We start from the raw sequence: 144,179 nt of genomic DNA on the forward strand, positions 1-144,179 counted from the left end.
AGCAAACGGAGAAACTTCCTAATATAATATTAAAGCTGTTTCCACTGTGAGCTGTTTGCATCTCAGGTGCCCTTGTATTTAGTCTGCTATAGTGGCGAGGTTTGGGGACGCTTATCAATAAGCATCTTAGCAATTTTCCACACCTCCTTGTGGTTTTTGGAGCAAGGACTGCCATCTGGGCCACTTCCTAATGGGAGACAGTTTCAGGACAGGTGTAGACACCTCACAACTTCGCTGGAGAAAAGTCCCCAGATCTGGTGCTCCTCCCAGGAGATCTCTTTGCCTTGCTAATGAGACCCGGCAACAGCGAATTTCAGTTCCTGACAGACAGGTGACAGAGGCTCCGAAAAGCCGCCCCAGCCCTGGGTTACCCTGGCCCGTCAGGCCCTGGCGCCCGTCTGAGAGCGCTCAGTTTAGCTCAATTAACATCTCAAACCCATAGTTTAGGGCGAAATCTACATACTACATAATCTAAAAGCAAACATTTGCCTTTGATAGCTCTAATTTATGCACACAATTTGTTTACTGTTGGCGTCTAAATTATTATTTTTTCGAATTGCTTCGCGGCAGAAAATCAAAGCCTGCTGAGTTATTGGGTTTTTTTTAATCACACTCGACAACTTATTTTCTTGTGTGTGTGTGTGTGTGTGTTTACATAAAACATCTAATTAATCCATGCAGTCTGGAAACTTTATGTTTAAACCTTTCATGCTCAGAAAACAAACTGAATGAAAATGTAGCTAATTTGTATAGAAGCTTCTTTTTTCTTGTCTCCTCAGATACATCAGCAAACACGTGGTGAGAACAGGAAGACTGCGAGACAAGAAAATGAATGAAACTCCAATCCGCAGTGTATTCAAGGAGCTTTACTGCCCTAGGAAAAGGTTCATATTCCAAGAAAGAAGTTGAGGAGGGCCACCTTTCTTCCTGCAGCCTTAATTTCAGAAAGTGTTTCTCTGAGAGGCCCCTTCGGCCCAGCATGGTTGGGTGAGAGCCCTGCAGCCAGGCGGCCCCAGTCCCAGGTCCCAGGCGCCGCAGAACAAGTGCTTCCTGCACCAGGCATCCCTTCTCCTTGCCGGAGCCTCCTGCCAACCTTTCTCCTTAGCATCCCTGCCTTGACAGACCAGACCACTGAGCCAGGACAGGGCTTGTCTGTGCCCCTTGGTTGGCCCCGTGAAGAAGCCAGGAGATAATCTGAGAGGTGCCTGACTCCAGATCCTTGGCTTTTGGCTTCTGTGGCCCAAGGAAAACCCCCTCAGACCTCAGTCTTTTGGGTTTTTTTCAGTCTTGAGCTGCCTCGGAGGGCGCATCTTCATCTTTATAGACGCATCTCAATTTGGCAAGCTTTGCCGCCCTTCCCTTCCTCCTGAGCCCCAGCTCTGTCAGTCCCCACTCCCAGCCTTGGCCTGGGACTCAAATCCCAAGAGACAAAGAGGCTATTTAGGTGCAGATATCCCTAATGAATGAAGAAAGGAGAGTCACTGGTCTAAGCCATTTCTCCGCCGCCAGCACAGCAGCCCAGGGGCCTGCAAGGGATGCATGTGCTCAAAAGCCTGCCTTTGGAATGCCTCCTGGAACCGGTATCTGTAAGGAAGAACTGACGAGCAAATTACAAATTATTACCCTGGGCAGAGCGCAAAGACGCCTCCAGACAGGATATGGGGAAAGGTCCGGGGAACGGGCTTATTTGACTAGACTCTGCTCAACAGACAGATTATAAATCGGCCTTGTCACCAGGGGACTGAGGGTGAGAAAGTGGCGGAATGGAACTGGAGGCTCCTTGGACATCTCCTGACTGCCTGTTCTCTGCTGGCGGGTGTCCGCAGAAGGGCCGCGTGCAAAGCCCTGTCACCACCATGGCTACCACTGCCGGCCCCATGCTCCACCTTTAGCTAAGAGTAGCTGGTCAGGGTCCGGGTTGATTAGAAGCTGCACTGGACTTGAATTCCAGTCTGGCTTAGAAAAAGGCTGTGGTGGAAAGGAAGGTTCCCAGGGCTGGGCTTCAATTGCTCATCTGCCGTTCTCACCTCTTCTCCAGTATCAAAACGTTTTGCAGAGTCCACGTGACAGCAGCTAGCAATACTTTTATCATCTATCAAGGAACATAAAAGGACAGTCTCACAGATACGGAAGGCACATCTGTCTGTAGACGGCGCCTGGTGTACACACGGATCTGTGAACTCCCAGCAGTCACGCCTCCACTCACTCACTCAGCCAACGATGACCGAGGACTCAGGCATGGTCTTTGAGAAAGTCAGTATCACTGGCCTGAAATCAAGGTGCCAGCAGGGTCTCGCTCCTGCTTAAGGCTCTAGGGGAGGAGCCTCCCTTGCCTCCTCCAGCTCCTGGGGGCTCCAGGTGTTTCTTGGTTCTTGGCCGTGTCACTCCAATCTCTGCTTCTGTCTTCATGTGGCCTTCTCTGCATTTCTCCCCTTCTTAGGACACTTGTCGTTGGATTTAGGGCCCACCCAGATGAATCAGGATGATCTGATCTTGAAATCCTTAAGTTGATGACATCTGCAAAGACCCTGGTTCCTAATAAGGTCACATTCGCAGGTTCCAGAGGGACACATCTTTGGGGGCCACCATGCAACACCTTACAGTATGAACATTGGCCATATTGGGAAGCACGCATGGTCTTCAAGACCTTTTCCAGTGCTAAGTCTCCCCAGAGTTTGCTGCCACTGCTGTGGCGCTCGACCAGGCCCTCCTGCTTCCAGACTGGTGTGTAGCCGGCAATCTGTATGTCACCGGAATTCTAGTGTGTTAGATTCTGGAAACTGCCTTTCCTCTGAGTTGGTTATTTTTCTCTCCCAGCCAGAAAACTTCTCTGGGGAAAAAAAAAAAAAAAAGGAGAAGAGAGAGAAGGAAAAGAAAAACGTCCCATGCAAAGGGAATATATATATATTCTTCCATTTGGCCATTAGAGTTGCTTTCTCCAAGGCCAGCTCGGCTCCAGCCTTTTGCTCAAAAGCCTTTGACGGCTCCCTGGTGCCTGTGAGATGCTATTTGAGCTGCTCAGTCCGGCCCTCAATGTTCCCCACGTGGACCCCAGCCTACGTCTGCAGCCAGTCTCTCCCCACTACCTCCCATCCTCACACACATCCCTAACCCAGCCTGGCCCCTTTCCCCCAGAATCCCCTGCCCTCTTCTGCTCCCAGGAAGTATCCTGCTTCTTCGCCTAGGATACTTTTCCACACCTGCCCACCTTCTTTCCATCTTGCCAGGCTCAGTTCCAACCCGACCACTTCCTAGAAGTCTTCCTGGCCTCGAAGAGCTGACGATGACTCTCTCTCTCTCTCTCTCTCTGCTCTAGTCCCTTCCGGAGGGTCCATATCAAGATCATGATCGGCCTTGTGGTTCACTCACCTAACCAGGAATCTCTTTCTCCCTCTAGGGGATGGAGTTGAACTTGCCCTTGGGTCCCTGACACCTCGCACACGGTAAGCTATGCAATGGATTCTTGTTGAATGGAATTGAGGGTGATGTATGCATCTAATTGCTTCCTCCAGTGCTTAGCTGGTAAGGAAATTAACCAATTCCAAGAGGGGAAAAAAGGGTAGGAAAACCAGCTGAGAGAGAGATGGGATCCAGAGATGTCCAGGATAGCAGATGGCGTCCACAGAGCCTGAGTCCTGCCCGGGCCTCTCCTGTCGCCCCGAGTCCAAAGTCCCTCAGGCGCCCCCGTTGCCTGCTCTTTGAAGGCCCGCAGGTGTCTTGGCCCAGGGACTTGGGGCTCATTCTGTTGACACCTCAGATGAATGCGGAGGTTGTTGAGATTGCCTCAGTCTTTGCCAGTGTCCCCAAAGTCCTCTTCCTGTGCCCTCCTTGCTTCGAGCCAAGGTCAAACCTCTTCCTTCCAGCTTTTCTGGCTTTTGGGAAAGTAAGGCCCCCAGGCCCATGGCTAGATGTCCTACCCAAACCCCAACTAAACAGCACTCCTGGAGTCTGTGCCTAGGACCTCCGCTTCTCAGGATGCACTACCCCCAGGGCAGCCATCGCGAGCTGCTCCCGTGCACACCCGCCGGCTCAGGGACCTGCCGTCTGTGTCCACAGCTTCTTCTCGGTGCCTCGGGCTCTGCACACCTGCTCCCTTGGGGACATCAGCTCAAGGACTCCATCCTGCCATCACTATGGTGTGGGGGGAAGATGGACCATGAACTCTGACGTCAGCCCTGGGCTTGCATCCCAGATATGCACTTTCCTAGTCTGTGACCTGCTCTGAGCCTAAGTTCCCATGAATTCATTCATTCACCTACTCAGTAAAACAACAACAAACTGTCGTGGTCCTAACGCGAGTTGGAAAATAATTTCCAGACACAACACAGAATGTAAAGAAGATAGAAATTATTAGAGGAAAGGGTCGCTGCCAGAAGAGTGGGCCGACTTCCTAGTAGTCTAGGAGAGTCAAGCCCGAACATGTGCTATTGATCAGTTTTTATAGCCAGGAAACAAAGGAATGGTCCGAGGTGAAAATTTCATTTACTGCTTGGTCGAGGCACATATACCTTCCTTCTATAGGGTGGGAGTGGGACAGGGCAGATGCCTTTCCTTAACTGGGGCAGGTCCCGTGGCCCAGGTGGGCTCAGGAATTTCGTAACCATCGCAACATGGCAGGGAGGGCGATTAAGAGTCTGGTAGGGGGTGTAACGCTGCAACTTTTTCAGGCAGGGTTGTCCTTTGTCCTTGAAGCACTTTGCGGAGCACCTACTGGGTGCCAGGCCTACTATGTGCTAGTAACCATTGGGGTACAGTGGTGAAAAGGACAGAATCCCTGCCCTCGAGGAGCTCACCATCCTGATCTCGTGAGGCACTAGCCACGTGAATAATCATAATAGAAGGAGACCAAGGTTATAATGTTGGGGTCCCGTTCTGTGACTACTGAGCTCCTAGCAATGTCCCCCTCTGAAGCATTATATTATAAAACACAGCAAAGGGCTAGGGGCTAAAGAATTCTGGACTTGTGATAAAAATCCATTTTTCCTGCAAGAATTTCGATCAGAGAGATGTTTTTTACATTGCTGTGGGTGTATCTGGCTCTCGCAAGCTAAGGTAATCAGCTGCTTCAAATGGACGGAACAGACGTGAACACCACGGAGCCCTTTCTGAACAGCACAGAAAGGCAAAGTCAGGCTTCTCAAAGACCCCAAAACGATGCCTCCTCAATTTTAAGATGGTGTGAGTGATAAGATGCAAATAATTGAATAACAGTTTTGCAGGAAGAAGCAACACTGCATTGAGTTGCCCATGGATAATGACAGCATGGCAACATTGACATGTGAGAAAGCAGAAAGTTCGAGCTTCCAGAAACTCACTCGGCAGCCTACTCCCAGCCGCCCGAGGCCTGCGGCACAGCCAGCCACGCTGCCAGCACAGCCCGCTTCACCCATCAGTCACAGGTGACGCTTCCTCCCCCTCCCCCTCCCCCCATAGCCCTAGCTCCCAACTCTGGTCCTGTCATTATCAAGAGCCAGCTGCAGATTCTAGTGATGCTTTTCTGTCCCACAGGAGTCCCGGCAGGAGGAGTCCTAGGCCTGGACCACAGCGGTACCTGACACGTGGCGGCGGGAAAGTGATGATAAGAGAGATAAAGTGATGGTAAGAGCAGTGGATAGACGGGATTGGCGGTTGCGAGGCTATGGAGAGAAAAGGGGCCGGGGGAGTCAGGGGAGGGCCCAGGTTTCTGGCCAATGACTGAGATGTGGGCCCCAGGAGAGAAAAACAGGTGTCAGGTGGACCCCAGGGCTGGACTCCAGGGCTGGATCCACCAGAGGGTCCCGCTCTCCGATTTCTCGTGAGGCCATCTCTGTACTGCTTGGGGAGGGACCAGGGAGACTCAGGGTCGCTTTCCCAGGTCAGAAATGCATCTTTCCTCTCCTGAACGCACGGTTCATGATCGTAGCGGGCAGTTCACGCAGGCTGCAGGCTGGGCCGTCAGCAGCCTTGCAAACGGCCCCCCAGCCTCGCCCTTCACGTGGGCAGGTCTGCAGTCCCACTGCTGGGGTGCCCACCCTGGTCCCCCCCTCCCTGTGCACTGGGGCCGAGGGGAGTGCCTGCTTTGTAAGGTTGAGGTAGCGATAAAATGAGATCGTGCTCTGGCATCTGAGCCGCGTCTGCTGGGGCCCTGATAGATGCTACGCACGTGTTAGCTTCGCTGCTGCTGGGGGGCCGTCTCCCTCCTTCTCGCTCATTCCTCGCCCTGATACTGTTGCTATGGTCCGTCTGCTGGTTTCCTGCGGCTGCTCTGACAAAATCACCACAAACTTGGTAGCTTTAAACAACAGAAATGTATTCATTTATATAGAAATGTATGTACAGACGTACGTGTTTCTTCTCTCATAGTTCTGGAGGCCAGAGTCTGGAATCACGGTGTCAGCAGGGCCACGCCACCTCTGAAAGCTCCAGCAGCTGCCTCTCCCAGCTTCTGGGGACCCAGGTGTTCCTTGGCTTGTGGTTACATCACACTCCTCTCTGCCTCTGTGTTCACACGACCTCCTTCCCTGTGTGGCTCGAAACTTCCTCTGCCTCTGTCGTATACGAACCCCTGTTACTGGCTGTAGCGCCCACCCGGATTATCCAGAATATCCCATCTCGAGATTCTTAACTTCATGCACCTGCAGAGACCCTTTTTCAAAGAAGGTCACATTCATAGGTTCCCAGTGGACCCATCCTTTGGTGAGGAAGCACCGTTTAACACACTACAGGCTAAATGTTAAGATTTCTCATCATTCCCAAGCACAGGCCACACCACTCGCATTTTCCCTGGGCTGGGCCCCTGGAGGACGCTCACAGAGCTAAGTGCCCACAGCCATGGAGGCAAGGCCGCAGTTTGTATCAGCTCTCCAGAGCTCAAGGGGAAAGGGGCCCTGGAGATCAGATCACCCAAGCCGTCACCAGCCTGGCAGAGGAAAGGGAGGCCCCCAGAGGACGCCCTCCTACTTACTTTGTGTGACCGGCCTGCGCTTGCCGCTGGGACAGTGTTAAGTAAAGCCCTGGGGCCCAGACTTTGCTCAGGGATGCAAATGGGCTCTCCCATCGCCCGAGGACTGCAGACACACGCCAGCTGGGTTCCAGCCTTAACTACCCCGTCTGTCACTTTAGGCCACTTGAAAGAGGTAAACTGGCAGCAGTGAGCCTGATGTGAAGCCAACACAGCCGAAGGCAGTGGAAGCTTTTAGCAACCTGCAAAGGGCCCCGCAGGAGGCCCTGATGGAGATGCCAACTGCCCTACCGCTGCGGGGCCTGGGGGGCCTGGGGGGCCTGGGGGCCGGTGGGGCTGACCTGGGGCTGACCTGAGTCCCGCCTTAGATGGGAAGCACTGAGGTCTCCACGTTGGGAAAAACAAGGACTAGCGAGGAAAAGAGGGCGGGGAGGGTGGAGGTGGAGGGGCTGCTCGGGCAGAACTCAGTCCCCTCGCACATTTCTAAGAACGCAGTGATGGAACAGAGCCAGAGAAAGACCATGCCTTTCACCAAAGGGGGGAGGGGACAACCCAGTGACCAATTTCGGTGATTAGCTTCAAGAAGAGGGCCCTTTATTCCGGGCGTGTGTATGCCTTTTAATTTCCTCTTGTGGGCTCCTGAGGGGGCCCGGTAACCGTGCAATTGGTATTCCTGGCCAGCCTCGGCAGATGCGGGCACTCGCTCCGAGAAGGCTCCAGGTGTCGCGGGGTGCCACCTGCTCTGCCGGCTTCCCGATTAACTGCGTCATACAACCTGCCAGGGGCGGGCGGGCGGGCAGCAGCGGGGCCGTGTCGCAACGGGGCCCAGGCTGGTCTCCTCTGGTCGGTGAGAGGCGGGAGCGGCGAGGTCCGAGTGGACCTCGGCGCCGTCCCTGCTTGGTGCGAAACATAATAAAACCTTACTGTCGGTGACGAGGGGACTTGGCTCCCTCAGGCAATTGAAAGCACAGAAGTTACAAAGCAGCCAACTGGGGTGGGGGTGGTGATCTGTATCACAAGAAGACCCTTGGGGCTTCCCTGGTGGCGCAGTGGTTGAGAGTCCGCCTGCCGATGCAGGGGACACGGGTTCGTGCCGCGGTCCGGGAAGATCCCACATGCCGCGGAGCGGCTGGGACCGTGAGCCATGGCCGCTGGGTCTGCATGTCCGGAGCCTGTGCTCCGCAACGGGAGAGGCCACAATAGTGAGAGGCCCGCGTACCGCAAAAAAAAAAAAAAAAAAAAGACCCTTGCCTTCGTAAGAGGAGTTCTCCTGCAGCTGCTATCGATGGTGCCCCAGGGGTGTTAAGTGATTCGCCCCCAACGCTTGCACAGCACACTCTGCCTTGTAAAACCAGCACTTCTGGACTGACTTTGGACCAGCCTCCCAGCCCCGAGATGTGCGGTATTGCCAAAGACCCCAGCTGTCCTTGTACTAGCTCACACACGGAGCCCTGGCAATTTCTCAGAAACAGATGTGGCTCCTTCCCAGGCTGGCACCTGGCTTCGGAGGTGAACGCAGTGGCCAAGTGCCGGGGCCCAGGAACGGAGGGACGCTGGGGGCAGTGGTGTGGGCAAGACCCGGGTTTCTGTCCTGCGGGGCCCCCAGCAAGTTGCCGGGGCCTGTTCCCTCTTTGGGGCCTTAGTGTCCACGTGCAGAGAACAAGGGAGTCTTGACGCACTTCCGGTTTCACCATTCCAGGAGCTCCACCCATGGGCTGGCGGAGTGACCCTGGAGATGCCCTTGACCTACCTATGAAGTGGGATAGGGATATTGTCCTGAATCATGCCCAGAATGATGACGACGGTATATGTTTGTGAAAGTACTTTAGAAATTGTGCCTTTTACAGAGCGGCGGTGGCCCACGTCCCTGTAAAAAGAGCATCTTAAAAGTCACCTCTTTCTCATCTGAGGGCTCAGGTGGTCTGAAACCTGTTCAGAGGGTGCCTGTGCTCCAGGTGGGCAGTTATTCCAGGGATCGGCTTCCGATGAACGCTCGATGCAAGTAAACTCTTTCCCCTACATTATGACATTTCGAGAAAAGTAGGTTCCCAAAATGCAAAGTTCGTGCTTCACAGAATTTAACTGGCCCGAAGCTTGGAATACAGTAGGAGCTTATGTAAATGACTAGGAAGTGCCCATTAGATATAGAGGTTTGAAATTAAAACTAATTTTTCGAACTTGCCCAGGGTCCGTGAAGGGAAGGGGGCGCGGGCTGGGAGCAGTCCCTGCGTAACTTGGTGGTGGAAGCCTAGATCTTTGCCCCCATCCCACCTTCCACCCTAGCCATTGCTCAAATTGAGGAGAAGTTTGTAGACTTCGTAAGGATCCAAAGTGGTTTCTAAACGTTCTGAACTCCAAGCTCCAACCAGAGAATTGTTCTAAGAGCTAGGAAGTTTGAGGGACTTAAAATGAACCAGGACAAAAGGCAGCAGAGGTAGGAGAGAGAAAGAAAGAGAGAGAGGGAGGGAGGGAGGGAGAGAGAGAGAGGCTGAGAGGGAGGGAGATGGGAGGGGAGAGAAGAGAACGAATGCCAGTGTTTCCTGGTGCGTTTAATTTTCACATCACGAAGCACCCGGAGGCAGGCAACCATGATACCGCCTACTGGGGCCACAGGGAGGGACCTCTGGGCAGGGAGGATGTGGAACTCATTCCTTCCTGCCCCAGCCAGATCTGCCTGCTGCTGTTTGGATGCAAAGGAGGACGGAAGAGCCTGTGAAAGTTACCAAGGGTCTCCTCTCTCCAACGGAGATGAGCGCTGCCCCACACTCCCCTCCCGGACAGTACGCACCTCAGTGCCAGGAGCCTGGAGTCAGACAGAGCCTGCCTCGGGTCCACAGGGGCACCGAGGAGTCAGGGAAGGAGGCAGTGACAGAATCCGGACATCACCGATCCAGGCTCAGTCAGCAGGATCCTCATCCGGTCAGCGATGGACTGACTGTCCTTGCCTCTCCAGCCAAGGACAGGCCGCAGCCTCCATGCTCCTAGTCGACGAGCCTCAAGTAAGGGACTTCGAGCCGATGGCTCCCAGCAACTTCCTGCTCCTGAAGCATCATCTTCTTTTCCTGAAGTCTTCCCATCCTGCAGCCCCCACCCATGCAGGCCCTGGGGAGCTTCTGCCTCTGTCTAGGTGATGAGAAGACTGACTTCTGTCCCAGTTTGACCAGTAGTCAATTCTATTAGTTTCCTATGACTGCTGAAACAAATCACCCCCAAGTTAGTGGCTTAAAACAACTCTCTTATAGTTAAATCTCTCAGCTGACTCACTTATACTTTTGGAAGGTGGAAGCCCAAAGTCACTTTCACTTGGCTAAAGTCAAGGCGTCAGCAGAGCTGGTTGCCTTTGGAAGCTCTGAGGGGAGGATCTCTTTCCTGGCCCTTTCCAGCTTCCACTGGACGCCTGCGTTCCTTGGCTTGTGACCCCTTCCTCCATCTTCAAAGGGCATCCCTCCAATCTCTGCTTCTGGCATCACGTTGCCTGGTCCTCTTTTGTCTGTGTCAAGTCTCCCTCTGCCTCTCTCTTATAATGACACTTGTGATGGCATTTAGGGCCCATCCAGAAAATGCAGGCTAATCTCTCCTTCTTGAGATCCCTAATTTAATCACATCTGTGAGGTCCCTTTGCGCAGGTTCTAGGCACTATAGGGCATGAACATCTTTGGGGCCAGGATTCAGTCTCCCGCACCAGGTATCTGTCTTTGGACGACTAAGTCGCCTCACTTCTCTGAACCTTAATTTCCTTATTTGTACAGAAGCTATGAGGCTCCCCCTCTTCACCACTTGGGCTTAATGGGCGTTTCCAGGGAGACAATAGATGTCGTGGCATTTTGTAAACTGTCGAGTGAAACCCAGCCTGAGTGCTTAGGCCAGTTCTTGTTTCCCTTCTTAAAAAGCTGAGGTCCCCTCAGTTTAGTCACCCACAGCCCAGGAACTCTGCCTTCACAACCCTCTCCAGGCATGTCTCGATAAATGATCTTGAAGTTGCACTTGTTCCCAAGCCGGCTTTGATCCCAGGCACTGGCAAGTGATCATTTCAATTGGCCAAAATTTCCCTTCCCACTCTGCTTCGTGCCGGTGCCAATGAGACCCACGGGTGCAGCAATAGGATGCTGAGTGTGCAGCCCTACGCACACTGCTTGGCACACAGGAAGGGGCACATGGTCATCGTTCTCCAAGTAGCAGCTAAGGCAGTCTGTGCCTGTCGGCTCTTTGCTGCCTCAGGAACCATCCTTTACTGCTTCCCCTGCAGGATACCATCAGGTCATGGCCAGCAGCTGCAGCAGCAGGAGCGCACACCCCGCGGCACCGGAGCCGTCCCCGTCCTCTGCCAGTGGCTGTCCACAGTCACTGTGGGGCATCAGGTCCTGTTGTCAGGCTCAGCTGGCCAGGCTGCCTGAGGACAGGTCACAGTTTGTCCAGCAGCTGATAGGAGGTCGGCAAGGGACAGCAAAGGCTCCGAATGCAGAGACTGGCAAAACCTCCTGGGTGCACGGCCACAGCTGGCTCCCGGGCGGGGCAGAGAGCATGGAGATTACCAGCAACCTTTCAAAGGGGAACAGTTGTCTCTCTACCCTAAACCCAGGAAAGTCACATCTGGTACCACCTTGAGGGGGAGCAGGGAGTGGGGTTTCAGCTAAGTCAGTGAGAAACTGAGACCAGAAAGACCCTTTCTGAACATGGCCTTCCCTTCCCCCCACATCGTGCCGGTGTGGAGACGGGATCCACGGGGAGCGGTGGTTGGTGGGGTAGGAAACTGCTGGGGGTACCTTGGCCATTATTCCCAAAGACAGCCAGGCTGGCAGCTTTTACTCTGGGTGCTGCCCTCCCCAGTCCGGGCCTGCGGCCTCTTCCCAAGGGCTCTGACAACTTCAGAGCACATCACCTTTTCCCGGGGCATTCTCCAGACATTTCCACTTGCTGGGATGCCCTACAGCCCCGAAAAGGTACAGGGCACTGACACTCTTTCCATTTTACAGACTGAGGGAAGGAGCCGGGGGAAATTAACTCTCCCAAACCATACACCCGTGGACCTGGCAGCAGACTCCCTGCTGCCCAAACCCAAGTCTTTGTGTTGTACTCCAGCACTTATAAGTGCCTTCTGAGTGCAAGTCCACAGCGTACTCATTTCCACTGGAATGCACGCCCACTCCACACAGTGTGCCAAGCGGCCCTGATGTACGAATTAGAGGAAACGAAATACACTTTTGCACACTCGTTTGCTTGTTTCTTTTGGCTTTGGGTTTTCTTGGTTGTGTGGACTGTATAAGGCAACTTGGCACCTGTTACTGACCCCAGGTTGATCGGTGGACACAGTCATCTCTGCGGCCAGACCGCAATGCAGGTAAGGATTCTGGAAACAAAAGGACTCACTTCTCTCAGGATTTCGGGATGGAGATGTTGCCCCCTCCTGATAAAAGCTTAGCACCAATGCGTAGACACCTTCTGGAGAACGGGACACCTGGTCCTGGATTGGATCCGGAGCACGTAGGGGGCGTGCTTCACACAGTGTGGTCCAGGGGCCCCCGAGGGTCCCAGACACCCTTTCTGGGGCCCACAAGATCAAAACCTTTTCCACAATAATATCAAGATGTGTTTGCCTTTTCTGCTCTCCTTCTCTCGCAGCTGCACAGTGAATTTTTCTAGAGACAGCATGACACGTGATATCACAACGGATTGAACTCAGAAGCAGATACCAGAATCCAGCTGTCTTCTTTTAAGCCTGACGTTAAAGAGATTTGCAAAACTGTAAAACAATGTCACTCTTCTCACTGATCACTTTTGTTCCGGAAAATATAGTTATTTATGTTAACACGCAATGGGTTTATTCGTGTTACTTTGAAATGAATTAATAAATAAATGGTTTAAAGTTTTCTTAGTTTAAATTCCTGAAACTGTAAATATCAGTAGATAGAGAATGCCTATAGAACTAAAAACTCTTTTGGGGTCTTTGATAACTTGTTTGGTCCCATCCAACTGGGGGACCCTCCCATTGGACATTTGGGAACACTGTGTGGGGCAGGAAATAGCCCAAGGTCACCCAGTGATTTATTGGCAGAAACAGGGCTTCAACCCGGGTCTTCTGAGTGTCGAAGCCTTGATTTCCAGAGTATTTTTGTTAAAAGCTTCAGTGACTGGGCTCTGGGGCAAAGGCCAAAATGAACCCACAGGGTCAGACTTTCGCCAGCTACCAAATCCTGGCACCTCTAGTGAGTCTCAGCTCTTTACCCACCAGGGAGTTTACCCTCCTACCACCTTGAAGAATTATGGTAAAGGAGAGAAACTCCTCCGGACCAGGCAACAAGCCAGTGGCCCAGTAGAACCAGGATCTGGGCTTCCAAGCCCCCTGTCAGTTGCTGTTGTACTGGGGACCCTGGCCAGGAGAAAAGCCCTCCCTGGGCCAATCAAAAGTATTAGGGCTTCCCTGGTGGCGCAGTGGTTGAGAGTCCGCCTGCCGATGCAGGGGACGCGGGTTCGTGCCCCGGTCCAGGAAGATCCCACGTGCTGCGGAGCGGCTGGGCCCATGAGCCATGGCCGCTGAGCCTGCACGTCTGGAGGCTGTGCTCCGCAACGGGAGAGGCCACAAGAGTGAGAGGCCTGTGTACCGCAAAAAAAAAAAAAAAAAAGTATTAAAACTGGCCAGGGCTTGTCAACTCTTGAAAAGGTTGAGTGTCCCTCCAGCAGCCCTCTCCCCAACTCTGTCCACAGGACATTCCCATGCATTCTTACCTCACTGCTCTGACACCCTCCTGCATCCTAGGAGTGGGAGTTTTTCAAAGGTCTGCACCTATACAGATTACCTCATGGCGCTGAGAGTGTCTGACATCTGTAGACACCAGGCAGTTCCCTTAAACGCCTTTGTTCTTTCATCAATTTCCACACCATCACCAGGTACCTGTGTGTACAGATTGTTCATAAGTGCTGTCTCTGGCTCTGTGGGCCCTTCCATCAAACCCCATTTGATTTTAATAGCACCGGTGCCCTTGTATTTGTTATTCCAGACCTCAGACTGTCTGAGCTGCAGAATTGACATGCACTTTCTCTATGAATTGTTACCAAAAGATGAGAGGGGAGGGATTGTGACTTGGGTACCACTGACCTGACGGTTCGTGTTAGTAAACCTCGTGTTAGTAAACCCAGCCGCGTACTCATTTAACACCGTGGCTTTTAAACAAGCTTGACACTGCAGCATCCTTGCTGGCTCTCTTCCAGCCCATTTGCAAGTTGCGAAAGGAGCTGTTGAATCTTGCTTTGTGATAGACTTCTGTGGCCTCCCCGGCCTGGAGTTTTCAATTTCCCAGTCTTGGCGGTGGGTCAGGTAGAGCTCAGCATTGCTGGGAGGGTTGCACAGAAGGGAAAAGGGAGAGCACACTCTGGAGGAGGAGAACCCCAATATCTCTACGTCCCCTGACATGTATCATTAACTATTAATCGAAAATCATTCTTTCTGTGGATTTGTCACAATTGCTTTCTACAACTGGCTTCTTCATTTATTTCCAATTTACATAATCACGGAGGGCTGTTGATAACATGCAAATGCTTGAGAGTCAATGCATCAACATTTGCCTCCGGATCATTTTCTGCTCTGATTTGACAAGTCCATTCCTATCATAAATAAAGTTAACCTTTTGCAGCCCTGGACCCGGCAGGGAAGCTGGCTGCATCTCTGCAAGGGTCATTTATCTCACATGATAGCTCAAGTTAGGTGCTCTCTTGTGCTTAGAGGTTTCTTTTTCTTATATCTAAAAAACAAAATAGATACAGCTTCCAAAGCTGACAGAAGAAGAAACAGAAATTTTGAGCAGTCCAATATCTATCAAAGAAATTGAATATTAATTAAAAATCATCCCACAAAGAACCCCCAGGCCCAGATTGATTCATTTGTGAATGCTTCCAAACATTTAAGCAAGAGATAACATTGACCTTACATAAGTTCTTGCAGAGAGTAGAGAAAGTGGGCACACTTCTCTTTGTGATGAGCCCACTATAGCCTTGCTTCCCAAACCTAACAAGGATATTACACGAAAGGAACATTATAGGCCAATTTCTCTCATGAACGTAGGTTCACAAATCCTTAGCAAAATGTAACCAATCAAATCCTGTATATATATATATATATATATATATACATATAATATTTATTGATATATTTATTTATATGGGCATCATATATAAATATACACATATAGACATATCCCTGTTCAAATTCCATTCATATATATGCCCATTCATATATATGTGTGTGTGTGTTTAGAAAGAGAGGGAAAAGAAGCACTTCATATTTCCTCTGGTGTTTTCAGGAATCACCTCCTTGTACTTCAATTCTTGACCCAGTATCTGCTTTAGGGAGAAACACAAACTGATTCAACCACTAACTGAGGTTTATTCCAGGCATGCAAGGGTGATTTAATATTAGAAAATCAATTAATGTGATTAATCATATCAACAGAGATAAAGGAGAAAATTATACAGTTATTTAAATAGTTGCAGAAAAGCATTTGACAACATTCAACAGCTACCCATGATACAACAAACAAACAAGAAGGTAAGTTTGTGCTCCAATAAAGGAAAGCTACAAAAAACTATAGTTGCCATCATAATCAACAGTAAAATATTAGAATCTTTCCCCATAGATTGGGGATGAGAACAAGCTGCCCACTATCACCACTTCTGTTCCACATTGTACCAGAGGTCCAACCTAGTTCAATAGAAAATAAATAAATCCTTTATTCAGAAACCACATGATTGGGTACATGATAAATCCAAAAGAATCTACAAACCTTAAGGACTCGTAAAGCAGCAAGACACAAAGTCGAGATATAAGAGCCAGTTATATTTTTATATATCAGCAACAAATAAATAGAAAATAAAGTTAGAAAATATACCATTTACGGTATCAGAAAACATGAAATAACTAGAAATAAACGAAAGATGTAAGGCCCGATTGGAAGGCCAAATACCGTAAATATATCCATCTTCCTCATACTGATCCATAGATTCGCCACAATCCCAATAAAAATCCAAGCAGGCTTTAAAAAACTTTTTTTTACACTGATAGCTAGCTAGATATCAAGAATGCTATAATAAATAAGACAATGTGATATTGGTGCAAGGACAGTAAAAGTCAATTTGACAATGTAACAGCATAAAAGGTCCAGAAACAAAGCCACACGTACATCATTACCTAATTTATGAAAAACATTACCTCTTCAGTAAATTACTGTGGAACTTCCCTGGTGGTGCGGTGGTTAGGATTCCGCCTGCCAATGCAGGGGACACGGGTTCGATCCCTGGTCCGGGAAGATCCCACATGCCGCAGAGCAACTAAGCCCGTGCACCACAACTACTGAGCCTGCACTCTAGAGTCTGTGAGCCACAACTACTGAAGCCCACGCGCCTAGATCCTGTGCTCCACAACAAGAGAAGCCACCACAATGAGAAGCCCGTGCACTGCCACGAAGAGTAGCCCCTGCTCGCCGCAACTAGAGAAAGCCCGCGAGCAGCAGTGAAGACCCAACACAGCCAAAACATAAATAAATAAATGAATAAAATAAATTTAAATAAGTAAATAAATTACTATGGGTCAATTGAATATAATATGGAAAAAGATACACTGAGACTCCCACCTCATGTCATAGGTCAAGTTTAAAAGGTTGAATATATATATGAAATATATATATTTTAGGGGAACATAGAAGAATATCTTCATGACTTTAGAGTAAGCAAAGATAGCTTAGATGAGACACTAAATGCACTAACCATATTAAAAATATAATTAGACTACATTAAAATTAACAACCTTTGTTTATCAAAAACAACAGTAAGGCTAACACAACATTGTAAAGCAACTATACTCCAATAAAAATTAAATAAATAAATAAATAAACAAACAGGAAGAGTGTAAAAAGGCCAACCTCAGAGAATGGAGAAGATATTTGCAATATATAATCTATTCAGGTCCATTGTCACATTTTCTATGGATATATCTGTCTTTTTCCTATTGATTTGTAGGAATTCTTTATATGTTGTATATTCTGGATGGTTCTTTGAGATTTATGTCCAGAATATAAATCCAAAGAACTATCTTGAATATATGAAGAATTCTTACCAATCAACAAGAAAAAGACAATAGAAAACTTGACGGAGGACCTGAATAAACATTTCATCAAAGAGGCTATCCAAGTGGCCAAAGGATGTGCAACTTCAGGGTGTCATCAGAAAAATGCACATGACAACTACCATGCGGTACCACTACTGTAGTGGACTCTGTCGTGTGTTTCCCAGATTCCCCCTTCAGGACTGAAGCACCCATCTCCCCACTTGCTGAGAGTGCTAGCTGACAGCCCACAGCTGAGTTCCCCCTCCTGGTGATTGCCCTTAGCTAGAAAGAGCCACCTAGCCTGAAGTCACCTCCTCTCCCCAGGGGAAGCCTGCATCCAATGACTGGTTGAAAGGAGGTGCAAAAGCTCAGTCCCCAGCCTTAATTTGGAACAATTCTTAAGGGTCATTCCAGCTCCAGAGTTCTCCACGGGATTGCCTGAGGTCTTTGGTGTGACTGCATCTCAACCCAACCTCTCCTCTGCCTAATCCTGTTTCCTCCACTCCCTCAAAGATATTGTTCCTGAGAGCACACCTCAATATACTTCCTGCACAGTAACATGTATCTTAGAGTCTGCTTCCCGAGGAAGCCAACCTGGGACAACTACACACCCACCAGAATGGCTAAAATGGAAAAGACAGATAATACGGTGTGTTGATGAGACTGTGGACCAACCAAAACTCTCGTAGACAGATGTAGGCCAATCAAATTGCTCATATACTGCTGGTGGGAGGGTAAATTGTGCAGCCACCTTGGAGAATGGCAATCTGGCAGTATCTACTACAGCAAAACATACACACATGACCCAACTATTCCACTAGTAAGTATGCTAACCGACAGAAATGCACATATATGTTCACCAGCAGATATGAACATAAATGGTCATAATGGCATTGTTCATACTGTCCCAACTGGAAACAACCCAAATATTCACCAAGTGTAGAGTGGGTAAATAAATTGTGGCATATTCACATACAAATCTTACAAACAATGTTGAGTAAAAGAGAAAAACCGGACACAAAAAGAGCAAGTTCTGTATGATTCCATTTAAGTAAAGTACATAAATAAGCAAACACTGGTAGAACTCAGGACACTGATTACCACTGGCTGGGAGATTAGTGACCATCAGGGTAATATGGTGGTTTGGGACCCCTAATGTTCTGTTTCTTGACTTGGGTTCTGGTTACACAAGTGCGTTCACATTGTGACACGTATCTAGTTGTACACACATGACCTGGGTGCTTTTCTGTATATACTACTTCAATAAAACAGTCTTGAAAAACTGAAAGGACACACGTACACACACATACATCCAGAAACTAGCGAACGTTCAGGCTCCCTGCTCTATGTACCCTGACTCCTGAGGCTTGGACTGGGATTTGGTAGAGGGGCAGCCTCACCGGTTGAGGGTTGGGAGAGATACTGGAACCAAATCAGATTTCATACTCACCTGCCTTGGCCTATTGATGGGCAATATGGGGACGGGCGTGGTTTTGTCATTACTATGTGGGTGGCAGCTTGGGAGGGGCGACAATTCTCCCTGATGAGTCAATGGAGATACTGTACAAGCAGGGCACTTGGTGCTGATGAAAATAAAAAGCTTTCTTCCCCGTCTGTTGCAAAGGTTCAGCGGGTACGCCCTTTGATAAATGGTCACAGTAATGAAATTTACACTCTTCAATCACAAGGGCTATAACTCAATTAAAACCACATGGAGGATTGATTTCTGGTTTCTGGACTTTATTAAATTTTGTGTTTCTTTGCTCAGCCTGATCTGACAGGCTCAAGTGTGGAAGTCGGTGCCCGAGGAGCTGTCACTGTCCTGATGGGATGAACCCAGTTTGGGGCTCCGGGCAGACCAGGGTGAAGGGAGATGAGGGCCACGGTACCCATAAAGGGGGGCCCAGGCCTGCAGCCTCTCACTGCCTTTGCCTGCAGTGTTTTCCAGGCAGTCTATAAGAAGTCAGAGTCTTCATGATTCTGAGTCGGAGGCAGGGATCTCTTTGAACCCACTGACTGGGGTCCCTCAGGAGAGATCTGATGTTGGGGAAGCCGATTTAATGCTCAAAGCCAACTTGTGAGATTGGAACTGTAGCTGTTCCCATTTTCTACACGTGGAAACCTCAGAAGAAAGAGGGGTGATGACTTGCCCAGATGGCTGTGGAACATAAGTGCCCGGGCAGGTACCATCCATACAGCCCTTCCAAACAAACACACCTCCTCCACACACACACACACACACACAAACTGCCTTCACATCTACACCTGTGCAGATAGAGCTAGATACAGATACACATCCACACGCCCATTTGCACTCTCAATGTACGCTTACATACACACAAACACACACACACCCCTGTGCAGATACACCCAGGTATGGACACACATCTGCACACTCAACTGTACTCCCAACACACATGGGTGCACGCACACATATTGATACACATACACCTACACACAAATATGCGTACACACACCTATGACAAACATACTTGTGCAGATACACCTGGATTTGGAGACACACCTGTACACTGAACTACACTCCCAACACGCATGCACACACACACGAACAGAAAAACATACACCTAGTCAGAAATACATACACATACCTGTACCTATAGAACTAGATACAGGCACACACCCACGCACCCAAACATATGCCCTACAGCCACACGTGCAGACGCACCCAGTCACAGGCGTACATCTACACACCCATCCACACTCACACCCCCCACACACAGAGGGACACAAACATCAACACTTGTGTGGATACACTCAGATACATGAATATACATACGCATCTGCATCCCACACACACATGATGTGTGCTCCACACCACATCCAGGAAGACATGCTTGATATAGACACACCTTCATATACCCGTACATAACCACATCACATCCATACCTGGACACAGAGATGCGTCTCCTCCACATCCACACCAGTGCAGGTACACCCAGATAGAGGCTCATACACATGCATGGCCATACACGTCCACACGCCCCACACTCACATACATGGACCTACACACACACACACACTCACTCACACCTGTGCAGACACATACCCGTAGAACCGAAGCCATCTGCACCCCCACACACTCATAGGTAGCTACACACACCTAAACACATACACACACATACATACACACCTGTGCTCATACACTGTTTTTATAGATACACACTCACAGACATCCACAATATACACACCCCCCCACACATCCATATATGTACATAGGCACATGCCCATACACACATGAATATGCACACACATTTCTACACACATACACACCTATGGATATACACCATGCATACACTTACATCCACTCCCAGACATGAACACACACACATACATAAACAAAGACACATGTACACGCACATACACCCATACATGCCAATGCACTCAAAGATAAACATATACACACACCTACACATGTACGTGAACACACAACAAATATATGTGCATGTGGAGGGTGTATGTACACATCCAAGCGTTGAATACACATAGTCACACTCACACACCTGGACACACACGACTAGTGAACACTACGTACTCGTGAGCATGTACACACTCACACCCATTGGCTCCCACAGGCCGTCTGTTAACGCCAAGCACAGGAAGCACTTTCTGGCATCTGGGGCTGGAGGACAGCGCTGAGAAGCCGGGTCTAAGTAGCGTGATCCGTGCTCCCCACCCTGACCTCAGCCCTGGAGACGCTGGTGCCGGCCTGGCGGGGCCTCCCCTGCTCCTCGAGAAAGCAGCGGCGTCAGAGGCCCCTTGGCTACCCAGGCCCCCGCCACACCAGCACACCTGTGCTACCTCGGAAGGACCCAGGCCACCGTTGCAGGGGACCCTGGGAGCTCTCCTAGATCAACGACAGCAAGTGGCAGGAGGCTAGAAAACGACGCCAGAGAGGATGACAGGACTGCAGTCAGATAGCGCCCTGCGGCCTTGCCAGGGAGCCGGGCCTTCGTGCTCGGTGCCGCCCACATGTTAGAAGTAGGCGGCGGACGCGGAGGATCCCTCCGGTGCCCCATAGAGAATGGCGAGAGGCGTGCAGTCTGGCAGCGGTGCGGCCAGCACAGCCATCCGGGCAGGGACGGGGGAGCTGAGGCTGGAGTGGGCGGCCGCGGGTGGTGAGCCGGCTGGAAGAGAGTCTGGCCGCACTTGGTCATGGGTCGCCTGGGGCGTGGGGGAGAGGGAGGGAGGGAGGGAGGATGACACCCAGATTCCTGGGGCCGTGCGGCTGTCGAGGGGGGCAGGGCCCCAGCCAGGCAGGCTCCGCTGGCGTGGGGGAGGGCTGGGGCTGGGGCTTTGAATGAAACAGAAAGGCAGGCAGGGCCCTCAGGAACAACGTGCGCCAGCTTCAGGGCGGGATCGCGCTGTCAGAGCAGAGCCAGCAGAGCGGGTCCCTACCCGGCACCTCAAGGTAGCTCACCAGGAGGGCACAGGCGTGATGGCCTTGCAAGGCTCCACCTGGAGGCCAGAAGCCCGAAATCGAAGTGTCCGTAGGGCCCACGCTAAACAGCTCATCTTAACTTGTTACCTCTGTAAAGACCTTCTGTCCAAATGAGGTCACGTTCCCAGGCTCTGGAGACTAGGACTTCAGCATTTTTGCGGGGACAAACCATAACACTCATCTAGGCTCAGATGTGAACAGGAGCGCATGGGGCCCCTCCTGGGTCGGGGCAGCAGGAGAGGAAGGGAAGCTAGCTGCTGGATCCGGACTGGGCCTGGGAAAGAGAGGAGCCCGGGTTCAGGGAGCACCATGCTGCCTGGGACAGACCTCATCCCGAGGCCTGGGGCCCCGGCGCACGGCAGGCCTCCCATGGGAGAGACTGAGCAGGGAGTAGAGGCAGCAGGCGGCCTGGGTGGAAGCCGCCCGGGCTGGCTTCCTGGGGAGGGGGACCCAGCAGCAGGGAGGGCTGAATGAGTGGCGGCAGGGGGGTTGTGAGAGGCAGGAGAGAGGAAGCCTTTCGGACTCCCAGCTCTGGGGCCTGGGTGATGCACTGAAACCCCCTCCCTGGGTCTTTCCACAAGGGGATCAGGGCACTTGTGCTAGGAATGAGCATTTCTAGGCCAGTGGGCTAAGGGCTGCAGCAGAGGGAGGCCGGAGTTGTAAGGGAACAGAGGAGAGGCGCCTGGCACTGCTGGCCTGTGGGAGTGTGCGCGTTGGTCTGTGTGTCCCTGTACGTGTGTGTGTGAAAGGGGCGTCTCTGGGCTCCTGGGTCTGCACTTGCATCACCACGTACAGAACCGCGCATGCCTGCGAGCGTGTCTGTGCGCGCATGTGTGCAGAGGGTGGTGGTAGGGGCGCAGGTGGTCAGGAAAGTCTACTGTGTAGCCGCTACCCGATCTGCAGCTAAGCTTGGCTTTAAACCCTCAGAAAATATCAGGTAGCCTCCTGTGCTGCCCCTCAGCCACCTTAATCCCTCTGCACCTGTCCCAGGCCCCGGCTCTCATCCCCCAGATGCATCTGCCCTGCAGGGTCCCCTGACTGCCCGTGGGCGCGGTTGCTAAGCCTTCATAGGCCACATTTCAGTCGGGCACATCCTAGAAGCTTATTTGTTGTTTTCTCACAATCCAGAAAGAGTCTGGCTGTTCAACTGTGCATTCTCATTGGGAAAAGAGGTTAGCTGGGTCCAGCACGCCTGGGGTCCAGGTGAGAAATGGCCAGCGATGGAGGACTGCCGGAGCGGGCTGCAGGGCACCCCCAGTCCTCTAGCAGTGGGGGGCTGGCTGTCTCAGTGAAGTGAAGAAGATCCAGACCTGGGTGCAGACAGACAGCAGGAGTCTGTGAGACAGACCCCAGGCCTCTCTCCTCTGCTCACCCGGTCCCTGGAATAGGAGGGACGATGGGGTCCACCCCTTAGTAAACATCCTGTGTTAATGGTGAGGGCACGAGTGTCACAGGGGCTAAGAGGGGGCAGCCTGGGGGTAAATCCTTTCCCAGGGGCCTCCCTCCAGTCCTGGGACCTGGCTGTGTCTCTTTCCCCATCCACAGATGGGGATGTAAGAGCCGAGCCATCAAAGCCCCACAGTTGACGGGAGGGCCAGACGCCACGGAGGCTGGAGAGCATTTCTGGAGCCAACCGCTGAGCTCCGTGCAGCTGTGACGGGTTTGTATCATTTGTAAAGGGAACGGCCATGTTGGAAAAGTAAGCATGAAGCCCAAAGAAGCAAATATTCCTACGTCTACAGCACCGCTTATATATGCCCAGGCACGGGGCCCCTTATACCGATTCCGTCTTTCAAGCAAATGAATGCCCAGGTACCACCTGCCTGTCTTAACCTCCTAAAGAGTGGGCTCCATTGTCTTTACCCTTCAGTGACATCTCCCTTTGTCCAGTGCCACTGGAAAGCCCCTTGAGGCACTTGCTTTTTTGTCCACGTTGCATTTGGCGCAATCATTTACCAGTTTGCTAACAAACTTGTGACCCCCGCTGCACCACTGCAAATGATCACATCGCTATCTCTGCTTGGAACAGATTATCCTCCTTCAAACTGTGTACATGCTTCGTTGAAATGCTTCATGTGGTTCTGGGTTCTGCCTGTGTATGTGTAAGTATGTATCTGTATATATATACGGATACATATATACAATATACAATATATATATTGAAAGAGAGAGTGAGAGAGTTGAGATTGTTTGGTAGAAACAATCATGATCCATTAGCAAGTAGAGCTCCCTTGGGCTGGAGTGCCTTGGGAGTGTCTTTTAGGTGCCCATGATTTTCCCCCCACTCTTCTCATTCCTCCTCCCATCTTGCCATCAAAAGTGTTAAGACAGAGCTATCAGCTCACAGAGAATCAGGCTATGTCTCTACAGGTGAGATTGATGGGGAAGAAGCAAAGGTCATATTTAATATGTCACAATTAAAACTGAGACCATTTAAAAATATTTATCAATTCATGAACAAATTTTTTAAAAATCTACTTGTTAACTCGTTGAGTGCCCGCACATTTGGTCAAACGTTATTCTGAGTGTTTCTGTGAGGGTAGTTTTGGATGAGATTAACATTTAAATTGACAGACTGAGTAAAGCAGATTGCTTGCTCCGATGTGGGTGGACCTCATCCACTCAGTTGAAGGCCTGAAGAGAACAAAAAGTTGACCCTTTCCCAAGTAAGAGGATTCCTCCTGCCCGATGTCTTCCCACTAGGATAGAGGCTTTTCCCTGCCTTCAAACTTGAACTGAAACATTGGTAACCACGACTAACAATCTAGAGAGATATAACCACCAACTGGCAAGGATGGAGGAGAGAGAAAGGAATAGTAAAAACAATTCGTCTAAAAGAAGGCAAGAAAGACAGAGAGGACTTGTGCGACTTCTTTATATATTTTAGATATGAATCCCTTATCAGACAAAGGATTTGCAAATATTTTCTCCCAGTTTGGGACTTGTCTTTGCTTCTCTTAGCAGTGTCTTCTGAAAAATAGAACTCTTAATTTTGAGCCTGCTGGCCTTCACAGTAGAACCACACCATCATTCGTCCTATTTCTCCAGCCTTCAGACTCAGACCGGAACTACACCTGGGTCTCCAGCTTGCCTCGTCCCCCTGTAGACTTTGGGACTTGTTGGCCTCCATAATCGTAAGATCGTGTGAGCCAATTCCTTACCATAAATCTCTCTGTCTCTGTCTCTCTGTCTCTGTCCTCTCTCTCTGTCTCTCTCTGTCTCTCTCTGTCTCTCTCTGTCTCTCTCTCTCTCTCTCTCTCTCTATATATATATATATATATCCTATTGGTTCTGTTTCTCTGGAGAACCCTGACTAATACACGATTACATGTCAACACAATATTTGTCTTATGAAAAATAACTGTATTTTTCTAAACAAAAAAATGTAATGAGAAGAGTGGTATTGCTTTACATTTTTGCAAAACTCTTTACTGTCTGGCTGTTGTGTATTGGTTTGATGTGATTTCAAATCCACTTGTTTATGACCTAAGTGAAGTTTTTTTTATTGAAGTATAGCTGATTTACAATATTATGTTCATTTCAGGTGTACAGCATAGTGATTCAGCATTTTTGCAGATTATACTTCATTATGGGTTATTACAAGGTAATAGGTATAATTTCCTGTGCCATACAGTACATCCTTGTTGCTTATCTGGTTTATATAAGGTAGTTTGTATCTGTTAATCCCATATCCCAAATTTTCCCTCCCCTTTCCCTCTCCCCTTTGGTAACAAGTTTGTTTTCTATGTCTGTGAGTCTGTTTCTGTTTTGCACGTATATCCATGTGCATTATTTTTTAGATTCCACATATAAGTGATATTATGCAGTATTTGTCTTTCTCTGTCTGACTTATTTCACTTAGTACAATACCCTCCAAGTCCATCCATGTTGCTGCAAATGGCAAAATTTCATTGTTTGTTTTATGGTTAATATTCCATTGTATATATGTACCCCATCTTAATCCAATCATCTGTTGATGGGAACTTGAGTTGCTTCTGTGTCTTGGCTATTGTATGGCCAACGAGACACATGAAGAAAATGCTCAACATCGCTAATTACCAGAGAAATGCAAATCAAAACTACGAGATATCACCTCACACCTGTCAGAATGGCCATCACTAAAAAGTCTACAAATAACCAATGTTAGTGGATATGGAGAATAGGGAACCCTGGTACACTGTTTGTTGGAGTGTAAATTGGCACAGCCACTATGGAAAAGCATATGGAGGGTCCTCAAAAAACTAAAAATAGAGCTACCCTGTGATCCAGCAATTCCACTCCTGAGTATACACCCGAAAAACACAAAAACTCTAATTTGAAAAGTTACACGCACCCCAATGTTCACAGCGGCACTGTTTACAATAGTCAAGACATGGAAGCAAGCTAAGTGAAGTTGTTTTAATTCACTTGTTTATAACAAAGACCCCCCCCCCTAAAAAAAAGTTGTTTTTAGAAGTAGAGTTGTTTTGATATCAGAAGGAAGTAAGCCGAGTCAGGATGTCATCATGTCATCTGTTGCCGTTGATAAGCGCTCAGGAGCTCAGCTGCTGAGGGGCCCCGCTGGGGGCTCCTCCCTAAGAACAGATGAACTGGCAGCTATGGCTAGGGGGCATGTAGACTATAAACACAAGAGTTTGTGAGGACAAGCCAGAGTTTCAGTCTGGGCAATGCTACCCTTTGCTAATCTACCTCTCCGAAGACCTTGGGACATTAGCTCCTGCCCTGGTAAAGGCAACTACTTTCCTGAAGTGGTTACAAACCAAGCAGTGCCCCTGGAAAGAGATCAGCCCGCTGGTCAACACCACCACGTTGTTCCCTAGCAACATGCTCTAGCAACGAGCGACTTTTATTTTTGTGCTGGAAGCTGGATGTAAACTCTGTTGGCAAAGCCACCCCTCCCAAGAAACCAAAACTCGTAGAAAAGGTACACCTCGACTGGCTTTTGACTTTCTTCCTTTCACCTCCCCTTGCCTGGAACAATGGTGTGATTAATCTATCATTGGATTGGAGTATGTTATTTCTTTTCTGGCTTATTAGGAGACATTATCCTGTATGTTATTGGCTTGTGAAATTACAGTTCCCGCAGTGAATCTGTGTGGGCAAAGACAATCTCAGTCCCTGGGCATAATTTGCTGTCCCCAAAATGAAACACTGGCTTGATAGTAGAAAGCTGGATTCTCCTATCTGCTCCTGCATTCAACCTGTTGTGATCTCACTCATCACGTAGCCTCTGGAAAACTCCACTGTACGGGTGTGAGAGGAGAGTGGAAAAGGCAACTAGCATCTTAGTATCATTGTGAGAATAGTTTCAATCTTTCAGACCCACTGAAATGTTCTTGGAGACTCCAGGAGTCCCCAGACCACATTTTGAAAACCATTGCCCTAGAGATTATAACACTCATCCTTGACTTACGAAAGTTTGATGTTCATTTGTACCTTTACTCTCTTCCCAGACAATGCAAGGACCTTAAAATGCTTTAATTCTACTCGTCCTCTTCCATTTCCTATGCTAGTGTACTAGCGTACTTTAATTCCATATATACTTTAAATCCCCCATAATATTAAGATTTCATTCTTATTGTTTTATACAGCCTGTGTTCATTTACACTTGCCCATCAATTCACCCTTTTACCCACCTTTTCTAGTTGTTCTCATTGAGAAGAATGATCCAGATTCCCTACTCCACCCTTATCAGAAACAGAAACCAAATAAAACTTTAGGTATATCGTGCCTTCCACCTGGAATGATGTTTACTCCATTGACTCTGTAGCAAAGTCAGAGCCTTCCAAGTCCTTTTATTCATTCCACATTCAGAAGAGATCTATTCAGTGCCTACTGTGCTCCAGGCATTGTTCTAGAAACTTCTGTAATGAGACCAGTACAACTGAGGAACTCAATTCTTAATTTTGTTTAATTTCAATGAATTTAGATCCAGTAGCTACTGGACTGAGCAGCACAGTTTTAGATACTAGAGAGTGAAAATGAGCAAAACTGGCAGAAATGCCTGTGGTCCTGGGGCTTATATTCTAGTGGAGGAAGAAGTCCTACCACGAAGAAGTCCTCGTCTGAGGCTGTGCCCCCGGACATCTGCCTGAACAGCAGCGGCTCAGGAAATGCAGCTTGACTTGAAGGTGTTAAATGGGTGCAGACTCCCAGAGGAACTTTGATGGGGAGGATCTGAATTATCCACCCAGGAGCATTGGGTAGAGCAGTGGGAAGAGCACACGCTTTTGAAGTTAATGGTCTGTGTTAGAATCCAGCCAATGGCCACTTACTAGCTCTGTGACTTTGGGCAAGTGGCTCAACCTCAGTGAGCTTCAGAAATTCCATTTGGGAAGAGGCGTTAACGATGCCCACCTCTCGGAGTGGGTGTGAGAACTGAATGCAGTGCTGGGCACTCAAAAGTGGTTCGAATGTCCATAGACCTTCCCCTCCCCCAAGCCCGTTCTGTTACCTGTGGCCCCTGGACTGCCCAGGCCGCTGATCCTCCAAGGCCTTAAATCTGCAGGTCATTAACACCCCCAGGGAAACCCACATTAGCTGCTTCAAAGGCACAGGGACAAGTCAGGGAGGAGATGGGGCCACTCCGGGACAAAGGGTGCAAATGACAATGAGAGGAGTGTGGGGACTTCCCTGGTGGCGCAGTGGTTAAGAATCCACCTGCTAATGCAGGGGACACGGGTTCGATCCCTGGTCCAGGAAGATCCCACATGCCGTGGAGCAGCTAAGCTGGCGCGCCACAACTACTGAGCCTGCGCTCTAGAGCCCACGAGCCACAATTACTGAGCCCGTGCGCCACAACTACTGAAGCCCACGTGCCTAGAGCCCGTGCTCCGCAACGAAGAGTAGCCCCCTGCTCACCGCAACTAGAGAGAAAGCCCACGCGCGGCAATGAAGACCCAAAGCAAAGATAAGTAAATAAATACAAAATAATTTTAAAAAAAGAATGTGTCTTTTCTCTGGCCTGAACTCTTGCCCTGGGCATTGGCCCCCTGGCCCCGTCGCCCAAAGCAGTGTGGAGACCCCAGAGCAAGCCAGGAGGCAGCCGGGGGAGAGGCCAGCTCCTCTCTGCGTCGTCGGTGTGGAGGGTACGTGGGCCGGCCAGACCTTGTGGTGGACACTCCTTTCCTCATGTCTACAAAGTAGGATTTCCAGGGAAAGAAAAGTGTCAGCCCTTCTTGTGGGTGCAACTTTGGGCCCAGGAACTTGCCTGTGGTCTGGGGGTGCAGCTCCACATTAGTCCCGCAGGCTGGGGCAGCTGCCCCTGCTCCTTCCTGAGGCCTTCCTTGGACTGGGGACTTGCTATCCCAAAGGATTCCCTGTGATAGTCAGGCCAGGCCCAGAGGAAGGCAGTGAGCCAGCCTTCCCCAGCTGCTGGAGGGAGAGCAGCTGCTAAGCATGCTGGGAAGGGGATCAGACAGGCGCTGGTAGAAATACCCAGCAAAGAAAACAGGAGAGCTGGCTTCAAAATCTGTGAGTCCCAAGAACGAGAAGAATAGCTTGCATTTTGTGTGGGCCTGTGACCGTGACCTCCTCCTACCTCTGGGTCCCCCTCCTCCCTGTGAGACTCAGAACATCTGGATCACCCACCCACCCCGGCCCCCAGTGCCCGCCCCCGCCACTGCCTCGATGGCCCTGCGTTGGTGCCGCTGCTGGCAGGCCCTCTGCTGGGCCTGTACTTCTGTCTGCTTCCCCCCTGCCCCGCTAGCTTGCCACCCGGGTGCGGACAAGGCATGGGTGCTCGCTGTGTTTTTCGTCTCTGGAAAACATCTGGAGCCCACATCTGGTGGCCAGCCCCGAGTCTGCCAAGAACAAGTGCTCAGTGGCTGCCTTCAAGGGCATCCGGTGTGTCCTGCCTCTCTACACGGGAGTAGGTACCACTTCCCTCCAATTCCCCAGGGCAGTCAGAGCCCTGGGAGGACCCAGCAAGTGCCAGACAAATAGGCACAGAGCTTGGCAATGCCTAGGGAGGGGGTGTGCAGTGAGATGGGTGGAGACGTTTGAGGGGGCCTATAGCACCCACTCCTTCTTACTGCTCATCATTAGAGCTAGCTTTCTAGCTGCTTCCTCAGTTAAGAAGCAAAGTACCCACAAGCCTCTCCTCTCCTGGTGAATCATGAGGCCATGTGACCCCCTGGACCGCATTTTATTCATGAAGTCCAGGGTGAGGTCCAGTTTGGAGCCAAGCATCACGGGGTCACATACTGGGCAAAACAGGGAAGATGGAATCGTTTGGGGACAGAAAGCTGGGGTGTAAGTGTGTCTCCTCCTCGCGCCGTGACCTTGAGCAAGGTGGTCTGAACTTGATATTCCTGGCCCGAACTTTGTCCGCGGCCCTGCTCCGTTGGAGATGCGGGAGTTTAGGGATGAGTTCTTGGGTTCTTGAAGAACAGAAACTAGATCCTGCTTCCCACTATGCCACGGAGAGGGCCAAGCAGCTCTGGGTGCCCTCTGCCAGCTCACCTGAGGGCTGCTGTGACTTGAATGCCCACATCCACAGACAAACTAGCCCACTCACCGCACCCGAAGTCACTGTCACCCACCGGCTCTGTAGTGAAGGCCAGGCAGCTTTGGGTGTCTGAGGTACCGGCCCTCTGGCAGGGGCAGGTCCAGGTGACTGCCGTGTCCAGGACAAGGATGCTTCCGGCTGGCAGAACTTCCTGTGGGCGGAGTCTCTCCCCCTCCCCCGGGGTGCCCAGTGCGCAGGGCTTTCAAGAGGAGCAGAATTGGCGCCCCAAAATATGCGTCCTTGGCATAAGGATTATCTTGACCAGGTTATTTTTAAGAAACGGCGGACCTAGGAGAAACTCTGAAAATGAAGTAGAGGTTACCCCTTTGTAAGACACATTTACATTTATAAGAGAAATTTCCATTTGTAAGGGCGTCTCCCTCTCCATACTGGGAAGAGAAGGAAAACTCTCAAACTCTAAAAACTCTTATCAGTGGATTTAAGACTGAAATCTGCATAACAACCATACCCTTGTTTACTGAGCTTTGCCTGATAACCTCGCATAACTGGCTCCCTCCTCCCACCGACATCTTCTTTTGTCTTTAGCTGGAGATGATATTTCAGTAGGCAGCTCGGGCCCTTTGTGGGAGTTACTCAGTTTTCCTGGGTCTCTCCCATGTATACAGGAGGAAAAGAAGATATTACACTTCTGCTTGTTTTCCTTCTGTTACGGGGGCGTCTCAGTCAAGAACCTAGAAGGGTAGAGGGAAAATTATTTTTCCTCTCCCATGGCGGGCACGAGAAGCACTGAGAGCTTCGGTGTGAGGACCAAGGCCTTCCCCAAGAGGCCCATCTCCCCTCCTCTCTCATCCCCGGCTTCCCTGGTGCTTCCCCTGCGCCCAGCGCAAAACCTTGACTAAAATCAAGTTCTCCTGTCTGGTGTTGGGGCAATCTGGCTTTCCAGCCACTCATTTTATTTGTATTGCAAATGTTTCTTTTATGGGACCTGATATGTGGAGTTGGGATTGATGAGGGTGCAAGCTGACATTTGATGTATAGACAGGGAACAGAACACACTGGCTAAATAACTAACTGAAGTTACAGGGAACCGCTGGCTTAGGGTCCTGGGCTAGCTGTAGGGGGACAGCGGTCAGAGTGGGTTGCTTGTAGCCCAACGTCTCTAAGCAACGGTTTTTGTTTGTTTGTTTGTTTTTAATGAAGTATAGTTGATTTACAATGTTATGTTAGTTTCAGGTGTACAGCAAAGTGATTATGTATATATCCCTTTTCAGATTCTTTTCCATTATAGGTTATCACAAGATATCGAATGCAGTTCCCTGTGCTATACAGTAAGTCCTTGTTGATTATTTTATATACAGTAGTGTGTATCTGTTAATCCCAAACTCCTAATTTATCTCCCTCCCCCCACCTTCCCCTTTGGTAACCATAAATTTGTCTTCTATGTCTGTGAGTCTGTTTCTGCTTTGTAAATAAGTTCATTTGTATCATGTTTTAGATTCCACATATAAGTGATAACATTTGGTATTTGTCTTTCCCTGTCTGGCTTACTTCACTTAGTAAAATGATCTCTAGGTCCATCCATGTTGCTGCAAATGGCATTATTTCGTTCTTTTTATGGCTGAGTGATACTCCATTGTATATATGCACCACATCTTTATCCATTCATCTGTCGACGGACCTTAAGGGGAAGTTTTTTAAAAAGTGTCTAACGTATTGCACTTTCACGACGCTTCTTCCTTCTGACTGTGGGATGATGAGTGTGTTTGTGCAGGAATTTGGCAAGCTGGGGACCACTTCCACTGCCTTGTGTCTCATTACAGAAGGTCTACAGCTTGGACCAATGGGAATTTCTCCAAGCAGGGCAGTGCACCTCTTTGCTACCCTTGACTTTAATCAGTAAAGGGAAAACTATTGTAAAGCGATGCAAGTTAATTTACCGATGTGCATTGATTTCATGATCATAATCTTCTGCTTCCGCAAGTAAGGGGTTAACTCTACAGGTCAGATGGGTTGGTGCCTGGTGATAATTCAGAGTGTGCTTCACCCGTCTCTCATCTGCACACATCGCCTTTGCTGTCTCTACAGTTTGGACACGCAGCTGACCGGCCCAGAAGCCACAAGGCTGAAGTTCATCTCATCAGTTCAGGAGATGAGCTGATGAGATGCCAAACACTTTTCACTTTTTTAAAGGTCAGTGAAATAACTTATACAGAACACAATTGTTGGGGACTTCCCTGGTGGCACAGTGGATAAGACTCTGCACTCTCAATGCAGGGAGCCCGGGTTCGATTCCTGGTCAGGGACTTAGATCCCACATGCATGCTGCAACTAAGAGTTTGCATGCCACAACTAAGGAGTCCGCCTGCCACGATTAAGACCTAGTGCAACCAAATAAATAAATATTAAAACACACACACACACAATTGTTGCTTGTCCCCGAGTCGCTTCATATAGCAAGTTAGTACTCTTTATTGGCCTGGGATAAATGGTAACAACAGGTGTCTTGCGGATCCCCTCTCATTGTGGGCTGGGTGCGGAGGCAAAGTAGGGTGGTGGCTCATGGACCTTCCCGACTGTTAACCGCAAATCGGACCTCGACCAAACCTTCCCTTGGGGTGTCCACGCAAGGTAAGGAGGCGTAGGGCTGCTCTTTGCTGTGGGATTCCCAGGAAGGTAGAGGCAGAGACAGGGTGGAACCAAAACCAGCCCAAATTGGAGCAGGCAGCGGACTGCTAGTGCCCAGTACACATGCCCAGATGCCAGGGCCAACCAGGAGAAACCAAAGATGGGCTTTCAACACAATGAGGAAAGCCAAGAGGTGCAGCCTGGCGACCTCAGGTGCCAGGGGCATAGGGAGCATTGGAAGAAGGAGAGAAATGGCTGCTGCAGAAGGGATCTAAGGTGAAGAAGTAAAGTGTAGTCAAGAACTAGAGTGCTTTATTCTGTCTGAGGGATCCATGCCCTCCTTTGGATGGTTGACCCCAAGGCCCCCCAAGATTTCTCATGTTACTTTGGTGGAAGTTGTGGAGCCGATCTGTGTGGGGACCTCACGGCTGGGAGCCAGAGTGATGCCACTTCTAGAGCCACCCATATTTCTGGGCATCCAGATGGTGTGTTCTGTTGGGGAGACAGGTCTGGGGGATGAGGGGCCACATGCGTGTGAGTAGTGCTAGAATTTTCTGAAGGAAATAAGAATGCCTTTCACATTATGAGTGTGCCTGGCTCTGAAATCTATTTTCCCCACTTTCAATATAAACTTTGACGGAAAGATTTGTTCATGCTTTCACAAGACTCAGTCTCCGTGAATTCCACCTGTCAAAGTGACTTTTTCAGCACAATAGAGTTTGCTGTATTTTTGACACCTGTTCGGTAGGGGCACTGTCGTATGTAAATTGCTGGGGAAGCCAGTTAATGAAACAATATGATCATTGCTGTCTTTCAGGTGGCATTTGATCTTGTGGGCAGAGGGTTTCCCGTGGGGGCTGGAGACTGGATTCTCCCTACACCTTCTGCCGCCAGCCCCCCACTAGCTCTTGCCTCTCCAGCCCTCCAGCCTCCTCGCTGGTCTCCGTGGGTCCAGACTGGCACTCAGCGAGCAAGGTTCCTTGAGCCCACATCTGCCTGTGATGCTCCCCTGCCTGTAGCCCTTCCATTGCGTCCCACTGTTTGGGATAAAGGCCAAACCTGCCACAAAGGGTCCTCCGTGCCCCGGTCTGGCCACACCTCGCTGCTTCCCCAAGTTAATGGCAATGGAGGTGGGTCTTATAGGTGCCTTGGCCACTCTCAGAGCTGGCCCACTGAGCATCACGTGTCACCATGCACCCCACAGGGGCATCGGGACCAGGACCATTCCTTCATCTCGCCCCCCAGGGAGGCCTGAGGCCAGGAGCAAAGCTGCATGGTCCCTCTCAGCTCTTTCAGGATAACCCCTCTACTTGCCACTGCAATATCGTTTACAAGTGTGTGACGGTCCCGAAGCAATGGGGATAGAGAAGAGAACTGTGGTGTAGAAGTCAGAAGTCCTGGGTTCTAATCCCCTCTCAGCAAGTAACTCCCGGGGAGTCAGGGTAGGGGGCGACACTGGTCAGGTTAATTCCCTTCCCTGTGCCTCTGTTTCATCATCTGTGAAATCGGAATACAGTAACAGTACTTAACCTACAGGGGTAGTTGACCTCTCCTCTTCCCGGACCAACTGGGCGAATAAGCACTGAGACTCAGGGCTTTTCTTTTTCATTCACCTTTACTCAATTTTTAATTCAGCTTCTGCCTGTGCACATAGTCAGACCTTCTTGTTTCATTGCAAATCCTTTTAATTCATCACACTCTTCACTGGACCCTACAGCATCACGAGCAGGAGAGCTGGCTCTCTCTCATGACCCAGCAACCTCTGGGCCACTAAGGAAGGTCCTTTCTTCAGGACGTAACTGATGGCCTGCTCCATGTGGGGGGGGGTGGCTGGGGGGTGTGAGGTCTCCTGGGACAATGCAGGCACATGTGTGAATACGGCTTGCTCCCTTCCTTTTCCAAGCCCTCTGGCACCACTAGCAGGGAATTGTCTAGAAGACACTGAACTGAACTGGTGAGACAGACCCAACCTGCTTGGTGGAACCTTCCCAAGCCAGGCTCATGGTCAATTGCTGCTGGGACCGTGGACTCTGGGCCATTCCCGTTCCTGTCTTGCATCCTGCCTCCTTGCTGCCCACTTCCTCCGCCCTCCTCAGGGCCCCCCCACTACCTTCTAGTATCTCCCTTGGTCCAGTGGTGGGAAGCCAGGTCAGGTGGAAACTGCAGCATTGGAAAGAGGAACCCAGGGAACCCAGGGAAGCCTTCACTGGTGGAATATATATGATGACACACACACACACACGTGCACGTACATGCACACACGTGCTCACACACACAGCCAGCCTTGTCTTTGCATCTCTGGTCCCCGCGGGCTGGCGGCGGCCGCCCTCCCCGCCTCCAGTCCACCATCCCCCGCTACAGCCCTGCAATCTGTAGGCAAGACTGCTGTGGTGGCCTCCTCTGCCTCTTGGCACGTCCACTGCACAAGACCCTGACCTTGGGATTGACTCCTCCCTGCTTTCCCTTTGATAATTTGTGTTGTTCTCCTTCTGCCATCAAGTGGGGCCCCACTGGGCAAGATGAGGGGCTGCTTGGATGGGCTGACATCATCCCACAGCCTCACTGGCCACCTGACCCTGTCAGTTCATCATTTAGGGCCCCCGTGGAGCCTGGGCCCTGGTGGTTGCTACAGGGAAGCCTCAGGCCGCACCCCCAGCCTTGTCGCCTGTTGTCCAGGCAAATGGCTGGACATGGCGGCTGCTTCCCCCTCACTGCTGGCCACCCAGGGAAGCCAAAAAGAGGAAAACAATTCAGCCATTCCGAAAGCATTGTGTCACTCTTGGAAACGTAGTCAACATGCCCATTTGAACCCTCCATGCTTGGGCTTTTCCTTTTCGTAGCTTGGAAAAACATTTCCGTTTCCAAGCCAAACATTTCTCCCCCAGCCCTCTTTGCGAAGCATATGTGGCGTTCGGTTTTGGGGTTTTGTTTTGATTACTTTGTTCTAGCTTGTTTTCCAATCTCACAGCAACATCCTCCACTTTTCTGCAGCTTTGGGGGCAATGTCACCGGGGCCCTGAGCGCCATGAGAAGGACTGAGTTTGAGTCCTGACTCTGCCACGTGCAGACAGGGTTGGGGGGCAACTCATCCTGGGCTACTGCCCAGGCACCCTGACTTGGCTCAGATGAACATCCTGACATCCCAAACTTGAGGCCATTTTTGCAGGGTGCAGTGAGATGGTGAGTCTGCCGTACCAGTTGGTGCTTAACTGGTTCCCACCCACATACCGTGATCCCCATAGGGCTTTCAGGGGGATCTGGGACACCCACCCTGAAGCCCCAGGCCAACCCAGCAGCCATCTGAGAAGACTGGCTTTGCCCAGAGTGGCTCTGGCTCTAGGGGCTGGGCCCCTATCATGAGTTTTGTTTTATTCTCAGGCTCCTGTGCTAGTTTCCCCGAATCCTCAGCCCCAAACGCTCAGAGCCAGCAGGGCCCTGGCCGGGAGCGCTCGTGTCAGGCTCGTCACCCACAGAGGGGCGGTACCCGTTCCTTGCTTGCCTCGGCCTTCAGTCCGGCTTGCCGTGTACCGCGATGGATACACAGCTCTCGTTTTTCCTTATTTCTTTTTTGAAAAAAGTGGCAAATGGTTTCAGATGTCTTTTAAAAGAGAATACAGGAGGAGAATTGGGTTTTGCTATATTGTGTATTTGAGAGGCATTTTGACATTTATTCCAGAAGAATCTTTGGATGTTTAGTACCCATCATCTGGCTATCATAGCAAGGTGGCTGTACTGGTTTTGCCGGGGCTGTTGTAACAAAGTCCCACAAGCTGGGAGGCTTAGAACAACAGAAACGTATCGTCTTACAGTTCTGGAGGCCAGAAGTCCAGGATCGAGGTGTCAGCAGGGTTGGCTCCTTCTATGAACTGTGAGGATAGGACCAATTTCAGGCCTCTCTCCATGGCATGCAGACGGCCGTCTTCTCCCTGTGTCTTCACACGGTTGCTCCTCTGTGTGTGTCCCAATCTCCTCTTCCCATAAGGACACCAGTCGTATTGGGTCAGGCCCACCCTAATGATTTTACTTTGGATTTCCTCTGTAAAGACACTATCTCCAAGTAAGGTCACATTCTGAGGTACTGAGGGGTAGGACTCCAACAAATCCGTTTGGGGGGAAGAGGGGACACAACTGAGCCCCTAACAGTGGCACTCAGAGCCTGGGCACCCTTTGCGGGGGCGGAGTCTTCCTGGGCTCAGGAGCGAGAGGCTCGCTCCGTCCCCGGAGCTGCTGTGCTGCCGATTGAGCGGTCACTCCAGGAAAGAGAAGGACATTACTGCCCTCTAGGCCCAAGGGGAGGCTTGGGAGGTAGCCCTGAGGAAAGCGCAGAGGTTCAACAAGGGGCTGATGCCTCAGACGGCAGGGGCCTCTGTCTCTCCTCGCGGACCCGGGAGCAGCTCTGAGCGAGGACACGGGGCAGGGACTCAGTCTGTGGGCGGCGCAAGAGGGGGCCTGGGACCAGGAGAAAGATGGGGGATAGTGGTTCAAACGTGGGAATTGTGGAAAATCAAAACTGGGGACTCCACTGTTTTTCATGGCACTGACTTTCCCAAGGTGAGGCTACAAAGCGAGTTTCCATGTGATCCCTTCAGATCGAAATGCTTTGCACACATGGGAAGGAAAGCTCTGAACAGCTTGTGGGGCGTCTGTGCTCTGAGGCCGTGGTGGATGGATTTGGCCTGCGTGAGAAATAGCCGGGCTGAGAGAGCCGCTAGTGCAGTGTCTGCCTGTTGGCAGGGCTGCTCCCCCTGTTAGCACACTTGGTCTCCAGCCTGCTTGAGGAGAAGTAGTTGGCCTCCGAGTGGGCCAGAGGAACGAGGAAACACATGCTCTCCGCGACGGGCCCCGGCACAGTTAGCCCTACTTCCTTGGAGAAAATGGCTTCTTTCTGGGACTTGAGCTCTTCTGAGTTAAGTTTATAGTGTTGCTAGATCCTTCTGCCCATATGATAGGACCCAACCCCCAGAGGTAGCAACAGTGAAATGGGTTTTTTATGTACTGCAAACAAATTTGGAAATAAATTGAAAATGCTTTTTCCGAACCATTCCGCAGTGGTCGAGGTGACAGAGCTTTGTTTTTTCCCTTCACCAATAACAGTGCTGAGATCTCCTCGCTGGCGAGGATTTGATCTAAATTCAGAAGACAGCCAGCCTCGGTAACAGCTTAGCTCTCACGTTCCTGTGTCTCGTGTTTTTGGTGCTTCTCCTACTGGGGGGGAGGCGCGCGAGGAAGAGCTCCTTGTCTCATGGCCATTCGGCATGGCACGGGGTGCGCAAGGCCCCTCCATCACGTGTCCAAGCCAGACCAGCGAGTGCAGCCTCAAGGTGGCAAAGGGATGGCTCCGGAAGGCGGATCAACGGCACATCTTGGGCGCCACCCCAGCTGTGTTGTGTCTTCACATCTGGCTGAGATGGGGCGGCCCGACAACATCTTCAGACCACAAACCCCTACTTGGGCACACTCCAGAGGCAGAGCCAGGTCACAGCAGGGTCTGTGGTGGCCAAAGGCCCAAGTCCCTGACCGATGTGAATGCTGGCTTCAAAATCTTATCCTTAGGCAGGGAGCTCTGGCTAAAGGCAAGTGTGGGCAAGAAGCCGCAGCGCCCGAGGTAGACAGGGATGTCCCAGGTACAGACTGCAGCACGAGCCTGAGAGAGGTGTGCTCATTCTCCCAGTATCTAGAACCATTTGCTAGCTAACCTTGACACTGACCAAAGTCTGGGCTTGGGGCACAGCCGGGTGGGGTCTTGTTCTCCTCAGTGTACCACTGTGGGTTCTCAACCCAGGGGCTGGTGTGGTGCCTGTTTTCCAGCAGGCTCCATCGCAGCCTGGCCGTTTTCCTACCAAGCAACAAAGTCACCCTGTCCAGAGCCGCTCCCTACCACGGGGCCTATTGGAATGAACTCTGGGCGGACACCCACCCAGCTGGAGCCGACACTCTGTTTAAAGGGACTAAGCTACTTTGTTGGGGCTTTGCTGTGATTGGACACGTGTATTTTGCATGAGATTTGATTTAAATTTAAATCTCATTTGTAATGCCTCAGGGGTAAGGCTTTCCCAACTAAGGAGAAAAAGAAGGCAGTTCTTACCCCTTGGGAGGAATGGAATTGCTGCTTTGAGCGTTGCTGACCTGGGTAGGTTGTTGGTTTGTTTGTTGAAGGTGGCTGTCTCTGGACGGTTCATTTGTCTTGTTTTAATCTATTTTACTTAGCAGATTGGGGAGAGGTTACTTTTTTAGTTTTACATTTTTTTTTAAAGAACAAATTACTTTGGCCATCAGTCTGCGCCCTGCTTCCACCTGGTTGCCATGACAGCAGCTGGGATTCTTGAAGGGCCATTCAGGTACAGGGGGATCCAGAGACCAAGTGACCCCAAAGAATCCTCCCAGCTCTGATGTTTCTGAACTGTATGAACCAAAGGTCAGTTAGTGGAGAAAATGTTTGCAAATCATATATTTGATAGGGTCTTATATCTAGAATATATAAAGAACTCAACAATGAAAAGGCAAATGACCCAATTAAAAACGGGCAAAAGACCTAAATAGACGTCTCTCCAAAGATGATACGCGTGTAGCCAATGAGCACGTGCAAACATGTTCCACACCATTAGTCATGAGGAAAAAGCAAGTGCAAATCAAAATCACAATGAGAGGATACTTCACAGCCACTAGGAAGGCTGTCATTTTTTAAAAAGGAAAATAAGTGGCATGAGGATGTGGAGAAATGGAACCTTCACACACCGTTGGTGGGAATGTAAACTGCTGCAGCCACTTTGGAAAACAGTTTGGCAGCTCGTCAAGAAGTTAAACACAGGGCTTCCCTGGTGGCGCAGTGGTTGAGAGTCCGCCTGCCGATGCAGGGGACGCGGGTTCGTGCCCCAGTCCGGGAAGATCCCACATGCCGCGGAGCGGCTGGGCCCGTGAGCCATGGCCGCTGAGCCTGCGCATCCGGAGCCTGTGCTCCGCAACGGGAGGGGCCACAGCAGTGAGAGGCCCGCGTACCGCAAAAAAAAAAAAAAAAAAAAAAGTTAAACACAGAGCTACCATATGACCCGGCAATTCCACTCCTAGGTGCATACCCCAAATAACTGAAAACCCGCGGAACCAAGGGGGGCCGACCATATCTGCGAATTTCTTCTTAGGGTGACAGAGATATTCTGAAATTAGATAGCGGTGATGATTGCACAACCTTGAGAATTCACTAACCACTGTACAATTTCAAAGGGTGAATTTTATGGTATGTGAATTATTTCACAAATTTTTTAAATGCAATAAACAAAGTAAAAAAATAAATCAGTTAGCGGTCTTCACTGCCTATCAAAGAAATGCGTGTTTGGTGTTAACTTCAGTGAGGTCTGGAATCGGTACCTTTTGGCATCTGTTCTTTTCCAGCTTCTAAAACTGCCTAACTTCATGGTTAAGAATATATGTTCTGGAGCTAAACAGTCTGTGGTTGGAATTTCAGCGTCCCACTTTATGGCTGTGTGACTTGGGCATGTCAGTTAACCTCTCTGAGCCACCATATCCTCTTGTGTAAAATCAGGGTAATCCTAGCACCCACCTCGCCAGTATTGTTGTGAGGATTAAATACATATAAAAAACCTTCACACAGTGCCTGCTGTACGATTAATACTTAATAAATGGTCACCTCCAGATGACCGGGTTCTGGGGAGGATACCAGAGTGGGCAGTAAACCGGAGCCCTTGATTTGGGGGGGTTCCGGTCCTTTCTATGTCACTTACTAGCTACGACCTTGGGCAATCACCTCCCCTCACTGATCCTCAGTTTCTTCATTTGTAAAAATAGATCAACTCATCCTGCTTTCCCACCTATAATCAGCCTGCTTCTGGGGCCTTTTTAATGAGGAAAAAGTGTCTGTCTAGACTGTCTAGTCCGGGATTTCTGTTTCAGAGATCTCGGTTCCATATGTCTCAAAACGGCACCTCCTGGGCCAGCATCTGCCCTCTGTTCTAGCTCAGCTCTGGTCCACTGGAGTCTGGCATGGCCCACATGCCCAAGGAAGGGCTCTCTACCCAAGCAAGGCTGCCGTCCTGGGGTGTAGACCAGGGTCCCGGTCCTGACTCTGCCACGGACCCTGTGGGGCGGGGCATGGTCTCGACTCTCCTTTCTGGCCAGACAGGAGCCTGGGCTGGCCGCTGTCTCGGGCCCTTGCGGCTCCCCATCCCTGGCCTTGTTGCTTGCTTTGATCCCCAGTCCGTGCTGACGAGCCCACTCGTGCAGCTCTCATCCGAGCACTCACCATTTCACCCGGCTCCCCAGGTGCTGAAACCTCTACACCGCCGTCAAAGAGTGCTTTTTGCCCTGGCTCAAAGTGCTTTCAGAAAACAGTGGTCCCCGGCTGAAGCGAGTGTGAATGGGGGCGTTGACCTAAATGTGACTGGATCTGCGAGTCCCTCCTTGTTGCCTACAAGCCGATCCGAGTGGGGCTCTTGCTTTAAAATTGTTTATTGTGGTAAAATTACATAACATCACGTTTAGCATTTTAACCATTGTCCAGCCATCACCCCCATCCATCTGCAGAATTCTTTTCATCTTGCGCAACAAAACTCTGTCCCCATGAAACATTAACTCCCCTTCCCCCTCCCCCAGCCCCCGGCAACCACCCTTCTACTTTCTGTCTCTATGAATTTGACTACTTTAGGGACCTCGCAGAAGTGGAATTATACAGTATTTGTCTTTTTGTGACTGACTTCTATCACTTAATAGAAAGTCTTCAAGGTTCATCCATGTTGTAGCAGGTGTCAGAATTTCCTTCCTTTTTTAAGGCTGAATAATATTCCGCTATAGGCACGGAGCACATTTGGTTTATCCATTCGTCCATCAATGGACATTTGGGTTGTTTCCCAAGTGGGGCTCTTTTATATAAGGAGTCCAATGGTGTGAGGAGAGAGGGCAAGGGAAAGGGTAGGAAATAGGGTGTCAGCCTATCCCAGGCCTCATCTCTCTTCCGTGCCTCTTGGTCACCTGGCAAAAGCTGGCTCTGGCTGAGGAGGAAAGAAGGCAAAGGAGCCCTTGTGAGAGAAAGATGCTGTGCTAAGAGGCGAGGGGCCCTGTCCCATCTCTCCTCAGCCAGGCAGCAGTGACTGACATGAGCAACCTTCTAGGATCCTTACTGAAAGAGGGCTGCTGTGATCCTCCCTGTTCTGGAAGCGATTCCACCAACACCCAGCCTTCAACCCTTGATCTAGAAGCTTGCAGGGGAGTGGCCTGCCTGCCAGCCAATCAGAGAGCAACTTTGTAGGACAGGAAGGCTTGCGTCTGTCTACAAAAGTCTTTAATGCTTAGCGTCTGCCAGGCTGATGCTGAGGCTAAAAAGATAAGAACAATGGTACCCGGGTTGGTGCATGTTAAATATGTCACAGCCACGACACAATTTGCAACGGACTTTGAGAGCCCATTGACCAAATCTGAAATTTCTGCTTATATCCAGGATCTTGACTGTACACGTATTTGTGGAGTCACGAAACGTCCTCTCCTTTCTTGTATCCCTGTCCATCTCCAGCATAAGACCCTGACCCCCACATCCACATCGACAATTGATGGGTTTTCTGAAGCCTTGGCTGACGATTCCCGAACTAAAGGAGTATGCCCTCAGCGGGTCTGTCCGCTGTCCTATGGCCCCCATCCCCATATTCAAGACAGATGGGGAAGAGATGGCCCGAATGTCCCAGAGTGACAGCCCGTGATTCACAAAGCATGATTATTCCCCCTTGGGTATTTCAGTTGGTCTGGGAAGCCTTTCCATCACAGACTGTGAGTGGCACGAGCATTCTGCCTGATGCGCCCAAATCCAGACACAAACTGCTAATCTTCTGATGAAACTGACCACGTGGAGAGCTCTCTCAGCTCTCAGAGTCCCCACCTGGGCTTCTTCAAGTTAATCACATTTGAAAAAGAGGGTTCAAGACACAAATGTGACCAATTGAGGCTGGGCTGGGCCTCTGGGTATAGAAAGCAAAATGCTGCTCTTTTTCAGAGAAAATGTTTGACGGCTGTGCCCATACACTTCTCCCATGGCTAGCGGTCCAGATGGCTCGGGCTCCTCTAGTCTAGAAGGGCTAGAAGGTGGGCGATGCACTGAGGGTCAGAGAGCAGGGAGCCAGGTCTCCGGATGTGTTCCATAAGGAGTGGGCCCTGGGATTCAGTAACATTTCCTGAGATCCTCCTGCAGGCCTTGTGGGGGGCAAGGTCACCAAGACGAGTTGGGTGAAGATTGGGAAACAGGCCAGGGACTCTGAAGACGGCCCCAGCCGGCCCAAAGGTGGGACCGGGACGCCTGGAGATTTGATTCCAGCTTTCCTTTGAGGTCAGCCACTTTTATTTTTCCTGGCCCAGGGCCAGCCCAGGGACAAGGATGGGTGACATGACTGTGCCCTCACCTTTTCCCTCCCCGCCTCTTGCCTAGGACCCTTTCTATAGGCGCCTGAGAGGCAAGTCTACAACGTGGCTTTTTCAGCTGGCCACTCTCCGGGGAGGCTGATGGGGTGAGGGAACAGGAAACACAATTTCTATGGCTGCACAGAGTCTTTTAAGACATTTAAAAAACTATTGAGAAGTGCTGGGAGGGGGCTAGCGGTTCAATGGGCCAGGCAGATAAGGGGACCCCTAAAAGGAGTAAAAAACACCCTGTTAGGTTGAAATGTAAATACAAACTTTTGCATGAATAAAGCACTCAATGAAATGAATAATTTAGTCTAGCCGCGTCTTTTGTTTTGATCCTAAGTGAGAAGACGGTGGCAACTCTTAACAAACGGCCCCCGGTGACTTCGTCGGAGGCCAGGACGTGCCCAAGTGGTGGACTCAGCCCCTCCCTGAGCTTACTGCATTCCCAATTAACACTTTTCAAAATGAAATTTAGGCTGCTTTTTTCCCCTTCTTCCTAATGAGGTTTCTTCCTTCCCCGCTGCCTTGCTACAGAGCGTGATGCTGTCTGAGTGTGTTCATATGGTGCTAGAGTGTGTTATCTGACCTTGATTGGTGTTTGGGGAGCCGGTTAAATAGATTACATGGGGGTTACCTTGGCAACTGTCTTCGCTGATTTAGCAATGCGGTTCATTCTTGGACACAGGACTCTCGGCAACTCTGTGATCCCACCGCTGCGCGTTAATCATTAACACCAAGTTGGACATCGGCTCTGCCAGACAGCAGCCAGGAGGAGGCTGGGGAAGGGCTGGACAGTCTTTTTAGCTACGATTGAGGTGGTCACCTCTGGGGGCCCTAAATATGGTGCCACCGGGAAGAGGGTGGCCAGCAACCATCCTGGGATCTGTCTGTCCCTTTGCCCACGGTCCTCAAGGGGTTTGACAAAGATCACATAGTTTGGTCCATTGGGCTACAGATGGGCTTGTCGTGGAGATGCCACCCACGCCCACTTCCGCCCTAAGCTGGCACGGCAGCCATGCTGGTGGTGACCGGTGGCCAGTTTGCCCCTCCGTCATCCCCACGGTACAGCAGGAAAGCAGAGACTGAGGCTCTGTGGTGTGGAGGTTCTGGTCCCGCTCTGCCACTCCATTCATGGTGTGACTTTGGGCAAGTGTCCTCGCCTCCCTCCTAGCACTAGTGTGGACACAGAAAGTGCCTGGTACCCAACCAATGCTAGTGATGATTATTACCCGGCTCCGTGGCTAGCAGAGCGCGTGCCTGTCATTGTATGTTGAGATCATTTTAATTACTTACACTGAAGCCAAAGCTCAGTCTGGACCAAAATAATTCTTGTCTATTCGATGGATGTGGCTGAAGCTCTGAGTGCCTAAGGAGTCCGGGTGGCACAGCGGGTAAGTGACAGAGCTGGGAGCAGAACTCAGGATAGGCTGATCCCCATCTTGGGCTCTGGAGCGGTGTCTGCCCGGGAGCAGACAGTTGGCAGGGTCAGAGGTACCCACTGCTCCCCTGTCGTGGATCAGAGAAGTGGCCCCTCCCTGATCTGGTGGCTTGAGGCCCGGGGCAGAGAGCAACCAGAAAAGGAGCCCACGAGGCTCACAGCCCACCTGAGCCGATAAACGTCAGATGACGAGGGACCGTGCCGCACAGCCAGCTCTCTGGCTCTACGGGACCACTGCTGTCTACTCAGCAGCAACAGGAAAACAAGAGGATTCTGCCCAAAAAACTAGGAAACCCGCACGCCCATGAAGCCCTTCAGGGTTTGCAAAGCATGTTCATGTCCACCTTTATCCTTGACTGATGCAACAACCAGGGCAGGGAATGGAGCAGGGAATCATCTTTCCATTTCATTCCTGAGGGGGCTGAGGGCGAGAGAAGTTACCTCCTAGGCTGTGGACTTTCCGTACGTGCGCTCAGGTTTCATTTTGAAGAGCTGATGCCTCAGTGTTAGCAGAGCTGAAAATGGGCCTCAAGGAGGACAAAGTGCCGGACAAATGGCCCCCAAGTCTTGGAGTTTGTGACTGTCCAAGCTGGGAGCACCCTTGGAGTCCCATCTAAGCCCCGGGTTCTCTTCCTTGTTTACCTGCCCCCCAATCCATGTGGAAGGGGGAAAGAGCGTGGGTTTTATTTTCATTCATTCATTTATTTATTTGGCCGCGCCTCGCAGCTTGCGGGATCTTAGTTCCCCGACCAGTGATTGAACCCGGACCGCCAGGGAACTCCCAAGAGCGTGGGCTTTAGAGTCAAGCAAAGTTGAATTTAAACCCTGGCTTCGCTGGGCACTCACTTTATTGTTTCCTCCCTGGGAATCAGTTTCCTGGGCTAACAGCTATTTTCATGGGTTGTTATAAAGACTGGAGATAATACATGCAAATTATTTTATCACGTAGGTAATGGAATACTCTGGCACTTTTTTTAAGCAAAAATATTCAATAGCATGAGATCTGTGTTTTGAGAGCACGTGAACTTCTGTGAAGAGGATAGAATTGGGGGGGGGGGCGGAGTTTAGAATAATCCAGGCAAAAATGATGATGGATTGGACCAGGAGAGTAGCAGTGGAGATGGAGGGAACTGGGTGTACTCTGGACATTTTTAGGTTAGAGAATGGAAAAGACCAGATGAAGGAGGGATAGAAGTCAACAACGACTTGGTTTTCTGACTTGAGCCACTGGGGGCTGGTAGTGTGATGGTATCCCGTGCTAAGATGGGCAGCACTGGGGAAGAGGCAGGTTTGAGGAAAGGGAGAGGAGATGATGCGTTCCGTTTGGGGCAAGTTGATTTGAAGAATCTGTAGCACGTTCAGGGATGACGTCTAGGGGACCACTGGTTCTACAGCCTCTGAGGCTTAGAGCTGGAGATAAAGATGTGAAATCATGGAACTGGGTGAACTTGCTCAGGGAGATGAGTTGCAGGCCAGGGAGTAACGTGACTGTATGTGCAATTTAGAAAGGTCGTGTCATGAGATGTGGAGGGTGAATTGGAGGGAGAGAGACCAGAGGCAGGGGACCACTCCAGAGTTTACTGCCAGTAGGACTGGTCCCAGAGCCGGAACTCCTGCCTCCCGGTCTGATTCAGGTTCCACTTTATCGTTTGGCCACAGGCAGTGGTGTGCTGGAAATGGTTTGTACTGGTTCTCAAAGATGATCAATCCATTTTCGGAAAGTTCGGAGCCAGCTGACAGATGACATCACGTTGGTAGTTTGAATCAGCCATGATGGGAGTATTTACACCACGGACATTAAATGTTATGAGCAACCACAAGCCCCAGGTCACTGCAGACACATCTTCCAGGACCTAAGGCTGTGCCCACCGCCGGGGGCTGCGACTTATGGTTTGGTAGCTGCGTGTGAAGAACGTCCGCTTTAGAATTAGACGTTAAAGGGATTTCGGGGTCAGCACTCAGGCCTGAGCCTTAAAAAATTGTTTATAGCACCTGCCCCAGGGATACCCAACTGGTTATGTTGATTTACTGCTGAGATCAATAACCCAAAGAGAATTTCCACTTCCCCCACTTGCCACACCAAGTCTTAGATTATGAGTTAGGGCAAAGGGGGCCTCTGTGACATGGGGTCTCATTTCACCTCCACTGTATTACTTTGGATATGGAAGACATCTGTCTTGGCCTTTTAACCTGGCTTAGATCATCATGGAAAAGGAGAAACATTGCAACACAAATCCCAAGGAGGAAGATTCAGGGATGTGAGAATTCCAAGCAGTGAAAGACACCATTTAAGAAGGAGAGCAGGGGGAATTCCCTGGCGGTCCAGTGGTTAGGAGTCCGCGCTTCCACGGCAGGGGGCGCGGGGTCGATCCCTGGTTGGGGAACTAAGATCCCACATGCCTCGTGGAGCGGCAGGAGGAAAAAAAAACAAAAAAACAAAAAAGAGAGAGAGAGAGCTCCACAAAAAAATGGTAGATTATTTGCCGTACATCATCTTATTTTGTATGTGAAAGCCAAATGAATTGGGAGGTTTGCAGCCTCTTGGAGTGAAAGGAGTTACAGAGAAGACAGTTTCTGCTGTTCACCCTTAAATAAATAGCTGCTGTTCTTGCTTGTTAAAATGTAAAATTTCCAGATCTAAATGTCAGAGAATTCTAGGAAAAATTGCAAAACCATTACTTCATAAACATGTAATTGTGCTATTACTGCTAAATGTGATGACATTCTATAAATATCACAGTTCAGCCCTCATAGTCTATAAATAGACCCAGTTAATCACCGGAAATACATTTGATTTTTTGAATTATAATGGAGTCAATAACAGTCTCCATTTTCCAGTGGCAGAGTGCACTCCCAGTCTTGGCAGTACCTTTCCCTCTGCTCGGGCTCCTCCGTGAGATGTAAATGTTCTCCAGTGAGTATTAGGAAGAGGACGGTGGGGGGAGGGGAATCAGAGCCTCAACCCAGAACGCTGGGAAGTGTTTAGACTACGCCACTGAGGCCTGTCGCCCAACACTGGGATAGACGGTGTTGGCACGGCTGACCGCCCTGCTCAGGGTGCCATTGTTAGGGGTGCGTGGACAGCTGATTAGATAAGCATGGGATGCTGCGGACTCAGAAGTGGATGGAAGGGCCATCTGGAATGCCTTCTATTCAGCGCCAAGCCAGGCCATTGAAACTGAGGGTCCTCAGTGTGTCGCTGATGCTTTCCCAGAATCCCCTGCTATAAACACCTCACTAGGCCACAGACTTGGCTATTTCATAGCTTCACCCATGTCCCCACTTACACAGCAAAGAACGGTGCATGGCTCACTGGAGAAAAGCACGATTCTCTCCTTCTCCCCTTGCAATACACACATCAGTCCCATCACGCGGTTAGATCAAGAAGTTGGATTGGGAATTCCCTGGTGGTCCAGTGGTTAAGACTCCACGCTTTCACTGCCATGGCCCAGGTTCGATCCCTGGTCGGGGAACTAAGATCCCATAAGCCGTGCGGTGCGCCCCCGCCCCAAGAAAAGAAGTTGGGCGTCTTTGGAGGGGTCTCAGGGATTCTGTGACCAAAGAGAGTTATAAGCTACTTGTTTTCTGAGTCTCAGTTTCCCCATTTGTAACACTGGAGGGCAGGAGGGCCGTGGTAAGACAGAGCAGTAACTGAGACGGGAGAGTTTCGTTCCAATTCTGACATCACCTTGGGCCATGACCTTGGGCAAGTGTTCTCCTTTCTCTTGGGCTCAGTGTCCCCAACGAGGTTGGAGAAAGGAAGAGGGAGACTCTCAGCCCTTTGACCAATGATTCAGGCCTGTCGGGTGGCTCGGTCAGTCAGCCACCTTTGCTAAGGGAGTCCCTGGAATCTCTTACATTCTGAACACACAGATGAGTTATGATTATTGTTCTAGAAAGACTTTCCTTTGTATATCCCTACCCTTGACTCTATAAAGGATTGGGGGTGGGGCAGGCATTGTCCTATATTAATAAAATAGGAATACTGAGAAAAAGTAAAGAATTAGAGGGAAAGGGAGAAGCAAACCTGATCATTCCAAGAAGTAACATAATTTGGGGACTAAACATAAAATTTAGCCAGGAGCTTACTGGCAACCAGAGTAAAAAGAGAGAAAACATGGGGAATTCCAGAATTTTCATTATCAGAAAAAAAGAAAGCACCTTTTTCCCTTCAAAGGGACATCTTTTTCCCCAATAGCCCCAAGCTCAGAAAGAAAAGCATTTTTTAAAGACCCAGGACTTAGAGTATGGAACACTAGTCAAGAGTTTCATAACAAATACAGGAGACGTTCATGAGGCGGCTTTGGAGACCGACTTTTTGTCCAGCCTAGGGCTCCGTATTCAAGCAGACCTTCACGGGTGCAGTTGCAGCGGGGGCTGAGTTGGTGGGGTCCCCTGCCTTTTTGGCTCAGGGTCAAAGGTGTTGAGATATGATTGTCTTTTCATGGTGCGCCCCAAGCAAAGTAATTACTTCCCCTTGACAAATATATCCCCTTCACTTTGGGTTGGTAATTGGAAGCAATTTGTTTCAGTGACTGGAGTTAGTCTGCATTCAGAGACCTCGGCCCTCAGCTAGGTCCTATGGGTCGAGACGGGTAGGAGACACGGGGTCAGGTCGCAAGGGACTGTACTCAAGTAGAGAGAGAGAGGACTTCTTCCACGGGGCTGCCACATGGTGTCCCAGATGCACCAGACCTCTTGGAAGAAGGTCCTGCTCTCACTACCCAACGCTGACCAAAGTCAGAGGGGAAAGGAAAGGCTGGCGGAGGCATCAACAGCGCTCAGCGCTCCACCCAGTGCGCTGGTGAGTAAGGACTCGGCAGAGGCTCCCATCTCAGTGTGGACACAGCTTCACTCATGCCTTCAGGGCTGGCGCCATTCTGCAGGCCATGGGAGTCGGCCTCTTCCACGGGATACTCACAGGCCCCGGGGAGTCCAGGCTCCAGGGGTCTGAATTTCACGTGTCTCAATGAGGTCCTGAGCCCATTGGGTCAGGGGGTGGTGGGAATGGCAGGCTCTTGGTGACACGGGCCTGTAATGGGTATTTTGCCTGTGTCACTCAACCTGTGTCCACACAGAAACATGGTCCCTGAGATCCATTCCACAAAGCTATTCTGAGTCCTTACTCCATTTCTGTGCCAGGCAAAGAGGGGCCCGGCTAGAAATGAAGCCAGTCATCGCCATGAGTGCACAGCCTAATGGGGGGGACAGCTACAGGAGCAGATCATTCCAACAGGGCGGTGGGCAACAGAGAAGAATCCTAAAGAAAGAGTGTGAACCAGTTGACGAGGGGAGCTTGGTGGCCCATGAGGGCCAAGTTGGTGCAGCGCCTTTCAGGCCATTCTAAGGGACTTGGAATTTACCTTGAGGACAATGGGAACCCAAGGAAAGGTTTGGAGCAGAGAAGGGCTAGGTGGAGTTCAAAGCAGAGGTCAAGGACCCGACCAAAGTCACCTGGCTAGTCAGGACAAGGGAAGGGATGGAGGGGCCAGGGCTCACCTCCAGGTCCTTATGCCCCAGCTGGGTCTCTGGGCCACTTTGCCCTGACACTAGCTGCCTGTGCCAGTGAACCTAGAAAAGCTGGGAAGGAATTCTTTAGAAGATATTTAGAACATACACAGTTCTTAAAGGCACACATATTACTGACAATGGCTTCCCCGCCCCGCCGGTCCCCCGCCTCGCACCTCGCTCATGGACGGCAATGCTGCGGCGGGGTTCTGTTTACTCTCATCCAACCTGATGCGCTTTTCAGTTAGAAAATATGAGTGTCCACGGAGACCCAGCTGGCTCTTTGCTCTCTCTGTTTGGAAATTAGAGATATCAGCTAGCAGACCGAAAAGCCCACATCAGATCTACTAAAATCTCTTCCCTTCCAGATTTCATTTTTGCTCCTCAGGAAAGGAGGAGCTGTTCTTTTAGAATGATGGATTTTCTTCCTTTTCAACTCTGGGAGAAGGTGGTTCTTCTTACAGAGGCACCTGGTGGGCTCTGTGCTGGGGGGCGCTGAGGGGTGCTGGCAGGACTCACCTTGCCCTCCAGGCCTGGGGCCCCGCAGGTTGCATCTCTGATGGGCCACGGTCCCTCCCACCCTCCACCGCCCTTCTCAGTTTGCTCTGTTTCCCAGCAAGGCTGTCCCTGTCTCCTCCCATCCTCTCTACCCGTGCCTTTCCCCTGGGAAACCTGGGAGGCAATCTGGACCTCTCCCGGGATCATCACCCATGGTGCCTGAAGCGGAAAGGATGAGCGGGATGCAGGCTGCTGTCGATGCCTTTGAGCAAACTCAATTCATGATGCCCCAGCACACACTGGCGTGTCCCCGCTCGGCTGATTTCTGGGGATGGCAGTGGAACAAGGCCTCACCGGCCACAGCTGCTTCTCCCACCAGCCACTCCCCTACCAAGTGCCTCCACTGAGGTATGGAGTTCGTAGCGGAGGGATGTCAATGCCTTCCAGTTTGCGGCCCTCTCTGAGAACCACACGCAGAGGGCATAGTGATTGACTCAAGGTAAGGCTCACCCTAATGCTGAGGAACAGGAAGGAGCTGCAGGTGAGTTTCCCTCAAGGACCACAGGCAGGAATCACCTGGGAGACCAGCAAGTACAGCACCAAACAGTTCAGGGGGCAGTGGGGTGGCTGGGCACCCAGAGGTGGTAAGTTCACCAAGGAAACTCTCTTCCAAGGAGGGTTGGAGGAGAGAACAGCAGAAGCTGGGAATCTTGTGGGCCAGCGAAGCGAGGTGCCCCATGGAGAGCGCGTCAGAGATGGCCGGGAAGTCCCATTGGGCGAGCACATAAGCTACGAGTCAGGGGCTCAGCTGCACCCAGTCCAGCTCCTTCCTTCCCGCCGAGCAGTTTGGCTTCCTCATCTGTGGAGTGGGGCTAGAAACCCTGCCTGGCAGGCTGCGGGGAGGATTCCAATTCTGGAGAAATATGCCATCCGTGGGGATGCACGCTGCCACTTTGACGGGCCATTAGCCAACCAGTCACTCAACAAATCTATTTTGAGCCCCTGCTACGCACACTAGGCTGGGCTTTGGGGAGACTGGACACACCCAACCTCGCTGCCCTTCATTCTCTCTGCAAAAGAAGATATACCCCTTGGCCAGAGAGGGAGAAGGTTCTAGGCAGAGGTGAGAGCAGCTCATTCACTCTTTCTGAATTGAAAAAAAGCCTTTGTGTGGGACAGGGACTTTGGGGTCTTTGGAGGCTCTTTCTTCCTCTCCCTTGGAGTGACAGCATGTGATGGATTGGAGCCGAGGTGGTGCTGAGGCCGGGCCTGCTCATGGGTGGGCTCTGAGTCGAGTAACCCGGACGTCCAGCCCACCAGCCGGCTTTGCAGTCCCTTTCACCATTCCTCCCTCGGGAACCATACCTTTCCCCATGTTTGGACCTGCTCTTTCATTCATCTGAAATTATCAGATCTGGTCAGAGGTTTAATAGTATGTATTCAGGAACTACATTCTTCAGCTTAAACAAAATTGTACTCTTCTGAAGCCACAGGCAAGAAGAGAGGCATGCGGCTGCACACTGGACCATCTTGACCTTGCATCTGACCAGGACACATTGTTCTCAGCCTATGGGAATCCCACTTATCTCTTAAGGCCTAGTGTAAGAGCCAACTCCTCTGGAAAGCCTTCCTTGATGGCATGACATGTAAACGATTGACATGGTGCTTGAGCGAGAGTGGATGCTCAAGAAATGTTTGTGCCCATTCCCCTTGCTGAATGCTGCTCTTTCCCCAGGAACTATTCATCTCACCTTCCTCTCTCTTCCCACTGCAGTTTGCTTGTTCTTAGATCTAAGAAACCTTTCATCATTGAAGTTTATGACAGGGCTCAGGACTCAGATAGCTCCGGGATAACTTCTAGCTGTGTGACCTCAGGCAAGTCATCTCAACCCTGAGACTCAGTTTTCTCATCTGTCAAATAGGAGTGCCAATACCTGCTTCACAGCCTTGTTGGATGGATAGAACGAGATGACAGATGGAAGTCTTTTAGAAGACAGAGTGCCTGGTCTATAGTAAGCATTTAATATGGGTTTGTTGTTCTTCTGGTTGTTCTTATTACTTTAATAAAATATAGGGACTTCTGGGTCTGGCCAGGATAGAATAGCCCCATTCCTCCCAGATTCTCTCTGCTCGGGCTGCTATAACAGAATACCATAGATTGGGTGGCTTAAAGGACACAAATTTATTGTTTCTCATAGTTCTGGAGGATGGGAAGTCCGAGATCAGTGTGCCAGCACTGTTGGGTTCTGGTAAGAGCCCTCTTCCTAGTTTGCAAATGGCTGTCTTCTGTCTTCTCACGTGGTGAAGAGAGAGAGGATGTCTCTCGTGTCTTTTCTTATAAGGGCACTGATCCCATTCATGAAGGTTCCAACCTCATGACATAATTACATCCCAAAGGCCCTGCCTCCAAGTAACATCACATTGGGGATTAGGATTTCAACATATGAATCTGGGGGGTGGAGCACACAAACATTCAGCCTGTAGCAAGATTCAATAATCTGAATGACAGTGTATTTCTCTTCAGATATCATAGAGGTGGGAAGGAGGTGGCATAACATTTTTCAAATGCTAAAAGAAAAGAACTATCAACCTAGAATTCCATACTCTGAGAAAATAACCTTAAGGAATAAAGGTGAAATGAACAAATTCTCAGATAAAGGAAAACTAAGAGAATATATCACCAGCACACTTACCCTATAAAAAAATGGCTAAAGGAAGTTCTCAAAACAGGAAGTAGATGATAAAATAAGAAAGCCTGGAACATCAGGAATGAAGAACAACAGAAAGAATAACAATACAGGTAATAATAATAATCTATTCCTCTCTTAAGTTTTCAAAATCATGTTAGATGATTGAATCAAAAGTTATGACACTGTCTGATGGGATTCTAAACACATATAGAGAAAATATCTAAGATAATTATGCTATAAAGTGAGGGAAGGCAAAGGGACATAAACAGAGGTAGGGTTTCTACATTTTACTCAGACAGGTAAAGTGTTGACACCCTTTGTTGACAACCACTAAGAAAACTATATAAATAGATACTCTCAAAAACACTACAGAAAACTCAGAATAGAATTCTAAAAAGGCAGATATTGACAGAGTGGATTGAAACTTATGACCAAACTCTATGATGTCTATAAGAAACTCATTTCAATATAGCAATATAGGCAGGTTGAAAACAAAAGGATGGAGAAACAATCTCGTACAAACATTTATCAAAGGAAAGCAGGACTGACTATGTTAATATCAGATAAAGTAGACTTCAGAGCAAAGAAAATTACCAAAGACAGAGAGGAAGATTATATAATAATAAAAGGGTCAATCCACCAAAAAGACATTTCGATCCTAAATGTGTACACACCAAACAACAGCATTGCAAAATATGTGAAGTAAAAACTGATAAAACTGAGAAGAGAAATAGATACATCCACCATTATAGTTGGAGATGTCAACAGCCCTTTCTCAGTAGTTGACAGAACAACTAGACAGAGCATCAGCAAGGATGTAGAAGAACTCAACAGCACCATCACCCAACGAGATCTAATTGATGGTTATAGAACACTTCACCCAACAACAGCAGAATTCTTTTCTAGTGCCTACAGAATATTCACCAAGATAGACCATATTCTGGGCTATAAAACAAATCTAAACAAATTTAAAAGAATGGAAAATATGCATAATATATATCAAAGTAGAAATCAAAATACAACATATCAAACTTTGTGACACACAGCTAAATCAGTGCACAGAAGGAAATTTATAGCACTAAATGCATATATTAGAGAAAAGGGAGAGTCTCAAATAAATAGTCTAGGTTCCTACTTTAAGAACCTAAAAAAGAAGAGCAAAATAAACCCAAATAACAGAAATTAATGAAATTGGAAACAGAAAACAAAACAAAATCAATGAAACAAAAAGCTAGTTTTCTGAAAAGATCATTAAGGTTAACAAACGTCTAGCAATACTGACAAAGAAAAAGACAAGACACAATTTACCGGTATCATGAATGAAACAGGGGCTATCACTACAGACCCTGTGGTTGTCAAAAGAATAACAAGGGAATACTATGAACAACCTACATACATAAATTTGACAACTTAGATATAAAGGACCAAGTCTTTGAAAAGCAGAAATTACCAAAAGTTACCCAGTATGAAAAAATAATATGAATAGCCATAAGACCATTGAAGAAATTGAATCCATAGTTTAAAAAAAGACTCCTGAGAAAGAAATCTCCAGACCCAGATGGCTTAATTGGCATATTCTACCAAAGATTTAAAGAAGAATTAGCACCAATTTCACAGTTTCTTCTAGAAAATAGAAGAGGAAAGAAACTGTAAACTTATTTTATGAGGCCAGTCTTAACCTCAATACTAAAGCTAGACAAATACAGTACAAAAAAAAAGGAAACTTTATAACAATATCCCTCATACATATAGAAATAAACACTTTAAAAATATGTTAGCAATAGAATTCAGCAATATGTGAACATATTTATGCACCAAGTGGGGTTGATTCCAGGTATACAAAGCTGGTTCAGTATTTGAAATCGAGGTAATCCATTATATCAACAGGCTAAAGAAGAAAAATCACATTGATCAATGCAGAAAAGCATGTGGCAAAATCCAACAGCCTTCCTAATTAAAAAAAAAGTCTCTTTCATTTAAGAATAGAGGGTGTTGGGCTTCCCTGGTGGCGCAGTGGTTGGGAGTCTGCCTGCCGATGCAGGGGACGTGGGTTCGTGCCCCGGTCTGGGGGGTCCCGCATGCCACGGAGCAGCTGGGCCCATGGGCCATGGCCGCTGGGCCTGCACGTCCAGAGTCTGTGCTCCGCAGCAGGAGAGGCCACAGCAGTGAGAGGCCCGCGTACCAAAAAAAAAAAAAAAAAAAAAAAGAATAGAGGGTGTTATGGACTGAATTACGTCTCCCTAAAATTTATATATTGAAGCCCTAACCCTCAATGTGACTGTATTTGGAGAGAGGGCCTTTAAGGAGATAATGAGGTTTTAATGAAGTCATAAGGATGGGACCCCACTCCAATAGGACTGGTGTCCTTATAAAAAGAGAGACACCAGAAATTCATCTCTCTCCCTCTCTCTGTCTCTCTCTGTGTCTCTCTCTGTCTCTCTCTCTTCCTCTCTGTCTCCTCTGCATATGCACAGAAGAAAGTGTATGTGAGGACACAGCAAGAAGGTGGCATCTACAACCCAAGAAGAGAGAGCTCTCACCAGACACCAGTCCTGCTGGCACTTTGGTCTTGGACTTCTAGTCTCCAGAACTGTGAGAAATAAATTTCTGTTGTTAAACTCACCAAGTCTGTGGTATTCTGTTAGGGCAGCCCAAGCAGATTACGACAAAGGGGAACTTCCTCAACTTGATAAAGAGCATCTACAAAAAAACTTATAGCTAATATTATACTTAATGGTAAAAAAATGAACATTTTCCCTCTAAGATCAGAAAAAGGCTCTTATTCACCATAGGCCTGAAGTTCTAGCCAGCTCAATAAGGCAAGAAAAGGAGGTACCGGGAATATAGATTGCAAAGGAAGAAATAAAACTGTCTCTATTTGCAGGTGGCAAGATTGTCCATGTGAAAAAATTCGAAGGCATCTACAAAATGAGTAATGAGTGAGTTCAGCAATGTTGCAGAATACAAGACCAACAAATAAAAATCAATCCTATTTTTATATACTAGCAACAAGCATGTGGAAACCATGACTAAACACACACACAAAATAAAAACACAATAACCTTTACAATCACTCCTAAAAAAAGATACTTAGCTATAAATATAACAACACAAGTACAGTACTTTTATGCTGAAAACTACATTATGCTGATGACAGAAATCAAAGGGGATCTAAATAAATGGAGAAACATACCATGTTCAGAGATTAAAAGACCTTACATAGTAAAGATGTCAATTCTTCCCAAATTCATTCACAGGTTAAATGTAATTCCTATCAAAATCCCAGCAGTAATTTTTTGATAAATATAGACCATATTATCCTTACATTTATATGGAAAAACAAAGGAACTAGAATAATTAAAACAATTTTGGAAAAGAAAAAATAACATAGGAGTAATTACTCCATTCAGTATTAAGGCCTGTTGTATAACTGCAGTAATCAGGAGAGTGTGGCTTGGGCAGAGGGATAGACACATAGATCAATGGAAAAGAACAGGGAACCCTGAAATAGACCCACACAAATACATCCAACAGATTTTTGACAAAGTTGCAAAAGCAGTTCAATGGAGGAAGGACTGTCTTTTCAAGAAATGGTGCTGGAACATCCCTAGGAAAAATGAAAAAGAAAGAAAAAAGAAAAGAAAGAAATCTAGACCTAGTCTCCATACCTTATCCAAAAATGAACTCCAATAGACATCAATGTAAAGCATACAACTAAAAAACTTTCAGAAGAGAACATAGGAGAAAATCTCCAGGACCCAGGGCTTGGTGAAGAATTCTTAGTCTTGATACCAAAACCACAATCAATAAAGAAAAAATAGATTAATTGAATTGCATCAAACCTAAATATCTTGTTTGTGAAAGACTCAGCTAAGAGGATGAAAAGACAAGTTACAGACTGGGAGAAAATATTTACAAACCACATGCCTAACAAAAGGCATGTATCAAGAATATGTAAAGATTGATGACTAATAAGAACCTGCTGTATAAAAAATAAAATAAAAAGAATATGTAAAGAGCTCTCAAATACAAACAATGGGGGAAAAACACTCCCATTAGAAAATAGTCAAAAGATATGAAAAGACATTTCATGGAAGATAATCCACAGACAGTAAATGAAAAGATGCTCGATATCATTAGTCATCAGGGAAGGCAAATTAAAACCCAAATAAGACATCACTGCAAACCTATTAAAATGGCTAAAATAAAAGCAGTGGCAACCCCAAATGCTGGAGTGAATTTTGAGAAATTAGATCACTCAGACATTATTGGTGAGAATTTAACATTGTATAGCCCCTCTGGAAAACAGTTTTGACAGTTCTTTATAAAACTAAACATGGAACTACGACAGAACCCAGCAATTGCTCTTTGGGGCATTTATCCCAGAGAAATGAAAACATTTTTCGCACACACACAAAAAACCTATACACAAATATTCAGAGCAGATTTATTTGTAATAGTTCCAAACTGGAAACAACCCAGCTATCCTTCATTGGGTGAACAGATAAACAAATTGTGGGCCACATTCACATCATAGAATACTGCTCAGCAATCATCAGAAATGAACTAATGATATGTGCAACAACTTGGATAGATCTCAAGGGCATTATTCTGAGTAAAAAATAAACTATTTACATAGTATTCTCAAAATTAAAAAATTATGGAGATGGAGAAGAGATTAGTTGTTGCCAGGGGTTAGGGATGGTGGGAGGGAGGGAGGGAGGGAGAGAGAGAAGGTATAGCACAAGGAAGATCTTTGTAGGATGAAATAGTTCTGCATCTGGACTGTAGTGGTGGTTACTGGAGTCTACACATGTGATAAACTGACACAGAACTATACACAAGTTGTACCAATATCAATTTCCTGATTTTGTTATTGTACTGTAGTTACATGAAACGTAACAATTGGGGGAAACTGGGTGAAGGGTACACAGGATCTCTGTGTAGTATCTTTGCAACTTCCTGTGAGTTTATAATAATTTCAAAGTTAAAAAGAAGAAAGTAGGCTCTAAGTTATGCTGTCTTGGGAAGAGAAAGCATGGGCTTTGAAGTTTACCAGGCCTGAGTTTGGAACCTGTCTCAATTTCTTCCTAGTAGGGTGTGAACTTGAGCAAGTTACTTCATTTCTCGGAGCCTTGGCTTCCTGCTTTGGAAAGTGGGGCTAATGATAAGGCCTACTCCACAGGGTTTGCGAGGAGATCCCAATGGATACGAAACAGAAGTGCTTGGCTAAGGGTCTGGCCCATAATGAACTCTCAGTGCGACGAGCTACCTAATGGGAGCCTGATTTACTGTGACTTGTCGCTTGTGTCGTTCGTCCTGGTGTGAAAGAGGTTGGATGGCAGGGCCATCTTGCCACTAGACGAAAAACACCTTAGAGCGCACACTGCCCGGGACAGCTCCCCCAGCAGGTAGGCCCTGTTCCCGTGGCCTGGTCCCCACGTCCATGCGCCAGGAGCCCTGTAGCAGGGAGGCCTGGCGTGCTGTGAGATCTGCGACCTAGCATGAAAGGTGTGCTGTCTCGAGCTCCCTCAGAATCTGCGCCCCACGACTTGGTTGGGCCCATTAATCATGGCAGGGTTTCAAATTGCTTGTCTGGAAGTGCATAGTGATAACAGATGTTATCGAAGTGTTGTCATGAAGGATGGTCGGGAGTAGAAAGTAATCCTACTGTTTGATTTCTCTGGTGATGTTCCGCTCTCCTCCCCGCTTTTGCGCCAAAATGCCACTTTCCCTTCAAGAGCGGTTCCCCAAGCCTGTCGGTCTTCTCCACTGAGGCTCCAGCCTCCCTCCCTCCCTCTGTCTGCCACCACTTCCCTTCTGACATGCCTACTCTCTACTCTGGACAGAAGCAACCGCTCGTTTTCCCACAGTGGAGCCCTCCTGGCCTTGGCCCGGGCTGTTCCCTTGCCCCAGTTGGCTTTCCCCACTCCCATCATGCTCTGCTGCTCCTTCTAAGCCCTCCCTGGCCAGCTGTCCTCCTCTCCCCCAGCATCTGTCTGGGCTCTGTCCCTCCCAAAGTTGTACTGACGGATCCCCAGCCTTCCCTCAGCCCTGCGCCCTGAGCTGGTGAGCTCCTGGACACCTAGTGGCTTCTCAATAAATGTTTGTGGAACGAGAGCCCAATGCCCCCGGCTCGCAAACAATAAAGAGTGTCCCGAGCCCTGCCAGCGGGCAACTGTGCTTGCAGTGTCCCCACTGACGCCGTGGAAGATGGAGACTTTCCAGTCAACGTGAAGGGGGAGCGAAGGCCAGAGAGTGTGAACTCTGTCATTGGCTTGGCAGTTACCCAGCATGCCCCGGGCCAGGAGGTGGCTGGGCAACTCTGGGCTCACAGACGGCCATTGAGCAAGCCTCATAAAGGGCGTCTGTGTCTCTAGGTCTGACACATCTGGGCCGGGTGCGTGCAAAGCCAGTTGATATGCTGCATGGCACAGGCAGTTTCCTGTGAGTTGTTGTAGCCAAAGACCTCTCCCTACCCCCAGCCCTTTAAGCTTCAGGCGGACTCACAGATATTCTATTGGGCTTCTGTGGGCTGAGAGGCAGCAGATGGGGGAAGAGCATTAGACAGGGAGTCCAGAGATCTAGATTCAGTATGCAACTCTAACTGATAAAGACATTTGAGAAAGCGTACATAGTTCACATATGCAAGTGCGGTACAACAATTGCACACTGGGACATTTATCGCAGAGGAATGAAAATGTACGTTCATGAAGGCTCATAGCAACGTTCTCTGTAATAGTCCCAAACTGGAGCATCATCTGATGGGAATGGTTAAACACGCTGTGGTACATCCATCCAACGCCATCATAGTATACAACTCGGCAATGAGAAACAAACCTTTGATACAACAATTTGGATGCCTCTTCAGAGAATTATGTTGAATGGAAAGGTTAATCTGTAAAGGTAACATACTATACGATTCCACTTATATAACATTTTTGAAATGACAAAATTTTGGAAACGGAGGATACCTTGGTGGTCGCCAGAGGTTGAAGACGGGTGCAGGTGTGGAAAGAGGGGGTGCTTAGGGGAGGAATCCTCGTGGTGCTAGAATAGTTCAGTATGATGACTGTGGTGGTGGATATACCAACCTACACATGGGATACATTTGAATGCCATAGAAAGAAATATACATATACTCACAAATGAGTACAGGTAACACTGGAGAGATGGAAATAAGACCTGTGGGCTGTTATCGGTGTCCAGCATTTCGTTGGAGTTGCTAAATGGGGATACTCGACTTCTTCCATTCCTTCTTCATTTATTAGCTGGAGTACTTTTATAAAAAAAAACTTCCCCTCACCAGCTCTTTGCTTATCCTGAAGTACAGTTTATGTAAGAAAGGCCGGAGAAATGTTTCCCTCTCTCCCTTTATTTACCAGTTTTCCAAAGCAGGAGTTGGTTCCCTAGCATCTTCCAGAGATGAGGACCAAGGAAACCAATGTCTTTTAAAAAAATGTTGGTATCATGAGTATCTTGTAGGTTTCAACATAGCTGGTTGTTTTCGAATAATGGAAGAGATTTACCTGGCTCCGAAGTCAGTCTTTGGGAGTTTGGCCTCTTTGTGGCTACGGCCACAGCCCCATTGTGAAGTCTGATTCTTTGGGTTTATTATAATTTCTTGCTCACTCATCAGTCTCTCGCCTGCTTTTGCACCCTGCCACCTGACATACAGCCTGGCGTGTGGAATGGTGCTCAGTGAAGAACCTTGGAGTGAATGTCCCAGCATTTGGAAGAGAGATCATCTCAGTGACACCGCCTCGGGTCTCCTTGCCAATATCCCAGAAAAGGCACATGGCCCTCAGCCCTCTCTTCACTGAGGGAGCATTTCAGCCCGCTCTGCTTAATCCTCCCAACCTCCAACCAGGTTCTCAATGCTTCTAAATGCCCGTGTAACAGGAACCCAAATGTCGGTCTTGGTGTTTCTCTCAAGAGACCTAGAAGTTGTTGCTTCTATAGAGAACATGTTCTAGAGATTGCCGAAGTTTGTCCCACACATTTTCCATGTTGATACACAGCATTACACTGGGATATGGAACGAAGACCGTCTTGATTTTCCAGCTGTGTGGATTTTAGATTTATTTTGTTTCACATACTCAAGTAAGAAGCCATGAATAGATGTCCCCGAGCTGGAGCATGGAGCCAAGGTTCTGGTTCTGTTCCCAGGATAGAAGCAGCATCATCCCGTCCCGTGGGAAGATGAAGGATTAGCAGCCAGGAGCCCTGGGGTTCGGGGCTGCCCCTGGTTCAGTGGTTCCATCTATGCCCCATGGAGGGAGAATGCGGTGGTTTCCGGGGAGTCTTTAGCTGGACATGGCTTGGGCAGCCTGGCACGGGGCTAAGCCATCTCTAAGTTTCTCAAGATCCCCACGCTACCTCCAATGCCTTGAATTACTAAATTCAACTGCTATCCCCCCACCCCCCAAAATGATATTATTTATCCTGAAAAGTATTCTCTTTCCTCCCATAGGGACTGCCCACAAGGTATGGAGCTGTAGTCAGGGAAATTAAAATATGCAAATGCAAATGAAAAAAGCTAGGCATTGCTCGCCATGGTGTTCCCAGGGTTTTCTTGAATAGCAACAAATTGAAGAAATGCTATGTGATCAAAGCTTATATCAAGCCTTAAGAAAGAAAAACTCCATTATCTCTGAATACAGCGACACAGTTCAATGTGCACACACAGAGCATCGGGTTCCCTTGGAATATGGGGGTGAGAGCGTCTCCTTTTTCTACCTCTTTTTCCAAATGTAATTAACAGATTACAATTAGCAGAGAAATGTAATTTGCACTACAAACCCTTTCGGCCCAGATTTGGTCCCAGTTTTTGTCCTGTGCGACTTGGTTTGCCAATTCCCAGTTTAAGTTCCAATCTGAGGGAGGGGCTGGGGCAAGAGCAGGGGGAGAGGGTCTCCACAAACCAGCCCCCCTTTACTTGGCCCTTGCTTGTCAGGAGTGGGTTTAAATGCCACCCTCCCGAGACCACCCGGGCTTCTTGGACTTCCCTGGGATTTGCTCATCGTCACGTGGGGTTTGGAATCAGCAGGTGTTGCACTGAATAAGTCTTGCAGTTCACCTCACACCATGGAGTCAAGTTAGCCAAGATCTTCACCTCCAGTATCTTGATAAGAGATGGAGTGCTTATCGAGGAACCTGGGCCATGAAGGCTGAGAGGCAGCATAGCTTACCAATGAGTTCACCACTTCCCTTGAGGTAAGCATTTGCTTTGGGCATTTGATAACTCCTGATACAAACAAGACTGATGTTTTGACCAGGGCTGGAAACGCCAGCAGCATAGCAGAGGACTTTCAATGCTGCCCTGTTAGGGGTAGCTTTGGACACCAGGGGATGGAGAGGAACCCCGTGCTTAGGAGGGAGGAAAAGAGCTGGCAACAACATTCCCACTTCTAAACCAAAGGAAGTCTGAAAAACAGGGACAGTTTACAAGTGTCTTTCCATTTGCCCTAAATGGACAACACAACCTCTCTGAAAGGGTTTATACAGCTTTCTGGTTTTCAGACCCAACTCGGGTGATCTGTGTGCTAATCAGGAAGGCAAATATTTTTGCTACTTCTACAAATCCAGGGTAGAATCCTCAACCCATGCATCTATATTTTACTTAACCAACACATATATAGCATTTAGTGCATGTACAGTACTGCTCCCAGACCTTTCCAAATATTAACTCATTTGATCCTCACAAAGTCCTAGGAAGAAAGTGCGATTATTAGCTAGATCTGGAGGAGAAAACTGAAGCGCTGGGGGGCTAAGTGAATGGATACAATTGTGGTACATCCATCCCATGGAATACTACTCAGTAATTTAAAAAGCACAAATTTTGATACTCACGACCTGTATGGATTTCCAGAAAATTATGCTGAATGAAAAAAGCCAATCCTTACATGTTACCTGCTGTATGAGTCCATTTATATAATCTTGAGATGGCAAAATTATAGAAATGGAGAACAGACTAGTGGCTTCCAGGGGTTAAGTATAGGGTGAGGGGGGCAGGGGAAGTAAGTGGGGCTCTGGCAGGGCAACAAGACGATCCTTGTGGTGATGGGACTGTTGTGTGTCTTGACTGTATCAGCGTTGATATCCTGATGGTGGTATTGCACTCTAGTTTTGTGAGATGTTACCATTATAGCAAACTGGGTAAAGAGACGGCAGGATCTCTCTTACAATTGCATGTGAATCTATAATGATCTCAAAATAAAAGGCTTAATTAAAAAAATTCATCTCATATGTTATCTCTTCCACAAACCTATCCATGAATGTTTGCCCCACCTTCACCCCTTTTTTAAGCCTTACTTAACTCCTCTGTGCCTCAGTGGCCATATCTGCAAAATGGGTGTATTACTAGGATCCACCTCCGAGGGATGGCTGTGGAGCCTCCGTGGGATATGGCTTCTTCCACGAGTGCCAAGAGATTGTGACGGGGCTGTGGTCACAAAGAGGTTGAGAGCAAAGGCTAGAAAGGCAGCCGAGCAGATTCCATCCTGGCTCTGCCATGCTCTCAATGGGACCACGGATAAGCCATTTCCTTTCTCTAGGGCACAGATTCTTTCCCTGTAACAGGAACACAAGGGGACCAGGTGACCCAATACCATGGAAAAGAAACTGCTTTGCACAGAGCTGAAGCCTGTCCAGAACCCACACAAGTTACTTTGTTATTCTACCATCTTGCCCCTGACATTCAAGGGTCAGCTAAGTCTATGCACTTGAATTGCTCATCTTGCTAAAGCAACTCTTGTTGAGATTACTTATCAAAGTAATACTTGTAAATAGTTTAAAAAGTCAAATAAACTACCAGACACATATAAAAAATGGCGTCCGTTGCACCGGCCCCATCCCCAATGCCTACTCCATAGAGGTAGCCACTTTCAGCTCTTGTAGCTCTTAATATTCTAGAATGTACTTCCTACCATGGAAAATAAGGCTCTCTCTCTTGGATCATCCCTCTTCTACCCCAAACTCCCAGTAAAACCATATCACCATTTTTACTTAAATCAGGATTCACTGTTTCCATTATTGGGCTGGCCAGGTCCCCCACAGAGGTGTCCTTCCATCTTTCGCCTGGAAGACTATAAAGCTGGCTGTTGGCATTCTGGAGGCCAAGCAGAGGAGAAGACCAAGAGTCTTCTCACCATCAGTTATGAGGCTTCCAAATAACCTCTGTTTTCAGGAAGCTGCTTCATCCATGCGCTCACCTGCTTACCTCTCCAGCCAGTCAACTTCCTGTCTTCTGTGAGGGCGGTCGTGCCCTTGTTCAGGGAAGGGATCAGAGGACGACTACTCTGGACACACATCCTGAACCAGTGCTCTTGTCCTCAGCCCCATCTCACCCCACTTTTCAGACCCCACTGCTTCCATTTCCTGCATCTGCCCAGTTGCTGTCTTCTAGTTTGCTGTGTTTCTTCCATCCACTTTCCAGAAGCATCTCTTTCTTGTAGTTGCCTCCTTTCCCCTTTTTTTGCCCCATTTTTTTTGTGGGTATAGGCTTTTCTTTATTTCTTTACCATCATCTGAGTGGGGTTTGGGGCGGGAGCAGAGAGACACTTGGGCATTCAAATCACTGTGTTTACCCCGCAATCCTCAGGAGTCTCTTGAGGCCAAGAGTTTTCCTAAAAGGGGGAAAAATGTACCTTTGGTCTCAACAGCTGGGGCAGTCCCCACAGAGCACTGCTTCCAGGCCGGCATCTTCTCTTGGTTGAATGCAACACATCCGGGCAAGGTTGGTCAATGAAGGGTGTCCAGGGCCTTTGGGGCCTTCTAGACCACAAATCTGACTGATCACAGCAGAATCACCAGACCAGGGAATCACCAGCAGTGGCAGCCACTGAGAGGCTTTCGATTAGGAAAAACAATGGTTTCCCTCAAGGGATATTGATTCTCTTTCAATTCTAAGAAATAACTTTGACCTCAGTGGCTATGGAAGACAGAGGCCACAGGGGGATACGGGAAGAGGTATCACATTGTGGTAACTCAGTTTTCTTCCCTGCAGAAAAATGCCAGCCCTCTTGTCTGGCGTCACGGCACCTTTGGGGACCAGAGCCACCGCTACCATAGCAATGAAAACACAGACCCATCTGGCATTTTTGGAAACAAAGAGATTGCTGGTAAACACCTGTCTCCCTCTTTCCTGCACCACAGAATGAATATGACTTAGGAAGTGGCACCGGGGGCCGAGGTGGCCAGGCCTTAGAAAGCTTTGACATTCTCTGCACATCTCCGTGAGCTCCCTGACCAAGTATGGCCAGAGCCCTAAACAGTTGCCATCAGCCCCTTCCTGCTGGCCCAGCAGGCCTGGTATCACTAAGCAATCATGGTGTTCATCCTGCTGAGCCTGGACTCAGCCACTTCCGGTCTGTCGATGTTGGAGCCTAAGGAGAGACCCACGTGCCCTCCTTGTCCTGGAATCTGAAGGTCTTAGCCATTGAGAGGTGTGTGGGGCCTGCAGGTGTCTGCCACGTGGTCCATCTGTTCCACGCTCCTTGAAGGGTGAGCCACATTAGAGCCTGATCACTGCCAAGGTCAATGGGAGTGGAATTCTCTCCCATCTCGGCCTCCTGGGCATCATGGGCCATGAACCCCCAAATCTGGGTGGGGTGGACTAACAGAGCACACTCTCTGAGACCCAAGCTGGGAATCAGACCCTCTCTGTGCCCTCAAGAAGCTAAGAGGTAAGCTGGGGATACACACCCTGTCCAGAAACCTTGGCCTCCCGGATGAAAAGACCCAACTCCCAGATGGCTTCAAGGCCCCCATCACTCGTCCCCTGGCCAAGCTTGTCAGTCTCTGGATGCCATTCTTTGCCAAGAATATGGTCAATATGTCACTTTGTGGTCCCAGGAGGGTCACCAGCAATTCCCCAGGCTGGTGTGGTAGGTTCCCTCTGCAACAAAATTCTGCTCCTGAGCCCCAGGTGGCATTCCCGCCTGGCTGGGACTTTTATTGCTTCTCTTCTGATAGAGGAACGAGGGCAGCCGAGGATAGAGAGGGCTCCAGCTGGGGCTTCAGGGCTTGAAACGAGCAAGAAACGCTGTATCTGCTTCTCGTCTTACCTTCTCCACTTCCCAGACTGCCCTGAAGGCAGGTACACAGAGGCACGCAGAGCCTGCTCAGCTGGCCAGTCTGGGGCCTCGCTTCCACAACACTGGACTCCAGCAGGCGGGGACCCTGGGGGCCAGGCAGCCCGGCCTGTTTCACAGCTGCAGGCACCAAGCCAGAAACACAAAATTGCGAGCCAGTGAGTCGGTCCCACGCCACGGGGCAGAAGCATTGCTGGCCAGCAGGGCCACCCAAGCACCCCCTTGCCTTGGGAGCCAGGGACGCTGCCGGAGAGAGCACAGGGCTGGCAAATGGGGCTCCAAAGGCCCGATAGAGCCCAAGAGCCTGCCCAGAGCCTAGAGGCTTCGTTGGAGGAAGGCTTCCCAGCAGAATGCCTGTGGGGTTCTGGTCCCCAGCTCCTCACAAGCACCCAATCCTGACCCGAAGGCCCAGCCGAGAAGAGACCACTAGCGGGTCTGTGGCCCGGGTCCGAGTGGGAGCTTGTGCTCAGCCCAGGGCCGGGCCCAGAAGAAACCCCATGGTCCTCCACCGCTCGGGGCTCCGTGCCCTCAGGAATACTGTCAGTTCAGCCTCTTTGAGAGGAGTCAGACCCGAAGAGGAAAGAAATTGTCAGCTGGTCAGGCAGGACTCCAGCTTGGGGAAAGTGAGGAGGGCAGAGGGCTCCAGTTTCTTCTCCATTTCCTGTATATTCTGCACCGCTTTCAATGTTTTAATTGATTACCTCAACCATGCTCATTTCCCTGGACAAATCGGTCTTTACACAGAAGAAGCAATTACCTGGGCCTGTTCCCATCTCAGTCAGCAGAGCCTCTCCGGGGCCACACAAGATTACATTATCTAAAAAGACTCTGAGATTCAAAATGAGGGCAATTATTTCAGCCTTATAACCTTTTTTGTTTCCCTAAAAATATCTGGCACCGGTGTGGGTCCTACAGGACAAGAGGAACAGTGGCCTAAGTCTACCTGAAGACCTGAGCTCAAGAGGCTTTGCCTGGTGGCTGTGGGCAATGTGGGCAAACAGCAGATTGGGGGAGGAGAGGGATGGAGAAGGAAGAAATACAGCAGAGTGAAGGGTTGGGTTCACTTTGCAGCTCTGCCACCTGTAGACTGTGTGGCCTCGGACAAGCTGCTAACCCTCTCTGAGCGTCAGCTGACCAATACAGGACAAGTTGCTTAGATTCTCTGCCTTGCCTCCCTTAAAGGAAGGCTGTAGGACCCCACAAGATCATGGATGTCAATGCTCAATGCTCTGCCTTGTCAACTCTCAATGCTCTGCCCTGGAGACGACAGCTTAAGTGCTCAGAGGCATCTGTGGGAGCAGGAGGCCGCAGGTTTGATGGAGGAACGTTCAGGACCAATGTGGAAGCCACTGAAATTTGGGTCTGGGATGGGGACTAGGGTGAGGCCAATGAGACATCTAAGGAGACCTCACTTCAGGGTTGCACAGTGCCAGGTCAGCACCTGAGAGTGAGTGCCTCAAGACAGTTTGTACCCTTCACACCTCACCAGGTGGCCTAAACAGCAGACGTTTATTTCCCACAGTTCTGGAGGCTAGAAGTCTGAGAACCCAGCATGGTTGGATTCTGGTGAGAGCCCGCTTCCAGGCTTGTAGATGACTTTCTTGTGTCCTCATATCGTGAAGAGCAGAAAGGGAGCAAGCTCTCATGTCTCTTCTTACAAGGGCACTAATCCCATTCATGGGGGCTCCACCCTCACAACCTAATCACCTCCCGAAGGCCCCACCTCCAATAGATGGTATTGAGGGGTAGCATTCAAAATACAAAATTGGAGGAGATACAAACATTCAGCCCATAAGAGTCACACAGCAAGTAAGAGGTCTCATCTCGTGCCCACACTGTGAGGCTCACACCTCTCACCCAGGGTTTCCCAATTGGCCCAGAGGCATGGGATGCTGTGAGACCGCTCATATGGGAAATGAAGGGAGATTAAAGGCTCTGTGAGGTGAGCCCTTGACCAATGGGAGATGGGGGCCTGTAGATACATTCTTCCCCTTTCTCCCCTGAGACACAGTTTATGCAGGGTCGAGCAGTCAGTCAGAAACAGCAGCAACCAACTCGGTAGGGCATCTTGCATGGGCCTTCCCTCCATCCCTTCACTCCCGCTCCCTGGGATCACTCTGCTTCCAGGAAACCCAGACGGAGGCACTCTGGCATCTGGCACAGAGCCTGGCACATGGTAGGTGCTCACTAAACATCAGGAGAAGGTCAGGTGCACTAGAAAGAAGACCTGGAAATCCCAGCCTGGCGTCCCCGTGCAGGCCTGGCTGCGGGCTCAGCCAGAGATCTGGGCAGTGTTTATACATGGACGCTGGGACTCTCCCCTGCTGCTCTCCCGTGTGGGAGTTCCCGTCACTTTGCAGAAGCTGTGAGTGCCCTGGCCTCAGTCCTCTTGTTGTTCAGACCAGAAAGACTGCAGGGTTTCCCTCAGAGTCTTGTACCCTGAAAAGTGCAGAGTGGGGCAGCCCCAGGCTGAAAGTGGTGTGAATAGGGAGGTCACCCAGAGCTGGTCCCTTCTTCCAAGTGTGGGCTCCCTCCAAGGCTGCCAGCTTTGGGGGGCCCTCCAGGGACTTCAGGTATGAGTTTGGTTTGGTTTGGATTTGTCCAGAGTCTGTAGTTGTTGTCTGTAGGAGGGTTGGTCCCAAAGGAGCTTACTCACCACTGCCAGAAGAGGAACGTGCCCTGCAGGAATTGGAGCCCATCCTCCCAGGGCCCAGGCCCAAGGCAGGCTAGGGGGCGACCCCAGGAGGAAGGCATGGCCAGGAGCGGCTCTGTGCCAGGGGCTCCATCTGAGACGCTGCCCTGGGCCCTCTCCTCCTGATCAGCTGCTCCACAGCAGACAATGCCCCCATACCCTGCACTGGCCCAGCCAGGACTACGAAGCCAGCCAAGCCTCCCTGGCCTCCAGCCCCTTCTTGGTGAGAGCTGACGGCCACGGGCTGGCTGAGCACTAGCTCCCTGCAGTTCTCTGAGGTGTGGGGAGCACCCTTGTGCTGCCTGTTGAGTGGCCTCGGCTTGCCTTCCTTTGGGGACCATAGGCACTGATCAGCATCAATCCTCATCCGGTTTCTAGAAATCCTCCTACGGGTGCGCTGCTCCCTTCTTCCCCTGGGAGCTGTGCCCCTTCTTGGGAGGATGTTCTTCTCTGCCAAGGTCCTTGGCTTGTCAGCAGAATGGGGTGTGAGGGTCGGTGGCTGGGACCTTCCCCCCCACCCCCGGCCTTTGGAGCAGAGGAAGGCCAGGGTCACAGGGTGGAGACAGAGCTGGAAGACTTCTCTGCACCAGCTGGGAGAGCTTGGGGCAAAGCTGAGGCAGGTGCTGGGCAGGGGACAGAGTGTGACGCTGTCTCAGGAAGAAGGAGCAGGTCAGGCCAGTGCCAGAGGCCAGGACAGACATGGGGCTGTGTATTAGTTTCCTACGGCTGGTGTAATAAATTACCACAACCCGAGTGGCTTAAAGCAATGCGAGTTTCTTCCCTTACAGTTCTGGAGGTCAGAAGTCTAAACTCAAGATGTCAGCAGGGCTGATTTCTCCTGGAGGCTCCGAGGGAGAATGTGTTTCTTCGCCTTTTCCAGCTTCTAGAGGCGCCCACATTCCTTGGCTCGTGGCCCCTTCCTTCAACTTGAAAGCCAGCAGCATAGTGTCTTCAAATCTTTCTTTTCTACCTCTCTCTTCTGCTTATAATGACCTTTGTGATTATTTTGAGCCCACTCAGTTAATTTAGGATAATCTTCCCCTGTCAGGATCCTTAATCACATCTGCAAAGTCCCTTTTGCCATATTAGGTAGAATTTGCAGATTTCGGGGATTAGGACATGGACATCATTGGGGGAAAGGGGTATTATTCAGCCTATCGTAGGCTGGGAAAGGCTGGGGTCATAGAATGGATAGGCTTCCTCTCTTAGTCTCCTTGCACTACCATAACAAAACACCGTAGACTGGGTGGTTTACATAACAGAACTTTATTTTTCACAGTTCTGGAGGATGGGAGTCTGAGATCAGGGTGCCAGTATTGTCAGGTGCTGGTGAGACCCCTCTTCCTGGGGCAGACAGACAACTTCTCCCTGTGACCTCATATGGCAGAGAGCAAGAGTAAGCTCTCTGGTGTCTTGCCTTTATAAGAGCACTAATCCCATCATGAGGGCCCCACCCTCATCACCTTATCTAACCCTAATTACTTCCCAAAGGCCTCATCTTCAATTACCATCTCATTGAGAGTTAGGGCTTCAACATATGAATTTTAGGAGGCATAATTCAGTCCATAGCAACCCCCAAGCAAGCCAGAAGCAGCTCCAGGGAGGACCAGTAGGGTAGGAGCAAAAGCCGAGCCCATTGCAACAGGCAGGTAAACAGAGGCCAGAAGCAGCTCATAAGCAGGCCACACACCAGGATCTGGAGATCAGTCAGCAGGGGCCAGAGCTCCAATGCCTAGGCTGAGATGGAATGAACTGGGTTGGGCTTTAAGGACGGCTCCAGGCCCCATGGAGGCTCTCGGGTTCCTGAGGCTGAGCCTCCAAGTTGGGGGCAAACTGCCCCAGAAGTGGGGAGAGGAGGGAAGCAGGGGCTGGGAGCCAGGCAGAGCCTGACCCCAAGCCTTGTCCTCATTCCAAGAGAGCTACAGCTGTGTTTAATTCGGGCATGATTAGATTTGAGAAAGGTCACTCTATCCCTCAGTCAAGTCCATTTTGCCATCAATTATTGAATACCTCTGCCTTCCAGGCCCTGAGCTGGCTGGAGGGGGCTGCAGTGAAGAGCGAGACTTGGTCTCTGCCCTTCATGCTTGCTGGAGAATCAACACAAACACACACACAGTAACTAAATAACCACGGAAGAGGCAAAATGAATTAAAGTTCTAAAGTAATCAGGAAAGGCTTCCTGGACAGGGCAGCTCCCAGAAAGACTGGGAAAAGATTTGACTTGACAGAAGGTGACCTGTGTGAGAGGACAAGAGGCACGAGGGTGCAGGGCTGGGCCGTGTGTGGAGTTGTTGAAAGGACTTCCAACTGCCAGTCTGGCCAGTGTGGAAGACTAGGGTGTCGACGAATCAAGGAAAGTAAGACGATTAGCTGAAGCAGGCGGGGCTTGCAATTCCCCTGCGAGGATTCCGGCCTTCATCCTTCACCCAGCGCCTCCCCACCAGGTCCCCTGAGTGTCTGCACACAGACTCGGTGGCCACCTAGTCTACCCACACGGCCTTGCCAGCCAGCGTCCTGTTCAGCTGATGGGTCAGGCCACTCCTCCCGGTTTGAGTAGCCTCATGTGCTGGACAGCTACAATCACTTTCAAGGTGATCCACAACATATAAGAGGATGGGAAGGACCACTTTGCACAGCAAAGAAATAGGCTGCGTTTTCTTTAGTCTGCTGACAGTGGGGAGGGATGAGGAAACCTGACAGAAGGGTTTCTACTGATCCAGGGCGAGGTATATGAGTGAAGGTTCAGAGTAACTGGCTTGGTAACGGAGGGAAAGACAAGACCAGAGCTTTGTTTCCTTGCCTGTCTAATGGGAGAGTCCAACAGGAAGCAGTCCCCTGGAGGCCAAGCTCAGTGCCGTCTCTATCTGAAGAGTTACATGACTTCATGTGCTGTGTGGACTCTTATTACTGCCCCCAGTTCTGGGGTCTGATGCTTTGGGGCAACACACAGAATGTATTGTCTGTTCTGCTGCTGTATCACTTTTCAGCCCCCTGGGGCATTTTTCTCTTTCTTTCAGGGTTTACCTGTCCATTAATAAACCCATGTTGTTTTCCAGCCCTAGGTCCGTTGTCATTTAAAGATGCAAGTCGCTAATGCACACCGTTCCTCAGACAGGCATCCTCCCCTTGACTGCGGGGACCTACACCCCAACTCCTTCCGGCGCATCCACCTGGCCGCCCGGAAGTTGCCCACCTGCCCGTGGCAGTGTCGTGCTATAGCCTCAGTTTGTAAAGCAGACGGGGAGCTTTGAACATGGGAAGTGGAATCAGGGCCTTCCCAGCATGGTGGCCAGAATCTGGGGCTACTGGGAGATCCTAGAAGTATGTAGTGGGTTGAATGGTGGCCCCCCCCAAATATGTCCATGTACTTGTCACCAGAACTTGTAAATATTGCCTTATATGGCAAAAGATGTGATTTAGTTAAGGATTTTGAGATGAAGAGACTATCCTGGCTTATCTGGATAGGCCCTAAATGTCATCACGTGTATCCTTATCAAACAGACACACAAGGGAAGACAGCCATGTGGAGACGGAGGCAGAGTCTGGAGTGATGTGGCCACAAGCCAAGGAATGCCTGGGGCCACCGGAAGCTGGAAGAGACCAGGAAGCATTTCTCCCTAAGGGCCTCCAGGAGGAACGCGGCCATGTTGACACCTTGACTTCAGACTTCTGGCCTCCAGAACTGTAAAAGACATTTCTGTTGTTCTAAGTACCCAGTTTATGGTGCTTTGCTCCAGGAGCCACAGAAAAATAATAAAAAACGTACGAAGTTCATGCCAAGGGGACTCGACTCTGGCCCTGGTCCCAGCACAGGATTCCCCCTGGAACAAGACCCCACCATAACCCAATCCTGACCAAAAGGCTTTTAGCTCAGACAACTAGAAAGTATCTTTTCTCCTATAGAAAAACCTAACGGCAATCCAGGAAAGAGTGAACCCTGCTCTGCAGAGATGCACTTGGCAGGCTCCTTTGCTGGAATAGATCCGTTCTATCCGTGGGGACAGCCACATCCCTTCAGCGTTCTCACCTAGCAGGTATGCTCGGGGGGCTTGGGACTCCCATAATTGTTTGGGGGAGAGGCACCTGACTCCAGAAGACGAGGGAGGAAATACGAGCATCAAGTGGGGGTGATGCTGAGATGAGGGGGGCAACCAAGGTATCCAACCCCAGGCCCAGGGGCCCCAAAGGGTCCGGGCCAAACAGAACACAGTCAGAGGGAGGGATATGAGATTCTGAAATGAGAGGCCCTACGGCAGGTGCCTCAGAACTTGGCAATGGAGGTGGGCCTTGGCAGCAGGGACCCCTGGCAGCCGGACAAGCCGTGGTGTGCGTTAATAGAGATGGAGCCCCCAGAACCAAGGAGGGTCCCGTGCAGTAAGAGGCCTGGTGACAAACAATAGTGTTCTGGGGGACAGTAAGAGGCCCCAGATGGGAAGGGGACACGGGCCCACAGCATCTGAGGAGGGCACGAGGGCTGTGAATGATGTCCTCAGCTCTCCAGGAGGCTGGCCTGGGACTGAGAGCAAGGTTGTACTCTGAGGCTTCTGCTGTGGAAGCATCCAGGAGCAGATCGGCATTCCCCACGAGGAAGGGCTCGATGGCAGCAGAGCTGCCAAAGGTGAAAGCTTCTGCCATAGCACGAGTCATCGTTTTCAAGGCCAAGTTGAGCATGGGTTTAATCATAATTTGATGCTTTGAGAGGTGGAAAGCAACACCTCGGGAGACCAACGTCGCCTCTCTAGAGCAGCGAGTGGGTCCCCCCGACGGCTGCTCTGTTACCTGCAGAGGCCTCCTCAAGGAGGAGCCTCATGTGAAGATTTCAAAGTGGGATCGTGAGGGTCAGTTTGTGCATGAAGACAAGGTGAAGGTCATCTTCGTAATCCAGAGTCTGGGTTTTGTTTTCTTAGGGATTTACAAATAAAATTGTGATGCTTCGGGCTTCCCTGGTGGCGCAGTGGTTGAGAGTCCGCCTGCCGATGCAGGGGACACGGGTTCGTGCCCCGGTCCGGGAAGATCCCACGTGCCGCGGAGCGGCTGGGCCCGTGAGCCATGGCCGCTGAGCCTGCGCGTCCGGAGCCTGTGCTCCGCAACGGGAGAGGCCACAGCAGTGAGAGGCCCGCGTACCACACACACACAAAAAAAATTGTGATGCTTGAAAAAACTAAAATAAAATAAAATCCAGAGAGACAGGATACCCATCCTGAACAGGACAGTTGGTATCTTCCTTGGGAAATGGCATTTATTTTTAAATGAGCAGCGGTACCCTTTCCATCTATTCCCGGGGATAAATATAGCAAGGCTGGCTGACACAGTGCTGGTTGTGGTGGCAGCCGCGGGGGCAGCGCTCAGGACCAGGCGGCCAGACCGCGGTGTAGGTGAAGCAGGGGGCTGGCGGGGTCTGGCCCAGGATGCCCAGTGGCCGCTGTCTGCTGAGTGCCCACCACGTGGCATGCTGCATGCGAGCTAGGTAGGCTGCCACACAGTGAGGGGGCAGAGGGAGTGCCAGCCAGCCTGCCTTCCTGCCAGCCTGCTCTCTCAGCATTTGAGCTGGGCAATCCTAGAAAGACTGAAGCCTACGAAACGGGATGGGGTAGCCTGGCCCCAGTATCAGCTGGCTAAGGAGAACACACCCCCAGAAGCTGCAGGCAGGAAGCATCTTTTGTATATTTGGTGTTAATGCGATGTTATTTAAGTGTGTTCTGGTGGCAGGTGAGAGATTGCCTTGAGGCAGCACGCAGCTAGCTAGAAGACAGATTGTCTGCGGCCCGGGAGGGCTGGCCAGGGGAGCCGAGCCACAAGCCCCACCCACGGGAAGCTGGAGGCCCAAACGAGAGGCCAGGAGAGCCTGGGGATCTCAGACCCAGGAAGACCAGAGCCCAGGAGGCGGCAGAGTGGAGCTGGTCTCAGCCGGCCACCCTCTCCCTCGGGGAGGCCCTTCCCCTCTCTGGGTCTCAGTTTCCCCATCATGAAGTAGCCTGATTCAGATTGTTCCAGAACATTCCAGCATAGCCAATTCATGACCTTCCCTCCTTTTCTCAGAGAAGGACACTCACGTCAGCCCACCTTTGTTAGTGTCATAGGGCAACTGTAACAAAGTGCCGTCAGCTGGGGAGCTGAAAACAACAGAAACTTATTCTTTTATGGTTCTGGAAGCCAGAAGTCCAAAATCAATGTCGCTGGCTGAAATCAAGGTGTCGGCAAGTTCACACTCCCTCCAGGGGCTCCGGAGTAGATTCGGGGCCTTGCCTCTTCCCGTCTCTGGTGGCTACTGATACTGCTTGGATTTTGGCCACAACCCTCCAGTCTCTGCCACCATCTTCACTTGGCTGTCTCCTCTATGTGTCTGTGTCTCTGCCTCTCTCTCCTAAGAACAATTGTGACTGCATTTAGGGCCCATTCAGATAATTCAGAGTAATCTCTTAGCTCATGATTCTTAATCCCATCTGCAAAGTCTTTTTTTTTTTTTTGTCATATAAGGTAACATTCACAGTTTCAAGGGATTACAACTTGGATATCTTTGGGGAACATTTTTCAGCCTACCATACCACCATTTGGGCTTTCCTTGGTTACTTCTATAGCTTTCTCATGTTGAGTCAAATCTTTCCACAGGATTCACTTGTTCTCAGCTGTCAAAAGTTGGTGGAAAAGCACCCAGAGGTCCTTCTCCGTATCCAACATAGCCACATCCTAGTAGATTAAGACAAAATTTCCCTGCGGACCACTCGAGACGTCACCCGGTGGACTCTATCCTTCAACTGGAACCCAGCTGCATCTGTCACAGAATCCAAGCCCAAACACTCTGAAGGCCTCAGAACATTCTTTATAGCATTTGGCAAGGCTACTATGCGTGTGGTGTGTGTGTTTGTCTGGGCTGGGTAGGGGGCAGTGACCTGCAGAGAACGTTTTGATAACCCTGAGGGTCTGGATGTCAACTGACCTCTTGACCTGTGAGGAGCCCTTCACATCCGAGATCTGGAGCTAAGGCTGAAAAGTTTTGAAACCGAGCAAGGCCACATCACAAGGCTGGAGTGCTAATGGTCTGTGGATGAACACAACGTGTGTTAGCAAGGGCAGGAAGCTGAGAGATGTGGGACTGTGCCTACGGGTTAGGGGGCAAAAGGGGGTTACCAGAGGGGAAAATACAGAGAGCCTCAGAACCCAACTCCCTTGTCTGCCTGTCCTGTGCCCCCCATCCCACCATGTAGAGACAACACGCTCAGGAAGATGGATTTTAAAATGTGAACAGGAATTCAGCCTCCAGCTTCTGCCTACCTTGTGTTGATGTGACTTGAAGGCCACCAAAGACGCTGTCACCATCTCAGTTCTGAAGAGCAGAACCTAGGCTCCTGGGATTGGCTTCTCCGATCACAGAGCTGGCCCCGACTGAAGACTGAGGGCAGCTGGGGATGTTGTAAAGTGGCCAAAGTTAGGAAGCATGTGATGGTTACTTATATGTGACGACATGGCTAGGCCACAGTGCCCAGATGTTTGGTCCGACACCAGACTGGATGTTGCTGTGAAGGTATTTCTTAGATGTGATTAAAATTTAAATCAACTGGGGCTTCCCTGGTGGTGCAGTGGTTGAGAGTCCGCCTGCCGATGCAGGGGACACGGGTTCGTGCCCCGGTCTGGGAAGATCCCACATGCCGCGGAGCGGCTGGGCCCGTGAGCCATGGCCGCTGAGCCTGCATGTCCGGAGCCTGTGCTCCGCAACGGGAGAGGCCACAACAGTGAGAGGCCCGTGTACCGCCAAAAAAAAAAAAAAAAAAAAAAAAAATTTAAATCAACTGACTTTGAGTAAAGCAGATTATCCTCCATAATGTGGGTGGGCCTCTTCCAATCAGTCCATGGCTTGAAGAGCAAAGACTGAGAAAGGAATTTGGTCTCAGCCTGTGGCGTAGAAACCCTGCCTGAGTGTCCAGCCTTCAGCCCCAAGACTGTGACATCAACTTTCACCTGAGTGTCCAGCCTGCTGGTCTGTCCTGCAAATTCAGACTTGCCAGCCCCCAGAAAGCATGTGAGCCAATTTCTTAAGATGATAGTTAGATAGATAGATAGATAGATAGATAGATAGAGAGAGAGAGAGAGAGAGAGAGAGAGAGAGAGAGATAGAGAGATAGATATAGATAGATAGAGATAGAGAGATAGATAGATAGAGATAGAGAGATAGATAGATAGATATAGATAGATAGAGATAGATAGAGAGATAGATAGATGTAGATAGATATAGATAGATAGAGAGATAGATATAGATAGATAGATATAGATAGATAGATAGATAGAGAGATAGATAGATATAGATAGATAGATAGAGATATAGAGAGATAGATAGATAGATAGATGATAGACAGATGATAGATAGATGGATGATCTCCTTTGGGGTCTGTTCCTTGGGAGAATCCTGACTAAGACAAGGCCTAGGTGGTCTTGGAGGGCTTCTGAGTTCTGAGGAGGGAGTGAGTGGGCCATGGACACAGTCCACCCTTCAGAGCCCTCCTCTCTCTCAGCCCTCCAAGCAGCCCACCTGCTCCCGGACTCAGCCCCGCCCTGTGAACACATCCGTCTTCCCTTCCAAGCCCTCCTCCCCGTGCATGCTCACATCTGCGTTGGGACTTGTCCTCTACAGCCGCTCCCAAGTCTCCCTGGTGGGCCCGGCCCTGAAGAGGTCACCATCCTGGCTCACTTTGAAGAGCTGGGGTTCAAGTTCTAGCCACACCCCTATCACCTCCCACAGAGGAGGACAGAGGAGGACCCTGCATTCCCTGATGGGCATTAACCCATTCAGTTCCCACAATAACCCCAGAAGGTTGGGACCACTGCACCTTCACTTTCAGACGAGGAATACGGGGGCTCAGAAAGTTTCCGTGGCTGCCTATCTGTGACTCAAGAGTCCGTGTTCCTTCTACTATATCCACCACCCAAGATCACTCTTCTTTGTAGAGCGGCTTAAAAATAAGGTTCAGACTCACAGAAGGGCTGCTACGGAAACGTGCTCTGCCTTCCAAAGGCACGCAGGGCTCAGGCTCAGATGCAAGGGGTGTAACGGATCGGCAGCGGTCACCTATGTTTGGCCGAAGGATGTGGCTGTCAGGATGTAGCTGTCGGGAGCTTGAAGCTCTCGAAAGGCAGAGATCGCTTTGGAAGCAGATTCTACTAGCAGCAGTGACAAACTCCCAGGCTCATCCGACCAAGCAGGGGAGGAGTCTAAAGAGAACGGAGCATCTGGGAAAGAGAGAAAGACTTTCTTCCAGTGACAGTGTTGTCATTGAGCTTGGATTCAATAGAGGTGGTGAGGACTCCATGGAGACTGGGACATGCTCTCTGGGGGAAGAAAAGCCTGAATTCAGCTCCGGCCAGGACAGCATCCACGCTCGAAGGAAATTCAAGAGAGACACGGAGAGGTCTCCTGCCAGGGTTCCAGCCATCCCTTCAGGGCCTGGCCGGGGAAGGGGAGAGGAGGACCCGTGAAGCTGGTCCTGGGGCTGTGTGGAGAGAGGCTCGCAGCCACCCAGCTGATCTCCATGTTGCTGGGCCACCAAAGAGACGATTGGTTGTACTTCCAAAGGCATTTCAGCTCTGAATCAGAATCAACAAGCAGAGCAAGTGAGAAACATTGGATGGAGGGCAAGAATGACCTTGGCTGGGGTAGAAGACACACTCCAGGGAGACGCGCAGAGATCCTGATGATGGGGAAATGCAGACAGATAGGATGAGGGGCTCAGGGCGTGCCGGTGGGTCCAGCTGCCCCACCATTGTCCAAGTATCCACTCTTCCTCTGGCCAATGCACTCATCCTGCCGTCCTCCATTCGATGCCTCCCTCCAAGTCCGTCTGAGCCCTGATTCTGGGTGTGGCCCTGGGCTGAGCTCTTTGGTAAGAGGCACGGCGAGGAATCTGACATAGACCCACTGTCTCCCTGCACCTTTGTCCTGACCCGGCAAGTGCTCACAACCCCATCATGCCTCTGCCAGGGAGGCCAGATGAGGGGACCTCATCTTCCTGGAGAACTGACAATAATACCCCTGTGTGGCAGGTGGAAACATTGCCCAAAGATATCAGGCACTAATCCCCAGAATCTGGGAACATTCCTTTATATGGCCAAAAACTGAGATTAGTTTTAGGATCTTGAGATGGGAAAATGATCCTGGATTATCCAGAGGAACCATAAATGGAATCCCAAGTGTCCTTCTAAGAGGGAGATTTGACACACAAAGAAATTTCTTTCTTTCACAGTCTGGCGTACAGAAGTCCAAACTAAGCTAAGTCAAGGTGTCAGCGGGGTCACAGTCCCTCGGGAAGCTCCAGGGGAGAAATGCGTTCCTCGCTCCCACCAGCTGCTGGTGGCTCCCGGCGTTCCTTGACTTGTGGCCACATCGTACCCCTTGGCCTGGCTCTTTCTGCTGCTGCTCATCTGAGTCACCCTTTGCTGAGCACATGCCAGAGCCTGCATATCGAGATAGGCTCTTCTGGAATCTTGACAACCCACCTGCCAGGGTGTATTCGTTTCCTGTGACAAATGACCACAACTTGGTGGTATTATTGTCAGGAACTGCAAACTCTCTGGCCTCACAGGCCTGGTTAGATGAAAAGCCTCATTGATCTCTGAGGAGAAAGAAGAAACATTAAGTTGATTTGATTCATCAGTACAAGACTTGCTTCTTTCTGAGTAGACCTTTGCCACACCAAAGCCACCCTGAGCCCCGTCACCCCACAGTCACCCTCCAATGCTGCAAAATAACTCCCCTCCTGCCTGAGGGAGAAAAACAACAGCAGAGAATTGCTGCGTGTGCATGTGCGTGTGTGTGCGTGTGCGTGTGCGTGTGTGTGTGTGTTTGCGTGGCCGTGCACAACAAACGGCTGGGTTTATTAGATGCTACCAAGAGCCTCACTGTGGATGAATCCTCTTCCCCCGTCTCCTGAGCCACTCCCCACTCGGAGCGAGAAGCAGTTTATTATGAATCTTATCCGATAGCAATATTTCTATTTAGCAGCACATATATAAGCTCGGCTTGCTCCAAAAAGATGTAACGTGAGATATGATTGCCTTAGCCACTGTCTGGGGCCCTGTAATTGAAGCCTTGTAATTAGTCACCAGCTCCGTCCCACTGGAAGGGCCCTGGGTGGGGTGCGAAGGAGGGGTGGCAAAGGGCCCAGCCACAAGGACCATTTCCCAAACACTGGGGAGAAGGCAGCCAAAGAGCCCCTCATTGCCTGGGGACCCCACTGCTACGCCACTGTGCCCCTTTTGGCTAATGCCAAACCTTGGGCCATCCATCCCCTGGTCCCTCTGCAACGGGAGACCATGTGTCAACAAGCCCCAAGGTCAGATGGGCTGGGGTATTTGCCCCTCATTTTCGCCCTCTACCCACACCCAGGCCTGGCTTTTTGCACATGAGTGAGAGTTGGTCTAGTGAGTGCCAGCCCCCCCCACCCCGACCCCATCCACAACCGAGCCAGGGTAGGAGGCAAACACAAAGCAAATTCTCCTTCACGTCTATGCCAGGCACTGAACTAGATGCTGGTGACTCATCTTCTCAATCACCGGGGGCGCCACATGCACAAGCATTTAAAACCTGCAGAACTTTTAGCAAAAGTCACTTCACCTCTCTGGGCCTCAATGTCCTCACCTGTAAACTGGGGCTAACAAGAATAACAGAAGGTGAGTTTCTAATGAGATAAGACATACGCAAGTGCTTCCAAGAACATAAAGAGGCAGCGAGTGTCATAGGTGAGCCCTGCCACCCTCCACCATGCCCACCAGTGCCCAAGGAGCAAGAGAAGGGCCCAGGAACGCTGCCACACACCTGGTCCTTAGGAAATGCCTGCTGGACTTTGGCTTGGGTCTAAACTTGATGCTTTCGTGGCCTGCCCACCCCTGTCCTTCAGTTTGTGAACCAGGACCCTCTGCTGAGAAGTACAGATAGGAGCCACACTGTCTGGGAAGGTGGGCCTGGGAGAGGTTCCCATTCCCTTCCCTGAGAGGGCATGGAAAGCAGAGCCACTGACTACTCCAAATTGGCCCCGGAAACCACCATGTCTGGGACAAACCTCCTCTGATTTGAAACTCTACACCTGCTGCCCACCCTGTGCCCAGTCTCTGATACCAAGCCCTCGAATTGCCTGCTGATAAGCTGAACTCCTCTTGCTATGTCCTGCCTGAGTGTTATTGGGTATCAAGAAAATATGGAACATACAGAGATGTGCCTCGTGTCACAGGACACACTCTACACCAGGAGTTAAGAGCCCTGGGTTCTAGCCTGGCTCTAGTACGTGGTATTTGAGTGACCTCCTTTGGTCTCAGTTGCCTCATCTTTAAAATGGACATAACGTTAATACCTGCCTTACAAGCTCATTATGAGGCTCAAAAGAGATCATTTTCAGCTGGGATGAGATGGATACTTCTTCCTATCTCTCTCACTAAATACAGCAACAACCCCTAGACATTACATATAAAAAAATATATGAAGTCTCTGAAAGGTGGAGGGAAGAAGTAGACCAGCTAGAAACTGGGGGACTTGGGGAACAACACGGTGGTCAGTTCCCTGGGTTTTGGGGGTGTTTTTTTTGCTTCATGTGTCCCAGACTTGGAGTTGAAGAAACCAGCAACCCAGAAATATCAATGGGAGCAGATTTTTAAAAGCCCCAACAAAAGCCGAAGGACCAGGAAAGGGAAAGAATAAGACAGAAAGCTTTTAGGAAATAGCTGCTCTAATCTAACCACACATCACAGAAAAACTGTGACCCTCACCACCCCAAACTCCCCGATCTGCAAAGGCTGAGTGGAAAGCCTATACTTCCACCCGCAAGGGTGGTATCAGAGAACGCCAAGTAGGGAGGTGGGGTCTTACTTGCCCCCCAGCACTAAAGAGACCTCCACCCATCATGCCACGGAGGCCACAGGGGGAGCAGTAAGGAGGAGTCCCTGCCCCTTTCAGCCAGGAAGTAGTCTTTGGAGGCCTAATGGAGAACCTCAGTTCCCATTCACACCCAGCAGTGACAAGGTGTCCATCCTCACCCACCCACCCCCGGGGTGTCAAAGGAAATTGAGTGGAAAACCTGAACTTCTAACCCCCTGGCAAGAATAAGGCAGCACTCCCCTTCACCCAATGAGCACTGTCAGATAAGGCCTGCTATAAGAGAAGGTGTAAATAAAACCCAGAGCCTCACAACATAATACCTTAAATGTTCAGGATAGAATCAAAATCAATTGTTGCACCAAGAACTAGGAAGATCACAACTTGAATGAGAAAAGAAAATCAACAGACATCAACACTGAGAAAAGAGATGTTGGAATTATCTGACAAGAATGTGAAAGCAGCTGTCATAAAAAGGCTTCAAAAATGACAAACATGTTTGAAACAAACAACAACATGAAAAGCTTAGCCAAGAAACAGAAGATATCAGAAAGAGCTAGATGCAATTTTAGAGCTGAAAACTGTGATAAGTGAAATGAACATCTCTCTGGATGGACTCAATAGTAGGTTTGCGATAACAGAGGATTTTCAGTGAACTTGAAGATAGAACAATAGAATTTACAGAAAATTGACTGGAAGAAAATGAACAGAGCCCTCGGGGACCTGCGAGTTCCTCTATAATGAAAGATCGTGAAAAAATCATGTCATTCAAGTCCCAGGAGGAGAGGAAAAAGAATGTGGGTCTGAAAAAGTATTAAAAAATAATGCCTGAAAAATTTTCAAATTTGTCCAAAGATACAAACCTACAGATTCAAGAAGCTGAGTGAATCCCAAGTAGGATAAATTCAAAGAAATATATGCCAAGACACACCACAGTCCTGAAAAAGAAAGACAAAGGACAATTCTTGAAAGGAGTGAAGGAGAATACTTTCCTTATTGGGGAAAAACAATCTGAATGACACCAGATTTCTCATTGGAAACCACGAAGGCCAGAAGGAAGGGACACAACCTTTTTCAAGAACTGTCGGTCTAGAAATCTAAATCCAGAATACACATCTTTTGAGGGAAAACTAAGAGAATTTGTCACCAGTAGACCTACCTTAAAAAGAATGGCTAAAGAAAGGTCTCTAAATAGAAAAGAAATGATAAAAGAAGGAATCTTGGGGCATTCGGAGGAAAAGTGCAACAGAAAGAGTAAAAATATGGGTAAATACATTAGATTTTCCTCCTCTTGGGTTTTACTGAATTATGCTAATGGCTGCAGCAAAAAAAATTATAACACGAATAGTACTCTGCTTTAGGCTACCAATTTGTATATACAGCAAGGAAACTGTGTATGGAAATAAAACTGCAAAGAAATATGGCAAAATCTTAACAGTAGTTGTTTCTAGGAGAGGGAATTATGGGTGGTTTCCTCCCTTGGCTTTTTTGTTGATGATTTTTGGTTTTGCCTGATGGTCTCCATAAGCATGCTTGGGTAATTAGAAAATATGAAACACACAGTAGAACAATGAAGAGTTAAATTAGATAAAAGCAGATTGCTCCTGGAGAATAGAGAGGGAAGCGATTCATTACGCTCAGGGGAATTTAGGAGGACTTCATGGAACAGGTGGCATTTGATTTACCACCTAGAAGGATAGATGGGATGGAGAGGGCTGGGGGAGAAATTCCAAGCTGGCAAAATGACAGGGATGAGAAAGTAGAGGACACTTCAGCAAGGATGCGAGGCTAGCCTGGAGGGGTTATGAAGGACATAGGTGAGTCACTACAATTACTGGAACGTCCTCAAAGGGCCCTCTGTCCTTGGCAGGCCCCAGACTAAAAGGCAAATCATGTGTGAGGTTTGTGGACTGAGAGGCCTTCTGGTAAATACAGCACCTCCTGCTTGGGCCCAAGCTTGAAGTGGATGGATGCTAAGCAAAAGCACACTCACCAGCCACCTTCTTTCACAAAGGAAAGCCAGAGGCTTAGTCCCAGACCGAGCTAGGTTCCGCCCTTACCTTCTTGGACTTCCTCCTTCCTCCTTTCCTCTCCTGCTGAGAGTGTAGCTTCCCTCTGGGGGAGCATGACAAACAACTCCATCGTTCTCCCCATCTGCTCTGCCCACCACAGCCAAGCGCCCATTTCCCCTTCTCTCCCCCAGCTCTCTCTATCACATTCTTCTTTACACTAAGACCTGTTCTGACTAGCCTGCCCTTCACACAGGTTCACTCTCTCTCTCTTAAAATCTCTCTCTCTCCCATACGGTGTCTCTCAGTCTGTGTGAGTATGTCTCTCGCTGTGTGTCTCTGTCTCTCTCTCTGCCTCTGTCTCTCTGTCTCTGTCTCTCTCTCATCCTCTTTCTCAGAGGAGGCAGTTACCGGAGTGAGTCTAAAGAATGTGAAAGAGAGTGAGATTGGAGAAAAAACATTAGAGGTGCCCATCCAGCCAGTAAGATGGTAGAAAGAGTTGGGACTTTGGGACCAAAATCAAAGTGAAGGTGGCGGTCTGCCCTTGCCTTTGGAAGAAAGCAGGAAGTGTCTTTGCTGGAGGTCTGTTTTGTGACAGGATCTCTGACAGCACATGACAGAGGTTTCTGGGGAGCTGGGCTAGTTCACACCTGGCAAAAGGCTGCTCTGTTCTGCCCTGAAACAGAAAGCAGATGCCCAGACAAGCCAGCCCACTGAGCTGGACTTACAGGGAGTCAAGCCCAGCCTCCTCTGTGGAGAGGCTGTGAGTAGTGGCCCAGAGACCAGGATAGGAGCTGAAGTTCTCAGTCAGCCCAGGAGGTGAGCTGTGACACCAGAGCCACGGGAAAGCTGAGGGAGAGAGGTGGGCAGAAGGGAGCCTGTGGTAGCCCTGAGAATGCACTTCACAGGCGCCCCCCCGCAAGGGCATCCTTGGCCTGGGCCCGGCCCTGCCCTCTGCACTGCGTGAGGCAGCGCGGCAGAGACAGAGCAGGAGTGTTGAGTCGGGCTCGTTCCCGGGAGACACGGCCTCCTCTGGCGGTTGACTTTTGCTTGAGGACTCCTCGATGGCTTTGCCGAGACCTCCTTAGACTGTAGGCCAGTCTCGACGTTTCCACACCACCCTCCTTCCCAATCTCCTTCACTCGGGGTCAGACGTGCTCTGTGCTCTGACGGCTCTTCAGACCTCTCCGGCCCCCTCTCCATATTCTCTCACAGGCGTTTCCTCTGATAAGATCCTCACGTGATGATGCCATCTTGGCCTCTGCTTCTTGAAGGATCACAGCTAACACAGCATGAGGATTTCTGTGGTGATACTCCCATCAGCTGGGCTCAGGGCAGGAGCCAGGCTGCGGTCCTTCCCTGCTCTGGCCTGGTCTGTCTGTCCAGGATGGACTTTTAGGAGAAACAGGCCAGTGATGGGTGAGAGCCATGGGGAGGCCTGAACCCTCGGGTTGGCACGAGGTCCCCAGTCCAGGGTGATCACCAGTGCCAGCTACCTGAGATCTCCGGAGCTCGCCTCAAATTCTAGTCTCTCCCACTCCCCTTTCTTCCCACTAACTTTCCCCTTCCTCCTGCCTTCTCCCCCTAGTAACCTCAGCCCCTCACCAAGGGACCTAGGGCACACAACGACGTGATGCAGAGAATGGCTTCCAGAGTAAGAAGGCCAGTCTGGGTTCAATTACAGGATCTACCCCTTATAGGCTGCGTGACCTAGACCAGATTTGCCTGAATGTGCTAAGCATCACTTTCCCAGTTTGTAGATTGTGGATAATAATAAGATTGTTGGAAGGTAATCCACACGAAAGGCTCCAAATGAGCTGCCGTTATTACTACTAGAAACGTCAACATCATCATTCGCACTCAGCAGCGAAGAAAGTGCAACTCAGAGAAGCTGCGACTTGCTGAGGCGGGCAGAGCGTTTCATTCATTCATTCATTCAGCATTCACTGATCACCGCCTCTGGCCAGACGCCAGACTCAATGCTGGGCATTCAGCGGCACAGAAGGAAGAGCTCCGGCCGTATGCTTTAAAGTCTGCTCCTGTCTACCCAGAATGCTTTTCAAAGCATTTCCGCCACCATTAGCTGATTGGACCCTTGCAACAGTCCCATGGGGTGAGAATGTTTACTGTCCCCATTTTCGAGTTAAGGCCACTGAGGATCACAGAGAGCTAGTGACTAGCCTACAGTCGCACAGCTAACAAGTGGCAGAACAGAGACGCGTCCAGCCTGCTGATGCCAGTCTGGCGTCCTCTCCTGGGCACTAGGCTGCCTTCTGTGTGGTCAGGGCTGGCTTCATCAATGCTCTCCTAATAGCCAGAAACGCTCCAGGGAGCTTTTATCCTTGCCACCCTCTGAAGGGTTGTGGGTTTTTTTTTTTCAGTAGAATAGCCCCCCCCTTTCTCTCTCTGTGTGTGTGTGTGTGTGTGTGTGCGTGTGTGTGTGTGTGTCTCAATTCTTAGATCAACAACTAAATCTGGTCTGAGGCAGTACAGCATAGTGAATGCCATTTTTCTTTAGGCGCTGGGGTTTCCAGTGTCGTCACCCCTGACTAACCCTTCACCGCAGGCAGGATTCTGGCCCAGAAGCCAGGTTGAGGCTGTCCATGGTGGTGACAGTGGGTGAGGCTCCTTGGGGGGCGGTTGGGGGTGGCCTGGAGCCCAGCCCCCTTCCAGGGCAGCTCTGGGGCTGGCTCCTCCAATAAGCTTTGGAAAAACCAGCTTCCCTGGCCATCAGTCTTCCCAAACTTGCGAGTGCAGTTGTCATCTAGGGGATCTGGGCAGGGCTTCCTGTTTGCAGCCATTGTCAGGGGCACACGAGGCTGCATGGAAGGGGGAGCTCCTCTCGTGTCCCAGATCCCAGGTCCTCAGCCGCACAGGCACCCAGTTCCCGAGGACCTGGGAGGAGCAGCCGATCCTTCCCCACCCTCCTCCAGCCCGTTATCAGCCTAGCAGTTTGTATACTTAATAGTATGACTAAGTGACAATTACATAACTCTCCCGCCTGAAGTTGAGATGGAAAGTGTTGTGACTGAGAGATTTTTGTTTCTTACTTTCCAAGCTTGCCAGGACAGACGCATGTTAGAGCTCTCACTCTGCTTCGTGAATAAAACAGGATACTTCGCCAAATCCAGAGCACACCTTCTGTCATGTACTTGGACGTCAGGTGGTCCCCTCCCCCGCCCCCGCGAAGTCATCAGCACACCAGCCCTGACCCAGGGGGAGAGGAAGACCCTGAACTCAGCAACTGGCTTCACGGCTCCTGAATTCCCCTGCAGTGAGGGCAGAGAACACACTTCCTTCGATGACAGGCAACCTGAATGCTGATAACAGGGTCTTCCTGCCCACTTGGCTTCCAGCCGTCTCCTTGGGCGCCGAGCAGGCAGTGCAGCCCAGGCTGTTGGGTGGTGCCCGTAGCCCCCAGCTGGCTCCGCCCCCTCTCCTGCCAGCCAGGGGCCAGGGGGCCAAGTCAGACGCTCCTCTGCCCGCTGACAAGCATATTTCTAAGAGCCTGGGGGAGCTCTGCCACGAGAAAGTTGTGTGGCTTTGGACAAAATCCTTCACCCCCCCTTGCCCCCATCTGCTGTCTGTTAAAGGGAGGAAGCACGGAGCTCGCAGGCTCCTATAGAATAACAAGGAGACCCGATGGCCGCGTGGACGCCAGTCTGCTTCTGCTGGCTCCAAGCTGTAACGCTCCGTATTGCTTAGTTCCATCTCCGTAAACCCGGAGCTGAGACGTGAGCGTTCTTGTATGCTAAGGTCAACCCTCGTTGTGATTCTTCGTTGCGTGTCTCTGCCTCTAGAGGTTGGGGGTCATTGCCCACATCCATCTGGCTTTGCCAAGTTTGGGCTCCAGCAAAAGTCCTCTGCCAGACACTCTCCCTCAGCTTGGGAAACAAGTTACGTTGGAGTGGACATTTCATCTCCATGCATCTGCCTTATTAACTCTGAAATCCTCGACATTGGGCATCAGGGTGAAGCCCTTTCAGCGAAGCGCTGGAGAGGACCTTTCCCTTTCTGCACCCTCAGCCCCTCTTTGCAAAGGGTCCAGCGCACACAGGTCAGCCATCCAGCCCTGGGGGCAGGTTGCAGGTGTGAAGCTTCCTCCCAGAGGTGACAATGGAGGCCAGCACAGCCCTCCCATGGGACGGGGCACTCACGGCTCCAACCCAGATCCCCTTTCCTTGCTGCTGGAAGGTCTCAGGCTCCCTCTGGAAACACTGAGCTCCATCATGCGGATGGAACTTGGCGTGAGGAGTGTGCTGTATTTTTCCTGGCTGCAGGCGAAGGGTGCAAGGTACTGTTAAAGGCTAGGGTAGGTGTGGGTGAGAACAGAAAAGAAGACGACATGATTCTGTAGAGAGGTGGACATGTCTGTGAAACCTCAGTACAGATAAACTAGGGGTTCATTAAGGGGTGCTGTCAAGATGAGGTTTGACCAGTTCTTATGGGGACTAGAGATGGTTTCAGTTCCTGAGTCCACAGAAGGCAGACCTGGGCCTGCAAACCGCTGCCCCCGCCAGGCCCACACTGTTCCGTTTCCTGCAGAGAGACCTCGAGGTGTCCATGGCCCGCAGAGCCCCATCCCCTGGGTCTAGAGAAAAGTCAACAGGGGCTCACGGATAAAGGAGTTCTGAAGCCCAAGCAGTTGAAAACCGTGCCTATTCTATCCTCATCTTGGAGAATCCCAACGCACGGAGCACAGAAAAGGCCCTGAGAAGTCCAGCAGTTGAACTTTGAAGAATGTAGCATTTCTCACGTGTAACTGAGTCGGAACATTTTGGTGGGTCACCCCTACTAACGAGGTGTCCATGGAGTGTGATGTGGGAAACGGTAGACACCAGTTGCACGGGAGCCAGGAAGAGCCTTGAGCTTGGCGTCAGGAGACTTGCTGGGCGGCCTGGGGCGAGTCCTTCTCTTGCCTGGGCCTCGGTTGGAGCTCACAGCTCTGAGAGTCTCAGCTAAAGAGGGAAAGGAAGGAGACAGTCGGCTGTGGAGCGGGCGTGGGAGTCCAGAGTACCTGGTCCCAGGCCTGACCGCCACTTCCTTGTTCTCTGACCCCCGGACAGGCCCTTTGTCTTCTCTGGGCCTCGACCTCCTCTCTGAGAAATGAGGGATGAGCTGGCTGGGTGCTATCTGTGGGTCCTCTGCTCTTGCCGGGGGTCATGCATTGGAGAGGACTTGTGCTGGCCTGGTGGCTGGGGGACCTTGGCTCAGGGCACTGTGTGTGGTTTGGGACAAGCTTTACTCCACATCCACTTCCAGACAGGAACCATGGCTCTCTCGACCTATAACTTCCCAAGTGCTTCTGGGGCTGTGGTTTGAAGGAGGGCCCCTGCCTGGTTCCCGTCGATTCCCATGGAGGTGCAGAGCCCCAGGTAGGGCCTCTTGTGTGGGCTATGACCACATTGTTTTGTCCCCTGAAAATGCACATGTCCTAACCCCAAGTACCTCAGAATGTGACCTTATTTAGAGATAGGGTCATTGCAGATGTAATTAGTTAAGACGAGGTCATACAGGAATACGGTGGGTCCACAATCCGATATGAATGGCGTTCTCATATAAAGGGGAAATTTGGAGACATCATACTACAGAAGAATGTCGTGTGAACATGAAGGTGGGCACTGGGGTGATGTTTCTACAAGCCAAGGAAAGCCACAGATTGCTAGAAAACCATGAGAAGCTAGGAGAAAATCATGGAACAGATTCTCCCTCACAGCCTTCAGAGGAATCAACTCTGCCAACATGTTAATCTCAGACTTCCAGCTTCTAGAAGTGCGAGACAATAAATTTCTGCTGTTTAAGCCATTCGGTCTGTGGTACTTTCTTATGGCAGCCACAGCAAACTAATTCACCTACGTTCCCATCTCCTGCCTCTGACTTCTCCCTGCCACTCAGGCTCAGTGGATGGTGTGAGAACTGTGTCCAGGCCATACTTCCCACACCTTCAGGCCAGGAAAGTTTGGCTAAGAGACTTTTTCTATCAGTCAAGTGCAGCTGGCCTGACCAGCCGGAGGCTGACTTGTTCTCCTTTAGATAGTGCAGGATTGAGAGCCTAAACAATGCTCAATGTTTTGACCCATGAATTCTATCTCTTGGATTCTGTCCTGGGAAATTCACTTGTGTACAGGAAAGTTTCACACCCAGAGAGATCCACCTCGGTATAAAGTCGAGAAGAATCGGCGACCAACCAAGTACCTACAAATGAGAGTGGGTAAGACAATAAAGCTCTTGGGACTTCCCTGGTGGCAGAGTGGTTAAGACTCCGTGCTCCCAATGCAGGGGGCCCGGGTTCGATCCCTGGTCGGGGAACTAGATCCCGCATGCATGCCGCGTGCCGCAACTAAGACCCGGCACGGCCAAATAAATAAATATTTTTTAAAAAGACAATAAAGCTCTACCCACTTAATTGGAAGAATATTATCTTAGCTTGCATTCCCCCCAGAACGAGAGTCTGACACAAGTTTCTTTTGAGAAGTGGTCCCAGGGGATAGGAGGGAGGACCGGAAAGAATGAAACAAGGTGTGTTACTGCATTGGTCACTGCTGTGGGCAACTGCGGCTCAGACCAGCTGGGGACATTCCAAAGACCCAATAGAATGTGTCTTGAATTGTCTTCCCAAGACATGGAAGAGATGAATATTTATCTGTTTATCAAAGAATGCCCCAGTGAGTGTTGACTCGTTTCCAGATTTGTACACGTGCTGAGAGTGGTTAAGCAGACTGCTATGGTAAATTAGCTCTGGGACAGAAAGTAGGGGATGTCTGGTGCAGCTGAGGCGAATGCAGGCCACTACAAAGGAGCAAAAACGTGGGAGGAGAGGACACGAGGGTAATAGATGGCCAACACAGGTACGTAGGCACTATAAGTGATATTTACAACAAAGACGTGATGACACAGAAAGTGCTTCCGCCAGCGTGTTAGTGAAGAGAAAAGGGTATGCCCTTGAATGTTCAGTGCGATCATATGTGCATATAAAAATCCAAAACCTGTGCTTAGAAAAAAGACAGGAAGGAAATATGATGAGAAGTTTACGGTTGATTGTCTCTGGGGTGTGAGATCATTTCTGGTTCTTACTTTGTAATTTTCTTCTTTGCATCTTTCTCTATTTCCTAACTTTTCTTTAACGGGTATTGCTTTTCAAATGAGAAAATCACTACAGCAGCAGTCCTCCCTCATGAGCAGGCAGCAGGATGACTTGAAGGGCTTGGGAACTCACCCTGGGCCGAAGGCAGCTTCATGGGCGTGGACCTGTGCTTGGTTGAATGCTCTGCTGGTACCTTCCTGAAATTCTCACGGATCTTTGAAATAGAGGTCCAGCATTTACATTTTGCGCTCAGCCCCACCAATGATGTAGCCAGTCCTGGCTTGGCCCTGATCCTAGAATCTCTGCTTCAGTCCGTTTGGGGCTGGAGCAGGGCCTAAGAACTTGCATGTCTAAGGAGCTCTAGGTAATGCTATTACTACTGGTTTGCCAACCACACTTTGAGGACCACTGTATTAGAATACTAAAAAAGATTGCATTGATTAAATAGCCCCAGGTGCATTTGAGAATGTGTTTACCGACCATTAACCACTTTGGAATAGAGAAAATATATTGAAGATCAATCAGAAATGAAGACACAGCAGCTCCCAAATGAGGATGCACGTCAATGAGAAATCCCAGCCTGCGGTGAAAGGACAATGGGGGCCCCGGACGGCCTGCCTGGCACATGGCTTACCATTGGCCCAGGGAGGTGGGGGACCGGGGGTACAGATCTACTTTCTGCAACACCAGTTAGAAACTGCAGGAGAGCCTGTGGCATCCCCAGTGAGCTGCAGCCCGGAAAAGGGAACCCTGCCCATCATTTGCTTTCACTGTCCCAGATGCTGCTAGAAGTCTATCTCTGGCATTGCCCAAAAGGAGGGTCCTGGAAGCAAGAGGAAAGTGCAGGACACAGATGTGGGAGGGCCTGTCCCCACCCCACTCCCTGGCCCGCTCCCCCTTCACCCATCCCTCCCAGACTTGAGTCTGGTGAGATGGAAGCCTGAGCAACTCTCCTCTGCTCTGCCTGTTGTCCCCATGGGGGGATCACGCAAAGGTGAAGGTGACACCATCAGTAACGTGAGCCAGGCTGCCTCCCAGCCAGTGCCGCTGTCACAAGCTGGACAACCGTCAGTGCTAATCCAAGCAGCTGGGAAGTGAGCCCTCCCAGATCGATGCTAACACCTTCCTGTGTTATTCAAACAGGTCTTGTAAGGGCCAGTGAAGAAATTCACTTTGCCACGCTGGCCACCACGCCAGTGGGCTAATTGGGTGTAGCTTGTGCCTGCTATCGAATCAGGCCTCTTGGGCCCATAAATCAGGGTCAATGATCTCAGCCAACAAGGAGAGTGAGGTGCTGGCAGCCGGGAGCCTCAGGCGCTGCGGTGATGTGGCACTGACCCAACTGGGTGAACTTTGGCAAAGGCCCTTGCCCTCTCTGAGGCTCAGTGTTCGGTCTGCCGGGCCTCAGAGAACAGGTGTACAAGACCCCCTTGGTCGAGGCAGAACGAGGCTGCCCAGCCATGGCAGTGGCTGCCCCTGGAGACATTCTGGCTGAAGATGGAGGTCAATGCCCAGACATGGTACTAGAGAGGGCATCACTGCTGGGGCAGGGGGCTACCAGAGAACCCCGAGGCCCGACCAGCGCCAGGCTTCCAGGGGAGCTGGTGACGGATCTCGAGTCCAGCCAGATTCAGAGCAGCCCCTTCCTGCCCCGGTGCTGGATGACCCGGGAATCTACCCTCCAGTCTTGGTGGTCCCTTCCCCCTGCAGCTCAGAGAGCAGAGGGCCCAGAGCCCAGCAGGCCCGGGCCCGGTCCTCGTGCTACCACATCTTTGCTGGGGGACCATGGACAAGCCGTTCCCCCATGAGCCCCCTCTGTCAGCACACATGTATGCTCTGACTGTGCCAGAGGCCAGGGGACTGCAATGGGTGTCAGCGGGCTAAAATCGGGCTGTCAGCAGGCTGCGTGCCTCTTGGAGGCTCTACGGGAGTCCGATTCCTGCCGCTTCCAGCCTCTGGAGGCGGCCACATTCCTTGACTCCCGGCCCTTCCTCGCGTCACTCGAGCCTCTGGCTTCCTTTGTCACGTGTCTTAATTCTTCCTCTGACCTTCTTGTAAGGACCCTTATGATTACATTTGGGGTCCACCCAGATAATCCAGGAAATCTCCCCACCTCAAGATCCTTGAGATCATCGCATCTGCAAAGTCCCTTTTGCTGTGGAAGGTAACATGTTCCCAGGTTCTGGAAATTAGGGTGCTGACATCTTTGGGGGACCATTGTTCTGCTGACCACGTCTCCTCTTCCTCTGTCCAGGGCCCTCAGAATTACAGTGGGACTCCCATTCCTGGCCAGGCCAGTCAGTCAGAAGCCAACTCAGGGGCGTCAGAGCCAGGAGGGCCCTTAGAAACCACCCATTGCCTCCAGCCCTGTCTATTCCGCCTCCATGAAGGCAGAGACACCAGCTGGTCAAGTTCACTGCCAAACATGACCCCGAACACGTCCCCTGCCCAAGCACGGAGCCCACAGACTTGGCCCTTGGTCCATCTGTGTTGGTTGTACGTTGTGGGATGAACTTGTAGACACTACAGGTAGATGCCTCGTGATCCCCCGAATCCACTTTTCCCCCTTTAACAAGGGAGCAACAGTTTTACTTATTTCTTTTTAACAAGTTCCTAAGATGTGTTGACTGAGGCCAGAGGAGGGAGTGGATTTGCTCACAAGCACGCAGGGACGGAGCTGGCATTGAACCTGAGTGAGCCGTGTCCCAGGTCAAGTTGCGCTTCCCATTGGCCCCTTGTGAGCAGGTCTGGGACCCGACCAAGGGGACTTGGAAACCGCTCTGGAGAAGGCCCTGTCCCCTGAGGAAAAGGGCTCAGGGCAGCTCGCCAAGGAGCCCCCTCTACCTCCCAGCAGCCCCCACCTACTGGCTGCGAGCCCCTGCCCCAACTCCAACCCCTCTAATGGGTTCTGAGGTCCCAGGACAAGTTCATTTCTCCCCTGGGGCTGCTCACACCCAGACTGTCCTGCGCACGTTAGCCTGAACCCAGGGGGCAGGTTTCAGCGACTTGGCATTTCCAAGGGGGCCCAGCAAGGGCTGCTGCCTGCAGTTCACACGCACTCTCACACCTGTGCACATTTACACACACGAACACACGCATATCACATATACTCACGCTCACATACTCTCACACACTTGCACACGCACAGACACACGTGCACACGAGGCCACAGGCCTCTCGCATGGGCCAGAGTCACGGCTGCCTGCCCTCCCCTCACCCCAGAGCTGCAGTCGCTGCGTCATCTGGCTCCACCCTGGGCCCCGTTCCTGGCATCCAGGCCAGTGGCAGTGGGAGTGAGGCAGGGTGAGCAAAGATGAAAGTCTGGACTCCGATGCCTTCCCATTAGGAACACCATCCCATCTAGGAGTCCCAGGACAGGACTTTCCATGTCTTTCTGAAAGGGCAACTCAGAGTCTCGGCCTGTGGGATGAATGGGACACTGCGGGTCTGTTCAGACTTGGCTTCCGTTCCCAGTGGGGAGTCTTTTGACTGGATGGCCAGGAGCAGAGAGGTCTGGGGTACCCGAGAGGGAAGGGGGGTCGACGTGCACATGCCGTGTGCGTGCGTTTGTGTGGGCGTTCCTTGAGCCTGTTTCTGGATGTGGGTGCATCTGTGGGTGGGCACATAAATGCTTCTCTGGTGTGCAGGTGTGTGCATGTGCGCCTGTAGGTTTCATGCAGTGCGTGTGTGTATGTGCGCACGCGCACACACGCGTTCACATGCATGCATGTGCCCATGTGCGCATGTGTCTGCGTGTGTGCCTGTGTTACTCAGCTCAGCCAGGCTGCTTATAACGAAATACCATAGACAGGGGCTTAAACAGAAGACATTTATTTCTCACGGTTCTGGAGGCTGGAAGTCCAAGAACACGGCACTGGCAGATTTGGTTCCTGGTCGTCACCTCTCTTCCTGGCTTATAGATAGACGCCTTCCCACACTGTGTCCTTGCACAGTGGAGAGAGCACGCTGGGCTCTCTTCTTCTCACGAGGACACTAATCCTATCAGGGAAGCTCAACCTTCACGACCTCATCTAAACCTAATCACTTCCCAAAGTTCCCACGTCCTAATGCCATCGCACTGGGGGTTAGGGCTTCAACGTAAACATCTGAGGGGGGCCACAAACATTCAGTCCACAGTGGTGCCTGTGTGCATGTGTGTGTGCCTGCCTGATGCCCATGTCTGCCTATGTCTGCGTGTGTGTACACGTGTGCATGTGTATGTGCCAGACAGTTGGCAGCTCTGCTGGGCAGCCTCCACCGCTGCCCCCTCTAGCCTTCGGAGTGAGATCGCCTCCTGCCTTCTCCAGATAGAGATCTGGATCTGTGCGCTCGTCCAGCCCTAATCACAAGCCTACGGTCTCCCCCCTCGTGTAGCTGCGGGCGTGGTGAACACAGGCAAGGCCAAAGGCGCCCCAGAGCCCCCTGGGGGCTTCCGTGCCCTTTCCGTCTCCACGCTCATCACCCTCTCTGCCTCTGCTCCTGGTAAATCCCTATTTCTCCTTTCAAGCTTGGTCCCATGCCCCCTCCCGGGGAGCCTTGCTGGCCTGGCAGCTTGCACCCCAGAAGGCTTAGTCACTCCCTCGCCTGAGTTCCCACAGTGCTTTTCAATCATCACTCTTACAGCTCTTGCCAAGTGGTACTTTAGATATTTCTGTCTCCACAGCTACCAAGGCAGGGCCTGACGCTGAGTTGCTTCGTCATGCTCACCGCCCATTTGCTGAGTAACTGAGAGAATTATTGCCCCATGGAGACCCAGGGGCCATGCCCAGGGGAACACACGTACAAGCCCCTGAGGACACAGAGTCATGGGAGGCGGGGCCGGGGCGACACACTGAGCCATGATCTCTCCATCAAAGCTGCTGCCCCACCCTGGACTGATGGGGACACCAAGGCCCAGAGGGACAGCACCTGACCAGAGTCTCTCCAATTCAGGGTGGACCCGCGTCCCGTGTGGCATAAGAAAGGCCATCCCACAGGCCCTGTCTCACTGCCAGGGAGCCGAGGCTCGGGGAGCTGACTTTCCTGCCAGACGCGTGGGCAGCCAACGGACAGACAAGCCAGGTCTGAGGTTCTGGAAATGCCGCCACGGCTCAGGGCGCCACGGCCACCAAGGGGATGAGGCTAAGGTGTTACCCTGGCAGTGAGCGCTGGTTTCTCCAAAGGGAATCGTAAAGAAAAAGCCATCCCTGGCTGCAGGCCCTGTGAACTTGGTGAGCGTTCAGACTGCTCCTTTCAGCGGACACAGGGACGTCTAAATCCCCACAGCTGGACAGGGACCCGAGGCAGAGCCTGGCCAGAAACGGCGAGGCGGCGGTGAGGGCGGGGGAAGGAGTCTTCGGAGGTTTCATTACTTTTTGCTTTGTGATGAGTGGCTCTGAGCCCACACATTTCTTGAATACATAATAGGGAGCTGGGCAAGACCGCAGAAATAAATTGTATTAACACACAATCACTGCAGTCTCAGACAGGGCCTTCTTTCCCTGGGTCGGGTCAATTAGCAGAATAATGCCAGGCAGGTTTTCGTTTTAAAGGGTTTAATTAAAGTTTGGGTACAAGGAACATGCAAGCCACCAATCTGTCTTTCAAGGCATGTATTGTCTGGAAATTGATCGTAACTTATGCGTATTTCTAGAAGTGTAATTCCTTGGAAGAAATTGAAGCATCCCTCCACCTGTCCCTACCGGCCCCGCCCTGCCCCTCCCACCAGAACTTAGCAGGGCCTTGCAGTTCAGGGGGTTCTGGGGTCCCTTTGGGAGAGACCGTAGCCCTTGGGATCTAATATGCACTCAGACTGATGCTGGGAGCCCACCTGGCCTTCTTCCTTCACTCAGAAAGCTGGAGGCCACGGAGGCCGCTCTCCACACCCTGCAACCGGCCCATGCTGTCTGGGGTGGCAAGGGACAGCCCCTCTGCAGAAACAGGCCAGCCCGCGGCGGACCCTGTGGGTCAGGACAGGCCTAGACGGGGCAATGCTCCCGATCTAGCTGGCTGGGAGTCTCCTGTAGCCGGACGATCCGTCAGGAAGGACCAGCTGGATGTTTGCCACGTGCTGGGCGCTGAGTGGGCCGGGTGTCCAGACAGGGTCAGCTCCGAAGGACCGTAGAGTACAGCCTGGGTTGGAACACTGGCTCCTGGTTCCAAGCCCCGCTGGGCACTGTGTGGCCTTGCATCACTGTTTTCTTATCTGTACAGTGGCAACAGCAAGAAACTTCCTCCAGGGCTGCTGTGGGGATTCCAGAAGGTGGCGAGCGGGGGAGTTTCAGCCCTGGCCGGAGGGAGGCCGGCCAGTTTTCGTCTTGCTGCACCCTTTGCATCTGCGGCTTCTGGCCACCATCCCCTGCAGAACGCTGGTTGCCCCGGGATGCTCCCCAGGGCCAGCACTGTCCACAGTGGGGAGGACGGCTCTGTAGAGTGGGAGTGAGCACCCCGTCCCTAGAGCTGTGATGGGACCGGGGCAGGGGGACACAGAGGGGCGCGAGGCTGGCGTGGCCTCCCGTCCCAGGGCAGCAGGCAGCCGGAGCCGACCCAGGGTGGCCCAGGGGACAGGCCCTGGCGCACCTGGAGCCCTGAGCAGGCTGGTCTCAGTCCCCGGGGGCCTATGGGAGGGACAGGCAGGGCCCTTCCGGTCGGCCAGCTGCCCCGACCCCGCAAGCTGCCGACAGGTGGGAAGACCAGGCCCACAGGGGCCAGGGCTGTGGCCAAAGTCACCTGCAAGTCAGGGCCACCACGCGGCCCCCGTGTCCCGGCCAGGGCCTGGGCAGGGCCTCCCCAGGTGCCCGTGGGCTCCGGAAGCTTCGGCAGGCAGCCCCGTCGCCAGCAGTAGCTGGTCTAACACTGGGGCCCGGTGGGGTTTTTCTCCTCGGGGACTCTGTCGGCCGGGTCTGGGCAACTCTGGTCACCTGCTGCAGGTGGCATCGGCCGAGCACACAGTCCCTAAAGGGGCAGGATGCGTCTCAGAAGCCGCGCCCTGGCCCCGCTTTGGTCCTGGTGCTGGCTGATGGGCTTTCCCAGGGGTGCCCGCCCCGCGGCACAGAGACGGCTGGGTTCCTGTCCCCGCAAGGCGGAGCAGGACACGGTGACACAGCCTGCAGAGGCGGCCTCTCCTCCCCTCGGGCTCCCACCTGGCCATCCACAGAGGGCCAGCGGGAGTGGCAGCCGCGGGGCAGAGGACAGGCTTGCGGGCGTGAGACGCCCCCAGGGCAAGCATGAGGATGGAGGCGTGAGAGCGGAGAGAGGCCAGCCCGGCAGGAGCCCTGGGCCCCCCGGGGCCGGCAGCTGAGGCCCCCAGAGGAGCCCCACCCCGGGCAGCGAGGGACCCGAAGGACCAGGCACGGGGCTCCAGGGATGCAGAGAGGTTGGACTGAACCAGAAACCCCGCTGTGGGAACCTGGTGGCCATGGTGACAAGGGAGAAGGTGAGGGTGGGCGAGGGGACCATCACTCCCAGCACGGGCTCCCCCGCCCTCCCTCTCCCCTCCGCGCCAGGGTTGGGGCTGAGGATACAGTTTCATAGTTTCCACCCCTTCTTTCCTCCACCCCAAAATAAAAAGGTGGAATCTGAGAGCCTAAAGAATTCCTTGGATTCCTCCCCTGCCAAATTTAGCCCTGGAATGGGCTGGACTCCTCATGATGGAGCTGCTGAGATTGTCTGGGTAATGACAACAGGCCATCATTTCCGGGAGCGGCTGGCTTTCTGGCCCCAAACCGTAGGATTTAGCAGAGCAAAAGGAGGCCTGAGTGCCGGGGTCTGAGCTGGTGGGTCATAGGGCTGGGGGCAGGGCTTTGTGCTCCTGGTGGGCCTTGGACAGCGGGGCAAGCTGCTGGGAGAATGAAATCCATGCAGCAGCAAAGGGAACCAGTACTTTAGAGGGAGGGGGCTGGCCCAGATTCCTCTGGGAAATTCTGGGAAGACCGGCTCAGCTGGCGTGAGCCAAGCCCCCACTCTGCGGAAAGGCAGAGGCACAGACACCTCAGTACGGGGCAGAGAGGCACGAGAAGGTGGTGGGGAGCCACTTGGCCTTGAGGATGTCCTCTCCACTCTGTGCCACGGAGTCTCTATTCAAATGGGACTGCCAACCGGACCTTCCTTGCAGGGCAGTCGTCAGGATGACCTCAGACAACCTGGCAAGTGCGAAGCAAGGGAAGACGACAATGGCTGTGATCCCTACAGGCACGAGCAGCAGCAGCGGGCACCCCCTCTCTGCAGAGCCAGGGCTGGAAGCCCACCCTGCCACCCAGACAGCCTCGCCCTCCCGCCCCTTTTTGACACTCTTTGATGCCCTCCGAGCTCTCTTACACTGGGGATAGTCAACACCAGGTCCTCTTCCCTTCAAAACCCTCCGAAGCAGTATGGCACGGTGCAAATAAAAATGACCATGGGGGGCTTCCCTGGTGGCGCAGTGGTTAGGAATCCGCCTGCCAATGCAGGGGACATGGGTTCGATCCCTGGTGCGGGAAGATCCCACATGCCGCGGAGCAATGAAGCCCGTGTGCCACAACTACTGAGCCTGTGCTCTAGAGCCTACGAGCCACAACTACTGAGCTGTGAGCCACAACCACTGAGCCCACATGCCACAACTACTGAAGCCCACATGCCTACAGCCCGTGATCCACAACAAGAGAAGCCACCGCAGTGAGAAGCCTGCGCACCACAACGAAGAGTAGCCCCCGCTCGCCACAACTAGAAAAAGCCTGCGCGCAGCAACGAAGACCGCGCACAGCAACGAAGACCGAACACAGCCAAAAATAAATAAATAAATATATATTTTTAAAAAATGACTGTGGGGGCCCAATGAAGTGGAGTCTGCTCCCAGCTTGGTCACTTACTAGCCAAGTGACATTGGGCAAGTCACATTCCCACCCATTCTAAGTCTCAGCTTCCTTACCTGTAGCATGCAAGCTGCTTGCACACGGGAGGGGCCCAGAGTTGGTTGTTTCCCCCTACATGCTAGACACACCCACATCCACAGCATCCGCCACTGAGGCAGGTCACTCTCTCCTCAGCCCCAGCCCAAAAGGCCCGTCCTTCGGGTCCCCGTAACCCTGTCCCACTCCCAAGTGTCAGGAATTCCGGGGCTGAACCAAGGGAAGGTTGATAAATGGTCTTGGTTGTACATGGCTTGACCTCTTGACCTCGCCAAAGAGAGGTCAGCTTTGTCACCTGGTTTGCCAAGAGGAAGCCAATGCAGGACCTTGTCATTGGCCGAGTTCATTGGATGAATGAGGTAGGACGTGAGGGATCCAATGCCCCAGCTGCCTCATTCTAACGACACGGTCTTGACTGCTGCGATCCCCAGCCCTTTCAGAACTACTGTAGAACTTCATAGTCTTTGAAACATAACCCTCTTGGAATTCTTTGTTCCTCTTCTTTCTTCCCTGCAGGATGAAAGGGCAATGATGAGGCGGATCTTGTCATCACTTCACCTCCTATGCCCAGCGCCCAAGTTAAGAGTCAACAGATGAATGGATGAATGGAATGGGCGAGAAGTGTCTGGTAATCTGTCGAGAACTGTGCACACCTGAGGGAGCCCAGCGGGCCAAAGGCCGGAACAAGAGCTCAGGCTTCTAAACTGTTCTTCCTGAGACAGCCCAGCACAGGATGCCTCCCTGGAGTGCCTCGGCTGGGCAAGCTCTTCCTTCTAAATTCGGTGTGGGTCAGGGCTACCTGCCAGGGTGTCTCCTGCATTCCCCGTGATCAGAGTCGAGGCCCGAGGATGCGCCACCCTGGGGCCCAGAAGCAGAGTGAGGGCACACGGCAGCAGCACACTGGCGGCTTCTGCTCTGAGGAAAAGCTGCTACCAGGGCAAGGGCAGCACACGTTTGTACTGCTTCCTGGAATCCTGGCATTTTTCTTTCAGAATAATGGGGGAGTGTGCGCTCCCTGTGAGGGGAAGACAGGGGAACAGTGTTGCTGTGCAGCCCCCTCCCCAGACAACGCAAGAGGACACGCCTGCCATCCTTGTTCAGCTGTTCGAGGTGACCTGTGCCTGGGGTCAGATGACAGAAAGCAAGGGAGGGAGGACAGGATGGAAGAATCTTAGAGGCTGCGTCTCCTGAAGTTCTTTCTTTCTTTCTTTTTTTTTTTACATCTTTACTGGAGTCTAACTGCTTTACAGTGGTGTGTTAGTTTCTGCTTTATAACAAAGTGACTCAGTTATACATGTACATATGTTCCCATATCTCTTCCCTCTTGCGTCTCCCTCCCTCCCACCCGCCCTAACCCACCCCTCTAGGTGGTCACAAAGCACCGAGCTGATCTCCCTGTGCTATGCGGCTGCTTCCCACTAGCTAGCTGTTTTACATTTGGTAGTGTATATATCTCCATGCCACTCTCTCACTTTGTCCCAGCTTACCCTTCCCCCTCCCCGTGTCCTCAAGGCTATTCTCTAGTAGGTCTGTGTCTTTATTCCTGTCTTACCCCTAGGTTCTTCATGACACTGTTTTTTTTTCTTAGATTCCATATATATGTGTTAGCATACAGTATTTTTCTCTCTCTTTCTGACTTACTTCACTCTGTATGACAGACTCTAGGTCCATCCACCTCACTACAAATAGCTCAATTTTGTTTCTTTTTATGGCTGAGTAATTCCTCCCAAGTTCGATTGGTCTCAGCACTACCATCCCTTGCCTCTAGAATGGCGAGCCCTACTTTGGGGTTTTGTTTGTCTATTTGTTTTCCACAAGTGTGCAAACAAGCCGTGCTTAGCCACTAGCCGTCTACAGCCAGCTCCTGAGACCCAACTCCAGAAAGAGTCCTCAGTAGAGCTCTCTGGAACGCCTCTCTCATCATACAGATGGGGTCGCTGAGGCCAGAGAGGGGGCAGGCCGCTTCTGAGGTTGCCAGGACAGGCCCAATCCGAGGGCTGTCCCCTCATCAGCCCCCAGCCCAAGCCTGAGCTGAACTCAGATCCTCGTCAGAGCCCGAGGCCTGCATTCCAGCCCAAGGGCCAGCATGGAAGGCACTTTGGGGCATTTCCCTGAAACATGCCCATTTGGGATATGTGTAGCCCACAGTCCTAGCTTGAGGTTCAGGCGCAAGGCTGTTGGAATGGCTCATGAGCAGTGCTGGACGTGGCGGGGTATTGCGGCTCCACAGCCCAGCCAGGCGGGAGGTCTGCACGCGCCCCACCACGGGCCTGAGCACACCTGGCCGGGAGATACCACCTGGAGACACTGCCAAACAAATAAGGCCCTGGAGGCTGGGCCCAGGCACGTGCCAAGTTTCTGCTGCCTTTGTAGGAGCATCTCCTGTCGGTGGAGAAATCCTGGCCCCAAAGCCTGACCTGAAAGCCAGAGGGCTGCTGCCCTGAGACTCGTTACTTTCGTTCGGCAGGCTGCTTCGAGCGGTCACTGCGCCCCATGAACTTGGCTATCCCACCTTGGTCACTGGCTAGCCGCCTGCCCTCATCAGTTGAAATTCCACCTCAAGACTGCAGCATCAACCCTGCCTGTGTTTCCAGCCTGCTGGCCTGTCCTGCAAATCTGGGGCCTGCCAGTCCCCCAGAATCCCATGAGCCAATTCCTTGATATAGCCCTTATATGTTTAGAGCCTACAGGCTCGGTTTCTCTGGACAGCCCTGCCGGCTACAACGAGTAACTGGAGAGTGCTTGGGATGGTGTGTGGGATAGAAGTCAGCCTACACTAGGGCTGGTTGGATAAACACCAGCAGCTGGGCCCGGACAGGAGCTGGAGAGTGACGGTGCATGGTCCCCGAGCCCCACACATCTGCCCACAACCCTCCACTCATCCCCAAGGAAGCTCACGTGCCCAGCAGAGTTCTCCAATTAAGTAGGGAGTGAAGGGAACTTCCCGAACCTCAGGAAACGCTTTCCGAAGCAAACCTGGTCAACAGAAGACTGTGATTCCGCCAGATACTCTGCAAAGGCATTTCACGGTACCTTACATTTGGGAAACACTCTATCTCCCTCCTGCAATTCAAAGCCTCCGTTACCTGCTGACGACTCTGAGAAGTCGTACTGGAAAGAGAGCCATTTAACGTTGTTTAAACCAGTATCTCCTGCACTTGTTTGATTTCAGAATCCTTTTCTCTTAGAACAGCCATTCTATTCACATCTGGTAAAACTCGTGTCCCACAGAGCACGTTGCTAAAAATATTGAACTTGGTGTCCTTTAACAGCCTTTCAGCTTCAGCAGGTTAGTATTTTTTAAATTTCTATTAGGTTCATAAACCTGGTCGGGTCTCTATTATAGTAATTATCATTCATTCATCGGGATATGGGGGGATGTTAGGACTGGCTTCTGGCTGTGGCCACAGCACCCTTGGCAGTGGCCCAGGGACTTGGGAACAGCAACCATTTGACTGTCTGGATTTTACAGTCTGACAGCCGATGAGTTGTGTCGTGAGGTACAGGCTCACTGCAGGCTGTGTCCTCCAGGAAAGGTTTACAGCAGGGATTCTGGGCTGCCTGGGGATGGTAGATTTTTTTCAAAGACCTGAGAAAAGTTTTGGAACTTCTCCCCAGAAGAGCACACGGAAGCACACGTGCACGCGTACATCTGCACACAAGATATCCTGCATCCAAATCCAAGGGCCTCATGAATAACCTGGAGCCCTTCCTGGGCTTCCTAAGGGCGTCTGGGCTTGGCTTGAGAACCCCTGGAATAGTCTTGGCCTCCTGGATGGGGCTCATCTCCAAAAACCTTTGACCGCCCTCCCCCCAACAGAAGTCTGGAGACTTCTTTCTTGTCTAGGTGGGAGGTGGGGGGGCAGGAGACTCAACCCCTGCCCTTCAGAGCTGACACATGGGCCCAGAGATGGGCCCTGGCTAAATTCAAAAAGCAACGGGAATTATACGAGGGCATGGCGCAAGAGGGCCGGTCCGGGGCTTCTGCTGAGGGGTTCGAGAATGGTCGGTATTAATCACAAAGATAGCTTCTTAGAGGTGGGGCTTTGAGCTGCGATTTGAAGAATGTGGGTTGTGGCTTAGGGAGATCTAAGACCAGTTGTTGCCTGCACGAGGAACAGCTCAGGCAAAGGCTGGGGGGATGGGAAAAGGGGGACATTTGGGAGAGCGGTAGGGGCAGGAAGAAGGAGGACCCCATAGGGGTCAAGACGAGGGTAAGCGAGAGCTCACAGCAACTCAGGCCGCAAATGGCGGGCCTTTTCGTTCAGCAGACACCCCATGGCCCTACTCTGCGCAAAGTCCCCGCCGGCCTGGCAGGCAGGGGGGGCAGGGCGTGCCCTCCATCCAGTGGACCCCTCTGGAATCCCCCATGGCAGCTGCCCTGAACCTTCACCACCAGCCTCCCCCGGCCCGCCCGGACTCCGCCAGCAGCGGCTCGGCTTGGACTTTGCAGAGGAGACCGGAGTCGGCCTACTCGAGGCTTCCATGCCCTCGTCACTTCAAAGTCACCGCACCCTCCCTCGCCTCCCTTCCTTCTTTCTCTTCCACCTCAGAGGGAAAAGGGCTGCTCCTTCCCCTGTGGGTGGGGACCCCTTCCTCTAGGTCCTGAACCCCATCCTGCCCTGTCTCCTTCAGGGCTTCGCTTCTTCTAGAAAGAATGCATGGCTCCAGCTGCCCCGCTTCTCACCCAAACCACCCTTGCTCCTAAGACTGAAACATCCAGCAACCTTGGATGCATCCCCAGCCCCTCTACCCCTGAAAAAGCACTCCCCTCAAAGCAGCAGCCCTTTCTCCTCATGAAACGTCTACTCATGCTGCAGGTATCACAATTTAAGGAAGCCCCCTAAGCCTCCCTGCCAGATTACTTAAGGCTGCTGTGATCTCCCGCACTCCCGCCGTACTGGGTACAGCCCCTGAACGGGACACGTGACAGCAGGTACGTAAATGTCCTGTGTTTGTCTCCCAGCCAGTCTGGAAGCGCAGTGAGGGCAGGCATGTGCTTTCTCTTAGCCTGTACTCCTCAGAAAGTGGAAACTGAGACAAAGCCTTATGTGCGAGTATTCTGGGGAGAGAGTGACTCCAGGCAACAGAAGTGAAGGGCAGGGGAGCCACGCAGGGACGGAAGGAAAGTCCACATTGGAGCGTGTTGATTGAGTTGTGGCCGCCGTGAAAGGCGACTGGCTTCTTGAATTTCTGGCACTGTCTAAGCACCGTATGAAATGCATCTCAAGATCGTCTACGGTGGAAGAAAAAGGGAAGCAGTTATTTCAGGGGGTGTTAACTCCCCAAACACCAGGGTGCACATGCGTGGGCACTGAGCTCCCACGGTGACTCGTCCCTTGGCACCAGAGAAGCCCAAGGAAGGAGGGGAGAAGCAGGTATCATAGGCATGATGAGGCGCTGGCAGGTTGTACCAGTGTGAAGGTGGTCAGAAGCTTCACAGAACCAGTCACCACAGCAGTGGCTGGAATAAGAGATGGGCGAGGCCAAGAGAATCGAAGTGGGGCGTGAAAGGCGTCTGATGCAGCCTTCTCCTTGAACCACTCAGATTGCCTCATATCCTCCGTTACACCCAGCTCCCACATTACCAGATGGGGCTTCCATTTTTTCGAAACATTCAAAATCCGAGACCACGCTGCTCAGAGGCCCCTTCGGGGTGCTGGTCAGCTGCAATCTCTGCAGAGATTTAACGCAAGAGGGTTTGTGGGAAAATGACAGTCCCCAGTGCCACAGGTGATGCCTGGGCCGTAATTGCTCATCCCCTTCGCCCTCCTGCACCCTCTGTTCCTTTGACTGCTCTGTGCTGCTTGCTTTGTGAAGCAACTCAGACCTGTACCGCCCAGGAGTCTAGCCCGTAGCTGCCTTGACCTCAGTGGGCCATGGTTCCTGCAATTGCCCGTTCACACCTTTATTACTGGACACAGAAGCACCGAGCAAACACCTCCGTCGAATTCCTTGGGCTGCAAACACATTCCTCCCCGCCACCACTGTATGACAGCAGCCCTGACCCCTCCTTTCTTTTCCTGCTGGCTTGCTTGCACGAGAAACCCACACTGACAAGATGGTCACTGCAGCTTCAAGTTCAATGGAACACTTACTGTGACCCCTGGGGGAGACATTCTGTCCCATCAAACCAGAACTTATCTGCCTGAGACTAAGGCTTCAGGAACAGGAAGCACAAATTCCACAAATGGGTCACTGGGAGTGATGGTGAGAAGGCCCACTCCTCTGTCTGTCCAGCCCTTGGTTTCCAGATCTGTGGGTTCTAGCTATTGGGGACCATATATCAGCCGTTGGATCCATGTACTTACTGTGTCCTGGAGGACAGTGCCTCGACCCCCGTGTTTTGTCCCCATGCTGGCATCTTAGATAAGCCTTTAACAGGCTATTCTATCAGGCACGCTACTATGAGTGATTGGCTACACGGTCATCCCAGTGAGCCCATTGCTGCACCTTCTTTGCCATGAACATGATTTTCCAAGCATGTTCCCTCCAGACCTCTAGCCAACTGGTACGTTACTTCGCCAAGGCTGCCATAACAAAGCGGCTTAAAGGGCAGAAATGTATTGTCTCCAGGTTCTGGAGACTTGAAGTCCAAAATCAAGGAGTGGGCAGGGTGGGTTCTTCCTGAGGGCCTCTTTCCTTGGCTTGAAGATGGCCGTCTCTCCCTGTGTCTCTTCATCCCATCTTCCCTCTATGCGTGTCTCTGTGTGCAGAGTTCCCCTTTTTATAAGGACACCAGTCATATTGGATTAGGGCCCATCCTACTCCAGTTTGACCTCATCTTAACTAATTACATCTGCAATGACCCTATTTCCAAATAAGGTCATAATCTGAGGTACCAGGGTTAGGACTTCAACACATGAATTTGGAAGGTGGATAAAATTCAATCCATGACCACAAGCTATGTCGATCGCTACCGTCCAGGGGTCTGACCTTTATAAACTACTTCTCCCTCCACATCAAGTTGATGACCAACTCTGTCACTTGCAACTCCACCCATTAGGAGTATTTCCCTTTACCACTCCTCTTTATGTCATCACTGAGTAGGGTTGGAATGAAGCAACAGTCTACTTCTTTTTCAGCTTTCACGAATACGTTGTGCCAAGCCATCTGACAACCAGGCCCAAATTATTTTATCCTCCATCAGCAGGTCATTGGGAAACTCCATAAAGCTGTAGGTCCGAGCTGATGGAAAGGTGTGGTCAACACAACAGATGTAGATGGCACAGGAATCTGGGCCACCTGTCTGTGCCATTTACTTGAGTCTGTGGACCTTCTTGGATCCAAAGTCCAATTATAATAGTTTTCATCATACAAAGGATGTACTTGCCTGACCTTATAACTTATTGGATCTAAAAATACCTAGCTCATGAAGGGCAACTGCAGACTTATAGTTACTTGGGGTTCCATGGTCAAACACTAAGTCTCTACCAAAGCCCAATAGCACTTGAAGAGCCCTTTTATAAAAGGAGAAAAATCCTCTGCCACAGAAATCATGACCTTTCTCCAAAACCTTAGGAGTCTGCACTTGGGTGTCTCTGCTATTAGAGCTTGCCAAGGCCTCCACCCAGCATTCTCATCCACCCCAGATACCTCTAGCACCATCAGACCTGAGTCATTAGGCCCAAGAGGTAGAGAAGTTCAAACTTCAGCCTCAGCCCACTGCAGAGCCCTCCCTCATTCTAAATTCCACTCAAAACTGGCAACCTCTGAACAACCCAATAAATATCTTACAGAAAAATTCCCAACTGCATTCTCTGCAGCTTCCAAAATCCAAAAAGACCCATTAAGTGTTGTGTCTCTTTTTTAGTGTGGGTGATTCAAGGTAAAAATAATTTGTCCTTTGTCTTTTTCATGGCATGTTTTAGATGATTAGAACCCTAAAAAGTTCTCTGACATGGCAGCCCATGCATCTTCTTGGGTTCTACCTCCCGCCCTCTTATTTGCATGTGTCTTACAAGGACATCTGAGGTACTTGTCACTTGATGCTCACCAGGTCCAATTAGCCTGATGTCAGCAATTTCATCAACATGGTGGACCAGTATGATGCTCTGTGAAATGTCAAGATCAAGGCCCCTACAGACTACGCTGGGACAGAGCTGAGAGCAGAGATCCGCCCAACCGTGGGGTAAATAGTGAATATGTACTGCTGGCCTCCTTGTATAAGGGCAATCTGCTTTTAATCCCACTTACTGATAGGGATTAAAATACAGTGAGTCCCCTACATAGGAACCTTCAAGTTGCGAACTTTCAAAGATGTGCGCGTGCGTTCCGTCAACATCCGGTGTGAGTGACATTGCAGCTTGCCCTCTGACTCCTATTGCTGACGACCCTTCAGCTCTACCATCTCCCACCTCCTCTCCCTCCTCCCATCAGTAACTCTTCTTGCCTGTTCACTCAAGGCCAGCCCCTGGATGCCAGCTGTTGTACTGAACTACTATACTTTTCAAGGTACTATACTGTAAGATTAAAATTGTTTTCATTATTTTTTGTGTTCATTTGTTTTTTATGTATTACTTGTGTGAAAAGTATTATAAACCTATTACAATACAGTACTATATAGCCGATTGTGTCAGTGGGGTACCCAGGCTAACTTTGTTGGACTGACGAACAAATTGGGCTTACGAACGCACTCTTGGAACGGAACTTGTTCGTATGTAGGGGACTTACTGTAATGCATTTTCCAGACCAATAGCCACACACCCAGTGCCAAAGGATGTTCTGGTCTGCTTTAGTAAAGATAGCACATCCAGCAGTTCAGCCACATCTAGAACGACCACCTAGTTAAGTTTACAGTAAGCAGTCCCCAGTCATCTTCCACAATTCATCCTGGAGCCACATAGGTGAATTGAACAAGGATGTGATGGGGACCACCACCCTTGCATCCTTTAAGTCTTTGATAGTGGAACGAATTTTGGCAATTCCTCCTCTGTTGCTTCTGATTTACTATCTTGGTTGAGGGAGCAGACAGTTTCAGCATTTTCTACTTGATTTTTTTCTATCAAAATAATTCTTACTCCACAAGTCAGGTACCCATGTGAGGGTTCTTCTAGCTGCTAAAGGTATCTATCCCGATTATATACTTGGGAGCCAGGGAAATGACACGGGATGGGTCCACAGACCCATTAGACCATTGGGCCAGAATTCCACCTATCATCTGACTTCAGGAAGTCCCCACTCTAACAAGAAAACCATGATGGCATTTTGGGTTTCCTGATGTTGATGTAAGTTCATACCCTGTATTCAACAGTTCTCAAAAAGTGTAAGTAGTTCCCTTTTCCTAGCACAGTTACCGTCACAAATGTCCTTAGGTCCCTTTGGGGAAAGATTGGGAAAATATTTGTCCTATGGAACTGTGGTGGCACCGTAGGGTTCTTCCACAAGGAAACCAGTCTCCCCTTCAATCTGGGCTTGGGTTTGGAAAGTGACGTAGATCTGGAAACTGAATAGGAAACTGAGGTTTTCACTGTGGTGGCTGACACCCACCTTCTGCTCATAAGCTTTAGATTTTGTTTAAAATTATGCTAATCAAGTGACACCCTGGTTATCAATCCACCTATCTGTCCTAGGAACACATGGTCTGTTGGTCATTGTACAGATCCCAGCAGGTATGGCACCTCAGTTGCTAGTCTGACCTTGCTTCCCATTACAATAATGGCTAAGTGTTGCCACCTGGCCTCTGCCATTCTATCAATAGAATCTCATCATCTCCACTGATACAAAGGAACCCAGTTCCATGGTGGTATCTCCTACTGTAACACTGAACCTAGAGAAGACAGCTACCTACAAAGATTCTCAAATATGCCAGTGCCCCTCTCACATACTGCCCTGATGACAGAAGCGTTCTTTTCCCTACGCAAGGAACACAGTCAAATGGTAGGTTTTCTGATATCACATAACGTATCTGTTCTAACACGTCTCTGAATATTATGCTACCATACCAAGAAAGTTAGGGCAACTCCATCTCATTTATTATAGGCTATTGTCTTGTCCAAGTTTCAAGGAACATCCCAGGAGAGTATTAGGACCCTTTCCCAATGTTTTTGTCTGAACATGGAATCCCTGGGCACAAGTGAGTGCCACTATTGTCAATAAATTCTCCCTTGTCAATTCCCTGGGTCCACCGTCTTCAATAGCCAACTCCCATCAGCACTGTCACAATTCTCGCTCGCATGTATTAGCCAGTTTCTGCAATTCTCATGCAAGCTACTTTCTTTCAGAACAAGAACTGTACTTCCAAGCTTAGGCTACACTGAGAGCTAACCCTGGTTAACACCCTGAAGGCAATGAGAGGTAGTGGAGGTTTCCAGAGAGTATGGGGGTTCAACAGTCTCAGGCTTATCCACCCAAATGTCCCCACTCAAGGTCTCCAAGTCCCACTGTTTTCCCATTGAGACCGTGATACAGAAAACTATTGAGGCTCTATTTAATCTCCTTTGCTACATTGTGTTTTTACAGTTTGATATTGGGTTGGTCTGCTCTACTGCTGAAGGACACAAGGATCCCTTTAAATGCTTCCCTCTGGTTTTCACAGGCTGTTTTGAATTGATGGTTGGCTGACCCACGTCTGCCATTTTCTTTACGGCAAGTTTCTCAAAGTAACAGAAGCCAGACCGCCCCCAGATCCTTCTGGTTCCTGTTGTGCCCGTGCTTTCGAGGGCAGAACCACGTGCTTCACAGGTGAGAATCTGAATTACTGTGATGCCACTGCACGTCAGAAGTTACCACACCCCTTTTTCCACCATAAAGGGGGTCCTTATTACCACTGACTAGTTAGAGGTCCAGCTCCCAAATCCCATCCTCAGGATTTCTAAGGCCCTTCACAGTACCAACTACCCAGTTCCCCAGAAAGCAGAACCTAAAACAAAGGGTCACATGCATGTATCTTTATTGGGAAATGGGAGCCCGGAGAGCAGGGGTGGGGGTGAGCAGGGGGGCAAAATAGGGAAGGAGGAAGAGCCAGAACAAGTATATGATATCTAATTATGCACCATGGTGGGTGACTGGTTGTCTGATGCCATATAAGCCTCTGAGAAGCCAAATGAAATATGTCTCGAAACTAGGGGGAGGAAGGGGAGCAGTTAGCTCTCATCTCCTCTCCCCATTGGCCAGATTCCCTCCGTGGGAGCCTAACTGGCCATCATGGGGCACGTGCGCATGGCCAACAAGCCACCCTGGACCTCCATGTCATAGCGGCAAAGGAGGCCAGGATAGAGGCGTGCAGCTAAGCACCTGGGGTGAGGTGCTCTCGAGCTGTACCTGCATGAAGTCTGTTGAACCTCCACACAGAAAGAACTAGAGTAAGAGCCAGGTGAGGCTAAGCACATCTGAAATAGCCCTCCCTTTTCCTTCTTTTTCATTGTTTAAAAAAAAACAGAAAACAAAAAAAACCAGATCTTTGCTCCACGCCTCGTATGGTGCTGGGGCAAGGTGCTTTTTCTCAGGCTGGAAGCTGGAGCCGGGAATCAGGGACAGGGTCGGGGAAGGAGTTGAACCACCTCGCTTAGGATTCTTTCCAGACCCAGGAAGCTGCTGGTAGGAAGGACCAAGGCCACGAGCAATACAGACTACTGGCCCAGGGGCTTCTGCTCACTTCCTGCCACAGGACGGAGGCCGCCACTCTCCAAGCCCGGGAACAATGGGACAGTCAGAAGAAGTAAGAATCCTTTAAGGGAGAATAAAGGAGGGAGACCTCTGGGGAAAAAGGGGGCAGAGCGGGTCCTGAGAGGTGGGAACTGGATCCAGTCAGGGCCACGGAAACAAATCATCAGAGCCGCCACTTAAAGCCCTGTCCGCTCCCATCTGTAGCTAGGGCTGTGGAGGAAGAGGGACGGAGGCGTCTTCGGGAGACAGTGAGTGGAAGGAAACTGCGCAGCAGCAAGCGGCCCTTTGGGCCATGGATGAGCTGCTCGCATCCGAGCCCATGGCCTCAAGCAAATGGATGGAGATCCACAGGCAGGATGCCTTGGATTTGCTGCATCCCACAGTCCCAAGAAACCACAATTGAAAATCAATAATCAGGGACTTCCCTGGTGGCGCATTGGTTAAGAATCCGCCTGCCAATTCAGGGGACACGGGTTCGAGCCCTGGTCCGGGAAGATCCCACATGCCACGGAGCAACTAAGCCCGTGTGCCACAACTACTGAGCCTGTGCTCTAGAGCCTGCGAGCCACAACTACTGAAGCCTGCGCGCCACAACTACTGAAGCCCACGCTCCTAGAGCCCGTGCTCCGCAACAAGAGAAGCCACCGCAATGAGAAGACCGTGCACCGCACCGAAGAGTAGCCCCTGCTCTCTGCGCGCGCGCAGCAACAAACACCCAACGCAGCCAAAAATAAATAAATAAATAAACAAATTTTTAAAAAAAGAAAATCAATAATCACTAATAAATCACTAATGTTACACAGGCAAAATGGCCATTTCATTATCAGGAACAAGCCCTGAGCAGAGAGCAAGAGAGGTTGGCATGGAGTTTGGCTGGGACATCGGGTCCTATGCCTCCATCAGGGGCAGGAAATGTTCTGCTTGCTGTTGATCCTACTATAGAGAAACGCGGTCCCTCGTGGCCACACTACAGAATTTACAGTCCAGAACTTTCTTGAGGGTTCTGCTCTGATTCCACCAGCCTGACTGAGCCCACGAAGTGGCATGGTGGGGTGGTGCCCGTGATGTGGCACACTGCCACGTTTGCTCTTCAGGAACGAGGAGCCGCTGTGTGGCTATGGCTTCACAGACAGGGCCAGGACCCTGGAATGAGCAATGACACATACTGGGAAGGAGGGCTCCTGTGGGACAGGCCTGGGGACAGGGGCAGGACGGGGAAGAAGCTGAGCCGTCCTCAAGGCTCAGTGTGGCATCACGTCTGGCTTGCTTAGAACCCCACATCTCTAGAGTGATCACTGTGGCCCTCCCAGCCAGCCAGGCATCTGCCACCGCAGCCAGGGGACTTGATTACTAAAGCTGTTTGTTTCGCCGCTGATGCAACGTGACACCAGCCTGTGTGATCTGGCTCTGGGCATCACGTTGCCGGCACACAGCAACGAGATGGAAATTTGGCTGCTGCAAGAGGCACTGATTTTGCCTTCTTCTCTGAATCTCCTTTCTCTGAACAGCAGGGACATTTCAGTCCCATGTAAAGCACAGACTCTCTTCCTCCTGGCAAATGCCCAGTACCGTAATTCCCCATATAGTGCCACCTTGGAAGAGCCTCGGGCAGCAGCATGTCAGGGGCAAGAAGACTGCACTGCATCTTAGGTCCCAAGGTGCTGGGGCAGTGATGAGGTGCCCAGAGAGAATGCACTTGGGTACTGAAGCATCTTCTTGGCCTTGCTTGCCTCTGTGCTCAGGAGGAAGGGCTGGGGAGACAAATGGCCCAGCTCACAGGAAGAGTGGCAAGCCACCACCTTGCCCTTTGGTTTCATTACTCGAATTGCACCAGGTGGCATCTATACTCATTCCACAAGGCCTGCTGCTTCCCTGCTGGCAGACACACTGTGCAGCCAGGGGGCAGGATGGGAAGGCATAGCTACAGCTCCAGCACAATTGGAGGCCGCCTGCAACCCAGGATTGGTCTCTCAACCACCAAGGCAAGTGGGGGGACTTTCTGGAAAATGCTGCAGATGGGAGGTCCAAGCCTGTGGAGAGCCAGAAGTGCAGCCCAGAGACGGAAGGGAGCTTGCGCGACGTCCCACACTGGGTCAGGTGCAAGACTGAGCTGGGAACCCGGGGTCTTGCCTCCCAGGCCAGGCCTCTTATCATTTGAAGGAGCTGCCACCAACAGACATCCAGTGTCACTGTCCTCCTCCCCACATACACACATTTATCTGTCCATGTTGCCTGTTGGTGCACTATAGTCATTTCACGTACAGGACTCGCGTTTCCCAGCCCTGTCCCTGGGTGTATGAGTGTGCTTTGCACTGGCAAGCATTTTGCAGCAGCAGCTAGAAACCGGCTGTAGCTGAGTGACAGCTGACACCTGACAGATATGAAGTCACGGAATCCTCACTCCAACCCCGTGAGGTAGGTACCCCAATTAGCCCCATTTTACAGAAGAGGAAACGGAGGCACAGAGAGGGAGGCACAAACTGCCCAAAGTCACACAGCTTCTAAGTGGCAAAGCCTGGATTGAAAGCAGGCTGGCCCCTGGTTGCTTGCCTTTACACTGTGCTACATAATCTCTCACAGGGTCGCAGGGTCGCAGGGCTGGTTTGAGGATCTGATGCGTTAATATGTGTCAGGTGCCAGCGCCTGCTGCCAAGGGCCCCTCCAGCTCTGCAGGGCGATACATCTGTTGTCTCTAATGATGAGTGTGAGATGGTCCCTCCTCGCCCTCTCAAGAGTGTCCAGCCCAAGTCCAACGCTCTGCACACAGTAGGTGTTCAGAAAAGGCTCCTCTGTGCAGTTCGTCACTCAGACACACAGGCATTCACATATCTCACAGCAGCTCTGCGCCCGGCCCTGGGCTAAAACCTGATACACAACAGCTGGTGCCTGAAATCCAGCGGCACCCAGTCTAGTGGGGAGGTGAACGGATCCGCAGTTACAGGCCAGGGCTTAAGGACCCACCGGAGCGGCAGCTCACCCGCCAGAGCCAGAGGTGCTTTCTGTAAAAAGGCAGCCCCTTCTCCTGACCTTGGGGAGGAGGGGCCGTGGTCCGTGAAGGTGACACAGGCGAGAACGAAGGCTTCAGCCGAGGCCTGATGGCTGAGAGGAGTGGCCCAGGTGAGGAGGGAAAGGACGGTCCTCTGGTCCGCGGGAATACGGAGTGCGCGGCATGGAGGTGTGAAAGAACAAACCCGGAGGGCAGTCCGTTGAGCCAGAGGATTATTCGCAAGCCTTAAAATCAAAAGGAATTTGCCCTGCTAGGTTTCAGACGTTCCTGGGACCCGTGGTCCCTATTTTCCTTCCAATCTCTCCCTTTTGGAATGGGAATGGCTACCCTCTGCCTGTCCCGCTGTATTAGTCAGGGTTCTCCAGAGAAACAGAACCAAGAAGAGATGATAGATAGATACACAGATAAGAGAAAGAAGAGGAGATTTGTGATAGAAATTGGCTCACACAGGATGGAGGCCAAGAAGTCCCATCCCCCAGATCTGCCATCTGCAAGCTGGAGACCCAGGAAAACCAGCAGCACAATTCAGTCCAAGTCCGGAGGCCTGAGAGCCCGGGAAGCCAATGGGGTAAGTCCCAGAGTCTGAAGGTGGGAGAACCAAGAGCTCTGAAGCTCTAGGGCAGGAAAAGATGGACATCTGAGCTCAAGAGGAGAGAGGGAATCCACCCTTCCTTCACCTATTTCATTTGGGCTCTCTATGGATTGCATGATGCCCAGGCACACTGGTGAGGGCAGATCTCTTTGCTTAGTCTACTAATTCAAATGCAAATATCTTCCACAAACACCCTCGCAGACACACCCAGAAATAAGGCTTTACCAGCTCTCTGGACCTCCCTTAACCCAGTCAAGTTAGCACATAAAAATAACGTTGGCCAGTGTCCTTGTCCCCACGGTGAGCCACAGCCACCCCCCACCTCTGCGGGAGACCCTCCAGGTAGATTCCAGGTAGATACAACTCACCGTTCAGAAAAGGTCCTGATTCATGAGAGCTGTGATTACAGAAGGCAAAGCCTTTAATGCACTGAAGACCTAAAGTGAAGCCGGAGCACTCTGTCAGCCTCGGCAGCTGGCTGGCTTGCCGAGTGCCTGGTCCTTTCCTCCGTCCGGAATTCTGCCACGCATTGATAGGAAACGATGTCAGGGACCCTTCTGCGATGTCTCTGAAGTATGGGAACAGCGCTACAAGCCTCTGGAACCGACGCTGTGAGTGGCAGAACTGATCGATGGGCTAAATGGGGCCAGAGCACAGCTCCAGAGACAGGAATGGACTTGAAATGTGAATGACAATAGGTTTTTGCCATTTTCTTTCTACCATAAAAATAAAAAGTATGTCCCGACAATGCATTTATCAAACAAGTATGGTCCTGACGCTTATGCAAGTCAACATTTCCGAGATGAAAATCCTAAGAAATGGATCTGTGACAAGGATTTCCAAACTGTATTGCCATCATTTGATCTCTTCTGAAAGTATGGAAAATTGTATTCAAAAGCTGGACAAATTGTATAACGGTATGCATTTTTGCTAAAAGGTACTTCAAAAAATGCTATAGTAAATAACAAAAAATCAAATGAGATTGACTTAACTATCAAGCATTTTTTAAAAACCATGCTATAATAATAGTTATATGTAATACAGCTCCATATATTTCTTTCCTTCTAGTCTAATGGTTTTCAACATTCAAAAATCATGGATTTTGGGGCTTCCCTGGTGGTGAAGTGGTTGAGAACCCACCTGCCAATGCAGGGGATACGGGTTTGAGCCCTGGTCCGGGAAGATCCCACATGCCGCAGAGCAACAGAGCCCGTGTGCCACAACTACTAAGCCTGCACTCTAGAGCCCACGAGCCACAGCTACTGAGCCCGCGCACCTAGAGCCCGTGCTCCGCAGCAAGAGAAGCCAACGCAATGAGAAGCTCATGCACCACAACGAAGAGTAGCCCCTGCTCGCCACAACTAGAGAAAGGCCCGCACACAGCAACGAAAACCCAACGCAGCCAAAAGTAAATAAAAAGCAAAAAATCCAAATCATGGATTTTGTATGTCAAATTCCTTCTCCAAAATGAACTCAAAGTAGAACTGAAAATTACCTGAAGTACCCTCTCTCTTTAAATTAATTAATACAGTAAATAAATAGTTTTACATAATATAATGAGAAAGTATTGATGGTGTCCAAAAGCTAAAATATTTCTCATTGCTGTATAGATACAGTATAGTTTAAAATACTATTATACTCCAAAAAAATAAAAGAAAAGAAAAGAAAAAAAAAGAAAAAAAAATACTATATTCAATATGTGTGTTATTTAAAGTGCGAGGTGCCTTTAGGGGATTCCAAATAAATAGCGTCTTGGGTCTCTGATGACCAGTTTACAGACTAGAGAAGAACAGAGATACCCACATACAATTCAAGATCGCAAAATAAACTCTCAATGAATGCTGTATTTAATTGCGAAGGCGCTTTAGAGTAGAGAAGTGATTATAATCAACGAGAGACTAATAGGAGGTATTCTGACATCAGCCAAACTTAAAGGAGATATTGGATGAAGACAGAAAAGATTACTACAGTTGAAGGAAAAGAGGCGGGAATGAGAAATTAGGCTAGTTAATTCCCCAGGGGTCCTCCCACACCAAGAACCAGGGGAAAGCTCTGGTCCGTTGGAAAGAACACAAAGCAGATGCAAGCAACTACGTTCCTTACGTTTAGTTAGTATTGCCTCTCCCACGTTTATAACTTTGGATGCTCCAACTGGAAGTCAGTATGTCAAATGTAGATAGAAGTGACCACCTTTGAACTCCTCCAAAGGAATACGTGAGGGGAAATATGAAATATTCTGAGCTAATGGAGAAACATACATATAATGCCAAGTGGAATTCCAGTTTCAAAGGTTTATAAAATAAGTACCATTACCCATTGGAGCATTTATGTAGTATTTGTGACTCACAGCATGAAGCAGTCTAAGTAAAATTTTTCATATTTGTGTGTGATTGAAGATTTTAATTCAAAGATACATCCTGTTCATAATGGCCAAAGGTTGAAAACAACTTGAACACTTCTTAGTATATGTTAAGTTAAATAAATGGTAAGACACATGAAATGCAATACTATGAAGACATTAAAAATGTTAACATGGATCTTTACCTATTAATTTGAAAAAATATCTCCAATATATTTCTAAGAAAAAAAGGCTGGATTCAAAGGAAAAACAAAATAACCTTTACACCCATCTTGGAAGCAGATAACTTGTTGCTTGTTTTCACAAGTGAAGAGGAATTTTGGCCCAGGATGAATGATACCCTGAGTCTCACCGATACCTGATTTAGATGACATGTGGATGAGATTTTGGACTGAGAGTTGATGCTGAATTGGGTTAAGACTTTTGCGGGTGTTGGGACGGGATGTTGGATGTATTTTTCATGTGAGAAAGACACAAACTTTGTGGGGGGCCAGAGGGCAGACTGCGATGGGTTGAATTGTGTCCCATAAAAATTCATATGTTGGAGTTCTAACTGCCAGTACTTCAGAATGTGACTTTATTTGGAACTAGGATCACTGCAGATGTAATTAATTAAGTTAAGGCAAGGTGATACTGCTGTAGGGTGGGGCCCTAATCCAATACTGCCTGTGTCCTTATAAAAATGGGGAAATTTAGACAGAGGGCGTGCAGTGAAAGAAGAAAATGTAAAGCGACACAGGGAGATGATAGCCATCTACAAGCCAAGGAGAGAAGCCTGGAACAAAGCCTTCCCTCACAACCTTCAGAAAGAACCAAGCCTGCCCACACCTTGATCTCAGACATCTGGCCTCCAGAACTGGTAGCTAATGCATTTCTGTTGCTTAAGCCCCCAGACCGTGGTACTTTGTTATGGCAGCCCGAGCAGACTACGAGATTTTGGTATTTGGGGGCAGCGACTTTTCCCTGAGGGTAATAGGGAGCCATAGAAATATTCTGAGCAAAAGGGGGGAATGAGGTAAAGTGTGTGTTCTAGAAATTTACCCTAGCTACTGTGAGGAGGATGCACTGGAGTGTGCGAGAGCAGAGGCAGGGAGAACATTTACGACATGTTGCTGGACTCTAGACGAAAGTGGTTGGCTGCCTAATATAATAGTGATAATTAGTAGTTGCAGTACACTTATTTTTACAACTAACACTAGCCCATCACTTCTGTTGCGCCAGGTGCTTTCACATGGATTATTATGTTTAACTCTTGCAACAAGCCGATGAGACAGGCGCTGTGGTATCTCCACGTTGCAGACTAGGAAACTTGCCCCAGGCCGCACGGTAAGCAGTGGGCCCAGGATTTGAACCGGGCGGTCTGGCTCTGATGCCCGCATGCAATGGAATGTTGGTAAGTGTCCCTGATTTGCGGCATTTGCCCATTTCTGTGGTGTAGCTACTCCCACCACGGCCAATTTCAAGCTACCAAGAGTCATCAACAAGTTCATAAAATCGCTAAAGATGTAGCAGTCCTTTCTCATCAGCTGGTGCAAGCCAGCCAACTAGCAAAGCGCCGAAGCGCCGGGCTCAGAGCTGGTAACATGCGAAGAAGTGCGTGTTCCTTCCCAATCCCCTGGTGAGCTTTGTCTTAATGGGATTTTGTGGAGGCTGCTGGGTCCCAGGCCACCTAGGACATTCGGATCTCGGTTTCACCGGTGAGTAGCTGTGTGATCTCAGACAAGTTGCTGAACGTCTCTGAGCCTCAGTTTGCTCAACTCTGAAATTAGTTCTTATGAGGCTTCATTGAGCCCACGATGTGAAGCACAGGGACTGGTGCACCCAGAGTTTGGGCTGCTTTTATTGTTAAGATGATCGTGTTTCCAAACGTAGAACAGCGGGAACACGTTGTCCGTTTTTGGTCCCCCACCCCCACCCCACCCCCGCTGACGTCTGCCTGGATAGCATGCCTGCTCGATGCTGGGCTCCGGCTGGTTCCCTGGTGTTACGTCATATTAACCTTCTGAAAGGTTGTAGTGATGGTGCAGCAGTAGCCTAGCTGGTTGCTAGGACAGCCACAGGCCTGGGTTTTGTTGTGTATGTGTGTTTTTTCCCTAATCACAAAATTGCAAATGGTCTGAAGGGTCCTAGAATAGTGGATGGGGCCTCTTCCCATGTGGGGCCCGAGTCGTGCCTGTGCTATTGGAAAAAAATGTCATTGCATAAAGAGTAATAATTAGCAAGCCATCTGCATACTTTTTTCTATATAAAAGCTCTGACAATGTCTTTCAGTTGTGTGTATGGTGCAAGAGGAAAACTGGCAGCCATCTGGATTTACGCTAATTCCCTAAATTATTTCTCCATCTCTGTTTCAATAACCATTTCCCGTCCTTATCTATGCTTTGATGATATTACCTGTGGCATTCTGGAAGTGGCATTTATGGTAAGCAAGGAGCTGCAGGGGAAAAATTGACTTGTAGCCACGGCTTTCTGGTTTCATGGTGAAATCAATGCGAGCCATTCTACAGCCCTTTAATTAACTGCTCGCTTGCTAATGAGGGCTTTTTTCTTAAAGGTTCCTATTTTTTAAACAGTGAAGTCACCAGGAAATTACAATCAATATTTTAACAATTTCCCATTTGTTTCCATTGTGAGTCTTAAAAATTCCTACCGCCACCATCGTCCCTGAGAAAATTAAAATTGTTTCAGAACATGGTGAAGAGAAATAATTCAACTCGAAATAATACTTCAACTCAAAATGATTTCCCAGTGGCTCTCGTCCACCCCCCCAGGGCAAAATGCCACGTGTGCTCCGCAAGTGCCCCAATCTGGCTCCTCACCTGGCACAGAATCACCCTTTGCCAGACATATCAAAACACTCACCATTTGCCCGGTGTCATACAGGGTTCCAACCCATGTGCAGGCCTGGGCTTTCATCCTAACACGTTTCACCTGAAAGTCAACATCTTTCATTCAATACCTGCCTCCTGTCTTTGGGGGTGTTTGGGGTACATAACAGTAGCCTCTTCTCTGAGGACAAACATCCTATGGGCCAGGCGCCCTGCCAAGGGTGGTCCCGTACAGAGAGGGTTGCAACTCTGACTGCACCCCAGTAAGGCAGGTCCCACTATGACCCCATTTGACAAAGCAGACACCCAAGGCTCAGAAGCTTATACAGCTGGGAGACAGCAGATCCTTACAGCACAGCCTCCCAGGTCAAGTTGTACTTCCTCCGCGTGGGCCAGTCACCACCCTGGGACTCCCCACGGGCATTTGTCTGTCCAGGTGCCTGTTGCTTGTGGCCTCCAGTCTGCTGGGGTCAGAAAACACTGGTCATCAGGCTTAGGACTCTATGCAGCGGAGGAGTTAAGAAGCCCTGAGCGGATGCTCCAGGATCCTAGGGCTCAGAGCCTGGGCTGTGGGGTGTGGCCTCTGCACGGCGGGAAGGGGGGGGGGGGCGCATAGCTGCAGGGGGCCAGGAGCCAGGGGAGAGGCCGGAGGAGCAGGTGGAGGGGTGACCTCCAGGTGGGCACAGCCAACAGCCTCTGCACGTGCGCAGCAACTGGGAGAGGGGTGGGAAACGTCAGGTGTTGTGGCGAGCCCTGCAACGTGCATCACCCCATTTCTTCCCTCTGGGTCCAGATTCCGTCATTTGGAGGGCACCCTGAACCCCCCTTTGCCCCAGCCATGGGTCAGCAGTGAGTTCTTCAGGGAAGCTTTGGGGGAACCCCAAACGTCTCTGGTAAAATAGTGAAACGGGAAGAGCTTAGGGCAAAGGCCTGCAGAGTCAGAGAGGTACAGACAGGCTCGTGGCTGGCGGAGCGAGGGAGGGCACCAGTGCCTGCTGCAACTTGGGCCAGGCTTCACGGAGGACGAGCCTTTTGAGATGAGCCCTGAAAGTCAGGTGGGATTTTGACAGGACAGCTGGCATTCTAGGCGTGGGAAATACATAAGCAAAGGTAGAGAGGCCGGAAGAACCAGAGTTGTTCGACGTTCAATCAACAGTCCAGCCGGGCAGGAGGCCCAGAAGCATGTGTGGAAACACCAGGAGATGAATCTGGACACGGAGGCTGGGGCCACCTGTGGAACACCAGGCTGAGGAGTTGGGATTTAGAGCTGTGGGCAGTAGGGAGCCACAGGAGGCTTTGGAACAAGGGTGTAACGATGAACGGTGCAACTGGATGTGTGTTTCTTACTGGCACTCAGCATGCCTGTTCTCCATGGGCCCCTACCTGTGCCGCACACAGAATTCCAGAAGCTGCCCAGTTAAGGTCCCAACATCGGTCACATAAACTTGGGAAAACTTCGTGTATGTTCACAGGACTATGCCCATGAATGACAGGTGGCTGCTGACTGTTTTCATATCTCTTGAGCTCCAGGTTTGGGTCAGACCAAAGGCAGGGCCCACACTGGCCTTGGCATGGTGCTCCTGGACCCCCATAGCCCAAGCCCAACCCTTTGATTGGCAGCTGGGCACCAACAGAGCCAGGAGATTCCCCAGGAGAAGGGCAGCCCCTGGAGAACCTGTGGGATTCCTTTCCTTGCCTGGACCCGCTGTGGAAGCAGCCCAAGCTTTGAGGCCCAGTTGCCTACTGCTCGGCCACTCTCCAGCTGCTTGACGCAGGACATGCCCCTTAGCCTCTCCAAGCCTCCCATTTCCTCATCGAGAACACGGAGATGACAATGGCTAACACCACAATGGGTACATGGACTCATGCAGGTAAAGTACATGGTACACCTTGATACATGGAGGGAGCTGTTAGCGCCAGACCCGGTCCACATTTGGAGTGACAAAAGGGTCTCACAGCCAGTCTACTCAATGAGAACAAAGCCCTCACTCACCCTCACCGTCTCTGGCCTCCTCTCCCATTTCTCCATCAAACTTGGAATACCCAAGGTGACAACTAGAAGGGAACCTCTGTTTCCAACAGTAGCTGAAAGAATCCCAACGCATCTGGGCCACAGTGCCCCTTGGTGACATGACCTGAGACTGGTTTCATCACGTGAATGCAAAGCTCTTTGCCTGACCTCCATCCTTCTTAAGGACACCACGAACCTCCTGAAAATGTAATGACAGCTATGGGCCCCTTCCCCAGCGTATGTGTACAATCCTGTGCCCCCAGAGTTTCCTGAAAACTTCCAGGAAAATAGAATTCTACTAACATTCAGTGAGCAGATATTCCCTGCCAGGTACCGTGCCAGGAGCTAGGAATACAGCAGTGAGCAAAACAGACACTGATCGAGGCCCTCTTGGGATCTAACCTATAGAGGAGGAGGTCAGCTAGCATTAAGTACTAAAGAGGAAACAAAGCAGGGAAGGGGAGAGGAAGCGCCAGAGATGGGTGTGGGGCTTTGAATTGTTACATAGGTTGGCCAGGTGACGGTTGTGTCAAGATGAAAGGAAATGAGGGAGCTGGCCCAGTGGATATCTGGGAAAGTGCATTCCAACAGAGGGAACAGCCAGTGCAAAGGCCCTAAGGAGGGATGTGCCTGGTGTGTTGAGGAAGAGTCAGGAGGCCTGGAGCAGGGTGAGAGCGAGGGCAAGAAGGAAGATGATGTCATCCAGGTGTGGGGATGGGGGCATGTCTGCTAGGCCACCAGAAGCACTTTAGTTTACAGAGGAGCTGCTGCAGGTGCTCAGAGAACAGAGACCTTACTGGGGTGGGGAGGGGAGGATGAGGGAGGTAGGAAATGGCAACCTGTTAGGTGGCTACTGGAATAATCCAGGTGGGAGATGCTGATGGCTGAGCCCAGAGGGTAGCAGTGGACGGGGGGGGGGGGGGGGGGGGGGGGGGGGGGGCGGGGGAGAAGGCTGAGAGTGTGGATGCATCTTGAAGATGGAGACAACAGAACTGTCTGCTTCTCTGGATGTGGGGTGTGAGCAAAAGAGAAAAAAAATGAGAGAATTCAGCCTGGGCAATTTGCAGGACGGAGCGTCATGGACTCGGGTGGCAGGCCATGGGAGAAGCCGGTTTCAGAAATGATCAGGAGCTCAGCTCAGGCTGCCTGCGGCTCAAGATGTCCGGCAGCCATCCAGGTGGTGGTGCGAAACGGGCCGCTCATCCTCTGGCACAGGTGCGGCTGTGATCTCACAGGCTCCCAGGACCCACGGGGGGAGTGGGCATCACCCGCTCCACTGGGGAAGCAGACGGGAAGGGACATGAGGGTGGAGTGAAGGTTTCTGGGAACAGATCCCCATTTTCCACCGCACTTTGAGGCGGGCGGGAATCAAATTTTAAAAGCACTGGGCCATGCTCGGTAATAGACACAGTTACCCCTGGTTCCGTTTTGTTTAATCTGATTCCCTTCAAGACATGAACTCGCCCTCGGCCCGCGGGAAGCCGGCCGACACGAACTCGCTCTAGGATGACCACCCCCCTCCCCGCAGTAGCCCAACAGGCCGGGGACGGGGACTCCATCGCGGCCTTGTCGGGAGTGAAGGTGAGGGCTGCGATCAGTTCAGTCACCGGAGAGCAATACCCTCTCCTGGCCGCTGGCCTTCTCCAGGGCAGCCCCGGCTGGGCCCGGCCAAGGTGGATTCCTACCCAGCAGCCCCGCTGAGCCGCGGACCCCGCCGCGCCCGCTGGGCCGCGCTCGCCCCGCTACAGGGCCGCGGAGCAGGAGTCCGACACCTGTGCCCCGCGGTGGGGCCCGGACGCCGCTCCTCAGTCAGGAAACTTGGGCAAACGCTCAGAGGCAAGCGCCCGGCTCCGTCGCGCCTACGCAGCCCACGAAAGGACTTCGCTCGGTTCTGGGAGGGGGCCCCGCGCTTCCCGCGGGCCGAGGGCGTGGGCGTGGAGGGAAGGAGGGGCCGCGTGGGCGGTTGGCCCACCCCTTTATTCCCGGCCCGCAGCTCGGCCGAGTGTGACCAGATGTGCTGGTGACAGGTCGCTCCTCAGAGGTGCAGGCGGGAGCCCAGAGCCCGCTCTGGGGCTGCTGCGCTCGGCGCTGCTGCTGTCGGACCGGACGCGGCGTCCGCGAACTGAGCTCGCTCCCTGCCGCCGCCCGAGAAGTGCAGGTTAGGAAGCGCAGCCCGGTTGGGGACCCCGGAGGAGGGGCGCGAGCCAGCCCCAGGGGAGACGGGGAGAGGAGCCACCGGCCTCCGCGCCCGGGCAGAGGGAGGACGGCGCGCTCCGGCTCGCCGCCGGGCAGCTCACGAGGAACCCGTGTTCCTGCAGAAGCCGCAGGTGTCTGCCCCGGGATAACCCCGCGCTGCTAGAGGCCAGGCCGGCCCAGCTCCCGCGGGGGCTCCGCCGGCCCGAGGCCAGAGAGGCGGGAGACTGGCTGGCGCGCCCGGGCTCCTCGGCGGGCAGCACAGACAGGGTCCGCACCTGGGCGGGGGCGGGGGGCGGGGGAATGCAAGGAGGAGGAGGGGGCGGGGGCCCGCCGGGCGGAGGGGGGCCGCTAGGCCAGGAGCGGGGCGGGTGCAGTTCGGCAGTCGCCACCTGAGAGCCCTGGTCCCCACTGCCGTCACAGCGGGTCGCCTTGGCCGTCTGGGCGGGAGCCAGCGGGCAGACGCGGCGGCCGTGAGACCGGCGCTCCTCTGCCCGCAGCCGTCCGCGGAAGGTGAGCACCCTTCCGGGGCGAGGGGGAGGAGGCCGGGCCGCTGCTCGAGGTTGGTCTCTGCCGAGGACGGGAAAAGGGGGAGGGGGGTATGGAACCGGCTACTTGACGCTGACACCCCAGTCCGGATGACGATCGGGGGTCCTTCGGGGAGCTGCCATCTCTCTCATTCTCTTTCTCTCGCCAGGGCCTCTCGGGGATTCGGTCTCTCCCTGTCTCTCGTCTCCCTCGGTCTCGGTCCGTCTGGAGCGCTCTCCGGCCCTGTCGCCGGTGAGTGCTGGCTCTCCCGCTCTCCCTGCTCGTTCCGCGTCCGTCAGGGGCGCGCGCCGCTCACCAGCTCGCTCGGCCCAGAAGCGGGAAGTCTACCTGCCGTGAGCCGGCTTCCCGAGCGCGCGGGGCTCCGCCTGCCGCCCTCGGGCGAGCTCCATCCGCTCGTGCCCGGGGGCGCACGGCCACCCCGCTGTCGCCTCTCGCCAGCAGCGCACCGTCTAGGCGGGCCACCTGCCACCTAAGGCACCGACCGCCTCCCGCTGCGTGCGGAGCCACCGAGGTGAGTGCGCGCGTGCCCCTTCCTTCCCTCCCGCTGCTGCCCGGCTGCCCTGGCTCGAGTTGAGTGGAGAAACGAGGCAACCGCGGCGAAGCCAGCCTGCGGCCGCTTTCCCTTCCAAAGAGTGGCCCGAGGGCCCGGTAGGCCCCTCGGGCGGCCGCCGCGCTTCTGCTAACCCCGGCCCCCTCCGGGCCTGGAAACTCGGCGTTTCGGGGCTCGGGGCCGGCGGGGTCGCGGGCGGGGCGGCGTGGCTTCCCCTTTAAGGCCAGAGCCGCTCGTCGCCGCGAGTGTGAGGGTGTGTGAGTGTGCGGCGTGCGTGTCTCCTCCTCCCCGAGTGACACAGCAGTGAGAAATGCCTATCAGTAACTTAAACCCCCGAAACTCCACCTTCCGGGCGCGCGGCGCGGAGCCGGGCGGTGGGAATGGAGCGAGCAGATTGAGGCCGCCGCTGCAGCGCCGCCGGCATGAACTTGGCTGCGAGCTGAAGCGGCCGGAGGCGGGCGGGCGCGGGGGCACCGGCCGCTAGCCAGAGGTGATCTGCAATCGGGCCGGGCCGCTCGGCGGGCGCCGGAGGCCAGACTGCCCGCGCCGGTGGCCGCCCGCCCCTCGGGCACTGCCCCCGCCGCCGCCGCGGGAGCTCCGCAGCACGGTAAGGCTGAGGGCGGGCGCGGGAGGTCCGACTGCTCTGGGGGCGCCGGGCTGCACTTGTGGCCCGCACTTGTGGTCCCCGTCGCGGAGAAGCGGGGGCCCGGGGATACTGAGAGCCGGGGGACCCCGAAGTTTGCTCCGAGCACACGGCCCACCTGGCGCTGCGCGTGGTCGCCCCCTTCTCGGACTGGCTGGGCCGAGCTCAGCGCAGCTCGCATCGCCCGGGACTGTGGCCTGTGCCTGCACCCCGGCGCCCGCCGGGCGTCTGGAATCGGGTAGGGGCAGTCGAGTACCGAGGAGGGAAGGCAGAGGGGCGCGGGCCACGAGGGCTCCCCCGGCCGCGCCGGGCTACCGGGAGGCTCCCGCTCCGACCCGGCGCACCCCGGGCCGCTCGCAGCCCGGATGCCACCGGCGACGCTGCCTTCGCATACCGGCTCCCAGAGCTCGGGCCAGTCGGCTGTGGGCGCTGGGCGCAGGATTTCCCCCAACCCCACCCGTACCCAGTTTGCCGCCACCGAGCGGGAGTGTGGAGTGTGCGCGCGCCGAGCCCGCCGCCTTTCGCTCCCTCCCCTGCCAAATTCTCCTCTGGAGAGCAGCCCTGAGCAGAGCTGGCGGCTCGAGGCAGCCCCGACTGGGCTCCTGCCCGGAGCTCCCAGCGCCCCCGCGCCCCGAGCTCCCAGGCCTCGGAGCGGCAGCACAGCCCGGCGCCCGGCGCCAGCGAGGGCGGGCGGGAAGCCCCCCGGAGCGCCGCCAAATACTTTTCACGGCCAGTTGGCTCGGCCAGGCTCCGTCCCGATGCAGCGTGTCCGAAGCCGCTTGGAAAGCTGGCCATACGGTCTGATTTTGATCCGTGATTAAATTCGGACTGAGCAGACACTAATAGGATTAGCTTGCAGAAAACTGCCCTGAAGTCGTCGGAACCTGAGCAAACAGACGCACTTCGGGCCGGGGGCTTCGCCCCGCCGCGCTTCTGCAGCTGGGTGCGGCCGAGCGGGACACCCCGAGTGTGGGTGGGAGTGTGTGCGCGGGCGGGAGCACAGGATGGCTGAGGGAGGTGGAGAGAAGCAACTCCACTTGCTGGGGTGGCTTGTCGTTTTTTGGCAGCAGGAGGAATTCTCCCCCCCCCCCCCGGCCCCAGGGCGCCGTCCCCACGGCGAACGTGCCCTTTGCGGGTAGCCAACCAAGGCCAGCTCCGGGACATTGTGAGGGCGAGCGAGCTGGGCGTACGAGAGGCGGCCGCGCTGGAACAAAGACGCAAAGTCTCCCCGAGCCTGAGCAATTTCGAAAGAGTTGGTTGGGAAGAGGGCCCGAGTCTCCCGAGGGAGACCCCCGCGGGGATCGCGCCGCCCCCGCCGGCCCGGGCCCCGCGGCCGGGCGATCCCGTTCCCAGGCTGCGGCAAGCCGGAGGGCAGCATCGCAGCGGGGCAGCCCAGCCCTCCGCAGGCGTGGGCCGCCTCCCGGGTGCCCACGGGCCGGGTGGTGTCGGCCTCGCTCCCGCTGGGGCTTCCCGGCCGCCGCCGCCGCCGCTCGGGGCTCCCGGAGGCCGCGCAGCTTCTTCCCCCACTCCACCTCTTCTTGTCTTTATAGATTCCCCCCTCCCTCCCACCCCCGCCGCCGTTGCTGCTGCCGACAATCCGCTTTATAAAAAGCCCCTTTGTTTCCCTGGAGGCTGGAGAGAGGGAAGGGAAAAGGGACGCAGAGGCAGGGGGCGGGGGCGAGCCGCCCGGGACAGGAGGGCAAGTGTAGGCGGTGGGGAGGAGGCTGGGTCTCGAATCCCCTCCGCAGGAACCCCAGAAGGCGTGGGGAGCCCCCGGCTCCTGGCGCCTGCAGCGGGCCCGGCAGCCGGGCGGTGGACACCCGGGCCCCCCGCGGCCCGGACGGCTGGGCTGGCGGCTCGGCTAGCGGGCGGGCGCGGAGGCCAGAGGCGGCGCACGCTCGGCGGGTTGGGCAGACGCCGCTCGCCGCTGCGCTCGCCGGGCGCGGGCATAGGGGGCGCTCTTTCCTCGGTTTCGCTTTGCAGCCCGCGCCCCTCGCCGCCTAGACTCAGGGCGGCTGTCGCACCTGCCGGTGGCCAAGACGACGGCTGAGACGACGGCGGCGACTCTGAGGCTAACGCCACCCCGCGGCTGCGCTCCTCCCTCCTCCCGCGCCCTCCTGCCACCCCCAGCCCCCTACACAGGGGCTCAAACGCTCCGCGGGGCCTCTTTGTTTGCACGGAGGGAGGGCATAGGAACTGCCACCTCCGAGGTTCGTGTAGCTCGGGCAGGCGGTAGGGACGAGGATGCACCTCCGGAACGTGCGTCAGCCTACCGCCTCTGACGGAGCCAAGGCCCTGCACTTGGGGGTGTCCGGGACCCACGGGTTCCCGGCATTAGCTGGAGTGAGGATTCAGCCGGCCCCTATCCCTTACACCTGCCCTGCCCCCCAAACTTGCGGGAACTCGGACTTGCGCGGAGGAATGTTAAACATAATGTTTGGAGTAACCTTTAGCCAGCCTGTCGGCCTGGCCGGCCCCGCCCCCGACCCCCAGACCGGTCCGCCTCTCTACTTGTAAAGTTTGTTCGGAAGGGGAATACTGACAATAAGAAAAATTGACAAATAAGGAGAAGTGGGCGGGGCCCAAACTCGACTGGTAGGTCTCCTGAGCGAAGTCAAATTCCTCCCGGTCTCTCGCCAGCTCCACCCCCTCTTCCCATTTAATCTTCCGGCGACACAGTGTGTGTGCCTTTTCACATATCTTTCCCCTGCTCCGCTCTCCTCCGATCTCTGGAGGGTATTCGTAAGTGCTGGTCGAACATTTGTTCTCTGGTCTTTGGAACAGAAGGAAGCGTTAACTCCCCCCCACCCTCGAAACACACACATCCCAACTGCATCTAAAACCACAAGAAGGTACTCAAAGGGTAAACTGTGGGCTCTACCTTCTCCTCCCCCTTTGTGCTTCCCTTCTGGAACACGATCATTGGAAAATAAAGCTGCTGATGTGCGAGATGGAACATATGGTTCCTCCATAAGAGAGAAGCTGAAATGGCCTTGAACCTGCCGGACAGACCAGCTGTTTGCTGCCAGCCAGAGCAGCTAATCAGCGTCTTCCCCTTAAAGTAACAGCCCTCTTTGCTCTTGATGACCAGTTTGCATATTAAATAGGATATTCTCCAGAGGAGAAACGTGATGGGCTCCTATATTGCTTTGTGCTTTGGTAGTTCTCCAAAGCTGGTCCCCTGCCCTGAGGGCTGCCTTGGCCTCACCCCACTCGTGCCTCCAGCGTTTGAGTGTGTTTCCTTCCACACTGATGTACTAACGTTGCCCAAAGTGGAACTTGGGAAGGAGGCGGGAAAGGGGAAAGAGAGCCAGGCTGAGAGATTCCCAGATGCCCAGGAGGAAGTCTCTGTTTTGTTGGTACTGGCTTTAGAAAAACTAGCAGTTCTCTCCCCACCCCTTAAAAATATCACAAAGAGCTGCAGCTCTTCCTTATAAGATCTGCTTAAAAATCATCCTCTTCCGGCTGTGACCATTTTCAGTTTTCCTTCAGTACAGTGTGTTTGGGAAGGGGGGGGAAACAGTTTGGCATTGGAAGAAGAAAGGCTTGAGGAGATACGAGGAAATTCCATGTTAGGAAATCATTAGCAAAGGGTGACTTCGTCTGTTTTCCTGCCACTGACGCTGACAGTGACACAGATGTGTGGGTTGAAACAGGAACGTCATTGAATTTTTAAACTCAACCAGAAAATAGCCTGTTGCTTGGGTGGGAGCGGGGCCATACATTCACTGCATCTTAAGGTAGGAGATTTACTGTTGTTGATTCTTTTCACTAAGGAAAGGGATTTTGTCAAGCTTAGCCAGCATATTTAATATCATTTTTTCCCTTTTAAGTGGATCACCCAAAGGCTTAAAATGCACCTGTTAATAGATCAGCCCTAGGAAACTCAACTGCTGTCTGTTTAGGCTTCTGAAATGGGCAGAAACTGATCTTAGGCAAGTGGTCCTTCTGACAGTAGAACCACTCTCCTCCTTTAAGGGGGCTTCCTATCTGCAGTAAACTTTTTTACGATTCTGATTTTTTCTTTCTGCAGCGCTGCATCGGAGAGATAATTAGCCTAGGAGCTGGGAAACTTGTGTTCTAGAACAGTCTCCCAACTAATTAGCACAGTGGTCTTGGGCAAGTCAGTCCTCCCTCCTTGTCCCTCTACCACCACGACCTCGGAGTCCGAGTCCCTTCCAGCTCTGACATACTGTGATTTGTGAATGAAATAGTCATTTTCTGGGAAACTGAAATGCTGTCGGGGATAGCAGCTAGATAGATAAAGAAATGGGACTGAGATTTTGAGGGGCAGCGAGAAGAGGGAGGAGGAAAAAAGGACAGAAAGTCAATCCAAACAACATGGAAGTCGGAATTGTTCCCTCTCTGTATCTTTCACCCATGTGAACATCTAACCCAGAAGCCTGGATGGTGGAGGCTGGGAAGCGACCCTGAGGGCTTCCTGTCCGGTACCCTTAATCCGGTGGTCTCAGGACCTACTGACGGCAGGCCTTCTCATCATTGGGTTGGTTTCCAGATAACGGGATCCAAACTCTCTGAAATTAGACTGGCATGTTTCCAAAGGACTCATCTAATATAGAACAGATTTGCTGCTTTGCAGTTATTCAGCAAAGGTTTCAAGGACAAAAAGGCCTTTCCTCTCCACACATGTGCCCCACTGGAGTATATGGGCTCTGAACTCACTGCTGAACCTTTTCTTCCTAGACCACCTGGGTATTTTTTAAAAATCACATTACCAACCTGGAGGACGCAGCAGCCATGCAAGGATGTGCCACTGTCCTGCTTCATGTTAATATTGATTTTTTTTAACGGATGGGGGGGGTAGACATTATGAAGGAGGACCTTTTATCCTCTGAGCTCTTTAGCAATTATCTTGCTGCCATAAATGTTGATACACATATAATGGATGTAACTAAAAAATCTCCTTATCCAAGCAGAAGAGGCTGAGTGTTTGTTGGAGCAGATAGAATGCTGAGAGTGTGAATAGACCGACCCAGATGTGCTGGGGAGGGAGATAAACGATGGGGGAGCAGGAGTCAGTTACTATGGATCAGCACAATAAACCAATTCCCATCATACACCTCTCACAACGCCAGCCACCGACGTAACCTAGGCAGCAGCAGTCAACTGTACGGCAGGAAAGGAGCGTCACGAAGCTCAGTTGGAACAATCTGATTTTTCAGACACTGAGTCCTGAAACATCTTCCAGACTTTGAGAGAGAAACTTCATAAATCTGTGTGAACCTGACGGGGTTTTATGGCAGTGTTTATTACTTGTTTCTGTCATCACTGTGTCATCATTTCATCTGCAAATGTAGCAAAGGAGGAACAGCGGGGAGCCCTCGGCAGCGAGTCAGGGGCGGGTCACTGTGGGGATGAGGGGCGTGGCTTGTGTTAACACTGTTTACCTGGGAGGATTTCGATGCACAGTCCCAGTGGGGTCCTGCTCACAAATGACCAGCCTGGGCAACTGAAGCCCCAGGAGCATTTTCTGCAGGGGGAGAGGATGGAAGCAAAAAGAGTTGGGTTCCCTCCCTCTCCCACCCCATTGCTTTCTTCTCCCCATTCACAGAACCTCTCCAGTTTCCTTAGGGCCTCAAGTCCCCCCACCTAAAATCTGACCTCTTCATAATTTCCAAAGCAATCAGATTTGTCACAGCCCAGAAAGCTCCCCCGGAGTGAGGCATAGCGAGGGGCTTTGCTGACTGTGGGCTCTGCAGAGTGAAGGCTTCCAGAGAAAGGGCTTAAGTCCCGCCCCGGCTGCCCTCTGACCCTGGCGCACACAGTGCCCCTTTACGTACAGCCCAGTCCCAGCCTCGAAGTGGGGTCCCAGCCACTTCCCCTCCCGGTGTGCCCTGCTGCTGGCTCTGCCCAGTAAGTAACCATTAAGTGCGGTTTGGGAAATGCCACTTTCTTAAGGCTGAGGGTCGTTCCACGAGGCCCAGAGGAGGATGGGGCCGATCGTGGGATTTCATCACGTGCTTCCCCCTTTCCTCCACCTGTGGAAATACCTGGACTCGAGGCCACAGGGACACAGTTCTGCTGATTCTAGAAGAAGCCACTGGACGCCGCGGGGCCTGAGACAGTGAATGGCATCTGCGTCAGAAGGGCCTCGTGGCCCCGGCTGGTGCCTCCCCTCTTTGGAGGGCAAGTGTGGGCCTTTGGGAACTGGAGACAGGACGAAAACCGAGTCAGGTCACCCTGAATGATTGGGACAATCTCAGGTCCTCTGTCCAGTTGTCCCGAGTCCCCCTCCCCCATCCTTAACAGTGCTTTTCTGTTTTGCCCAGCGTTTGAACCTGAAACCCCCATGTGACATGGAGGGCGAGGGGAGAGGATCCAACTTTGACTTCCTTTTCGTGGGCCCAGTAGCCAGCTGGCCCGAGTTCCTGCACAGAGTGGGCATAGACAAACCAAGGCACCTACATACTCAGATGCTGAAAGAATTTTCAAGCTGCAGGAGTAAAGCCCTGTGACTTTACAAGAGAAAAAGTAGGGCCCAGAGAGGGGGCCCGACTTTCCTGAGGAGACACAGTGAGGGGAGCCCTAAGGAGATAGAACTCCGGTCTCCTGCTCTCAGTCAAGTACTTGGGTCCGGAATGCCCACTTGGCGCCCATGCTGTGGGCACGCGGGCTTCCCTTTTTGAGGAAGAGCAGATATGACAGGAGATGCAGCGCGTGGAGAAGGACCAGGTTTAATTGTGGGGTAACGGGATTTGCCCTGGATCAGTGTGTGCTTCGCTTAGCATCGTTAGGATGGCGGAGGGGCATGCTGGCATCAGAAGCCAACGCTTAGAACCAGTTGAAATCGGAGGTTGTAAATGAAGGATCAGACTGGGGCCCAGGCTTTGGTGCCTCCGAAAGGCGTGTGTCACGTCTTGTTTTCAAGTTGCTGACAGGGAGCTGGGCCGCCAGCCCCTTGGAGGGCTCGGCTGGGTGGGCTTTGTTGGCAGTGGCGACGGTTGTTTGGGCTTTGCTCTTAATGAGATCTCAATGTCAAGATTTGTCTCTGGAAGTTGCAGCGCCGACCTCGGAATTTTAAGTGGGAGAGTAGTTTCGGTGCAGTTGCCGGCGTCACACGCTTTGCGTGTCTAATTCTCAAAGACTGGTGTGCGTTATGCTGGGTTTGGGGCGGAGGGAGTTCCTAAGCCGCTTGTCTGTCAAGGATTAATTTAACCTCTAATTACTACATTTTCTTCGCAGTTTGCTGCACAAACATGTTGTAACAAAAGCTCAAAGAAGTATGCCATTTCCTTTCGCCGCCGCTCTGCAATTCGTCTGGGGGGGATACGGAGTCAAATCGGACACACTTGGTGTTAAAATAATGGTGCTGACATTCGAATGAAAGTGAACGATCTGGTTGTTTCTAGTGACCCCCCCAGCGATGGGGTACAGAGTATTATGGTTATATGTATGATTGTATATTATTATCGTGGTCCTCGCAGCCCTCAAAACGAGCCCTGAAAATATGGGAGAGTGTCGCCACATCAATCCCACTGGGGCAGCCAGTACTCCCGACACGTGGCCCGTGTGTTGCCTTTGGAGCGTGACTAATGCCCTGCACTGGAGGCCAGCCTGGAAGCGCTTCCTGCCTGCTAATAGGGCAAGGTGGCGAGGTCTGGACCCTCAGTAGAGGTGAGGCCATTATCAAATTGGAGCCTCCCGAGGGCCTGCTCCCTAGGCAGAACCCGTTCAGAGCGCAGCGACAGTGAAATTGCAAGATTAAGCTACAGGGATTCTCCAAGCAGGCTGTTCTCCCTCCTCCTCCCGGTGCCCCACCCCCGCCGGAGCAGCAGCCTTCCCCAAACAGCGGCAGCGACTGTGGCAGTCAGAGGCCCGTTTCCCACCCCTGGGTGGCTGGAAAATCTGGCTTCTCAGAGCCGGGGCAGGAGGCCTTCGCGGCATCCTTTGCTTTCTCTTTCCAAGTGCACGGAAATAGACTTGTGGGATGAGAGTGCCGAGCGGGTGAGCCAGTTGTGGGGCTTTGCCTCCCGGCCCGGCAGTCATGGAGAGCCAGACTCGTACACTCTCGCACACGCACCCCTATCTCAGGAGCCCAGAAGCATGATTGCTCTTCGTTTCCTCCCACAAAGGAGAGGCACTTTGCCTTTTCGAGCACGTTTTGTCCCAGGAGTCGAGAACAAGATGCTGACATTGTTTCTCTTAGTATCCTCAGCCCATCCTTTCTGCAAGGCGGGACCCAGATAGAAAGGGCTAGGTCTGCAGCCCTTGCTCCCCCCATGGCTGAGGACAGGCTGCCTGGCCTTTTCAGTCATGCCTTGGGGTTGGCCCTCTGCAAAATTCTGAGCAAACTCGTTTGGGTTCAGTCCCCCCATTTTTCCCTTCCTGGGTCCTAGACTTGTCCCCTCGCCCTTAGCTGCAAAGGCACCATCCTCAGCCCTGTGTGTCTTAATGTGACTCCCTTACTTGGGAGAATCTGGAACCTCTGACTTGAATTATGGTATGTAAGGGTTGCCATGCCTTGGAGAGCATGTGCTCTTCAGTGCTCGGGTAGGAGGGGTTCAAGGGTTAGGGAGGGCCTCTGCCCCCCCCCCAAGTGGCATCATGCCCACGTAAAGCTGGTTCTGTCCATGAGATCGGAACACGGCCAGGATCACCTGGCTGCCAAGCCTCTTCTGAGCTTGATTTCAGGGAAGCCGACCTTAGCTGGTCTCCTGATTCCTGTCTCTCTGGAGCAGGGGCAGCTCTGTGCCTTTTGTGGGTCACGGACTTCTTTGCGAATTATATGCAAAGTTGTGTCTAATTGCAGGGGCTCATAGATTCTTCTAGAAGCCCATTCATGGTTCCCTCAGGGATCCTTCGAGACAGGTTAAGAACACCTCAGCATGGTGCCTTGGGCTGTGCCAGATTGCGGGGTCACCGCTGGTTACCACACGGGCAGACACGCTGTGCTGTGGTGGGAAGAACAGTGCGCTTTACCATTGGTGCCTGTTGACCAGCTGCGGGATTTTAATCAAGTCCGTGAAATATGAGAAGGCTGGCATCGTGGGAGATTCCAACTAGACGGTGTTGGAGAGACGGTCTTGCAGACGGCAAGCTTGGCCACACTCTTGGGTTGCTGACTTACCATTTGGCCTGTGACATTAAACAAAAGAAAGGCAGGTCTCTTTTGAGGTGAACAGTCCTTTTGTCCCTTCTTTGACGTTACGACCAGCCTTTGACCAACAGCTGAAGCCTGTGCGCCTGGAGCCCGTGCTCTGCGGCAGGAGAGGCCACGACAATGAGAAGCCCGTGCACTGCTCGCTGCAACTAGAGAAGGCCCGTGCACAGCAGCGAAGACCCAACGCAGCCAAAAATAAAAACAAATAAATAAAGAAATTGAAAAAACATACCCAAGGTGAAAGAACTTATGCCAATTAATGATGTGTCATGGATACAAGACTGAACAAAACAGAAAAAACCCTCGTGGATGACAAACAATAGGCAAGATTAATAAGGAAAAACTATAGTATGTTTGAGGCGATGTGTCTGGAAGCAAAATAAATCAGGGAAGGGAGTTGGGGGACGTCACGTAAAGGTGCACTTTTTTTTTTCTCCTTAGGAGGTACTTTATTTCTTTTTTTCTATTAAAGTATAGTTGATTTACAATGTTGTGTTAGTTTCTGGTGTACAGCAACTATTCTTTTTCAGAGGCTTTTCCACTGTAGTTTATTACAAGATATTGAAGATAGTTGTCTGTGCTATACAGTAGAAACTTGTTGCTTGTCTATTTTATATATGTTAGTTTATCTGCTAATCCCATACTCCTAACTTATCCTTCCCCCACCCTTTTCCCATTTGGTAACCATTAAGTTTGCTTTCTATGTCTGTGAGTCTGTTTCTGCTTTGCAAATAAGTTCATCTGTATCATTTTTCTAGATTCCACATATAAGTGATATCACATGATATTTGTCTTTCTGTTATTTAGTATGATAAGCTCTAGGTCCACACATGTTGCTGCAAATGGCAATATTTCATTCTTTTCTTAACGGCTGAGTAATATTCCATTGTGTATATATACCACATCTTTATTTATTCATCTGTCAGTGGGCACTTAGGTTCTTTCCATGTCTTGGCTATTGTAAACAGTGCTGCTGTGAACATTGGGGTGCATGTATCTTTTCAAATTAGAGTTCTTGTCTTTCCTGGACATATGCCCAGGAGTGGGATTGCTGGGTCATATGGCAACTCTATTTTTAGTTTTTTAATGAACCTCCATACTGTTCTCCATAGTGGCTACACCAATTTACATTCCCACCAACAGTGTAGGAGGGTTCCCTTTTCTCCACACCTTCTCCAGCATTTATTATTTGTAGATTTTTTGATCATGGCCATTCTAGCCAGTGTGAGGTGATACCCCATTGTACTCTTGACTTGCATTTCTCCAGTAATTAGCAATAGTGAGCATGTTTTCATGTGCCTGTTTGCCATCTGTGTGTCTTCTTTGGAGAGATGTCTATTTAGGTCTTCTGTCCATTTTTTGATTGGTTTTTTTTTTTTTTGATACTGAGCTGTATGAGCTGTTTGTATATTTTGGAGATTAATCCCTTGTTGGTCACATTGCTTGCAAATATTTTCTCCCATTCCAATTCATTTTGTTTGTAGTTTGCTGTGCAAAAGCTTTTAGTTTAATTAGGTCCCATTTATTTATTTTTGCTTTTATTTCCATTACTCTAGGAGGCAGATCCAAAAAAATATTGTTGCGATTTATGTCAGAGAGTGTTCTGCCTATGTTCTCTTCTAGGAGTTTTATGATGTCATGTCTTATATTTAAGTTTTTAAGCTATTTTGAGAGTTTCTTTTTGTGTATGGTGTGAGGGTGTGTTCTAACTTCATTGATTTACATGCGGCTGTCCAGCCTTCCCAACACCTCTTGCTGAAGAGACTGTCTTTTCTCCATTGCATAGTCTTGCCTCCTTTGTCTAAAATTAATTGACCATAGGTGTGTGGGTTTATTTCTGGGCTCTATTCTGTTCCATTGATCTATGTGTTTGTTTTTGTGCCAATACCACACTGTTTTGATTACTGTAGCTTTGTAGTATTGTCTGAAGTCTGGGAGGGTTATGCTTCCAGCTTTGTTCTTTTCCCTCATGATTGCTTTGTCAATTCTGGGTCTTTTGCAGTTCCGTATAAATTTTAGGATTATGTGTTCCAGTTCTGTGAGAAATGTTATGGGTAATTTGATAGGGATGGCATTAAGTCTGTAGATTGCTTTGGGTAGTGTGGCCATTTTGACAATGTTAATTCTTCTAATCCAGGAGCACAGGATATCTTTCAATTTCTTTGAATCATCTTCAATTTCATTTATCAATGTTCTATAGTTCTCAGAGTATAAGTCTTTTACCTCAAGGGTACACTTTTAAATAGGATGGCCAGCAAGGACATTGAAGCGAAGGTAAGATCTGAGCAAAAACTTTTGTAAAACCATTTATCAACTAGGCCAGTTCTGCCCACTAGAAATATAATGCAAGCCATAAGTACGAGCCACACATATACAATTTTAAATTTTCTAGTGGCCACATTAAAAAAGTAAAAAAGAAACATGAAATTAACTTGAATAATATGTTTTATTTAACCCAATCTATCTAAAATTATGATTTCAGCATGTAATCAGTCCAAAAAATGTTGAGATATTGTACACAGTTTTTGTTTTATGATGCTAAGTCCTCACATTCCAGTGTATGGTTTGCACTTACGGCACATCTCAGTTCAGACTAACCACATTGCAAGCGCTCAGTAGCCACATGTGGCCAGTGGCTACCATATTGGAAAGCACACAACTAGACTATTCAAGTTAAACATTCTCATTTTAACAGGTCACTGATGAACTGTACTTTATAGAGTGCTTTCTTTGCTGAGTGGGCTGAAATTATTTAAAACAGATAATATTGCTAATCATCATTAACTTACATAAGCTTTTTCACCATGGGTATTTAGTAGCCTTTTATATCTTAAGTCTCATATGTCTACTGTCCATCCATCCATCCACCCATCCATCCATCCATCCATTCTCCAAATTGGCTCTACTGGAAAGGAGCCCTCTGATTCTCAGTTTTTCTGCCTCGTGGTCTGGGTTCTGAATGCGGACCTAGAGGGAGTTCAGTGGACCAGCTGGTGTCCGCCACACTAAGCCGGGTTTGAGGGTCATTGGAGACAGGTCGTTTGTTGGGAAGAAGCTCCAGTTTTGACTTGAAATTTATCAAAACATCAGTTAGCATTCCCGGAATGCCTGTGTGTACCTGATACTCTGTCCCGTTGCCTCTTGTAAACCCATGCATCAACTGTGAATATTTTCTAACGGTTGGCCCTCCGGCCTCTAGTCTACACTATCTCTCTGGTGGGCTAATTGATCACTTCTAAGCTTCTTAAATTTAAGTTTTAGCTTGACATAAATTCAGACTTCAAGAAAAGTTGGGACTTCCCTGGTGGCACAGTGGTTAAGAATCCACCTGCCAATGCAGGGGACACGGGTTGGAGCCCTGGTCTGGGAAGATCCCACATGCCGCAGAGCAACTAAGCCCCCACGCCACAACTACTGAAACCCACGTGCCACAACTACTGAAGCCCACGCACCTAGAGCCCGTGCTCCGCAACAAGAGAAGCCACCACAATGAGAAGCCCATGCATTGCAAGGAAGAGTAGCCCCCGCTCACTGCAACTAGAGAAAGCCTGCACGCAGCAGCGAAGACCCAATGCAGCCAAAAATTAATTAATTAATTAATTTTAAAAAACAACAACAAAAAAGAAAAGCTGTAAGAATAATACAAATAATTTCTTTCTTCTTATTTTTTGAATTTTATTTTTTTTATACAGCAGGTTCTTATTAGTTATCTACTTTATACATATTAGTGTATATATGTCAACCCCAATCTCCCAATTCATCCCACCACCACCACCCACACCCCTGCTTCCCCCACCTTGGTGTCCATAAATTTGTTCTCTACATCTGTGTCTCTATTTCTGCCTTGCATACCGGTTGATCTGTACCATTTTTCTAGATGAGTTCAAATAATTTCTGAATATCTTTCTACTCAATTCCACAAATATTAACATTTTACCACATTTTCTCTGTTTATCTACTCCCCCCTACACACACACACGTGCACGCGCACACACACACACACACACACGCACATTTCTTTTTCTAAATCGTGTGATAATACATTGCAGACACAATGCACTTTTATCTCAAAACACTTGAATGTATATTTCCTAAGAATAAGACATTCTCTTGCATAAGCACGGAACGTTGATCAAAATCAGGAAGCTAACATTGGTACCAGTCTAATCTAAAGACCTTCTTCGGATATTAGTGATTGTCCCAATAATGTCCTTTATCACAAAAGAAAATTCAGGATTATACGGTGCATTCGGTCATTATGTCTCTTACATCTCCTTTAAACTGAGACAGTTCTTCAGTTTATCTTTGTGTCATTGATATTTGTGAAGAGTACAGGCCAGTCATTTTGCAGAATGTCCCTTATTTGGGGTTTGTCTGATGTTTCCTCATGATTACATTCACGTTCTGCACTTGCTTAATGCGGTCGTTGGCCATGTTTCTCCACAATCAAATTACTATTTTTTCCTTGGTAATTAATAAGGATCTTATGGGAATATATTTTGAAAATATGTCGATAAATTGTTACTCTGCAAAGTTTCACTCCCTAGCTTAACATCCATCAATGATCCTTGCCTGAGGCAAGTTTATCATTCTGGTTGCCAAATAATGAATTTCTAATTCCATTATCCCTTCTATATTTGGCTTTCTACTGGAAGAGAGTGTTCTTTCCGCCATCATTTATTTACTTCTGTCTTTATTTATATCAGGTGAACTCATGGATTATGATTTTTTATTCAGTGAGTTATAATCCTTGACTATTGTTATTTATTTTGATGTTCAAATTGTCCCAGGTTTGGCCAGTGGGAACCCCTTTATGTTGGCTCTTAGGTCTTTTTGACATGTCCCTAGTCATTCTCTGAGCATGGCCTTAATTTCTGGCACAACAAGATGCTCCAGGCTCATCCGTACATTTTCTGCTCCAGCCCTAAAAATCAGCCATTTTTCCAAGGAGCCTTAGTTTCTTTTGGTGGAGAATAGTATTTAGAAATCAAAGTGTGGGAACTAAGTGTGTGCTCACTTCTACAGGAGTGCTATTGCTAGTAGACCGTCTCAGTCCACAAAGCTAGGAAATTAAGTAATTAATTATCTCCATCAATATTTCATTTTATTTTATTATTTTATTCATTTTTATTATTGTGGTAATCTATCACTTACCTATCTATAAACCATGAGTTCACACTGTTACCTCAAAATTCCAGTCCAACACCAGAGTTTGTTCTGTCTTTCCCCTTTCCATATTTGTAAACCCTTCCATGACAGAAATCTCTCAGCTATTATCCCTAATAGATTTACTTACTTACTGAATTCTAGAATACACAGAAAGGAGTTTCAGAATTGCTAATCCATAAGTCTATGGAAAGAAGCCTACTAACTAAACTGTGTTTAGCTTAAGGGTGTATTGCCCGAAGACTGTTACCAAATCACCTGGGCTACTTCTTCATCCCCCCCCCCCACAACTTGCCCCCATGTGCTCATTTGAATATGGTTCAGTTCACCTGTTTCTGTTTCGATCCCTCTGAGGATTTTTATTTCCCCATCTTTGTTCATTTTAATTATTTTAGCATGTGAAATAACGTAATTCCAAAGGTTAAATCTGTGCCTTCCATTCGTGCCCTCTAAGTAACCAACCTCGTTCTTTTTCCTGGGTTTCTTTTTGCACAAATGAGTGGGTATCTGTGTATTTTCCTCTACCCCTTTCATTCTTACATGAAGGTAGTAGTGTACTATAGATACTCTTTTGGGCTTTGCTTAAAGTGACAGTATGTCCTAGCAATCACTGTATCAATTCATAGAGATCTTCCTCATGCATTTATTACAGCTGCATAGTTTGGCATTGTGTTGATGGACTATAGCGAATTCGACCACCCTCCTATGTTTGAGCATGTATGTTGTTTCCAGTATTTAGCGATTATAAGCAATGCCGTAAGGCAACCGCATGCAGATGTATTTTTCATTTTGTTGGAGGTGCATCTTCAGGGTAGATTCCTAGAAGTGACATTTGTGTGTCAAAAAGTAAACACGTAGGTAGTTTTCTTAGGTATTGCCTAATTCCCCTTCTGAAAGGTTGTATCAATTTGTATTCCTACCAGCAATGCGTGAGAGTGCCTTTTCCCCTAAAGCTTCGCCAACAAAATGTTTGCTATACTTTTTAATTTTTTGTAAATCTGATAGGTGAGAAATGGTATCTCTGTAATTTTAATTAGCATTTTTCTAATTATGAGTGACTTGGAACATCTTTTTATTTTTTTTACATACTTGTCCATTGTCTGATATGTTATTTGAAAATATTTTCTTCCAGTCTGTAGCTTGTCCTTTCATTCTTTTAACAGGTTCTTTCGCAGGGAACTTGTTTTATGGACCATACTTTTGTTGTGGAGTCTAAGAATTCTTCATAAAGCCCTACATCACCAAGATTTTCTCATTTTTGAAAAAGTTTTATAGCCGTACATTTTACATTTAAGATTGTGATCTATTTCAAGTTAATTTTTGTATAAGGTGTGAGATTTAGATTGAGGTTCATTTTTTTTTTGCCCATGGATGGCCAGTTGCTCCAACACCATTTGTTGAAAAGGCTGTGCCTCTATTGAATTACTTTTGCATCTTTGTCGAAAATTAATGGGGCACATCTGCGTGGGTCTATTTCTGCTCCATTAATCTATGTGCCTATTCTTCTGCCAATATCACACACTCTTGATTAATGTTTTTTATATAATAAACATTGATATCAGGTACAGTGACTCCTATTTTATTCTTGTTTTTCAAAATTGTTTTATTCTGGGACCTGAACCCTTCCGTATAAGTTTTAGAATAAGCTTGTCTTGGCTACAAAAAAAAAAAAATCTTGCTGAGATTTTTATGGGAATTGCATTAACATCGTAGATCAATTTGAGGGCAATTGAAATATTTACTATGTTGAGTCTTCTAATCAATAAACTCAGTGTGTCTCTTCATTATTTAGATCTTCATTTCTTTCATAAGCAGTTTGTAGTATTCTGGATACAGATTCTGTGCACATTTTCTTAGATTTACTTTGCATTTTCTTTGGAGCAATTGTAAACGGTATTGTGTTTTTTGAACACAGCTTTATTGATATAGTTCACATACCACAAAATTCATTTAAAGTGTTCAATTCAGTGCTTTGTAGTATATTCAGAGTTGTGCAACCATCACCACTACCTAATTTCAGAACATTTTAGTTACCCCCAAAAGAAACCACATCCCATTAGCAGCCATTCCCCATTTCTCCTCACCCTCAGCCCTTAGCAACCAGTGATCTGTTTCAGGTGTCTATGGGTCTGACTTTTCTATACATTCCTATAAATGGAGCCATACAATAGGCAGCCTTTTGTGGCTGATTTCGTTCCCTTTTACCATAATATTTTCAAGTTTCACCCATGTCTTAGCATGGATTACTACTTCATCCTTTTTCATTGCCAAGTAATCCATTGTATCATTCGTCAGTTGATTGAAATGTGGATTGAAGGTGCTATGAACATCCGTGTACAATTTTTTGTGTAGGGATAGCTTTCATTTCTCTTGTGTAGATACCTAGGAGTGGAATTTCTGGATCATATGGTGGTACTATGTTTAACATTTTGAGGAACTGCCAGACTGTTTTGCAAAGTAGTTGTACCATTTTACAATCTCACCAACAATATATAAGGGTTTCAATTTTTCCACATCCTCACCAACACTTGTAATTTCCTGTCTTTTGCATTATAGCCACTGATGTCAGTCCACTGTTCATGTGTTTATTGACCATTTGTATACCTTCTTTGGAGAAATATTTGTTCAGATCCTTTGCTCATTTTAAAATTGGGGTGTTTGTCTTTCTATTGTTGATTTTTAAGTGTTCTTTATATATCCCGAATACTAAACCTGTAACTATTATACGTTATACGAATTGCAAATCTTCTCTTCCACTCTCTGAGTCATTTTTCCACTTTCTTGATGGTTTTATTTGTAGCACAAAACTTTTAATTTTGATGTAGTCTAATTTATCTATTTTTTCTTTTATCACTTGTGCTTTTGATGCCAATATCCAAAAAAAAAACCATTGCCTAATTCAAGATCACAAAGATTTACTCCTACGTTTCTTCTATGACTTTGATAGTTTTAGTTATTACATTTAGGTCTGTCTTCCATTTTGAGTTAATATTTGTGTAGAGTGAAGAAAGGGTCGAACATCATTCTTTTGCATGTGGATATCGAGTTGTCACGGCACCATTTATTGCAAAGACTATTATTTTGTCTTGGCACTCCTGTCAAAAATCAATTGAACATAAATGTAAGATTTATTTCTTGATGCTCATTTCTTTTATCTATTTTTTAAATTTAAGTATAGTTGATTTACAATATTGTGTTATTTCAGGTTATAGGTTATTACAAGATAATGAATATAGTTCCCTGTGCTATACAGTAAATCTTTGTTGTCTATTTTATATATAGTGGTATGTGTCTGTTAATCCCATACTCCTAATTTATCCCCCCCCTCCCCTTTCCCCTTTGGTAACCATAAGTTTGTTTTCTATGTTTGTGAGTCTGTTTCTGTTTTGTAAATAAGTTGATTTGTGTCATTTTTTTTAGATTCTACATATAAATGGTATCATAGAATATTTGTCTTTCTCTGCCTGACTTAGTATGATAATCTCTAGGTCCGTCCATGTTGCTGCAAATGGCAATATTTCATTCTTTTTTATGGCTGAGTAATGTTCCATTATATATATATGTATGTGTATATATATATATATATATATATGAACACACACGCACACCACATCTATCCATCTGTAGGTGGACATTTAGGTTGCTTCCATGTGTTGGCTATTGTGAATAGTGCTGATGTGAACATTGGGTTGCATGTATCTTTTTGAACTAAGAGTTTTCTCTGAATACATGCCCACGAGTGGGATTGCTAGATCATATGGTAACTCTGTTTTTAGTTTTTCAAGGAGCCTTCATTCTGTTTTCCATAGTGACTGCACCAATTTACATTCCCACCAAC

The 144,179-nt window shown here is 50.5% G+C and overlaps 1 pseudogene across 1 annotated transcript; it reads left to right on the forward strand.

Moving 5' to 3' along the window:
* The first annotated feature begins 21,075 nt into the window (after nt 1-21,075).
* Nucleotides 21,076-115,836, forward strand: LOC309978651 (spermatogenesis-associated protein 17-like; annotated as a pseudogene). Its single transcript has 4 exons — nt 21,076-21,169; nt 95,226-95,333; nt 96,088-96,164; nt 115,268-115,836. The product of its transcript is annotated as a spermatogenesis-associated protein 17-like (transcript).
* The last annotated feature ends 28,343 nt before the right edge of the window (nt 115,837-144,179 follow it).

The sequence above is a fragment of the Leucopleurus acutus genome (genome assembly GCF_964270905.1).
Source record: "Leucopleurus acutus genome assembly, chromosome: X".
NCBI classification, from domain to species: Eukaryota; Metazoa; Chordata; class Mammalia; order Artiodactyla; family Delphinidae; genus Leucopleurus; species Leucopleurus acutus.